At 40.8% G+C, this 121,896-nt stretch overlaps 5 protein-coding genes across 16 annotated transcripts in view; 2 read left to right on the top strand and 3 right to left on the bottom strand.

The window, feature by feature from the left end:
• Positions 1-4,019: 4,019 nt before the first annotated feature.
• LOC119490812 lies at positions 4,020-8,969 on the bottom strand. Of its 3 annotated transcripts, none has more exons than XM_037774305.1 (5): positions 8,726-8,969; positions 6,629-6,762; positions 6,313-6,399; positions 5,299-5,463; positions 4,020-4,428 (listed from the first exon to the last, which is right to left on the bottom strand). In XM_037774305.1, the coding sequence occupies exons 1-5, from the start codon at positions 8,736-8,738 to the stop codon at positions 4,243-4,245; spliced, it is 585 nt and encodes a 194-aa protein (XP_037630233.1). In that variant the 5' UTR covers positions 8,739-8,969; the 3' UTR covers positions 4,020-4,242. The 3 variants fall into 3 exon arrangements, with proteins under 3 accessions (XP_037630233.1, XP_037630234.1, XP_037630232.1); XM_037774306.1 differs by lacking the exon at positions 8,726-8,969 and adding an exon at positions 6,838-7,349; XM_037774304.1 differs by lacking the exon at positions 8,726-8,969 and having other exon boundaries at positions 6,629-6,831.
• A 3,475-nt stretch (positions 8,970-12,444) lies between these two features.
• LOC119490796 lies at positions 12,445-16,677 on the top strand. Of its 3 annotated transcripts, none has more exons than XM_037774286.1 (8): positions 12,445-12,804; positions 13,030-13,423; positions 14,070-14,124; positions 14,196-14,303; positions 14,475-14,723; positions 15,290-16,326; positions 16,574-16,575; positions 16,667-16,677. In XM_037774286.1, exons 2-6 carry the CDS (start codon positions 13,178-13,180, stop codon positions 15,829-15,831), a joined length of 1,200 nt encoding a protein of 399 aa, XP_037630214.1. In that variant the 5' UTR covers positions 12,445-12,804; positions 13,030-13,177; the 3' UTR covers positions 15,832-16,326; positions 16,574-16,575; positions 16,667-16,677. The 3 variants fall into 3 exon arrangements, with proteins under 3 accessions (XP_037630214.1, XP_037630213.1, XP_037630211.1); XM_037774285.1 differs by having other exon boundaries at positions 13,005-13,423; positions 14,226-14,303; XM_037774283.1 differs by having other exon boundaries at positions 13,005-13,423.
• Positions 16,678-23,642: 6,965 nt separating this feature from the next.
• Positions 23,643-63,335, top strand: LOC119490781 (tyrosine-protein kinase receptor UFO). Its single transcript, XM_037774250.1, has 20 exons — positions 23,643-23,811; positions 29,724-29,934; positions 31,867-31,967; positions 32,092-32,274; positions 38,176-38,256; positions 38,373-38,488; positions 40,738-40,933; positions 48,851-48,990; positions 49,520-49,664; positions 49,959-49,976; positions 51,445-51,574; positions 51,846-51,937; positions 55,791-55,886; positions 56,661-56,738; positions 57,211-57,303; positions 58,941-59,062; positions 59,632-59,741; positions 60,163-60,322; positions 61,149-61,285; positions 61,915-63,335. The coding sequence occupies exons 1-20, from the start codon at positions 23,643-23,645 to the stop codon at positions 62,360-62,362; spliced, it is 2,826 nt and encodes a 941-aa protein (XP_037630178.1). The 3' UTR covers positions 62,363-63,335.
• A 3,044-nt stretch (positions 63,336-66,379) lies between these two features.
• LOC119490799 (galectin-4-like) lies at positions 66,380-73,493 on the bottom strand. The gene is made up of 11 exons (XM_037774289.1): positions 73,350-73,493; positions 72,455-72,543; positions 71,836-72,040; positions 70,447-70,560; positions 69,169-69,243; positions 69,059-69,085; positions 68,292-68,318; positions 68,177-68,206; positions 67,412-67,500; positions 66,835-67,000; positions 66,380-66,743 (listed from the first exon to the last, which is right to left on the bottom strand). The coding sequence occupies exons 1-11, from the start codon at positions 73,392-73,394 to the stop codon at positions 66,597-66,599; spliced, it is 1,014 nt and encodes a 337-aa protein (XP_037630217.1). The 5' UTR covers positions 73,395-73,493; the 3' UTR covers positions 66,380-66,596.
• A 2,466-nt stretch (positions 73,494-75,959) lies between these two features.
• Positions 75,960-121,896, bottom strand: part of ryr1b (ryanodine receptor 1b (skeletal)) — a 109,575-nt gene continuing 63,638 nt past the window's right edge. For 2 of the 8 annotated variants that reach the window (XM_037774231.1, XM_037774229.1), the window contains 50 exons: positions 121,763-121,838; positions 121,536-121,659; positions 120,480-120,595; positions 120,298-120,365; positions 119,132-119,253; positions 118,800-118,849; positions 117,251-117,311; positions 116,997-117,123; positions 116,802-116,910; positions 116,625-116,706; positions 115,152-115,282; positions 114,689-115,009; positions 114,260-114,500; positions 113,942-114,029; positions 113,748-113,840; positions 113,330-113,344; positions 111,560-111,730; positions 111,275-111,334; positions 110,564-110,698; positions 110,319-110,431; positions 110,109-110,205; positions 109,891-109,997; positions 109,748-109,799; positions 108,437-108,517; positions 104,860-104,959; positions 103,116-103,195; positions 101,993-102,069; positions 101,768-101,841; positions 101,274-101,291; positions 97,268-97,348; positions 95,836-95,924; positions 95,316-95,444; positions 93,585-93,689; positions 89,378-89,459; positions 87,462-88,780; positions 87,286-87,377; positions 86,241-86,436; positions 85,727-85,813; positions 84,591-84,845; positions 84,361-84,491; positions 82,889-82,931; positions 82,664-82,797; positions 82,517-82,577; positions 82,283-82,429; positions 80,836-80,970; positions 80,569-80,725; positions 79,029-79,093; positions 78,814-78,914; positions 77,897-77,948; positions 75,960-77,741 (listed from right to left, as the gene is read on the bottom strand). In XM_037774231.1, coding sequence (XP_037630159.1) covers positions 77,646-77,741; positions 77,897-77,948; positions 78,814-78,914; positions 79,029-79,093; positions 80,569-80,725; positions 80,836-80,970; positions 82,283-82,429; positions 82,517-82,577; positions 82,664-82,797; positions 82,889-82,931; positions 84,361-84,491; positions 84,591-84,845; positions 85,727-85,813; positions 86,241-86,436; positions 87,286-87,377; positions 87,462-88,780; positions 89,378-89,459; positions 93,585-93,689; positions 95,316-95,444; positions 95,836-95,924; positions 97,268-97,348; positions 101,274-101,291; positions 101,768-101,841; positions 101,993-102,069; positions 103,116-103,195; positions 104,860-104,959; positions 108,437-108,517; positions 109,748-109,799; positions 109,891-109,997; positions 110,109-110,205; positions 110,319-110,431; positions 110,564-110,698; positions 111,275-111,334; positions 111,560-111,730; positions 113,330-113,344; positions 113,748-113,840; positions 113,942-114,029; positions 114,260-114,500; positions 114,689-115,009; positions 115,152-115,282; positions 116,625-116,706; positions 116,802-116,910; positions 116,997-117,123; positions 117,251-117,311; positions 118,800-118,849; positions 119,132-119,253; positions 120,298-120,365; positions 120,480-120,595; positions 121,536-121,659; positions 121,763-121,838 — 6,546 coding nt within the window. In that variant the 3' untranslated portion in view covers positions 75,960-77,645. The remainder of the gene's footprint in view (positions 77,742-77,896; positions 77,949-78,813; positions 78,915-79,028; positions 79,094-80,568; positions 80,726-80,835; positions 80,971-82,282; positions 82,430-82,516; positions 82,578-82,663; positions 82,798-82,888; positions 82,932-84,360; positions 84,492-84,590; positions 84,846-85,726; positions 85,814-86,240; positions 86,437-87,285; positions 87,378-87,461; positions 88,781-89,377; positions 89,460-93,584; positions 93,690-95,315; positions 95,445-95,835; positions 95,925-97,267; positions 97,349-101,273; positions 101,292-101,767; positions 101,842-101,992; positions 102,070-103,115; positions 103,196-104,859; positions 104,960-108,436; positions 108,518-109,747; positions 109,800-109,890; positions 109,998-110,108; positions 110,206-110,318; positions 110,432-110,563; positions 110,699-111,274; positions 111,335-111,559; positions 111,731-113,329; positions 113,345-113,747; positions 113,841-113,941; positions 114,030-114,259; positions 114,501-114,688; positions 115,010-115,151; positions 115,283-116,624; positions 116,707-116,801; positions 116,911-116,996; positions 117,124-117,250; positions 117,312-118,799; positions 118,850-119,131; positions 119,254-120,297; positions 120,366-120,479; positions 120,596-121,535; positions 121,660-121,762; positions 121,839-121,896) is intronic. The other 6 variants (XM_037774234.1, XM_037774233.1, XM_037774236.1 and 3 more) reach the window with 6 other exon arrangements.

Below are 121,896 nucleotides of genomic sequence, written 5' to 3'. Positions count from 1 at the left end.
AAACAACCAATCAGAGCCGAGCTGGAGCCTTGCCGTCTCTGAGCAGCTGTCAATCGCTCGCAAACTCCGATCAAACGGTCAAACTAGGCAGCGCTGATCAAATATGAATCAATATTCTGTTACTGTAATGCCTATTTCTCCCATAAAATGTTTTCAGAAACATCTTGTAGTGTACTGTTTAGCTATAAAATGAGAACGTTTGTGACCAAGCCGCCATGTTGAGATCAGTTGAGGAAAAACCAAGCACCGCCCACCAGCCGGAGCAAACTTTCTAATTTTACAGCTAAACAGTACACTACAAGATGACTCTGAAAACAACATTTTATGCGAGAAATGGGCATTCGAGTAACAGAATATTGACTATTTGGTCAGCGCTGCGTAGTTTGACCGTTTCATGAGAGTTCGCAAGTGATTGACAGCTGTCTCCATTGAATGAACAGCCAATAGGAACGCTCTCTCTCTGAAATTACCTGTGATTGGCCAAAGTCTCCCGTCACAGGCTAGATTTTCTAAAGCCTGAAAACAAAGCCTTGAGGAGGTGCAGATGTCACACTTGAATTACAATATGCTGAAAGCTTATTATGAAATTTTTGCCCCATGATGCCAAAAACATTCTGCCAACTGCCATTTTAATTATTATCCATACATGCATTATATTTGTTTAATGAAAAAAAAAGTGTAAAAAAAGTCTGTATTTTTTTCCTTTTTGGCAACAATGGCATAGTGCATGGATCACTGTGGCTGTGAAAATACAGTGTACTGTGAAAAAAATATCACAGCAAAACAAACATTTTCCTCATCTTCTTTCACCTCTGTATTCTCAGAGAATGATGCAATTGCTTTTAGTGCTTTCATTTTGAAAGTTTTGACTGGTTTAACATTAATGATAAAAGTGTTGCAAATACTACAGAATAGTGCAATGCTGTAATGGCCCCCCCAAAACAATTTAAAGTCCTCTCCAGTAAATAAATAATATATTAACACTAATAACACAGTCTGACTAGCAGAGTCTGAACATCTTCCTTAGACACTACAGTGATTTAGCAAGAATGACACATTATTGAAAAAATACTGCAGCTTTATTACATATTATACATATTGATACATATACGTAAAAAAAAGTTAATGCATACATATTTACAAAATCTATAAAAAAAATAATGCAGACAAATTAACAAATATCAGACATATATACATAGACTATATACATTATAACATCATTGGATTTTCAACACTGATATTTCCTCAAAGATCTCAAATAAAACATGATAAACGTAAATATGCACTCAGTGATTTTGTTATAGCACACAATCGGATCCCTGTTTTGAAAATCTAAATACTTCACACGGTTGACTTTCACATCATCAACAGTGAACTGGGAGGACATTTTGCCATTTGGGGCACTGTAACAAAATATTTAACAGCATCTTTAACTGTATCAGTTTCATGTTTGAAGATCTTATTTGCACACAAATGTTGTTATCCTTCTTTTCTTCATCTTTTCAAAAATGAGCTATTAAAATCATCATCAAATGCTTTAAAGAGGGGAAGAAAATAGAAGCCCATTTTCCTCCTGCAGAACTCGACATAGAGCACCTCTCATCCAGCACCCACAGAGGGCGCTACAGTTACACACTGCAAGCATAACCAACAAAGTGCACTGCCACACTAAACACTGGTACAGGCAGTGTGGTTTACAAAGCGATGTTCATCATAATATTAGACAGACTGCATTCCAGTCGGATTCGTTTCACTTGAAAGACAAACTCAGATTTATGAAATGTTCTGGCACTCAATCCAACATGAGAGGACGAAGAAGTAGGGCCTGAGGGCCTGTCAATCACGTTGAAGGTACAGCCCCTGGTTAGTGACACAGTAAATGGCTGAAGCTCTTGGCAAACAACCTTTATCACCATCCCAACCACCCGCTGCGGGCAAGACACGATGTTCGGCGGTAAAGAAAAGAAGTGAAACATTGGCGTGGCTTTCCACCGCTGGACACAGCTTTGGCGAGTAAAGAGATGAGGTTTGATGCTGAACTCGCAATGTTTCTTTGAGATTAGTAGAGTAAGTAACATCTAACGTTGGCTATTTAGCAAAACATATCTTTAGTGCAACTAATGACAAGACCAACCGTGCTGACAAGCAAATGGCGTCGATATACAGGTTTGATGTAGCTGTTTTCTTGCTAGTAAGCTTTTTTTTTTACTAGGGCTGTCAATCGTTTCAAATATTTAATCGTGTTTAATCGCATGATCATCCATAGTTATTCACGCTTAATCGCAAATTAATAGCATATTTTTTGTCTTTTCAAAATGTACTTTAAAGGGAGATTTGTCAAGTATTTAATACTCTTATCAACATGGGAATGAACATACCGTATATGCTTGCTTTATGCAAATGTTTATTATTTGAAATCAGTTAACAACACAAAACAATGACAAATATTGTCCAGAAACCCTCACAGGTATACTGCATTTAGCATAAAAAGATATGCTCAAATCATAACATGGCAATATAAAAAAAAATGAATGTTTTCCTATTAACTATTAAGCTGCTGATTTACCATCGCCGTCAATACCTTTTAAACTATCTAAGCCAGGATTTAAATATCTAGGCATCGCTATCACTAGATCTATCCGCTCGCTACAGGAACTTAACCTCACAGCACTCACGGCGACAGTCAAATCTGATTTACAGAGGTGCAGCCGTCTACCGCTCTCTTTAGCTGGAAGGGTACAGACTATCAAAATGAACATCTTACCTAGGTACTTCCTATCTGTCTACCCAGATCGTTTTTTAACTCTGTTGACAGTCTTATATCTTCATTCATCTGGGCCAGTAGGCACGTGAGAATTGGTAGAGCACTGCTACAGAGGAACAGGTCGCTGGGCGGGCTCGGTTTACCTAACCTCTTTGGTTACTACCGGGCCACCAACGCGCACAAGATCATGCTTTGGTTCACTCTATCTCGTGGTAGTTGGTATCAGATTGAGGCCGACACTTCCTCCTCACTTCAAGCCATGGCTTGCAGCATCCTGCCCCTCTCCCCTTCGCAATACATGTCTAAACCCATCGTCATCGGCACTCTAAAAATTTGGGAATAGATTAGGCGGTGCTTTAGATGGCTTACTCTTCCTCAGGCGACCCCTATTTGCAATAATCATCTGTTCCTACCAGCTGCAATTGATCCTAGATTTACCTCGCTGGAGAGGAAAGGCATCCACTGCCTGGAAAACTTGTATACAGACAACCTGTTTACCAGCTTCGATCAATTACGCGTTGCTTTCAGTTTAGGTAGCTCCGACTTTTTTAGATACTTTCAGCTACGTAATTTTGCTAGAACTCACTCCCCCCAGTTTCCCCAGATCCCACCCCCCACAGGCATAGACTTGAGGGGTGGGGGGGACATAGTGCTTAAAGCCAGAACCTTACCCGAGGGCCAAATCTCCTACTTTTATGACCTCTTATCACCAGCAGATGAGTCTATCATCAACAGGATCAGAACCGACTGGGAGAAGGAACTGCAAATGACCTTTTCGGAAAATTTCTAGGAAAAAGCCCTCAGAGCTGTCAACTCATCCTCCAGCTGTGCCAGGCTCAGCTTTATACAGTTTAAGGTGACACACAGACTCCATTATAGTAAGGCTAAACTCTCCAAGTTTTACCCAGACAGATTAGATGATAGATGTGATAGGTGCTCACAAGCCCCCTGTGATCTGATACATATGTTCTGGTCATGCCCCAAATAAGCTCAATTCAGGCAGTCGAAAACGATAACGTTTCTCGCTGCGCAGCCCCGTCACTTCACAAGACACAGAAAACCTCTGTTGGTCTGGAGGAGCTGCAGCAGTTATTTCTGCACAAACGTCCACTCTACATTCACTAGATATTCTCAGAGCTAAACTAACTCTTCTGCAGTGTGTAGTGAGCGCGCATGAACGTGAGGTGGAGCGAGAACGCGCGCGTTGTGTGAGTGAAGACAAACAGGCAGAGGAGCAGTCTGAACAGCGTTTGGCCTTCAAAACAACTCCCTGGTTGATGCCCGTATCCATCCTTGTTTCCAGTGTAAATGGCAAAACCACAGATCATTTCCACCACCGTACTGTTCTATCCACCAGTCCAATCCCAGTTCTTTCTTCTTGGGACCCTCTCAGTCCACAACGTGCTGGTCCTCTCCTGATATCCAGTGTGAGGTTGCACAGCTCAGCGGCACAAATAAGCTACTCTCCAGCCGTTAAATCAGCTGCAAGGTCCTTTAGTATTGGTTGTCCTGTGTTCCACTTTGCAGATACCATCTTGGAGGTCAATAGCAAGGCGTTCTAGTTTTCCCTTGAGTAGGTTTCTGTACTGTTTTAGCACTTCACTAGTACTGTTCCGTCTGGAACAGTTCTGAACTGCAAAATGAGGTGGTGTCACTGTGCCATTCTGTAAGGGCCCAAAAGTAAAAATTAATTTAATATACACGAGACAAACATGTGCGTTTCAGAACCAATACAGACATTAGTGAATTAAGGCTGCTGATAGCATGTCTATGTTGTTAGATTAAGTTTCGTTTATACTCCCAAACGGATAAGCACACAGACAGCTGCAGACACCACGGACGCGTAGTAGTTCCGTTTATACTGTCTGCTTTAAGGACGCGTTCCACACCACAACAAATGGTGGTATGCTGACGTCCGCACAGAGCCTATGCATACACCCTTTGACGATGAAATTTAAGTTGCAAAAAGTACAAAGCGTGATTTATGCTTGCCGCATCCACGTACATGTCCTTTGGAAATGTACTATACCACTTGTAGCGTAGTGGCCACACGGACAAGTCCGGAAAGTTCTGGACAGGTCTGCGCGGTCACAACAAATTGGTGGTACATCCACACAGAGCCTAAGCACACACCCTCTGATGACGAAATTTACGTCACGCGGACCCTAGCGGACCCTCACAGACCCTCACATACTTGCGTGTGCAGAAAGTATAACTTTCGCCAATTGTGTTGGAGACTCAGAGAAGTCTCATTATCAGGTCTAATAAGAACAATTGTAGTAAAAATAGTGAGTTAATATTATGTGAAACAAATGCTGAATTGTCATTGATCTATAATTATTGAATGTATTTACATGAATATGTTAATTAGTGTTAAGTAAAATGTCATATTGTTTATTTGTTTATCCAAACTCTTTGTATTCATTCTCTAATTATCGCTTTTTATTTCTCTCTTTTATCATATGGATAAATATAGTTTTAGTTTTTTAGTAGATCTTTTTGTGTTTTGAGGTATTCACGTTCATATGTATTACCTGTATCTGAAGTCTGTTGACGATAGCCAGATAATTTGCGATGTGATGCCCCAGTTTCTCCAACAATGAGGTCTGACAGTCCAATGTGGTCTGATTCCTCGCACCCTGTACTCCATCTCGAAACACCTGGAGCGCCCCAACCACCTCTGCACGCTTCTGATGGAGCTGGACAAGCACACACAGTCACAATGTTTCTGTGAAATGAAATTGACTGATTTACTAGGTGCGACAAAGTATTTTAGTACTACAAATGATTAGTATTTCATGGGGCAGTTCAAGTCCATGGTCAGTTACTTCATTAACAAGACTCTACAGCCATGCTAGTGTCTCTGTGAGGCTGAACTTGAGCTAAATGCTAACATCAGCATACTAACATGCTCACAGTACCTGCTATTATGAGTACCCTATGTTAGTTGGCAAGCAAATAAGGCAGCTATTGTGCATGCATATATATATATATATATATATATATACATACAGGGCTTTAATCCAGGGGACCGCAGTTGTTTCATTTTCACTTTACAAACATAGTCATTTTAAGCCCAACCATAATTTTTTTCCCCTAAACCTGACTAAGTAGTTTTATTGCCTAAACCTTAGCAGTGTTTTTGTTTAAATATGCAACGTTAAGCATGTGTTTACTGTGACAGTAAAGTGAAGTCAAAGGGTCTGAGAAAGCCTCAGTATGTGACTAGTTGGGATGAGAACATGTTGACCAGTTACAAAGTAGCTTTTTAACAGAAAACAAGATGTGATATGTTTTGCTTCTCAAACCACTTTTTTTATATGTAAAATGCCAACCAAGTATTACACTGGAAAATAAGTTATTGAAAAAGCCCACCCGTTCATTGCACAGTTTTCTGTATTAATTGATAAGTAGTGAACCAGGAAAGAAGAGGAAAGGGGGAAAAAATTATACATGCCATCTGTTTTTGCAACTGACGGCCGAATTCATAAATGACAGACAAACGGAAGGTGTGCATACGTGCTTCAGTGGATGTCAGTAGTACTTACAGTTTTATTTGCCCATTCTGCGATGTGTACAGAAACACATGGCAGCTGCACAGGAGAGGGCAGCGTGTCTGCGCCCACACAGCCAGCCTGAGTACATCAACAAAGTTATGTCACGCGCACAGGAAGTTACACATAAATCAACAAGTTCAAGCCCAATTACTAGAAATTCAACTACTCTTTTTTTATTTTTTTTATTTACTTTTGCTTAACAAAAGTAAAGATTTATAAGGAAATCCCATGTGATATGATACTAAATGTTTTTATTTGGTTATTTGTTAATTCTTTCTTAAATCAATATGAATGCATAATTCCTTACCATGTCGGTCTTCAGCCTCTCAATCCTTTCCTCCATATTTTTCCTGGCTTGACGGTTGCACCAAAAGTCAGTGGGCTTGGCCTGGACTTCAGGTAGATGGGAGGAAATCACTCCAATCAGCAGCAGGAGGAGTCCTACGGGAGCACACAGCGGAGATGACTTACCAGCTGCCATCTAGCTTTTGTTTGTGGCAGCAGACAGACTTTTACCTGTATTTGTCTGGGTTGTTTTATGTCTGCCTCCTCCTTTTATTGGCCTCGATCCAACTCCTGCTCAGTGGAGTCAACTGTATGTTCTGTATTTCACCTCTTTGCTGCTCCACTCTTATCTTGCCAAAATTCCCACCCACGTTTTGCCCTGACAAGTATCTCTTAATCATTTCATATTCACATAATCAACACAGATGTTTTTAAAGTGTGAAAATTGGAACTTAATGAATGAAAAGTGTTGCAGGGAAAGGTTAACTGTCCTCTTTTTTTTTTAATTGAAAAAAATATTGTTACAGGGAAATAAGGGTATTAATTTAAAGAAATAAATAGAATAGGGCTGTCAATTGATTAAAATAGTTAATTGCAAATTAATCTCACATCTTTTATCTGTTTGAAATGTACTTTTAAGGGATAATTGTCAAGTATTTACTCTTTACTCTTATCAGCATGGGAGTGGGTAAATATGCTTGCTTTATGCAAAATGTATGTATATATTTATTATTGGAAATCAGTTAACAACACAAAACAATGACAAATATTGTCCAGACACCCTAAAAAATATGCTCAAATCATAACATGACAAACTGCAGCCCAACAGGCAACAACAGCTGTCAGTGTGTCAGTGTGCTGACTTGACTATGACTTGCCCCAAACTGCATGTGATTATCATAAAGTGGGCATGTCTGTAAAGGGGAGGCTCGTGGCCATGCCAGTTTTTCCTCGCCAAAATTTGGTGTAAATTTGGAGCGTTATTTAACCTCCTTCACGATAATCTAGTATGACATGGTTGGTACCAGTGGATCCCTTAGAGTTTGTAGTTGAATATGATGCCAATATCTTAATTTTTCTAGTTTTACAACTGAGCCCGCCACAGATTTTGAAGGGGTCAATTAATAATTGCAAGTTGCGTTCATGCATTAAAGAAATTAGTGCCATTAAAACAAATTTGCGTCAAGGCGTTATTATCACTTTAACTTTGACAGTCCTAAAATAGAAATAAAAGGTTAGCTGTCCTTGATTAGCCTTTACTGGAGAATATGACGTCATATAAGAGTCACTCTGTGCTCTTAATAGAGTGTGGAATATCCTAATAGTTTGAGGCATTATATCACAGCCATAGTCCTAATATTAACATGTTCTTTAGAGTGTGTAACATCCTATTTGACATCTAAGCGACACATTTACACTACTGTATTGTAGTGATTCTTAAAAGTGGGGGCCGGGGACCGCAAATAATTTGCTATAAATTATAAAATTGTGCTGTATCATTATGAAGTGCATATCTACAGATGGGGATCATTTGCGCCAATAAAACCAGCACATTGTGTCCATTACTCCCACCCACGTTAGCTTTGGGCCAACTGAAACTCTTGATATGATTGTGACACGCAGCAATAAGTTCATTATTTTCAAGTTGAAGCACTTACTGAAAGTCAGATTTAGACTGGTAAATGTAAACGTCAGGATTTATTAGGACAACGTCTTGCTACTGTTCATTTTCTGAAATCTTTAAAGATCAATTACTTGAAATTAGGCTATACACAAAATACACCACAGTCGCATGAGCGCGAGTATACACAACGAGGCTGTAAAGGCGGACGAGTCGGCGTGATGACGTTTACAGTAGTAGTCTCATTTAGCCACTTGTTAGCAACCACTTTTTTTAAGACACATAAAGGCTTCAAAATTCACAAGTGGGGTATTTACTGAAATATTTTATATCGTAGAACAAAATGTTAGAATCTCTTAAGCTTGTGTTAACCACAGACCTTATTTCAGGCATCTAAAAAGACTGAGAACCCCTGGTATAAAACCACAGTGACACCATCTCCCCGTTTGTAAATAAGAGTCGTAATACAGGGAATGCAAATCCAAGCAGTCAACTTACTGCTATAAGCCATAACCCGTTCCTGGGTGCATGGTGTCCCTCAGCTGTGGTCTGGCAACCTGCATCCTTCTTCACAAAAATAAGCTCAGAACACTCAAAAATCATTCTGTATCCATTTCCGTGCACAAAGCTCAAGCAAAGTCCTGAATCACAGGTCCCAGGTCTGGTGAGAACGCCACTCAGCTGCTTTCTCTTTGAATGGTTTGTCAATATAATAAACCGGTGTGTCACTGAGTGACGTGTGGTCACACACAAAACCGTGACATGCAGTGCGAGCTTTGGAGCAAGCAAGGCTTTATATTTGATTTAGCTCAAAGTTAATGTTTGACTGGATCCTCAACGCAAATAAGACAAGAGAGGCACCACATAGACCCAGACAGTACTAACCCAGATTTAACATGATGATGCAGACATGTAGTACTCACTGTCATAATGCTTTTGATAAGTTAGTGTAGTTTATATCTGTTGGTTCATCTGTCACATATCTGTATTTGTTGGTCCATATCATGCTAGACTAAAGATAGGCTGTGTAATAACAACATCAATATGACATATGATGCATAAAGAAGAGGGGTTTCTCTATATTTCAGCACTTGGTGGTGCATTTTTTAATGAGCTGGTCAACTGAGAAAGTTATTTTTAAGTCATGGTAATTTCAATTATACAGCCCAAAATATCACATTTGTCTCAGACGTCTGTACAGCCTGCAACACCTTCTAGATCCATGATTTGGATGCAGAAAAACAAAACCACAAAAAAAACATTACAATACATTACAATGTTACAATATATCTCTTTTCCAATATTGTCTCTTTTAGCTCTGTTTTGGTCTCTACCAACTCTTGATGGAAATATCTGGCTCTTTAGCTACTTAATGCTAGGTTTCTGAAGAGCAAAATTAAGTGAGCAGCTCCCACCGACTCCGGCTGTCGCTATCTTGGCAGTGACGTCTCGAGCTAATCCAAAGTGGGCAAAAAGGTGGAGCACGGATGGAGCTGAGGTGAAAGTCCAACTTAAGCTTGTGTTGAGGCCAACACACCGGCAATGGTCACCGCCAACAAAAGCCCACGGACTTTGCTGGGTATGTTCTGAGCGATTAGCAGGGAACCTCCGTGTGCTGCGGCATGGAAGAAGACCGGGTGCTGTAACTGTTGGTCCCGGTTGCCGGTTGGTACCAGTGCTAACATAAAACAATACTAATGTTAGAATTTCACTCTCCAAATAAAAACTGGAGCACAGACTTCTTCAAATCAATCAACCAATGTAGCTTTACTTGTCACATGAAATCGTACAAGGTAACGTTACAACTCAAGCGAAATGCAATCCCGTCAGCTCTCAGGCAGCCCTGACAGAAACCTATGCCAGGTCACGTGGGGAAAGGTTTTTAGAAGGGCTTGGGAAAATAACAATTTGATGCTAAAACATACATATTTCTGGCAAAATTTAAATGTTCGGATTGGAATACATAAGGGACACCACTGGTAAGCTATTGAATGATGTAAAAACCTAAAAAACAAAAATTAAATAATGGACCTGGCATTTAAAATCAAGGGGGAAAACAGTTCAGAGATGACAGGCCATGCCAAACTTGCACAATGCTGTGACATTATATGTGTTGTTCTCATGAATTCCTATGACGAGGAAGAAGGCTCATGTGTCAGAAGGAGTCTATGCATGCCCTATTACGCACAACGTGACAGTTTGAATTGTTATGCCCTGAGGACGTATTAAGGGTTTTGAATCAAACTGAACTGAATACTGTTTCATAATAGGCAGTTTCTTTCCAGGTGCTAACAACATGATTGGTTTCCACCTGTGAGTCCGGCCATGCCGCTTATCGGTTCCCTCAGGCTTCAAGCTGCCCTATCCGCACGTGCTCCTGTCAGTAACAGGAGCACGTCTTAAGAGTTCGTGCTCTGGGCAAGAACTCTGATTTAGGAATTGAGGACCCGAGTCAAAGAAGATGGCGGAGATGGTGTCAAAGCAGGACACAGAGAGCAAAATTGAAAACGAGGACACGAGAGGACCTGAAAATAAAAGAAAGAGGAGTAGTAATTCAAGTGATTACAGTCAGTCAATGAGGAAAGAGGAGACATATATTGTTGGAATGATGGCTTTTACAAAAAGAGATGGGATTTTCAGGGATCCACTTGTGGCTGGAAAGTTTGTCTCTGTATTTGAAGACTATAACTGTGTGACTTGCTTCCCTCTCAGATCTGAAGTAAGGGAGAAGGAAGTGAGTCTTTTCGGGATATTGCAGGTGTGTCTGAGGCACAAAGACTGACGTGATTCCAACAAGGGGAGAAGGAGGAAGGAGGACAGTGTTTGACATTTGAAGGTGAATTCCCAGTAAAGGGTGTCCATTAAGATCCAAGCAGGTGAGGGCTTGTCATATCCTGAAGCTGCTTAGAGAAAGGAGAGAAATGACGAAATGGTGGCAGTACATGGAACTGATCAGATTATCTGCATGGACATGAAAAGATTTTTTGGATTTATTGACATAGTTCTGAATTGTGCTGTTAAAATATAGGGGAAGTCAGAAAGTATTAAGATGGTGCTGGGCGCTGCCAGGAGATTCTTGAACGTTGTGGACATCTCTGGAGAAGATCTAGATTGGGACTGAGGGAGGGATTTGTATAAACTCAGGCAATTGGGTCTGATTGGGACCAATTAGAGAGCAGTTTCTTTGCACACCAAAATTTTGGTCCGCTTGTAAATGCTGCCGTGTGAACACAAAGCAAACTCGAGGCAATATGCAACATTGTAACAATTTGTTCCCTGATTCGGACCAAAGCAAACGAACTACAGGTTTGAAAACGCCTGTACGACAATATTAAATGTCTACCTTAGTTTCGGCAGATAAGTAAATCAGGTCTTGCACCCAATTCGACTGTTATGAGGCCATTAAATAGATGTTATCAGTCATTATAAGCACCGTAGATGTGGGTCATTAGGGGCCTACTACGCCTACTAGGTTGTAAAAGTGAAACAAGTGAGAAACACGTTCTGACATGTAAAACTGAATGAAACGTTACATTTTCAACACAAACAAAAAGGTTTCTTTAGGTTTAAGCAACAAAACTACAACTTATGTCGGTTTAGACAATAAAACTACAACTTCTTTAAGTCTAGGCAAAAAAAAACACTTAGTTAGGTTTAGGGAAAAACATAGTTTGTTTTTTACCTAATGCCAAAATGTCATCCAAAGTCACAATTATCTATTTTTTTCTCACATGATCCACCCAGGAAGTGCTCACCCTTTTACCATCCACAGTATTTGAAAGCCCTCCCAACACTGACCTCAGATCTGCCCCCTACATTGTAGTCAAGGCGAGGTAACAATGAGCCGTCTCCTTCTCACCAGTAGTGAATTACAAAGATCTGTGTCAAATATATCTTTCACATTCACATCATGTAATCCTGAGGGTGGACCATCATTGATAATCCCCTGTAAGCATCTGAACAGGAGAGCAGAGCATCCAGACCAGGAGGAGATAATGTGTGTGTGTGTGTTATTTGTCTATACACCGGTGTCCCAGAGGTTTTGTCTAAGTGGCGTGGCTCGTGCTCATGGCAGTAATGAGCTCTTTGTTAACATTCAGATGTGTGTGTGCACACAAGGGTTCAATGCAGCACATTATCTTGCAGTTGTGCGTCTCTATGGGAAGAGCCATTACCATGGCAACACCAAGCAATGAGTACCTTTTAAAAGGCTGGGCTCCTCTCTCTCTCTCTCTCTGTTCTCTCTACAACCCTCTCTGTCTTTTATCTGCTCTCAGGCCATTCTATCTATTTCACCAACAACAGTTAGCTGGGAGACAGAGAGGATGGAACAACAGGAGGATTTCTTAATATCTGTTCAACAGCGTTCTGCAGTCTGCCGACGTCTGTTAGAGAAGAGTGAACTTTTTTCGCCACAGTGGGATATCTCTACTCGCAGGAAGTGTGTGATTTTCTAACAAAAGGATATCTTGATAATAAGATGTCTCTCTTTTTCTGGAAGAATGGATTGTTGATGCTGCTTCTATACTAACTGAGGCCTTGCTTACTGAAGATGATAGCTGGATATACACAGTCAGGTATTGCTTCCATATTGGGAATAAACAGAAATGTGGATTGTTTTGTTCATGTTGTTGGGCCTTTATCTTAATTGTGAAGCAAAACTGGATGACCAAAGGAAACGCGGACAAAGAGATGTACTTTGCTGACTTTTTTCACAAGACAGGATATGAGAAAGTCGAAGAAGCAATGGTATTTAAAGAATGTATTTAATTGTCAGTAATGTCAGTGTATCCCCGAAGAAGACACAGGGAGCAGAAGCTTCTGGACGTGGAGGCAGTAAAGTCTAACAGGGAGGAAGATGAGGAAAAAGATTGTTTGCAGCAGCTCTCCCTCTGTCCTGCTTGCGACCAGAGCTATGACATCGTCCTGTTCCTGCCGTGCTCTCACACCATGTGTGGTCACTGCATAGCAGCCGGAGAGGGAATAAGATCAGGTCAGTCTCCTCACCGTGGCGTCGGCCTGCCGGTCTGCTCTGTGCTGTGCCCACGCTGTCGACATCCTGTGGAGCTGCCATGCTGGACCTGGTCATCTGCCACTTCCTGTCTCCCAGAACATCCCACCCTGAGTCCCGCATGTGTCAGTAGGGAGACCGGCACCAAGGAGGGAGCTTCTGTAGATCACCTTCAATATGTGCAGGTAAAGAGATCCAAACTAAGGAGAGAGACCCTCTAAAGATAATTATGAATATATGTAGTATAAGTATTAAAATGCTAAACTTTATACTGGTCCATGTGTAGGTGGGCTGTGCAATTTCTCAGTATATGAAAATTAGGGCTGTCAATCAATTCAATTATTTAATTGCAATTATTCACATGATTGTCCATAGTTCATCACGATTAACTGCAAATTAATCACAAATGTTTTTATTTGTTCAAAATGTACCTTAAAGGGAGATTTGTCAAGTATTTAATACTCTTATCAACATGAGAGTGGACAAATATGCTGCTTTATGCAAATGTATGTATATATTTATTACTGGAAATCAATTAACAACACAAAACAATGACATAAACTCTCACAGTTACTGCATTTAGCATAAAAATATGCTGAAATCATAACATGGCAAACTGCAGCCCAACAGTCAACAACAGCTGTCAGTGTGTCAGTGTGCTGACTTGACTATGACTAATATGTCATAGTCATGTAATATTCATAAAGTGGGCATGTATTTGTTTAGTTTCATGAAATAGATTTTAATTCTAGGCAACATGTGTCCCTGGTATGGATTCACAACTTATGTCTTCTATATTTAATTCCATCCCATACCGTCTACTATATTTAGGGGGACACATACTGCTGGGATGCAGGTGACATGACAGCAAAGAGCTGTTTACATGGTGAGTATAGTGATGTATTAATAGTTTCTAACCAGTTTTTTAAGAATAAACCTTTATCTACGTTCCTACAGAATTGTGTACACTCTCCCTATTTGACCCAGGCTCCAATGCTGCCAGTTCCTCAGTAGCACCAGTGGATGTAGACCTACGAGAGGAGGAGATGGAGCGGTCTGTCTTCGGTCAGGAATCACGCACGATGCTTTTAATGCCCTAACTAAATACATTTAATATAAATAGGTTAAGGTGTATGGCAGATGAGCAACATTTTTGATTGCATGGATTACTATTATAAAAAGCTAAATTATATTATCTCCTTGCATCTGTTCACCTCTCCTCTGGTCGATTTTTAGGACTATGTTTTGCTCTGGACCGTTCAACTGTCCCTCCATCGCTCCATCTTTCCGACTCCTCCCTCACCGTCACCTACCGAGAAGAGGGCCCTCCTCCTGGTCCACCTCCGGACAGCAAGGTCAGGAGATCAGCGACCTCTGACCCCGAAGTTACACTGGCCCTCCCCCAGGTCTGCGCTGATGTTGTCATTGCACGAGGACAGTATTACTGGGAGGTGGATGTCTGTAACAGCTCCGTCTACAGGATCGGTAAGGGTTTGTTTTGGTTGGCTCAACGCCAGTGTGCGTATTGTTTCCAGACTCACTGTTAGTCAGCAAGACTGTGCTTGTTTAAACCCATGCTCATATGTATACACACATGTGCACTGTCATCAGACACAACTTCATAGTTCATAGTGCCACCAAGTGGTTAGACCATTGACCATTCTTCCCTCTTTTTTTTACCAAATTTTATAGAACAGTTACCGGGAAATTTCACTAAAAACTAAAAATGTCCGAGAAGCAATATCAAAGATCACTTGAGTCTGTAGGATTTGTCCTCTGAGGATTGTGAATGTCTGCACAAAATTTCATGTCACTCCATCCAATAGTTGCTGACATATTTCTATGTAGACCAAAGCAGTCAACCAACCAACAAACCTACATTGCCATCAGCTACTAGCATGTCAAAAACCAATGATTTTCAACTTGTTGGCTTGATAGAATATAGTGAAAGAAACAGGCAGGATGTATGGTTAATCTTAGCCTTTTGTAAAGGCTGCTAATCCGTAAAATGTGCACAGTGAATATGAAACTTCCCTTTTCCTGTCTCTCAGGTGTGAGATCACCGGATGGTTCTGGCGGCTGGTGGCTTGAAAGGCAGGGCTTGTGTTTTTGTGCAGTGTATGATGGGAGCCGGGAACGTCTCTGCACTGTCCCGCCTCAGATCAAAACCCTCGGAGTCTTCCTTAACATTGGAGGGGGCACGCTGAGCTTCCACAACCCTCTGACCCGGGAGCACCTAGCTACGCTGCCTACGCGCTTCAACCCTGCTGGAGTTGTCCCGGCTCTGGGCCTGGGCCAGGGTCGACTGAGGCTGCGCTGCGGCCTCCCTCCTCCCCCTCATGTGTTCCTCAGCAAGGACTCGGCCTACAGGGGGCCTTGTGGGGCTGGCGGTGGCCGGTGGCGCAGGGAGATTCCCTTCCAGTCGGTGAGGAAAGTGATCCAGAAGTTTGAGGAGCTGACTGTGTCGGACTCAGACTCTGGCCTGGTGTCCAGTTTTGGATCGTCCTGCTCCACCTTGGCTTCCCTTCCAGATCTGGGGATTCCTGGGATGTTTCCCTCTGGGCAAGCAGGACAGGAGACTTTGGCTGAATAAAAAACCCTTCAATGGCAGCATCAGAAACACACCCACTGCTCCCCGGAGTGTGTGATCTTTGGCTGTCATTTGAAAGGCTAATTTTGCATCTTGAAGGACTCTTGGCTGCCTCTTTCAACGCTTTGCATGACCTCTGCAATTGACTCTCTCCCCAGGATGCAGCCCTCAACCAAACAACCCCCACTGGTTTGGGATCGGGCCAGAGAGTCCTCTGTAATGTAACATGTGAAGAATAGGTGGCAGAGGGACTCCTTGTTTTGTCTCTGGCCCTGTTCAGACCTGGCATTGACTTGCGTCCTGGGTGACAGCTCTAAGTACAGGTATGAACGCATTCAAGACGCTTTGAGGACACATTGAGATCCGATCGCTCAGACCACATTCAGAGGTGGTCTGGGCAACATATGTCCACATTCTTTCAGCAGTGTATACGCAGACAGACGCAAGCGCTTGTCTGCCTCTCAGCATGGAACCGGCTTCTGTGCTCTACTCTATTCTGTCGGATTTACAGACTATCAGACTATAGGCGCGGGTTAATGAAATGTACGGATTATACTTTAGTACCCTGACCGATATTACTACTGACATTCCTGTAATATTACGTTGCAGCATCTGCTGTATTAGCCATGTGTTTACTACGTTTATTTGCATATAGAGCAGGGAAGTGAGATCAGATCACAAGTGGTCACTGAAAGCGCATGTAGGGACGCATTCTAATGCCAGGTATGAACAGACGTACTTGGAGCTGTCCACTTGAGATCGGATCACTCAGGACGCATGTTAATGCCAGGTCTGAACAGTAGATTATCCCTTACATAATGATTGCCAATATAATAAGATACAGCTGTAATAAGAAGAAATATATCCTCATAGGATAAGTTATAATTGTTGAGAAATTCTGTATATTAATAAACATTTCAAAATGTCCTTGTATTGGTTTAGAACTATATTATAGTATGTTGTAAAAAATTGTTGTTTTTTTACATATGGACTTAATTATTTGGACTTTTTCATATTCAATTCATTGACTTTTGTGATGAGAAATACTAAAACTTTAATTTGTTTATTTCTTTTCATAGGCTATTTACTTTTTTGACCTAAAAACAGTTCAATTTAAATGTACTGAGTCTAGTCTGGAAATGGTTGGAAAAACAAGTTTTTACCGTAAATCAATAGTTCAACATTTTGGGAAAAAATGCTTAGTTGCTTTCCTGAGAGTTTCACGAGAATATTGATACAGTTCCACTCATATATCTAATAAATGTAAAGCTATGGCCGGCAGCTGGTTAGCTTATAGCTTATCTTAGTATTGCATAAAGACTGGACTTATCTTGATATAATGTGTTAATTGATTAGCTTTAGAGGTGCTGGTAGGTGGATTAGTTACCTTTGGACAGAGCCAAGCTCTGTTTCCAGTCTTTGTGCTAAGCTAAGCTATGAGAGTGGCAAACTATTCCTTTAAGCCCAAGGATCATCACCACTATTGGGAACAAAAATAAATTATCGTGGGATAAAACCTTTCCTTATGAAAAGAAAAATCCATATATTTTTCATGTATTTGATATAACTGATAGCCAAGACTGTAAGCAAGTGTTATTGTGCAAATAAAAATACATTTATTTTTATATTCAATTCAATTCAATTCAATTCAAATCACTTTATTTGTCTCCAAGGGGCAATTGTAGAGGCTCGTAGAGTAGTACAATTAACAACACAATACAGGAAATTTTGAAACATCTTGAAAGTTAAAAATAAAGATACTAATATAGTACTAATACTAGTAAAATACTTAAAATAGTGCAAAATAGTGCAGTATACACAGTAAACGGATAGAGGGACAGGGATGGTTGGGAGTTGAGGAGCAGGACAGCCTTGGGGACAAAGGTTGCCCTTCTCCTCTGTGTCCTGCAGCCTGGGCATCAAAGCCGGTGTCCTGAGGGGAGCCACTCAAATGCAGGGAACAGGACGTGTGAGGGGTCCTGTAAGATCCTGCCGGCTGACCTTAACATCTGCTGCTTGCATAGGGTGGAGAGAGCTCTAACAGCAAGTCCAATAATTTTGGAGCAGACTTTGACTGTGCTCAGCAGGCGGTTTCTGTTCTGAAGGCTATCACAAAATACATTTTCCCTGGTTTGGATTCATCATTTATTTCTACTATTTTTAATTCCCACTACTGTCACTATATTTAGGGGGACACTGTGGAAGAAAACCTTTTAGAACTTATAGAAATATGTTATTGATCACAAATGTATAAAATCATTGCTTTTTGCAACTCACTTGAACATCTCCAGAGAGCTATTTGAGTATCCTGTGTTGACTTTTTGACCACTTGAACATTGATTTTTTAAGAAACTTGATCAAGGTTTTTATACATCATTTGGCCTAAGGTCTGAAATATTTTGCCACGACATTAAAAACGTCCTCCGTTTGGGACTGTAAAGTCCCACATAAATCAACCTGTGTAAATATAAGCATGTAACATCATACATCAGTCGTTTTAAGGGCACAACTGAGGTCACTTAGCACCTTGCCGAGGTTTATGTGGTTTCCATGATTTGAAGTAAGCTAGCACATGAGTAAATTATATATGAGTAAATTATCTCTAAAAACAACAGAAGAATCACACATGATTATGTTCAGGATTACATGATTAAATATTGGATTAGACAGAAACACAATCCAACCCGAGCCTGAGCCGGCAAAGCAGACTATAAAAGGTTCAGCAAACACAGTCTTATATATGATTTTGGGGAACCTTGAAAGTCAGGCTCCTCCTTTTGTTATAGTGGTGTTATTTTTATTGGTATCAGGTCTCAGCTGGGTTTTAGTGAGAGAGGGTGTGTGTGTGTGTGTGTGTGTGTGCGTCTTATCAACTTGTGAGGTGGCCAGGCAGATGGATACAGTCTTATTAGCCATGCAGATGGGCAGGGTGAGGTCAAGTCGGGGACACACACACAGATGGTGGACAATATTGTAGGCTGGGGATTATAACATAACTTTTAGCAATGATTTTATACATTTGTGATCAATAGTATATTTCTATAAATTCTAAAAGTTTTACTTCCACAACACATTGGGTGACATGACAGCACAGAGTGTTTACATGGTGAGTAGAGTGATGTATTCATAGGCCCTACTAGTTCCTAAGGATAAACCTTTATCGAGTGTATATGATCTGTAAACATGGAAACCTACAGAATTGTGTACATTCTCCCTATTTGAGCCAGGCTTCAATGCTGCCAGTTCCTTGGTAGCACCAGTGGATGGCGCTGTAGACCTACGAGAGGAGGAGATGGAGTCTGTCTATGGTCAGCTCAGCATAGCAAATAAACGCCACAGGTCATTTGAATTAGAATTTTAATAATGTTGTTTGATTATGTTTGTTAATATTGAATTTCAATTTTATAAATGATACTGAGATTTGGTAATGGTTTATTTGAACCAATATGATGACTAGATTATTATTACTCGTGCATTAAAGCTGCAGTCGGTAAAAATGGAGCAAATATGATTAAAAAAAGTTATTTTTATAAAACAGTCACCATATCCTAACAGAAGTGCATGAGACAGGTAATCTGAAAAAAAAATAATGTTCCTCTGTGTGCTCTTGTGCTCCTAATGACATTTGCAAAAGACCGGAGGAAAACAACCAATCACAGCTGATCTGGAGTCTGCCGTCCAGCTGCCGTCTATGAGAGCCACGAGTCAGTCACTCGTAAACGCCGATCAAACGGTCAAACTAGGCAGCGATAATCGAATATGAATCAATATTCTGTTACTGTAATGCCTATTTCTTGCCTCATAGGTTTTCAGAAACATCTTGTAGTGTGCTGTAAAATGAGAAAGTTTGTGACCAAGCAGCCGTGTTGAGATCAGTTAAAGAAATACCAAGCACCGCCCACCAGCCAGAGCACAGCCAATAGGAACACTCTCTCTCTGAAATGACCTGTGATTGGTCAAAGTCTCCCGTCACGGGCTAGATACTCTAAAGCCTGAAAACAGAGCCATGAGGAGGTGCAGAAGTCTAGTTTTCTCTCAAAACACTTGAATTACAATATGCTGAAAGGTTATTATGGCATTTTTGCCCAATGATGCCAAAAATATACTGCCTACTGCAGCTTTCATGTAAAAGCAGTATTTTACTCTTGTAGTTGAGTTGGAATGGATGCATTTTCTAGAACTTAGTACACAAGTTAAGATTTGAATGTAACATAACAATGTATTTACTGTATGTCTGTGAGTTCCTGTCATTTCTTTCAAGGAGTGTCAGTCTCATGTGAGTCTGAGGGTTTATCACCAGCAGGGAGCAGAAGAGCACCTGTAAACTTTAGGCAGTCACGTGTCATTATATTGTCCTTGTGATGTATCAACAGGTTGGGGGGCAGCAGTTTATCTGGCTGCAGTACGAAGAAGATGAAGAAGAAGCAGAAAAAGATGATGATGATGAAGAAGAAGTTAGCTCATTGTTAGCGTGTAGCTGGGAGAGCAGGAGGAAGGTGTTTCCCATGTCTCGCAGCCAAGAGGGACTCTCCTTCCAAACTAACAGGTTTTTTTTGTTAAGCAGGCAGTGGAGACTAACAGGGATACTGCCACTGCAGTCTGCCTTTGTGTGAGAACATAATAATAGGTGTCCATATGACTTGTTTTGTCGTTTTTTATAACTGAAAGCATGTGCTTTCAACTCTGTTAATCCACTTTAGCTTCATCTAAGTCTTTAAGTCTCGCCGTTCGGTGAATCAGGTTTGCTGGATTTCGGCGTGGCCAAAACCTAAACACTGACTGAGTCCTGCGAAGCTGATGCCCATCCCCCTCAAAACCCAAACATTCACTCCTTCCAGGCCCATCCAGCCCCAAAAACTTTGTGTTTTGGAGTAGAACACCCCTCTTTCTTGTACAGGACCCCCTCGGTGACCCTCCTCCCTCCCTCCCTGCCTCTCTCTCTGTGCTTCTATCTGGGAGCAGCGAGAGCACCATTGCTCAAGCTCCTATTGAAAAGAGAGCATATACAATGGGGTCTTTCTCAGTCCCTCTCTGTCTCCATTAAAGACCCTGGGAACACAACACTGTCCACAGAGCCACTCTTAAAGGGCCAGTGGGACCCAGGTCTTCTCAACCTGAGTCCCAGCACCTCCCATCATTTTCATGGGAAAAGAAAAGAGAAAAAAAAAAAACAGCAGCAAATCAATTATTCATGAATGGTATGTGAACTCTGCAGGGCCTTCTCCCAGGCAGCGAGCGCCAGCACCACCTCTGTCCAAATACACACAATAATCACCTCAGACAGTCACAGTCTACAACAACACAACAGGCCCCCTTTCCTTCGTCTGATGGGTATCAGGGACAGCAGCATTTATTTAGACTACAGCTGATGATGCTTCAGTCTGTTTGGGCTGAAACGGTGGGTTCAAACAAATCTCCAGACATTCTGATGACATAATCGTGCTTATGTGGAGTAGCAAATACAAACAGAGCAGTCTGAATAATAACTTTACTCTTATACATTTTTAGTCTCTTCACTTTTTCCCAGCCTCTTAATAAATAAGACATCTGTTTAAATAAAGGTTGAAACATGTTAAACATTTTTAAAGTGACTTGACATATTTATTTTATAGGCCAATGGGTGAAATTCACAGGAAGGCTTTTTGGTTATTAACCAAGTTATTAAACCACACCTTTCAAGAAGTCGAAGAGATATTTGATTTGACTCATTCAAAGGTGCAGTGTTTAAGATTTCAGGGGATATATTAGCAGAAATGGAAAAATAATATCATAACTATGTTTTCATTAGTGTATAATCACTTGAAACTAAGAATCGTGTTTTTGTTAGCGGTAAACTGCGCTAACGTGAGCCTTATGGTACATGTCCACAGCCTATGTCCTGTCCACGCTTCCCATTAATTGTCTATGCAAGCAGCCGTGCAATGCATTCTGGTAGCGTGGCAGCGCGAATCAAGAGACGGGCGTCACCTTGGCCACTCCTCATTTGCATTCATTTGAGGTCTAGGCTACTTTATGCAAATCAGGGGCGTCTGGCGCGACTTGCCGCTTCTGGAAACTCCTTAGAAACTTTGAAAACTAACCGTTGTCAATCTAGACAGATTCAGCTTATTTCATAAAATGTTTTCAGAAACATTTCGGTGAACACTTTTCATGATATAAGAGAAGAAAGTTTCCAAACGAGCCGCCATGTTGGTTCCCGTTTGAAAGCTGGGAGCAGCAGCCCACGACGGACAGTGTTTGTCCAATCAGGTGCCGAGTGTCTAGTGACAGCCCATCAAGCGTCCAATGCTCGGCGGCTCACATTACCACAGTGTTTGAAAGGGAGGGGTGAGCGGAGGGGTATTCAGTTGGCTGCAATCTGCAACCACACCGCTACATGCCGCCAAATCCTACACACTGTCCCTTTAATCTTTTGTTTTTACATTAACAAAACAAATGAATCAAATGTTTTGACCGTAAACATAATAAGAAAAAAAACAACAATGCAAAAACAGAAGAAAATCATACATTTATTAAGACAAGACACCATGAAACAATATCAACTATAAACAGCTTACAGTTTACAACATGCAGGTAAACAGGGCCGGCTTATAGGCGTTATAGGCGGTTGCCTAGGGCGACACCTTCTGGGGGGTGCTGGACGCCCTCTAAAAAAACAAACCTCTATCTTACACCAACAAAATCAGGGACCAATTGTTGATTTATAATATAATATATACACATACTTAAAATCATTGTGATGTCTGTTGAGGTTTTACCGGGCTAGGGTTAGGGTTCTGGAGGGTTTAACCCTAACCCCAACCCTAGAGGAGCTGCCTGCAAGGGGGGGCTCCAAATCCGAATTTTGCCTAGGGCAAAAAGGTCAAATTAAACCAGGGCACAATTGATAGATATCCACAAATAAAAAGAGAAACAGAAAATATTAACATGAATGTATCTAATGTGAGAATGAATTGATTATAGGCTAAACAAGTGATACAGGTAAAGCAAAGTGAGTTACTGCCCTTTAATAAGTTTTCACTCACTGTGTCACTTTCATTCACAAGTAAACAAACTAATTTATAACCTCTCTGTGGCTGTTGTACTGAATGTTATCTATTGATCCATTCAAGCATGTTGCAGTGCGCAGGTCAGTCTGACACATCTAGACTTAGTTTCTGGAGGGAAACGTCTGATTTACTGGTCTATTTACAACTCCTGGGGATCCGTGTGTAATTAAAAAGCGAATGGGGGATTGTGTGGAGACAATCAGCATGCCGCAGGGTTTCTCACATCCCAGGAGAAAAGGAGGGAGACTCAGAAGGAGGAGGAGGAGGAGGAGGAGGAGGAGGAAGAGGAGGAGGAGGAGGGTGGAAAGAACTTGAGTTGAGGAATTTGAATGGTGTTTCTCAGGGGGAGAGGGAAAAGAGAGAGGCAGAGAGGGGAATGTGTGAGTGAGTCTGAGGGAACCGGTGGGGACGGCAGACTGCAGGAAACACTGGTTTAAAAATACTCCTTCAGGTTTCTACTAATAGACTTCTTGGACAAGATAATCAGGGAAAGTTTGGAGCGCGTTTTGCTGTGCGCTCTTTTGGGTGGTGGACACTATCGGGATCAACCAAAACAACAGCGACTTTTACGCAGCGCGGAGGATTTGTCTTCTTTTTTTTTTTTTTTTACACTGTGTTTCCTTAAAAAAAGGAAGTGAAACGACGGGATCAGCTTTACTTTGGTTTCATCTTTGGATAAATCACACTTTTGCGCTTCAAAAGAAGAAAACTTTTCCACACACAGCACAACTTTCTGGATCGTTGAGCTGCTGAGATGATGAGGTGATGGAGTCCGCTGATGTTCCCAAGATGACTGCTCTTCTTCTCATCAAGCACATTTTCACACGCGATCTAAAGTCAAGAACAACCATGAGCTGGTCTAATAGATGCTGGTTCTCGATCCTCATCGTGCTTTTCTCTGCTTGGAGGCCAGTTAGTGGCGGATCACTGACAGGTAAGCTTTCACTGGCACCGAGCAGCAGACTGTTTTTAATCCAATCTGACTAACAAACTGTTATTTGTTACACATTTCACAGTGTGAGGAACAACATGGTAATGAGCAATTAGCCCAGTCAGCCTTCTGCTCACTAACTCATTAAATGCATTTGCTTTGGGGTGGTGAGTGAGACCACAGCTGCAAAGTGAGCTCAACATCTGGCCAGCGTGAAGGAATTCATTACACTCGTAAAGCCTTTTAGAACAAGGTGATCAAAGAAAAACAAGTAGAAGATTAGTTTTATTGGCTCAATCGGGCTTGTACTCAAAAGTGACTGGAAGCTGCTGATTCTGCAGGTTTAAAAAGAAGTGATGGAGGATGGTGGTTTGTTTTCCTTGGAGTGCAGAGATCATGTTTTTGAGATCAGGTGCAGCATGAATGAAATCTCTGCATACACTACTGCAGCTGGGAACAAACCAGGTAGACCATGCATGCAGGATTCCCACCAGTTGTGGCATTTCCGGAATGCTGTGGAATTTTGGGAGATGTATTCCAGGCAGGGAAAGAGCAAGGGCTTAAAATAAACTCCTGCTGGGAATCACAACACTAAGAAACTCACAAGCAGAAACCTGCTGTTTTGTTCTGTAGAAAAACAGATTGTTTGACTCATGCTGTCTACATGCCAGCTCATTTTACACCAGTGTCTGTCAATCATCATTCAGAAGACCTTATCTGTTCCAACAATCAACTTTGCTGTAGGGATGCACTGATACCTGGGCTTTGGGTATCAGCTGATACCGAGTATACTGATCTGATACCAGTGTTTAAATAAGCTGTATGCCTCACTGTGTGGAAGTGACTGGGATCAACATCAGCCTTGACTTAAACATTACTTTCCTAACTTTGCAAAACAAATTGTAACAAATAAATACAAATATACTGAATTGTATTAAAATTGAGCACCACCAGCAACTTGGTAAAAAAAATCTTCAAAATGAACAGGAACTTCAATTCAAGTGTAAACCTTTTTAATGCAGCAACAAATTGGTCAAAACTAAACAAGAATTAAGATTCCAGTTCAATTCTATGTTTGTATAAAAATCTAATTGAATTGAATAGATCGGCCCTATTGTACCCGATATCCGATCCAGCTGTTTGAGTCAGTATCGGCCCTATCCGGTCTGATCCGGTATTGGTATCGGTGCATCGCTACTAACAAGTGACAAAAAAATGCGTGCAGTAACCGGTAAATGTCAGTTGGGTGTTGTGAAAGATGAACGGTTGACAGTTTATTATCAGATCAACACTGTTTCAAATAAATTGTATATCAAGTTAATCAAACAAATTGACAATTTATCATTCTATTTTTCAATCCACATACATTTTCATCACTTCCCTTTTCTTCAGTTATTTTTTTGTTACTTCCACCCGGGAGGCCACTTTCTTTATATGATAAATGGCCATTTTGTGTTTTGAATGATGAATGTAAGATCCCTACATGGGCCTCCACCTGTCAGCTCATGTGTTTCATGTGCTCATGTGTTTTCACCATTATGGTAAATGGTAAATGGACTTGCATTTATGTAGCGCCTTTCTAGTCTTCCGACCACTCAGATTGCTTTACATACATGTCAACATTCACCCATTCACACACACACATTCATACACTGATGGCAAAGGCTGCCATGCAAGGTGCCAACCTGCAGGATCTAATCTAAATACTCATTCACACACCAATGGCCCAGCCTTTGGGAGCAATTTGGGGTTCAGTATCTCGCCCAAGGACACTTTGACATGTGGACTGGAGGAACCGGGGATTGAACTACCGACCTACCGATTGGTTGACGACCCGCTCTACCTCTGAGCCACAGCCACTGAATCCTGCTGTCTACATGCCAGGTCATTTTACATCAGTGGTGGTCTGTCAACCATCATTCAGAAGTCCTTATCTGCTAACATTTAGGAATCCATCAGCTACTACAACCAGTGGGTGAAAACACGAGGTCCCTACGGGGGCCTCCACCTGTCAGCTCATGTGTTTTCAACATTATGGCCACGCTGTCTCTTGTGGGAGGTGAGCACTCTGCCCTCAGCAGATGTGTGACCGGGAGGGACAGACAGTACTAGACACCGATATGATTTATAAGCTCGGGCTGATGCTTTCAAAGAGAATCCTTCCTGATGTCTCAGTTCCTATTTGGATGTAGGGATGGCTGTGGCCCAGGAGTGAGAGGGGATGAGGAGGGGTTCAGAGAGGGAGGGTGGGGGGGAATGCTTTGGTTCGTGAGTCAGAGCCGGTCTGACTCATGATGGATGGGGTAAGGGGGCAAGAGTGAGGGGGGGAGAGTTGGGAGGGGAGGTGGCAAAATGTGTAGCGATGAATCGGAAGAATGGCATGAAAAGGAGGCTAAATAGGAAAAGGGCAAAGGCTTGGCGGCAGTGAATGGAGGGGCTGAGCGCTAAAAAGCCAGGAAGATAAAGGGGGGAGTGAGGGGAGGATAAATGCTCGGACTGTGTCGGGCATTTTTGGTATGTGCACGTCCACTGACATTTAACATTTTCTACTAGAGAGAGAGAGTAGGAGTAGAGACGGGGTGGAAAGAGGGAGATCATGAAAAAAAAAGTGTGGGACCTCGAGGGAATTCAGGGTACAAAAGGGAGGAGATGGAGTAGTTAAGCTCAAATGAATCACTGGAGACAGGCCACACACACACACAAACACACACACACGCACTTTGCTCTCTCCGTATACCTCTGCATTCTCATAAAAGGTTTACAAGCGTATTATTACATGAATGCAGAGACAGAGAAAGAAAGTAGGGCTGTTTTTGTTCAATATGGACACTGAAAAAAAACAAAGTCAGGGCCGCGCAGATTCATGAAAGAGCTCAGCCAAGCTTAAAAATAAAGGGAGGAATGACTTTTAACGCCAAGAAGCACACAGAGACGGAGAGGCGGTGAGGCAGAGACTCAGCGGGCCCCTTCATTTAGTGCACACTCCCAGAACAAGCTCTCTGAATGCTGCAAGTGTGTGGATTACATGCACTCTTACAAAATTAAGGGCCTGTTCTATTTATGAAAATGCCAAAGTGTGCTATTTACATTACTGTTTTCAGCAGCTGAATTATGTGTGTTTATGTGTGTGGAGTCACAGTGAAGGGGGGGGTCAGAGGTTAAAGGTTGGCCATGAAACAGACTGGGAGGGCGGGTTGACAAGCTTGAGAAAATCTTCACAGGCATCGCCGCTGAAGTGAAACAGGAGTGATTTATTCTCTTCCTGAAATTCAAGAACACTTGCAGGTCAAGTTTACACATTCTCATTTTATTTTATCAAGGCGAGGAGGAGTTAAGGAGAGCCTTGGCGTGCTCTTTGGATGCTTCGCATTTTTATTTGATGCTGCAGGAGAGATCTACGCCCATTGTGTGTGTGTGTGTGTGTGTGTCCTTGCCAAATTTGTGTTTTAAAGCTGCAGTGGGTAGAATTGGAGCAAATATAATAAAAAAAAAAGTTATTTTTATAAAATATCACTATATCCTGACAGTAGTGCATGACAGGTAATCTGAAAAAAATCACGTGCCTACGGTGTCCTTCGGTGCTCCTAAAGGCATCTGCAAGATTTCACAGACCGGAGGAAAACAACCAATCAGAGCCGAGCTGGAGCCTTGCCGTCCCTGAGCAGCTGTCAATCACTCACACACTCTGTAATGCCTATTTCTCGCATCAAATGTTTTCAGAAACATCTTGTAGCGTACTGTTAAGCTGTAAAATGACAAAGTTTGTGACTCGGCAGCCATGCCGAGATCATTTGAGGAAATACCAAGCACCGCCCACCAGCCGGACCACAGCCAATAGGAACGCTCTCTCTGAAATGACATTATGGCATTTTTGCCCAATGATGCCAAAAACATTCTGCCTACTGCCGCATTAAGATCAAGATCAAGGCTGTTTTATCTTTGACACGGCATGCACGCCTCGCCCTCAGTGTTATCAGGAATACCTCTCATATCTGTTGAATGTCTTGAAAGTAAGACAAAGTAGAAGCAGATTGTGCTCATCATATTTATGATGATCCTCTTATGATGAGTCATTTTTAGGATGCTGAACAGATTCACAGACACAGCGTCAGACGACATGCAGGCCCGTCTTTGCTGTTTGAGAGAAATCTGTGCAGTGTTTGCGTTGAGCTCTCTGGGCTCCGACACTGTCAGAGCAGCAGACAAGGAGCCTTTTGTCCCAGTATCAGCTCTGTCCCTCTCGGGTCAGCCCCCTCTTAGTGACACGAGATAACTGGACTCGGTGTGGTGGTGATAAACTCACCTGTTGTTATCACATCTCTAACCTGTCCAGCAAGTTAACAATCATCAGAACGAGCATATACAGCCAAATGAAGTTTTTAGTGGTCGAAGAGATCAGTTGATAAAGTCAACAACAATTTTTGGTAACCAATTAAAAGGGACTATGTAAGAATCACAAATAGCTTGTTAACAGTGACACCTGTGGCCGCTAAGTCAACGACAGTCAGCGTCCCATTGCTCGCGCTTGTGCTCGCACTGTAGACGCGAGCAAGCATCGGTCAAAACAGTGAGGCGACACACACGAGACTGAACGTGATTGACAGGCATCATGTTGATTAACGTTAGCAACATTAGCAGCTAAAACCACAATATCACTCTATATTTCACATGCTTGGCAGTAACGTTACCAAACGAAGGTCCCTCCATGAATGGAAGGCCCGGCCGGCGTTGATCCTAGTGTTAACTTTTCCTGCTTCAGCCTCCCGACCGTGGTCAGAAGGACCAGGGGAGACACCGTAGATTTGGTCTCAATAACGGAGTCGATAACTTGCTCCGGAGTTAACCCCGTCACTCACTTAGCGGCAAGGAAACAAGACACATTTCTGCACAAACTGCAACTTCCACTGAACATTCACTGATATTCTCAGAGCTAAACTAACTCTCTTCTGCTCTGTTGCTCGCTCGTTTTCTCACACACTTGTTGCCGCTCTCTCTCTCTCTCTCTTGCTTCACCACTCACTTCCCACGTACACACACTCCCACAACACTAGTTTTCACATTCCTGTTTCGCAAGACGGGCTTCACTAAATATAACTTTGTTTTTTTTGTGCTTCCGTGAAGTTTGTGTTGGAGTCTGAGTTGCCGTGGCAGCTGGTTGTTTGTTGACATTAGCGGACTCCATTTCTAACCAAACATTATTATTATTATTGCACACTGTTAGCCCTGTAGCAGAGCTGAAAATAAAGGCACTCACGAGCACGCATGATGTCACATCCGTTAGATTTTCCCAGAAAAAGCAGTCTACAGGCTGATAGAGGAAACCCAGAAAGTCACGTAAGGTCTCACTTTTTAGGTTAGGTTACAACCATACAGTCCCTTTAAGAAATTAATTTAACAAAAACAATGTGCCCGTTCACGCTTCTCAAATGTCAGGATTCACTGCTTTCCTGTGTTTTGTGTCACTATAAATTCAACATCTTTGGACAAAAAAATCATACTGAAGGTGTAATCGAGTGGGGTCATGTTGACCATGTTCCCAAGACTTCTTATGAATAACCCAATGTTTTAAAAAAGAATCAAAAGTCTTTTCTTTTTTTCAATTATGGAAAAAACACAAAACCATTCATCATTTTTTAAAGGGAATAATCAGGGCATCATGTTTGTTTGAGGGGCTTAAACCACTTAAATGCAAAAGATATTGCATACTTGCTTCCTTATGTCAAATTCAAATGTCATTTTCTATATGATAGCAGCATAGCTTCTTTAGAAAGGATAACAGGAGGAAAGCTTGCTGTTGTTACCTAGTTGTAAATGCGTGCTGTGCGTTAAACGACTGACAGAAAAACAAGTTTCAGGTCTTTGTTTGTCATTTGAATTAACCTCTAATCCTGCTTCCTGTCTCTTCTTAATCACAGATTTGGAGTTTGAACGGAGTCCCAACACTGTCATCTCTTCTCTGGGTAAACCTGTCAAAATGCACTGCACCCTGAAGGGTACGGGGGACGAGGAGGAGGACCCCCCCGATGTGCTCTGGCTGAGAGACGGTGTGCCGCTGCAGTACGCAGACACCAACCAGTTCCAAGTCCACACCGGCAGCAACAGTTGGACCATCATGAGCACGCTCAGGTAGGCGGCAATTTTTCTCTGTTACAACCGTTTGTCATGCTGCTGAACGAGATGTAGAGATAAAAAGAGATCATCTGTTGTGAGGCAGCCACACCTGGCCTAAAAATGTCAGTCATGCATGTGCAGTGATTGTATTTATTTCCTGTTCCTCTACCTTATTATCCTGTCACCTAGTTGAACCAGTACTGTTGCTGGATTACGTCACCGTGTTGCTACTATGCGTGAAAGAAATGATAAGCAAAACACACCATGTGCCTCTGTGGCTTAAGGGGAAAACTGTTTTTTCATGCACCGGTCAATTTTGAGATTTTCAGCTATTTTGCTTCCATAACATGTTCTCTGTCAGACTAGTGGAAAGAAAACATTTTTTTGACTACACTTTGTCTATTTGCGTCTGTAGATTTCTCCTAAATTCACCAAAAGTTAGCATTAGATAATGCCTAATTTGCATATTTAAACATAACATTTCAGAAAACTTGTAATACAAAAAAAAAAGATTGTCTTAATGTGAGTAATCAACTGGGGAAGTTTCATTGGTAACACTTTATAATAACCATAAATGGTAAATTGATAGTTTATAAAAATGAGTTAATAGTTATTTTACTGTTAACAAACAATTAAACATAGATAGATATTAGTAACACTTTGTTAATGGTTAATAATTGGTTTATAAACATCTATAAACATTATTTGGATGACTATTATAAAGTTGCAACTGATGATTTTAACCTTGTTAAATGGTTTAGAAATACTTTGTAAAGCATCTATAAACATTAATTAAATAGATAGTTAACACTTTGTCAATGGTTAATAATTGGTTTCTGGTGCATCTATCTATGTAATGTTTATACATGTTATAATGTGTACAACAATAAACTGTTAATAAATACTTTACTAATGTAATCAAAATGTAATTGCTATCGTCTCTTATCAGCTATGATGCAATATAGAATTTATAAACGAATTATTTCATATTACACAAACTAATGATAAAATAACAAAAAATGTATAATGACAAATTATATATTATAATTATATAACAAAATTAAATTGTAGCATTAATTAGTAATAATTAGAAAGCATTATTAATTATCATTTAATTGTTTGTTAACAGTAAAATAACTATTAACTAAGCTTAATTTACTATCAATTTACCATTTATAAATGATGGTTATTATAGAGTGTTACCATTTCATGGTGATCTACTGTATGCTAGTTAAAGATCTTTACTCCATTCACCCATAGTGTCTTTAAAACGTCTGGAATTTTACACAACATATCTAAGTTCATTTTCTCAAAATGAGTTTTCTCTCAGACTCTGAGCCAGAAATCTCCACTTCAGTAGCACTTACATTCACCAAACTTCCCAGTTTCATTCCTATCTATATACTGAAGGTTTCTACAGAGGGGTTTGTTCATATATCATTCATAGCCTGATATATACAGCATTTTATTCCTAAATAAAAAATGGTAAAAATATTTTTTGACAGTATTTTCTGATTCATGGAGTGATAAAAAGAGATATCCAAAATTCCGTCAATGAAAACCTTTGACTCTAATATGTCAACAAAATGAAACAATAATTTTGAACCTGGCTTTATCAAATTTCTGTTCTGGAAATGTATGCAAATTAGCACATATTTGATACGATAATGCATCATTTGCATATTGAGATATAACATTTCAGAAAACTTGTAATACAAAACAATTATGTAAATAATCAACTGGGAAGTTTCATGGTGGTATCTATTAGTTAATTATGTTTTACCCTATTCACCTGTAGTGTCTCCCCGTAATGGATTTAATCCAGGTAGGATTAGATGGAAAGTATTCAGGGTGTGTGCATCTTTCTGCCTCCATCACCAAGTTGTTTTTTATCAATTTGGTTTGTCATTGTTTGATCTTTGTGAAACCCTTTTATACACACAACAGCATTGAGAAGGTGCAGCTTCCCGACATGGGCGCCTATCGATGTGCAGTTCTATCACAAAGCCACCAGACGATGTCTGAGGAGGGGAACATTCAGCTGGAGGGTGAGTTCACCTTCAGCTCTCTCATGTACACAAAGACGGCTACAAAGATAAGCTCTCTTCCTGCTATGGTATTATTTGGATTGTTAAAAGAGCCGAGATCCTGATTCAGCTGATTCTTTCCCAGGCCTTCCTCATTTCTCTGTGGAGCCGCAGCACATGTCTCTAGTAGCCAATGTGTCCCTGAGCCTGAGCTGCGTGGCCCATGGACCTCCGGAGCCGGTCAGACTCATCTGGCTGCAGGACGGAGCTCCTCTCAACTCGCTGTCAGACGCGGTGGCTCTGTCACCCTCCACACTCAACCTCACAGGTATCATCTTTCACTCTCTGTTATCTCAGCATGCACACAGCTTAGTCAGGCCCATTAAAGCATGCAGCCTCGATCAACTCATCACTTTGCGCCATGTTGTGGTCAAGACCACCTAAACTGAGACCAAGTCATGACCAAGACCAGAGAGTATCAAGACCGAGACTAGACCAAGACTTTGAGGGGTTGTGACAGTGCGAGTCCCACACTGCACGACACAAACCATAGGGACTCCTCGCATTGATCTTAAAGATCCACGTTGCCATAAAAACAACCACAGAAAACAAATGAAGATTCCTTCACCTCTTTTATTGCCATATATGAAACTAGGAAACCTAAGGAATCCATTGGTACCAACCATGTCATACTAGCTTGTCGCGAAGGAGCTAAATAACACTCCAAACTTTTGTCAAAGAAAAAACTGGCATGGCCATTTTCAAAGGGGTCCCTTGACCTCTGACCTCAAGATATGTGAATGAAAATGGGCTCTATGGGTATCCACAATTCAACCCCTTTACAGACATGCCCACTTTATGATAATCACATGCAGTTTGGGGCAAGTCGTAGTCAAGTCAGCACACTGACACACTGACAGCTGTTGTTGCCTGTTGGGCTGCAGTTTGACATGTTATGATTTGAGCATATTAATTTATGCTAAATGCAGTACCTGTGAGGGTTTCTGGACAATATTTGTCATTGTTTTGTGTTGTTAATTGATTTCCAGTAATAAATATATACATACATGTGCATAATGCAGCATATTTGCCCACTCCCATGTTGATAAGAGTATTAATTACCTGACAAATCTCCCTTTAAGGTACATTTTGAACAGATTAAATGTGTGATTAATTTGTGATTAATTGTGATGAACTGTGGACAATCATGCAATTAATCCTGAATAAATATTTGAATCAATTGACAGCCCTAATATATATATATATACACACACACAACAATACAATTAGTGACATCCTTGCATTTGTAGTCTTGACTGGACTTGAAATAAAGAATCCTGAGTTCTCTTTGTCTGAGACCGAGACAAGGCCGAGTAAAGATCTGGTTGATTCCGAGACGAGAGCGAGAACTTCAAAAAATTGGTCTTGAGACCAGTCTCGAGTATGACAACACTGCCTTACACTGATACAGCCCAACGTCCAGCCACCAGTAACACAGTCTGGGACTGTATTTGTTAATTGTTTAGTCTATAAAATGTGAAATCAAATACAAAAAAAATGCCCAAAACATTTTTGCAAGGTGAAGGAAAATTGTTTTTTCAGTCCAAAACAAAAAATGTACAATTAGATAAAATACAAAAATATACATTTTTAAAGCTGGAACCAGAACATTTTTGGTATTTTTGCATGATAACCGAGCTCATCGGTTATCAAAATGATTGATAATTTCCGCCAAATAGATTAATTGGCTGCTCAATTCAGCACTGCATTAGTCGAGTAAGAAGTCGCTGTCAGCAGCTCGTGGCCATAAGTAGCAAAGTTTTAGAATTACTAGAAACAAGACAATCTCAAAATCATTGGTTTTAATTTAATCTACTTAGACTGATTATAACGTATGGCTTCAAAAGCTACACTGCAACTATCTTCTCTAGTTTCAAAGGCTTTCAACCCCTCTCCTCCGGGGCTTACAACAAAACCACCAAATAAGCCCTCCCCTCCCCAGAGAGAGAGAGAGCGGGCTGGCTGGCATCGGGCCAGCGGATCCATTGAGGACGTGCCTTGTGGTTGTGCGGTTGATGAGCGAAGGCAGAGTGGCAGGCACAAGAGGGCCTATGGGGGGGGGGGGGGGGGGGAATAGATGGGCAGAGGACGTCGGGAGATAAAAGAAAGAAGGAGAGAAAGGAAGAGGCTTCTGTTGCTGCTTGAATGCGAACCACAGCTGCCTGCCAGATAGTGTTTAGTCCAGTAGTAGGAGGACAGGAAGAGCAGGCTGAGTCAGACGGAGGGATGGAGGGAGGGAGGAGCAGTCGGTGGAAGGATCTGGTTTGACTCATCGGAGCCGGCTGGCTGGTGCTGACCGGGGCCCGTTTGACGGTAACTTACACTCACATCTCTGGAATGGAGAGCTGCTGGCAGACCACAGGTCCAAACATAAATAATCTTACTGTTCTGTAGGCCCATAAAGAGAAATGGCACGAAGTGTATTCCAACCATTAAGAAATCAAGGGTGACACATCTCCCAGTAACTTCCAGTCTGAGGTAGTTTCCATCCATATCTGATGGACAGTGTAGGAACCAAAGCTCTTTGTACGCCTGGTCCACCAGTTTTAGGGCAGAAAGCACTTAAACAACTTAAATTAAGTCTTATTATAGTGTATGATATTTGGTTTCAAGTCCTTTATGAGGTCGATAACCAACAGACATCAGCAGGGACTTGGTATCATCCTGGTGATGCTCTTAGAGAATTGAAGCTCATTTACAGAAGGTCAGGTGACTGACTTGGACCAGTCAAGTATATTCAGTTGTTTGGCTCTATGTGTAGGATCACTGCAGATTGTTAAGGTTAGGCATTGATCTTGAATAGTTAAAGTTGGGATAGGTCGTTGGGCAGCGAGTCTCGTGTGAGTTTTTGCAAGTTTTGGCAAATCTCAGATCAGATTTCACGGTTTGTGGGCTCCCTTCTAGACACAATCAGCCGGCGACTCGTACCTAATGGTGCTAACAGCGAACAGTGAAAACAGCAGCAACAGCACTTAACACATAGCTAACAGTGTTAACCTGGGATGTGTCCTCAGCTGTAACCACCGTATGACAGCAGTGCAGAGCGGCAGCCGTGAGCTAGCCAGTGGGGCACGCTCACATGCACTAACATGCACTAAAAGCACACGCGGCTACATGCCCAGCTATGTCAACAAGCTCTGATTACAACACATTCAGAGGGAGAGCGACTTCATTCTCTGCTCAGGTAGACGTTACTCCTCAATATCTTTACATAGCAAATTGTTGTTCGGTGCTATATTAATGCTCTGGATATTATATAGAGAACCTTTAAACTTGTTGTCATTGTTTCAAGTCCAATAAGTGCTAAAATGTTCAAGTCATTCATCCATCAAAATTCCTAATAAATAACAAATTTAATTGTTGATGGGCAGACAAAACTAGCAATTTGAAGACATCACCTCATGGAATGTGGGTATTTTTCACTACTTTGTAACATTTTACAGTCTTGAAAATTATTAATCAAGAATGGAAATAATATTAGCTGCCGCCTCAAATCCAATATGTTGGAGTTAGGGCTGTCAATCGAATAAAATATTTTTTCGCGATTAATCGCAAATGAATCACACATTATATAATCTGTTCAAAATGTACCTTAAAGAGAGATTTGTCAAGTATGTAATGCTCTTATCAACATTGGGAGTGGGCAAATATGCTTGCTTTATGCAAATGTACGTATATATTTATTATTTGAAATCAATTAACAACACAAAACAATGACAAATATTGTCCAGAAACCCGCACAGGTACTGCATTTAGCATAAAAACATATTCTCAAATCATAATTCATGGCAAACACGTGATTATCATAAAGTGGGCATGTCTGTAAAGGGGAGACTCGTGGGCACCGATAGAACCCATTTTCATTCACATATCTTGAGGTCACAGGTCAATGGCCATGCCAGTTTTACCTCGCCAAAATTTAGCGTAACTTTGGAGCGTTATTTGGCCTCCTTCGCTACAAGCTAGTATGACATGGTTGGTACCAGTGGATTCCGTAGGTTTTTTGTAGTTTAATATGGTGCCAGCTTTAAAACTGAGCCCGCTACAACCTAATAATCGCAGGTTGCGTTAATGTGTTAAAGAATTTAGTGGCGTATTTTGCGTAATAACGCGTTATTATCGCACTAACTTTGACATCCCGTGCTGGAGTGCATATACAAAACAATGAAAAGCACAGTGAGTCACAGTCCTAATAATTCCTGACCAAGATAAAGGAAGCAGCAGGACTATCCTCTGTCATTCCCAGACGACATTAACACTGTCGGTCAATACCGAGATGCTCAGGAGTTCTACCTAGTGACCGATTATGACACTTTCAGCTGATCAGAGGATGTTGTGTTGCGGTTTGCTGAATGGGGAAGGAAGGATACAGAAAAGGGCGAGTGGCGCAATTTGGAGATGGCCTGATGAGCAGTTCATTCCCCCACAGCCAGTGGTCATCCCTTACCCCATCCCTCCCTCCCCTTTCCTCTCTCACAAACCCCCGCTTCACCCAGCGAGGATCGCACCCCCTGTTCTTTTTCCGGCCGCAACACAATGGAGGCATGGTGCCGTCAGCGCAGAGCGACACACAGCCGCGGTTCTGTGCGAGTCTCAGTATTGTGGCTGATTGACAATGTGACGGGGTGTTAGATAACCAGTGGTAAAACTCAAATGTCACATGTTTCAGTATGTGTGTGTGTGTGTAGGCCCGTGTTGTGTTGTGGTATGACTCGAGTGTGTTGTGAGCACGCCGCTGTGAGTCACTTTGTGAGAGGAGTCATTCTCTGTTGGATGTGTGTCACAGTGTTTTGCCCCCTTCACTTCAGAGGAGCCCCAGCCTCTTGAAGGCAGCAGCAGCAGCTCAGCCTTTTACACCTGGACCTCAACACCACCGCTCTCTTTGTTCTCAAAACTACACTGCAAAAAAAATGTCACGCTGCAGGCATGAAGAGCCACAATCACGCCGTCTTCAGGCAAAAATTCCATTCTAGTTAAGACTTTGGTCCCAACTACAACAGCTAGGCCCAAATATGGTTGAAGGATTTGTAGATGCCAGATTACAAATAATGTTTCAACCGTATTTAACGGTAAGAAATAATTGAAATTCTGTTGAAGTAACAGTTATAAACATTAAACAGTTGTAACTCATATGCCTTCAAACCCTTTTCAACAAAATGCGACACAGTTTTAACCTTTTGACTTGCAAATCACCAAATCGGTGCTCGCTGTGCATATATGAATTGATTATTTTCAATAAGTTTTATAACATAGCTAGATTTTAAGTATAAGTTTTGAAACATGTGCGGCTCAAGGACTTGCATCAAAGGGGCAGCGTGTGGGATTTGGCAGCATCTAGTGGTGAAGTTGCAGATTGCAACCAACTGAAACTTCTCCAAGCGTGTAGGAGAACTACAGTGCTTCTGCTAATGAATCCCCTTAAATGTTTTGCACATCACACAAGCTGCTAGCTTGACAGCTGTGAGTACTTACAATAGCCATGTTCATTGTTTATGTTCATTATGATAATCTTTGGGGAGTGGCTTTGGAGGCCTCAAGGGATGGACTGTCAGTGTTGCCGACTTGGTGACTTTCTCTCTAGATTTAGGGACGTTTGGAGCTAGTGCTGCTACTTTCATTGGAAAAGAGTTGGCAACACTGGGCTGGGTTATTCAGTTGGATAATTAAAAGTAAATCTAGTGTACTCTTGCGAGTTTCTCAGCATTACCAACCCTAGCTTTAAGCTGACACGGGCGCTGTATTCAAAAGTGAAAGGTTTAAAATTGAGCGTGATTAGTCGAACACATGAGAAGGTGTCAGATGGAGGGGTTCCAGAAACTTTACCGGACAAACTTTTTAACCTTTAAAACACCACAACTAGTCTGATTTAGATGAAATGCCAGAATTATTATGTTCAATGTGCAGGGCCAATCTCTCAGAAATGTACTTTGACATCAACAAACACGTACTAGCCCTGAAACTAATCACAATACTGTTGACAGAGAGATCCCGTTACCTTATGGAAACTATTACCCTCACATTATTATTCTCACTTCAGTTTGAACTCTCACACCGTTTTCTCACATCAACATTAAGTGCAACTCAGCATGCTGAGCAAGGAGTCTTGGTTTTAAAAGCCCCTGAATGTTCCCGCTTCACAAGCACATGTTGTTTCGTTTTTCCCGTCCAGGTTTGAACAGGACCAGCACTTTTTCTTGTGAGGCGCATAACCGCAAAGGTGTGGCCACCTCTGGATCCGGTACCATCACTGGTAGGTGTTGCACTGTGGACAAGCACAAGCATTTCTGACCCTTAAAACTGATAATTGCATAATTCCTTGTGGCTATATCTTTATTTTGTATATGTCTTTTTTGTGCCTCTCTTTAGTTCTCCCATCCCAGCCTCACAACCTGAGAGCTGTGGAGATCACTCCGACCAGCGTCCGTTTATCGTGGCAGCCTGGTTTTGGAGGCGACTACCCAATAATCCGTTGCTCTGTTCAGGTGAGACAACATGAGATACCACAACTAGCTGAGAAAACTAGTCACTGCTGACTGTGTGACCTGCGTGTTAAACAAATACATCACTCTCCCTCTATTATGTGTGGGATTCTGCAGACCAGAGCCGTACCTCTTGCAGGCCTGATTTTAAAGAAAAGAGAACTTGCTTTTCTTTTCTTCTCTTAACTCATCCTCTACCCCTCCCTGCTTTATTCGTGTACCCATGGATCAGGTTTCACTCTGGGAAAGTGGCCTCCTGGACTAATCTTGTGTAGCACCACTCCCTCTTTCTCTGTGTCTCTCTGCCACTATCCTGCTCTGTGGCCATTCCAGCTCGTAGCTGAGAGGAGGAACATTTTCTCCTGGAGAAGGGAGCAGCGCAGCACCACCCCTAAACGTCTGGTTCTAATAAAGCTGCCCCTCATACCTCTCGCTGTTCTTTCCCCCCCCTCCCTTCCCCCCATCAGCCCTCCCTCACCCCCACGGGGGAACAAGGCGAGGGGCCGGCTTCGGCAGAATGGGGCAAAAATCTGAATTTAACGGTCCATTGTTTGGCGAAGAGAAACGTGGAAAAAAAAAGCTGCAGAGTAGAGAGCAGAAAGATGTTACTGTTCTCCACAAAGGAAGTCAGACAGACAGAAAGAAACAAAGGAAGACAAAAAGAAGGAAAGAAAGAAAGTCAGTTAAAGCAAACAGGAAAAGACAGTGACAGCAGGTATCGTGGGTCTGAGCCATACAAGGGGAATGCGGGCTGACTCAGAGCTGAGCTGTACAATTAGATTAAACACTTGTTTACAGGCTGGACGGTGATTCATCGAGTCACGAATGACTCGCTCTCTCTCACACACATTCATACAGTCGCCATTCATACCACTTAATATGCCTTGGAATCACACCACCTAACTCACGTCACGTCATAAAGAAAAAAAAAACCTCCCACCCAGCTAGTTACAGTATATGACCTCTCACTGTCAAAGCAGAGCACCTGTTGTACACACTGTGTTTGTGTGTGTCTGCTCATTTAGTCTATCATTTCTCGGTTTTACTGTAAAGCCTGCCCTGTGAAGTGCAGCCAGCAGCCTGCAAGAGCCGCCTGATAATGAACAACGCACCAGAATAATGGTGGTCCAGACTGGCAGCTTTAATGTGGTTTCTCAGATTGCTGCAATGAAGCATTTTTTTCCTGCCTTGTGTTCCTCTTTAAACGTGTTTACCACAGAGAGTTCGCAGAGTCAGCAGCTTTCTGCCTGGGATTTTTGAGTCGATGGGTTCTGCTTTCGGTGCACCTCACTGAGCCGGGGTCACGTTCAAAACAGCAGTGAAGCAGATTTTACACCATGTTTGGTGATTAAACGCTTAATGACCATCCCCCACCACCGTTATGCACGTACTCCAACCTCCCATCTTTTTCTTCCACAGTACCTCATACCAGTTACTGTGCACATAGAGGAAATTATAACAGAAAAACTACTTCAACATATTTTTGATAACAGAAACAGGAATTCTAAGATTCTCTATACTGTAAACTTAAATAACTTTTAGTCATTTAAAGGGGACATATCATGAAAAACTCACTCATGTTTGTTTTCATCCATTTGGGTATCTGGAGTGCCTACCAACCCACAAACTGTGAAATAAGACAACCCAGTCAGTTTTTTGTGGGCTAATATATCAATATTATAGGTATATCGTGATATGAGACTAGATATCGTCTTAGATTTTGGATATCGTAATATGGCAAAAGTGTTGTCTTTTCTTGGTTTTAAATGCTGCATTACAGTGAAGTGATGTAATTTTCTGAACTTTTACACCTTATATCCTTTTATTATATCCATATTACTGATAATTATTTATCAAAAATCTCATTTTGTAGATATTTTGTTGAAGCACCAGTAGTAAACCCTACAATATTGTCTTAATATCGATAGAGGTATTTGGTCAAAAATGTCGTTGCTCTACACTTTTTTTTGGCTTTACTTAAAATTCCAAATATGTTGGAAGTGATTTCTCCACCAATTCTTCAGTTCTTCTACTACTCTATATGCTTAAAAAAAACAAAAAACAAAAAAACAGCGTCCTCTTCCTGTTTGTGCCATAAAGCAATAAAACAGATTGCCCTCATGATCTGGCCACACAGTCTAAAATCCAGTGTAAAGGCAGGTAGAAGTTGTCAATCTCCTTAGCAGAATATATTTTTTATTCTAATGTGTCAAAGCGGTAAATAAAAATAGTGTGTTTTCTGAATGTTCCAGGCCAAACACTCAGGAAAGCCCTTTGCAGCGGGCCCAGATAAGATGATCCACAACCAGAATGTGAACATCCCACCGGCCACACACCTCATCGGGGACCTGGAGCCCCACAGCCTCTACGCCGTCAGGGTGGCCTGTCACAGCAGCCAGGGCCCGTCCGACTGGTCGCCCTGGGTGGAGCTACGCACCAAAGAAGGAGGTGAGGCCTCCGAGTGAGGAGATGTTTGTTTTCACCCTGAATGTGTGCATCAGGTCACCTCCTCTGAAGGGAGTCAAGGTCGAAGCTGTGTTATCTGGCTACTGATGGAGTCCAAGTCTCCTCCCTCTGCTGCTGTGTACTGTAACCAGAGCAGGGCAGATGATACGCTGCTGCTAGCAGGCACAGCTGAGCCGCTTTTAAGGGTGTTTTGGTCCGTACCAAGGATCATTCTATTGAACTATGAAGTATAATGTTGTCTAATGGACGTACTATTAGAATTAAACTATTTATTTTTTTAATGCTAAAAATAGCAGGTCTTACAAAGTGGGAAGACTCAGTCAAGTCTTTAGTGTTCAGAGGCAAGTTGCAACTCTTTTAGCTGCAGTTATAATGATGCAGCATTTGAACATGTCAAAGCTGTGTTAGTGTTTTACAAACCAAAGACAAGTAATTTAATGCATAGGCCAAAAAAATTAGATATGAAAGATGACTGTTACTTTCTTATTGATTTTTTATTGTTTTCAGATTATACTACAAAGTTGTGACTGAAGTCTAACTTAAAGGAGAACTTTGGTATTTTTTTAACCTGCAAAATGTTCCCATGTTTTTTGTCTAACTAACTAATGGGGACAATAATTTCTGAAATTTATCAAGTATTGAGGGAGAACGCTGCAGCTGCCAGCCACTAAACAGGCTGCAATGTAATCCTTTGGGGCAACTTCTCACCGTCAGTTTACGTTCACTAAAACTACTTGTTTTGGACACTGACAGGCTCAGATTGTTATAAGAAGTGTCTGTCAACTTTATGGAAAGGACCCTACAGAGAAATTTAAATTGTTTTTGTTGTGTTTTTTTTTGTGTTATCGCGTGTCTCGCTCAAGGAGGAGTCTCGTTGTGAAATCTCGCTGCCTCGTCCACATTGTCGGAATCATCTGAATATTCAGCCGTGACATTGAAAATCTTTTAGATAACACTAAAATACGCTTTCTGTACTCCAACACAACAAACTCTGACCCTGGTGTCCCGTGGCACTCCTCTCTTCAACTTTCACTCACATTTCCACCATTGTATTCCAGCAACAAGTCACATAACACAATAACAAACAGGAAGCGAAAGGTAACAAAAAACATTTCATTTCTCTTTAGGGTCCTTTGCATAATGTTGTCAGACAATTGTAATAACAATCTGAGCCTGTCAGTGGCTAAAACAAGCACTTTTAGTGGACGTAAACTGACGGTGCCAGCTTGCCCCAAGCAATTACATAACAGCTCATTGGCTTGGCTGCCGGCTGCACTTTTATTCCTCAATACTGGACCAATTTCAGAAATTGTTGTGCCTATTAGTCACTTAGACACAAAAACATCAAAATAAGGTCCAGGTTGAAAAATACCAAAGTTACCCTTTAAGTCTAAGATCTACAGATTTGACATTAACTCTTTTATTTTTTTGGCTCAGGCAGTGCTGTGAGTGTCTTGGACTGCAGCTGTGTTCTGATGATCTCTTATGTTTGAAGTTTTCTATCTTGCCTCAAATTCAAGCTGCCATTGGCTCCAAAAAAGCCATCTGCAGTGGCCTCTGGGCTGCAATAGTCACATTCATGAGTGTTTGACAGCTTAGTGAAAGATAGTGAAATGCCTAAAGGGATACTCTTAAAGGAACAGTGTGTAGCATTTAGGTGGATCTATTGGCAGAAATGGAATATAATATTAAGAGGTATGTTTTCTTTAGTGTATAATCACCTGATAATAAGAATCGTTGTGTTTTCGTTACCTTAGAATGAGCCGTTTATCTAGGGAGGGGGTCCATGTTGCACTGCCATGTTTTTACAGTAGCCCAGAATGGAAAAACCAAACTAACTTTATTAGCTTTTCCTCGATAAGGTTACTTGCCCCCATCTCACTCTCTTGCTTCACCACTCACTTCCCACGTACGTTCTCTACGCAATGGCTCTGCTCCAGATAGCTCTAAGATAGGGCCATTCGTGTTTTCACGTCGGCCACCGTAGCTCTCCAACATGATTGACACACAGAAGAGGCTTCAGTTGATCTCACCTCACCGCCAGATCCTACAAACTGGACCTTTAATTATCATGGACACAATATTGGTTATTTAAAAGATATTTTTCACCTAATGGACACATTTTTTTCTGCTGTCTACTGCTTTTCGGCATGATTCTGTACAATAACAAGGAGTCAGAGAATCGAGTTACAGTGCACTGTTAGTCATAATATTCCTTCCTGTGCCCCCGTCTGTGTTTATGAAGAACACCAGACACGAGTCACTGTACCTCTACAAGCTTTCAAATGTAAACTCTTGAGGTAGAAGGCTGACTGGTATTGAAGGGACAGAGTCGATGGAGAGAGAGGGAGTGAGGGAGGGAGGGAGAGAGGGAGGACGTCAGATTCTCCTGAAAGGCTTCAGTTAGGTCGCAGTGCTCTGTCCAAACTGCAACGCTGGGCTGCTGCGTGTTTGACTTTAAACCGAGGTGGGATTTTCCATGCCAGCTCATGCTGCCTCTATCCCTGGATGAACGGGAATGGAAACAGCGTAGTGTACACTAAGAGGAGAGATATGCCACAGGAGGGATGGTGGGGGCTTTCCATAATGGAAGATGCTCATAATCTTCAACATTTCTCATAAACAGGAAAATGGAGAAGTAGTGAAATGTTACTGTAAAGGAGAAGGACAAAAAGTGGTTTTGAGAGGCTATGGCTACAGTCAGGATTTTCAAGTTTCACTTCTTTATTCAACAGAGTTATTAGTTATGTTTCCGTGGAAAAAATCCTCCGTTTTGCCAATTTATGTAGTTTCTCTTTGGCCAATATTGTTTCATCTCCATCAGCTCTCTCTCTCTGCACTTGTCCTAATGAGTCATAAGATAAGATTCAGCTAGTGGTCAGAGATGGCTCCAGAGCGCTGGAGGTCAAAGGGAGTGAGAGAATAAAGGGGAGAGGTAGACTGCTCACAGCTTAGCCATATTTTCCACATCTCTTTCGCTCTCTCTCTCTTTGGTTTCAGTGCTGTAGGCTGGGACAAAACTCCCATAATGCTCTGCTGAGTCTTTCTTTCTTGCGTTTCTTTCTGCTCCATTTGTTTCTCATTAAGAAATTGCGCAGTGTGCTTCACTATCTCTTTACATGTGTCATCCTGGCACAGACAGCCCCTTTTCTGTCTCCTCCTTAATTCTCAAGTTTTTCACTTCATTACCGACTCTTCTCCTGCCAGCTCTTTTTTCTTCTTCTCATATCCATCCTTCGTTTCCCTCGAGCAGACGGGGCTCTCATTTTGTCGCAATAGTCTTTTCCGACCTCAAATCCTACAAACAGCACAGAGGAATTTGTTTCCTGCATCAAACAAGCAAACAACACGTTTTTGTTTTTTTTCTGAATCTTTCAACTTCTCTCCTTCATGTCTCATTTCCCCCCCAGTTTTTTGACCTCAGATGACCTGTGATTTCCCCCTCTGGAGCACACAGCTAGGCACTGTGGGAAAAAAACAAAAAGAGGGGTTGATGGTGGGAGAAGGCAGGGAATGGATAGACGAGCAGGGGAACGAGGGAAGGGGGCGCTTTGAGAAAACACTCATTTAGCTATTTTCCCAAAGCCCACTATTTTCCCCGGAGGATGAGAGAGAGGCGGGATGGGGTGGGGGTCTGATTGGTGGGAGAGGAAGTGAGACGACCCATGTCACCCCATAATCCTAAAGCTGCAATATGATTATGTTTTACATATGTTTTCCTTTCACGTCCTAAAATATCTCCAGAAATGCAACTTTCCAAAAAGCAAACAAAAAATGGTCTAAAAGCGGGTGTGGCAACACATACCAGCTTTTATTGTGTACTTTCCACATAGTTTGTTACACTGAGAAGGCAACAAAGGGCCCCCTGATTTCCTCTACATATCTGTCTATACATCTAAAGTGAGCAAAAGTAATCCAGAGTTACTGGAAACCCAAACTCACTGTCCTGATGGAAGTGAGTCATGACGATGTGGCACAGCACATACACGTGTCACATTTAATCCTGTTTAAAGAGGACATATGAAAAACTCACTGTTTTAATTCTTGTGCACATACATCTGGGTATCTGGAGTGCCTACCAACCCACAAACTATGAAATAAGACTTTTTGGGGGCTGTCTAGATCAGAAAACATGTGATTCAACAAGCCAATCAGATGTGGCTCCCCTTCGTATGTCAATTTTTTCCCCAATGATGCCAAAAATATACTGCCGACTGCCGCTTTAAAGCATGTAAACATGTTCTAGTAGAAACCCAAAATACAAGCATGAACCTTAAAATGAGCATGATGTGTCCCTTTTAATACTGCTGCCAGCAAAAATGCAAAGGACTCTACTTGCTAAAGACAGACAACAGTCTGTTCCGTCATAAAAGTTTAAACGACGTGGATGTGACATTTCTGATGACACTAACATTCGTGCTCTGACTGATCTGGGAAACATGTTTCCTGTGAAGTGCTGAGCTTGTTTTCATTTATGGAGGAACAGACTGCCGATCCCAGGGTTAGGAGTCAGTTTTTTGGCTTAAGGATGACCCTTTTCCATCCACGCATTGACCCACGCAGAGACTGAGATGAGGCGTACAGAGAGAGAGAAACAGCCTCCGAACCGTGTTTAACCAAGCATGGTGATCCGACGCTGCCTCTTCCATAGCAGCATGAAACAGGATGTGAAACAGTAGTCTGCCATGGATGCAGATGTGAACCTCTTCTGCTGTGAACTAATTGTGGCTCGCAAATGTTTGTTTCTCGGTCTCTTGCCAAGCCCGGACTGCTTTCATGTGGAAGACAAAGGAACAACACAAGACTTTTTCTCTCTCTCTGTAGTTTCTGCATTTCAGAAAATGGCACTAGCACACATCTAGTTTTTTTGGTTTTCTTTTTGAAAACTCCCCAAATTTCTCAACTAGAGCATTTTTTTTTTCCTCCTCCTCCATAAAGTTTTACGTCAACATCTCATGAACTCATAGGCATTACCACAGAGGGGGGCAGCGAGGGAGAAGAAAACTTGGAAAGAAGGAGATGGAATCATGTTGGATGGAAGACGGGGAGAGAGTAAGAGATGAAGGAGAAAGGGAGAGGCAGCAAAGAGGTGGAGAAGAGCGACAGATGACGGATCATAGGTGGAGACGAACTGCTGGAACCAGCTTGACTCAGAGGTTGTTTTTGTTGCCGCTGGCAGGCAGAACGGGGACCGCATGTGGAAACAATCATCCGCCAAACGCTTCCTGATAACATCATCCATATAGGCTGGGCCATGTTTCCCAAACTCACACTGACTTGGTGTATGTGTGGGTGTGTGTGGGTGTGTGTGTGCAGTTAGTTTGTGTGACTTTGTAAGCCTGCAGAGAGAGTGAGAAGCAAAGACAAAGAGAGCCTTAACTCAAACGGCAACAAAGGAAATAAGCACTGTCGCCTCCTCGCGAAAATGTTCTTGAGTTTCTGCTGTACAGAGCATCAATCTCTCACTCTAACATACGTGCACAAACACACATACATACACAAATTCCTCATACTATTTATAGCCTTTAGGTTTTTCTCTCCACTGGGTCTTTCTGCTGCCAGCAGCCTTTTTTGTCTGGGCCGCAGAGGGCCAGCCCTACAAACGTAAAAGTCCGTCACTGACTGACTGATTGATGAAGTTACACGATTGGTTGGCCGAGTGTTGGAGTTTCCTCATTGGCTTTTTAGCTCTTTCAAAATGAAAAGGCGGGAACAGTCCTTTATGCAAATGAGCCCGTCCAGCACGACGCGTCCGGCTCACGAAACTTGGACCAAGCTGTGAAACTAGGCGATCTAGTTTCTAAAATTAAACGAGATTCAGCAGTTGCATAGACTATTTCTCTCTTAAAATGTTCTCAGAAGTAGATTCTGGTCGATTGTTTAGACGGAATAATAGAATGTTTACGAGCAGGCCGCCATGTTGTTTCCTGTTTGAAACAGAGAGCAGCAAGAGAAACTGTCGGACTATTCAGATTCAGCATCAGATTCAGATTCAAAATCTGGTTCCAGTTCCTTTTCTACGTCTATCCAGGAGCGTTTCTTGGCACTGGGGAAGTCTTTTCCTAAAGCTCCTCGGGTTAAAGGCTGAGATGTGTTGGCTGGGCTTTTTAAACTGCGGGAAAGTCTGACGGGGCGCATCAGGTACATTCAACGATCGGGTACGTAAACGCTTGAACGGCCAGTTGAGTCGAGCAGCGCATCCCCTATAGTGTCCTCACCGGACCTGGTGGACATGTACCGCTGGATTTAACATTATAGACATGACCGCTGACTGTCTGTGTAACAACTTAGCCACAAATTCACAGACTGACCGTACACGGTCCAGACATATACTCGGTATATGGACCGAGTCTTGTTTGCTCCAGAGAGCCAGAAGATAAAAGGGCAGGCGAGATAATGAAGCAGAAAAAGGGATAGACAGAATGAAGCACAAGCCTCAGCATGTGTCTATCTGAGGTCGTCCAACCGTGGCTTCTGAACTCCGCTAATCACCTCTGTCTGTGGAGCCCTCAGCTAGCCTTTTCTCTCCTAATAAAGCTGAATTCTCCACATTCTCTGACATCTTCTCCTTCCAGCTGCTGTAGTTCTCCACACCCTAGAGGCTTCAGGCTGTCAAAACAACACACGCCTGGCTGACCTCCAGCCCGCCGGCCTCGGGCCCACAGTCACAGCGCTGCCCACTCCTCATTCATACCCAAAACAAGCCGACACGTACAGCGCCACACCCTCAGCTACACTTACTACAACTCTACAAGTAAAAATACATGTAACTGTGTGCGAAGTAGCAGCAAACAACTATTTGTAAAGATTTCAGTCAGGAACATCTTGTCATGGATTAAACCATTTACTGCATGAATGGACATACAGTTATGCTTGGCGTTGATGGCTCCACTCTCAAGATGCTCCCTGGATTAGCCCAGCAGCATGCTAAGCCAAGACAGGGAACGCAATGCAGAAACCCCCCTACCAAGTATACAAGAGTGGGCCCTAAGCAAGATATTGAATACCATTTTAACCTTTGAGTCATGTATGTTAGGACTCTGAACTAGAAGGTGGAGGCTGAGGTGGTGGGGGCAAAGCTTTGCCAGCAGCAGCGGTGTGTAGCAGCATTGGTGTGGCAGGGATCAGTGGGAGCCATATTTAAATGGACCGCCTTGTCGTGAGAATGGGCTGTGATTGGTCTACGATAAGAAACAATGATTCAATCGGCTGGCTGTCAGCTGATTACAGCTGGGCCGTATGATAACGAGGCTTCATATAGTTGAGTAATGTCTACCTGAGCAGAGAATGAAGTCACTCTCCCTCTGTGTGTCCGAGCTTCTCCTCACTTTGTTGACATAGCCGGTCCCGCAACACATTCTTTTAGTGCATGTTCTTGCATGTGAGCGTGCACCACCATCTAGCTTATGCACACTGCTGTGCACTGCTCTCTGATGGCGGTTACAGCTGATATCGCCGTCCCGACCGACGGCACGGGCGTGGGAGCATAGCACCCACCTTCCTGTTCCCCCTCAGGTTAACACTGTGGGCTCCGTCAGCACTGTTGCCGTTGTTTTCAATGTTAGCGCCGATAGCACCGTTAGCTACGAGCTGTCGGATCAGCTGTCGCCATGTTGAGAGCCATGCAGAGGCAATAGAAATGCTCCCAATGTCGTATTTAGCATCTTTGAGTGAAGTTGTGTTGTGTTTTCCATCCAGTATCTATTTCTTTGCACTATTTTATTGTTTACAACTGCTGAACACTTGACTTGTATATAGACATTTGATTTTTATTAGATTTTTTTATTGTATTCTTTATTCTGTTATTTCTATTCTGTGTAGAGCTGCATAAAAACCATATTCCTTGTATGTACTGTATATACTTGGCGAAATAAACCTGATTCTGATTTTGTGTTTCAGTGCCAGACAACCCGCCTGTGAACGTGAGCGCGGCGCTGAACGGTACGGAGGTGCTGGTGGCGTGGGAGGGGCCTCCAGGGAAGCTGAATGGAGAACTGCAGGGCTACATGGTGGAGTACAGCACGCCGGACACACAGCAGGTCAGTCTTGCAACAAAACACAAACTTAGGATGATGTCTGACGTTGTTCGGGTCAGCCCTCAGCCCTCGATAAAATTTTGAAATTGTGTGAAATTATCAAAATAAAAAAATACGTAAAATCTGACATATTTTTTTCATAAAATGTTGCTAAATAAACACACAAAACTTATTGTTCCAAAATATTTCTAAATGTAGAAACATGAACAAAATATTTCTAAACACTCCATAACTTATTTGAACGATGCTCATTTTTTAGTTTTTGAGATAAGCTAATTTTTATAATCGGCTGCAAAGGTGTTTCGATAGTTTCGTTACATTCCGCACATAATATAACGTAATGACACAAAAGACAGAAGTCTTAGCATTCTGCTAAAAAAAGGAAATAATGTTCTATAGCTATTATGTTTGTTTGTTTTATTATTATTTTGGATCGATTTAAACAGGATCATGCATTTAACAATCAAAGTCAGTTTTTAAAGGGTTAAATCTGCCTGTTTCTGACCGTCTGCTTCTTTTCTTTTGTTGACAGTTGGTGGTGGACACTGGATTGGACTCTGAGTTGTCAATCAATCTGTCTGTCCCCCTGTCCAATGTGTCTTTTCGAGTGTGTGCCTATACAGGAGCGGGTCAAGGACCCTGGACCCCCACACAGACCGTGACCCTTATTACTCCAGGTGAGTGACAATAAGCATCAAAACTACTGATGAAAATATGCAAAACAGCAATACTGCATCCACTTTGAAATATTTAATTTTATTTATTTATTTATTTTTATGCATCATTTTGTAAGCAGCAGTCTTATTTTAGCTTCATTAGCATTATATTATAATGACCGTAATCAGGTTTTACTACGAGGTGTCAGATGTTGTTTCATATAAATTCTGCACAGATAAACATGTTATTTGGGTTTTTTTTCCCCCGACAGTCAAAATATTGACATGAGCTCTGTTTTTTCTTTTCTCCCACAGAATTGGAGGAATTAAGAGGTGAGTAATAACCGGCTTTGCACATGCAAAACTACAAAACTCGCTCTGCTGTGACCTCTCGGAGTGACACGTAATGACACAGTGACAGTGGAAGTGAGCTCATGGTGTTTTTTATCGACCACAGGACTTCTCTTTCTTATTCTCTGTCACTGGGTTCCTCCATGAGCCCGAAAGTTCCTTCCTGTGTATCTCAGATAAAAACAAGGAAGGAAGAGAAAAAAGAGAAGAGAGAGACGGGAAAGGGGAAGAGGGGTGGTGGTGGGGTGAATGGGGAGACGCATCATAAATATTTATAACAGACAGGAACAGTGTTGCATCTCTGTTTGCTTAGTCTAATAGAGCCGGACAGACAATTCAAACAACGGGAATGGCAGATAAAAGAGGAGGCAGGAAAAGTTGGGGGCGGGGGCGAGGGGGAGTTAGAGGACAAGTTAAGTTGGGTGGAGGTTGTGAAAGAATAGCAGTGGTTTGGGAGGGAACACATTCAATGTGAGAGAAGGGACAACAAAACAGTAGATGTTTTGAGAATGACGGGAAAAAAGAGCATATTTTTAGTAAGTAGAAATGTTTAGATTTAGCTCAACAAATATAGAGGGCAGGACTGAGGTCACTTAGTCAAGTTGAAACATGTTTTTCCTCAAAATAATGCTGCATATGAATGTATGTAATAAGAACTAAGGCTGTCAATCGATTCAAATTATTTAATCATGATTAATTGCAAATTAATCACACATTTTTTATCTGTTCAAAATGTTCCTTAAAGGGAAATTTGTCAAGTATTTAATACTCTGGTAGTAAATACTAGTGGCATGCCACTTTTGCATAGGCATGTAATTAAATTAGGGCTGTCAATCGATTAACATATTTAATCGCGAGTAATAGCATGTTTAATTAATTGCACATTTTTTATCTGTTCAAAATGTACCTTAAAGGGAGATTTCTCAAGTATTTAATACTCTTATCAACATGGGAGTGGTCAAATATGCTGCTTTATGCAAATGTATGTATATATTTATTATTGGAAATCAATTAACAACACAAAACATTGACACATTTTGTCCAGAAACCCTCACAGGTACTGCATTTAGCATAAAAAATATGCTCAAATCATAACACGGCAAACTGCAGCCCAACAGACAACAACAGCTGTCAGTGTGTCAGTGTGCTGACTTGACTATGACTTGCCCCAAACTGCATGTGATTATCATAAAGTGGGCATGTTTGTAAAAGGCAGATACATGCCAAGCGTTTAAGCTTGTACGCTGGCACCCCATAAAGTAGTGATAGGCTTTCTAATGAACCAAATTCATCAATAAATCCATTTTTTTTCTTTGCCTTCAGTTGATAAAATAGATCAAAACATAGTCCCCTGTTTTTGTCTCTTTGGTTGCTCCATAATCCTTAAAAGACACTCATGACTGAACCCTCTTCTGTGTCCGTCCACACCCCTTCCCTTCCCTTCCCTCAGGTCCGTCATCGCCCCCGGCCTTTTCCTGGCACTGGTGGTATGTGGTGATGGCCATCGCCGGCGCCGTGGCCATAGCTGTGCTCATGGCTGTTTACGTGGCCAAGCTGCGGCACAAGGAGACGCGATTTGGGTGCGTAGGCTTGTTGCCGCTCTGCGTGGGTTGAAGGGAGGGACCCGATAGCTGTTGCCAAACCAAAAAAAAAATCTTCAGTGTTTTTCAGCTTCTTGACCCAGTTGCCTCACAATTCTGAAGCATTTGGATGCAGTAGAAAAACATCTGTTTTGAAAAACCAATGAATTCTGGAGCAATGCCATGCTTTCAGCTGTGTTTACACATCTGCTTGGAGAGACCTCTCATTGTGTGTTTGGCCCTGATTTATATGATGTGTTTCCGTTCACAGAGAGGCGTTTGAGCCCATGATGGAGAGCGGAGAGCTGGTGGTCAGGTACCGCGCCCGCCGCACCTACAGCCGCAGGACGACAGAAGCAACACGTGAGTTCCCCTCTCTGCACCGACATGTTACCCAGGAAGATGACACTTTATATTTCCTCCTGACTGTCCCTACAGCAGTATCTCTCAGCGTGCCCAAACATGCCCCATGTCCCCGGGATAGATAGCAATACTAAACAGGTAGCATCTTCTCTCACGCCCTGGGCTTGGTTCCATGGAAGGATCTCTGTGGGATATACAATGACACATCTATTCCCCGCATTTCAAGATAGGAATCACGTCCGCGGTTTGACTTCGGTTGATCAAAGGCAAGAACACGACCAAGCAAGAGTAAATTCATTCACCACAGCTGTGAAAGCAGCCCTGGAGTGTTCAGTCAGCTGACATACTCCACAACAACACTGTGCCCCTTGTGCTTGTACTATGTGTTTTATCTTTTTACTATCATATCAATTAGATGTGCTGTGAATCCATTCGTGAAGTTGTGCCCTGTATAATCAGGCCTGAACAGCAGGTGACTGGACTACATTTTACAGGGTTTCCCGTGTTACGACCAGTGAGGTTTGGACCCAAATGCAGACACATACAACAGCGTGGAAGTAGAACAAAGGCTTTATTGCCAAAAGCATGAATGGGGAATGGAAGGAGGGAAAGTCAAGGCTGTAAATGAGCAGGGCAGACAGACAGGTGGTGCTCCTAGGCACAGGAGAACAAACATTAGGGAACAAAAACAAGATCAAAAACTAGGAACAAAAAACTCTGTATATAATAATGCTGAGCAGCCGAGGCAAAAATACCACTTGTGTTGAGTCAACGATCTGGCGACGAGTGACTGGAGAACCAGGGTATTTATACTGTGGTTGATGATTAGATGAGAGGCAGGTTGAGCAGGTGAGTTGATTGCATTTGAAAAAGAGAGAGAGTCTGCAGAGGAAAAGAGCCTCACACACACACACACACACACACAAACAGCCAGGCACGCCCACACGAGACAGACAGGGAACTGGACACAGGGAAAAAGGAAAAAGACACACTAGGAAGGCTGATGGCACGGATGGAACCGTCACATCCTAGGCAGTATGGAAAAGTATGGAATTTCATTTTTGTAATTTCCAGGTCTGGATGAGTATGGAAAAACATTTCCAGACTATTGCCCCTATTCTGTTTGCTAAAATATCAAATTCAGAATTTCTAAAAATAAACTGATCATACAAGCAGAGTGTTTTTCACAGCGTTTGGAGCAGCCAGTGCAGCCAAAGTCAAGCCAAGTCTTGTTTTGATTCAGCGCAGTGGCGACATGCTCATACAAACTAAAGAGGTGCCATCCACTATGAAGAGTCTTGAAGCTCTTCAGCACCATCAGATTCTCGTTATACCATAAAAACTGTATTAGTGTTAAAATTACTGCCCAAAATGTTCCGCTCGCGCCTCATTGGTGCTCGCATAAAAGGCCTCACCTCCTCAAAGTCCCAGGATGGATTTCTGTTCCAGTATGTCCCTGTTGCCCATAGAGGGGTGGCGCTTTGAGTGGTCGGAAGACTACAAAAGCGCTATATAAATGCAAGTCCATTTACTATAATTGTTTTTCACTTAGAGCAGCTTTGCCCCGAGTACAAAATCTTTGACAGTGGAACGTCGTCCAACTTTCTGCGTAGGGCTGTGGGCTGAACGGCCACAATGGGTAAAGGGCTGGCTTTACAATCCCAAATACAAAGCCTGGTTGGTTAAATAATTCCAAATGGGAAAAGAAAGCTGGATGCAAACTTTGCGTTATATCATTTGATATCTCAACCATGGGGGAGGCGCCGAAGCACTGTAGTCTTGTCACAGCATCCTCTGCACCCCGAGTCACAAAGTCACAAAGTCAAATATGGTCTGAAAAATCTACCAAGAAGTCTGGAAAACTATGGAATTTTGAAAGGGAAATTTTGATTTTAGGCTTTTTACAGTCAGAGCAGAGCAGAGGAAGGAGGGACGGGGGAAGGTGAAATCAAGATAACAGCAGATTGTGCTAAAGGGGATCCTGTTCCATCAGGAAGTGAGTGACTTGACATACCCCGCATGTGAATTAGATTTCAAACTGAAGCATCCTGAAACAACAGACGAGGAGTTACGTGACTTCTCTGACTGGAGCTCATCGGGGAATAAAGAGGGAGTTTCAAGTCTTGTCCAGGTGGAGCTACGATCTCGTACTGGTTGAAGATGCAGCAGTGGTTTGAAGTGTGTTTTGTGTGCTATCACCAGCCAGCCAGCAGTCCCTGTGAGTCCTCGTGATGACAGACAGAGATACGTACCTGTAAACACAGCACCCTGACTCTAATTTCACACAGCTGGGTCACATTGTCCCAGGTGTACGCGCAATATTAGCGTAGACCTCTCATACGCAAGTCTCAGCTTGCTGCAGCCACAAAGAGGCCAGGGGAAAACTGGAGAGGAAAACAAAACAAAAACGTATTCAGTGAGTAAAATGAGACCAGCCCAAAAAAAAAAAAGATGTGGAGATAATTTGTACTCTGAGTGAATGGGAGGAAAGCTCTCTGGGAATAAAGGAAGGGGTCAGACTGGAGGGATCTGGGCGGGATTTACGCTGCTGACCAGTAATTTTGGCAAATTCTCAGGACAGAGTTGAAACCCCGGGGCTCCGGTTATTGCATGCATTGGCTAATAGTTGGTCACGCCAGCATGTGTTGGAACATGCCTGAGGACTGAGCACATTGTTGTTGGACGCGTGGCAGATTGATAGTGTAGCAGCAGCTGGACAAGGGTCTCTGATGCATGTCGTTGCCTTGTCATATCCTGGCCCAGATGTGAAAACAGAGCTGACGTCTGCTCGCCACCACACAGCTGGATGACACCCAGCTGGTTGAAGGGATTCAAGGATATTTAAACTCCCCAACCGGGTCCATGTCAGGATCACATGGTCACATGATGTCCCACACCTGAAAAATGGTGTGAGAGAACAGTGGACACATTGACACGATTTTGAATTAGTTTTTATATTTGTATAGTTTTTTACTCCTTTTTCAGCAGCTTGAGTTTTTGTTTTCTAGTTCAGGTTTAATTAGTTTTTTGTTTTAGTTTTACTAAAATTGTGTTTGCAATGTAGTCTCAAATAGTAATACTTTTGAAAGTAAGACTTTTCGTAAGATATAATAATTGACATTTAGAGTGTTTGTAGGGGTGTAAGAAAATATTGAATATCGCAATATTATGTTTTGTGATACTGTGTCGATTCTCAAAAATGTCATTTCATTTACAAAGAGGTGTGCCCCCTCAAAGTACTGCTGTTATATTGGATGTTACAGGGACTGTGATGAATGCAAATGCAGATCCCACTGTTCTGGTTGCATAAAAAAGTTAACTTTTTTTTACTCAGATTTTATGCATATGGTGGTGTTGATAGTTTTCCTAAAATTAGATTTAAAAAAAAAAGAAGAAAATCACAATATATCGCAATATATTGAATCTTAACCCCTGTATCATGATACGTATCATATCGCCAGATCCTAGCCAATACACAGCCCCATGGGTTTATAGCATTTTTTGAACAGGACTTTTTGCATTAAAAACAATAGATAATTAACTTTTTAATGCATTAATGCAAATTAAAATAACATAACGTAAGGCCCACTTTAAAATGCATTCTTTTGCAATAAAAAGATGAAAACGAAAAAGATTTTTTTTTCTGGTGAGTTTTACAAGTAAACAGGGTGGTTTTAGTTCAGTTATAGTCTTATTTGCATTTTTATTCAAGCTGGTAGTGTTTATTCACACTTTGTTTTTGGCTTAGCGTCGTGCATTGTGGTTTTACAATCTGGCTGTTTTTCTCTCTTTTCTGTGTTCCTCGTTAAATTGCTTCACGGCCCATTAAAACGCCTTATTTTCTCCTCCTCAGTGAACAGCCTGGGCATCAGCGACGAGCTGAAGCAGAAGCTCCAAGACGTGATGGTGGACAGACATAAACTAACCCTGGGAAAGACCTTGGGAGAAGGTACTGCTTTGTTTTAGCTTGTTTTGTAACCTGTGTGTCAGTCTCATTTCTAGGACAGCTGGGAGTTAATATGTAGTTTAAGTAGAGGGACTGCCTGACAAACAGCAAGGTGGAAAAGGCATTTATAAACGCCTTTGTTTCAGGGTTGGTAAATAGTACATAGTCAGGTCTTATCTGACACTTATCTCCAGTCATTTCCATCTGACACCAATGTGGTTTGACCCCAGGTGTAGTGTAACAGTTTACAATGTGATAACCTGATAGCTCTGTAATTTGTACCACTCTTTATAGAGGACGGAACCTGCCAAAATCAAAATAAATTAATAAATAAATAACTCATTAAATAAATATGTCATATGCATAAATACATGAATAAATAAAAACTAACATTTTAAATAAATAAAAAATAAATAACAAAGAACTGCAGAAATAAATTAAAAAATGAATGAAAATAAAAACAGAAATAAATAAAAGGGAAAATGAAACAGAGTAAATAAATAATGGATTTAGTACAAAGATAAATAAGTAAAGAATCAAATTGAAACAGAAATATCAATTTATGTCACATTTTATCAATTAATTAATGGCTACGTTTATTTTTAAAGACTATATAATGACTATATATTTATTTATTTATCAATTAATTTATTCATTTAATCATTTATTTTTTATTTCGGCAGGTTCCGTCCTCCATTACTCTTCAGTGTTTGATCAGACATCTAATGTTGTTGCATCTAAACTGGGAGTTAGATTGTGTTTAATTTCTTTCGACAGGGGAGTTTGGCTCCGTGATGGAAGGACTGCTGACTCAGGAGGAGTCTTTCCTCAAAGTTGCTGTGAAGACTATGAAGAGTGAGTAGACAGTCAAAGTACTCAGCAATCCCCACAATGACTCCCTTCATCTTGGGAACACAGGCCATATTGATGGACAGCCCCTCGGGTCAAATGCTGGAGGGCAAAAATGTCAGTTTTCGATCAGAAAACAGACGACGACGCAGCTCGTAAAAGATATTGGCAGAAGAAAGAGTTGACCCCTTATTGACCGTGGTGCCAAAGCAAAGACAACTGTATAAAAAGTTGAGGGGAAAAGATGAATTTTTTAAACAGCGCCACCCTCTTATGGGAGATTTCTGCCAGTTTCAAGCTGTGGTGACTAAGTTAAAACAAACTCAGTGGTAAAAACTGCTAATATGTATTAAATGATAGTTTAATAAATTCAGGAGCCAAAAACCTCTGAAATAAAAGTCTGTTTCTCACCTTGGCAGTGTGTGCCGTGAGCTAGACATAACCACACGGTCTCACCTCTGTCTCGTCTCCTCCACAGTTGCCATCTGTACCCGCTCAGAGATGGAAGATTTCCTCCGTGAAGCTGCCTGCATGAAAGAGTTTGACCATGCCAACGTCATGAGGCTTCTAGGTGAGTCTGGATCCATGCTGCCCGGCACGTCATGGGTCTGCTCATTCACATTACTAGATAGAGACAGTGGAGGGGGATACATTAAGATTAAAAATAACATTTAAAAACTTAAACATCAATAGGTCTGCTGTTTAGAAACACTGTCCAAATTATCAGGATTCCTCAGGTTCCCCACAAACCACACTATGAACAGTTTTTAAAAAGGAGCTTATTTTGTGCTTATTTTCAGGTGCATACTTGTATTTTGGGTTTCTACTAGAACATATTTACATGCTTTAATGTTCAAAAAACGCTTTACTTTTCTCATACCGGCTTTGTTTGACGGTGTTCCAAACTAACCGCTAGGCAGGTATTATGCAAATGTGGTACTTGGTGACATCCAGTGTTTACACTAGACTTTTATTTTTATGGCCAATATGGCCGTTAATATTCCAGAATTCCGTCAATATAGAACAACTACCAGAAATACTGTATGTCTTAAATAGCCATATAATACATTTGCCATAAATTGAAAATAATTTACATGAAGAAGCGGTCTAAAAAATAAAATAATAGGCTGTTTGGTCCGATTTCCGCGTTTGTCAAATTCTGAATAGTGTTGTGTGGCTCATAGGGCTGCAGCCTACCGAATAGTTTTTATGCTTCATTCATAACGTTGACATTCAAATTATTATTAATACCTTACCGAAACATTGCGTGCAGTTCACCTTCTCTTCCCCTCTACGCGTGCGGCGCTGCGCTCCTCGTCTCTGTGTTTGTCTCGGTCGGAAAATGTCTAAATATATTGAAGAAACACTGATGTAATCATTATTTATATCATCGTTGTAGCGGCTTGGTCAGAGCCCTTTGTTTGTTCCGCATTTACACAGTCAGCTGGCTGGCTATATGAACGTATTAAACTTTTGTATAATATTTGTTTTTATTTAAGTTGTCTTGGCAACATATCTTACAATATTAGTCTATTTAAAATGCTATTAATTAATTAATTAATTTATTTGATATATTTCCCAAAGGACATTTTTAGCCCTTGATCATTTAATCTGCCGGACAACTACATGTGATACCGGCTAAAAGCCGGCATATGCCGGTTACCATAAACCCTGGTGACATCACCATGTTACGGAAGAAAAGGTGGGACTTGAAGCCAGGCATTTCAGGCAGTTCAGGAGCGGCGTTTCTATGGGGGGAGAGTAACTCCCTTCTTTCTGGACTTTGTAATTTTGCAGACCTTTTTACATGCACAAAAAAACTATAAAACACACTAAAAGAAAGGGAAAAAGCCAAATAAGTCATCTTTAATGGAAATACTTTCTACCAAAGAAATAGTTCAGATTCACTGCATTTTCTGTAGATTATCAAGAGTAACAGTGACACTGTCTCTGGAAAGACTAAATGCTTGAGACGAATATCTCAAAACCTGGGCTAATGAAACCGTAATTATTTACATGACTAAATACCACTGAAGGTGAGCGAGAACATTTTTTGTTTGTTTTTTGTAATTTGGGTGAACTGACCCTTTAAATACTGCCTTCATAATTAGTGAATTCAAGACTGAGCTGTTTTGAGATATTGACTGAAAGTTATATACGTACAGAACATGTCTCTGTGTTTAACACTAAGCTGATGTGTTTTTACAGGTGTGTGTCTGCAGACTGTGGAGAGTGAAGGTTACCCCTCCCCTGTGGTCATCCTGCCCTATATGAAACACGGAGACCTGCACAGCTATCTGCTGTACTCCAGGCTGGGAGACTGTCCTGTGGTTAGTCTGATTTCACACAATAAAATCACAGAGTCAGCATCACACGTGCAAACGCAGTCAGTCGCACGCACACAGTTTAACAACTTAATGGGTTTGGGGGTTTAGAAGTTCACATGAATGTCTGTCAGCAAAATGAGATCCAAAGGTCAACATAGACGTAAAGTATTTGTTACAGAAAGGCCTCATCTACTCCTCTTTGGCAGTGCGTACGTTCTGAGATCATGCAAACAAGAGACGTGTCTGTCGTTGCTATCTGCAGTTTTATTTATTAATGGATGAGATGTTTTCTTGGAATCGACAACTGCTACACGCAGTAAGTCCCAGAAGAGGCGGGTTGAGAAACAAAAGCCTAATCAAAACAAGATCCTTACAGAATGTTGAAACATCTATGAGTTCGGCAAACATTCAAAAACACAGAGATGTTGAACCCTGTTCTTCCCACAGGAGGAGGCTGTTAGTATCTGGAGCAGGCTGATCACAGAGCTGGACTCTAGTGCCCTCTACTGTGCAGAAAAAGAAATGTCAGCTGTGTGTGACTAAAAGCTTTTTCTCTCTGTGCTGTCCTGCAGTACCTCCCGTCTCAAATGCTGGTAAAGTTTATGGCCGATATTGCCCGAGGGATGGAGTACCTCAGCGAGAAGAGCTTCATCCACAGAGACCTCGCCGCTCGCAACTGCATGTAAGCACAATCTCTGCTTCCACTTTTACTCTCTCGGTTCCTGTATGTGTTATCACTTTGCTCTTAAACAGAACTAAAAGTAGACCAAGAGACTGTCAAAGCAACATTTGGGAGAGGGAAAGCCCAAAAAAGGCATGACACTTTTGCATGGGCATGTAATTTAAATTAGCCCGCTACAACCTAAAATGCAAATTGTGTTAATTCACTAAAGAAATTAGTGGCGTTGAAACAAATTTGTGTAAACGGGTTATTATCACGTTGACTTTAACTGCAGCTTTCAAGTAAAACTAGTGGAATAACAGTAAATTTACCTCTGAAATATAGTGTAGACTATAAGTATAAAGTATCAACAGTAAACTTGTGCAGCACTTTGATTAATGTACTTTTGCAGTGCTGTAACACTCTGGTTTTTGTGCCTCAGGCTGAATGAGAACATGAATGTGTGTGTGGCCGACTTTGGCCTCTCCAAGAAGATCTACAATGGAGACTACTACAGGCAGGGGCGGATCTCAAAGATGCCCGTCAAATGGATCGCTATCGAAAGCTTGGCGGATCGCGTCTACACCACCAAGAGCGACGTGGTAAGTTCACCTACTGTGTGTTTGTGTGTGTGTGTAAACATAATGGGGACTCACCTCCCATCTGGGGACCGGTCCCCACAAGGTTAACAATTTATTTTAGAGTTATTATTTACTTTAACTTATGGTTAGAATAGAGATTAAAGTCATACTTCTAAAATCTGTCCTTTGAGATTCAAAAAGACCTGAAATTGATTCTAAAAGTTACAGTGGATTGTTTTAGTGGCAATAAATTTCACCGCAGAAACAAGTATCAAGACCTTTATAGAAACATCTTGCAGCATAATGCATTACTCTACGGGTCATCCGCACACTTAGCGTTTTCTAATCAATTAATCACTAATTACATTACTTTGGAGGTACATTGTGTTGGATTTGGTGGCATCTAGTGGTGTGGTTGCAGATTGTCAAAGAAGAAAGTACTGTGCAAACCTTTTACAGCCAGCGTGTCGCAAAAAGTTGATTTTGGATGACTATTGCTTTAAGTTTATCGTATTGTTAAAGGTCTAGTCCAGAATTAGATGAACAGCAACAGCTGATATTATGACTGTATGTTTGCCTGATGGGCCCTGGTTTTCATGCACATGTGAAAGTGGTCATGCAGTGTAAGTGTTAAAAAGGATGTGCATTCTTTAGTAAGTTGTACGTAAAAGTAGGATGTCCGGAAAGCCCAGTCAAACATGTGTGTGTTATTTCCATAGCCAGTGTTTGACCAGTGCAGATTCATGTTTGAGAAGTGTGTGGCAAGGTGTGTAAAAGCTAAAGGAATTCAAAACTCATAACCTTTTCCCTCCCTCTCTCTCTCTTTCTATCCCTCCGTCCCTCTCAGTGGTCGTTTGGAGTCACCATGTGGGAGATCGCGACGCGGGGCCAGACTCCCTACCCCGGCGTGGAAAACAGCGAGATTTATGATTACTTGAGACAGGGAAACCGTCTCAAACAGCCACCAGACTGTCTGGACAGCATGTGAGTTTTGACTCCTTCCCTTTCACATTCCTCACAAAACACACTCAGCTGATGATGAAGGAAAGGAAATCTTTTGCTTCCTGGTTAGAAGTACATTTTCACCAGAAAACAATCAAGGCTGGAGGCTAAAAATAGTTCCAGTCTATCTGATTTTCAAGAAGCTCAGATGATAATTTGACTTTTTTTCCATGTTTCTTCAAGCTTAAGACAGTTTTCTATGATTTTCTTTATTACATTGTGAAATTAGTTTCACCCTAAATTGTTTAACAGCACTTTGAAAAGCAGCCTTTTGCTTGAATTTCAGGTGACACGTTACTTTATAAGTTTCAGAAGGGAATGTATAATTTGGCAAAGATAAAATTCAGATAATTTTCTGAGACAATACACTTGCCAAGAGATAGAATTGGTAGGAGGAATTTCATAGAAAAGTCCAGTTATAATTAATAACGTAATAATGAGTATTCATTTATTATCTGGAAAAAAATACTTCCTAGGCTAATCTAGAAAAGAATTACATTTAACTCACTATAACTAGTGAAATTATTATGCAACTATTGGACCTGCACAATGAAGTGTTTAACAATGTGCTTACATTAAGTATTAAATGAGCATTTGTTCATCCGGTCCAGCTACTCCATGATGTTCTCCTGCTGGCTGCTGAGCCCCAAGGACCGCCCGTCATTTGAGGCCCTGCGCTGCGAGCTGGAGAAGGCCCTCGATGATCTACCGGACACCCAGGACCCAGACGAGATCTTGTATGTCAACATGGACGAGTCTTCCATGGAGCTAGGGGCCGTCGGCGGCCGTGACCCCATCGGGTTGCCGTCCCCTCTCTGCCTGAAGGGCCTGGACTCTGTGACCACAGTGGAGGTCCACCACCCCAACCGCTACGTCCTCTGTCCCCAACACGAGACCAACCGAGCCCTCTCCGACTCCCTGGAGAGCCTGGACATGCCGGTGTCGTCCTCCGCGGCCACGCTGCCTCTACAACCGTCCTGCCGCTCCACTCCCAATCCCACCCCGACCGTCGAGCTGCTGGAGGACAGGGAGGGGTCCAGGAAAATGCCCTGGCAGTGATGGCTTCACTCTTACAAAAATGACTCATCACTGCCAAAGTGTGCCATCCTTTAACCCCCAGTCCAAGATCGAGATCCAGCTTCTTACTGTAAGAAACCCAATGTGCCCCTACATACAGATTTTGCACAAATACACTCACACACACACACACACGGCCGAACGCATTCCAAGGAAGTGAAGGATTGTGGATTGTTTCCTTTGTCAACCCTCTCTCTTTCTGAAAAGAGCACATTTTCAAGTGAGTGTAAAAGTGACTGTGTGATTAGTGTAGCCGGAGGAACACTGTTACCAACGACAGACGGTGGGTGGACAAGTTTAGAGCACACGTTGTTGCCCACGAACACTGCAGCACAATCAGAGAAAAGAATTCCCAGTGGCTATAGCAATAAATAATATACCACATCTGCACAACTACCTGTGTACAGCGGATCGATCTCCTTCACGGGATTAAGCTAAAAAAAAGAAATCTTTGTGAAACCAGCTCAGACACTGCCAGGCTGAATCTACAACCAAACAAACTCAGAGGCTTGAACTTGTGAGTTAAGTGCTAACGTGGAGGACTCACACCAGCTGAGAAAAGTCTTCCTCTCATCCATCTGAATCCCTGCTTCTGTGTAACTCACAGCAAAAATAACTTGGTAGGAAAGAAAGGAAGCAGTGAAGGTATCATCTGATGAAGACGACTGGCTGCTTTAAGGTTATATTGATAGTTTATGAAGGACAATAAGAGGAGTTTATGGCTCATTTATCCACTTTGAGCTGTGGTTTCTGTGTCTTCACTTTAAGGATGCTACACAGAAATCCTGAAGTTCACTTTACCTGAAGTTAGGACACTTTTACCCTAAAGACTGCTCCAGGGATGACGTATTTTTGTAGGCCAACCAGGAAGTTAGCATGACCCTGGGTTCCCTCAACAAAAAGCCAATGGGATTTTTCCATTTTGGATTATTGCAGAAAATAAGCTCTGTGGCAAACACACGTTTATGATACTTACACGTTTTGTTCAGCAAGATAATCTCCACAAATGAACACCACTTTTAATGAAATACACCACGGTCGCATGAGAACGAGTTGTATACACAACGAGGCTGTAAAGGCGGACGAGTCGGCGTGATGACGTTTAGTAGTCTCATTTAGCCACTTGTTGCAACCGCCTTTTTAAAGACACATAATGGCTTCAAAATTCACAAGTGGGATATTTATTGACGTTTTATATCGTAGAACAAAATGTTAAAATATCTTAAACTTGTGTTAACCACAGATCTTATTTCAGGCATCTGTCTAGTCTTCCAGATGAGGGAACCGGAAGTGCTAAAAGGCAAACTCATTTCCAGGTTTTAGGACTCATTCCAGTAGCACGCTATAGCCGCAACAGGATATGAATGAAATATGATTTTTTTTAAAATAAGTAATAACGGCTAAGTAATTAAGAGACCAAAATTAGCAAATGAAATTCCACTGCAGGCTTTAGAGACTTTCATGTGAAGCTGTTCTGAATGAGGAACCTACCATCTTATTACAGTAGTGTGTATGATAGCCTAATGTAGCGCTCTAACAACCGTCGTACTGCTAGTTGTGCATGAAGCACCATGAGCCAGTTACAGTTCACACAAGGCAACTCTTTCCTCGCTAAACACCTGTGAAAGTCCTGATTCAACTAGTCGATACATCTTTGTCATAACTCAGGAGACTTTGCTCAGCAGGTACTGGTCAAATAAAGAGGGTACAGATAAGCAGAGGCAGGTGGATGGACTGAGAGTAGGTACGGACATGGTGGAGTTACCCAGGGCAATTGGCAGGATAAGCTCCTCACCTTTGCTTTTGGCTCAAGCACAGTGTTATTACACATTTTGTAATTTTTTTTTTTTATGCTGAATTTTTTGTATTTCTACAATTTTGCACTAATATTTTTATATCATTGTATGTTTGTTTATAATTTGTATATCTTTTACTCTTTTTCATTTTGTGTTTTGATTTTCTTTCTGGACATTCTCAGTCGTCCTGCAGACGCCTCTCATGAAATCAGTTGCAACGCAGTTTCATAGCAATTCATGAAATAGTTACGAAATTTCATCTATTCTATTCATGTACATAGACACAAATTTCACTTTTTTTTTCGTGACGCTCAGCACAACTTTCAACGACGTATTTTTTGTGCTTTTTCCTAGGAATGTCCAACAAGACATGACGCATGTGTGAATTTCCTCTCAAGTCTTTTCAAATCAAAACTACTTAGTTTGGTTTAGGAAAAGATCGACTTGGTTAGGCTTAGGCAACAAACTACTTAGTTAGGTTTAGGAATAGATCGACTAGGTTAGATTTAGCAATAGATCGACTAGGTTAGGTTTAGGAAAAGATTGTGGTTTGGGTTAAAAATAACTCTGGAAGTGGCGTAACTTAAGTACAAAAGTTACATGACAAATAAGTCAACGTTGACATGTAGTTTCACACGGGACATGAACACCAGCCTCCTGGGTGAAAGTCCTGTGTTTTTTCCACCCCGACCTCCTCCCTACGGAAGTTTTCTTTATACTTCCCGGTTCACAATTACGTGGCTTATATACAAATTGATTTTGTGCTGACCATCACGAAAAAATTTTTAAAATTCGTGTCTATGTACATGAATCAATACATTGAATTTGAACTGAAAGTGCTGTGCAACTGGGCTGTCAGTCACACATCGTAGGGCGTCCATTTTCCATAAATGAACAAAAGACTGGGAAACATGACTAACCTCGTCATCTGACATCATCCTGCCACTCTCTTCTTCTGGGATATTTTTGTTTCTCGAGGTTTAGCACTGTAAATAAAAGTCTGGCACCAACAGAGTCGAGGAGACAGAAAGCAGCAGCGAGTGTGTTCATCCAGACCTCTGCTGTGAGGTTCACTAGCTGCAACTTTGCATCATGCATGCACTTATTTTCATATATATATATATTTGCTTTAGTTCATTATTTTGTCATTGAAATGGACCATATTCCAACACACATTTTGGGAGAACAATTGTTTAAAATGAGGCGCTGTGTTTCTCAGATGTATACATCAAAAGGTACTTATATATGAAACAGTTTACAGTGATATTTTATACCTGTAGCATTACTGAAATTCCTCGTTAAGATGTCTATTCATTGCTATACATTTGGTACTGTATACTCATTGAGTAATAGTCCTACATTGTTTGCTGAGACTGAGGCACTACTCTAATTTGGTCTGCACAAATATTTGAATATATATCCAATTTCAACTAGGGATGCACTGATACCGGATCAGATATCGGGCCGATACTGACTCAAATAGCCACTCAATTCATTTCTATGTTTATATACCATATACATTTATATACTGGCATTTTAATTCCTGTTTCAGTTTTGAGCAATTTGTTGCTGAAGATACTTTGCCAAGTTGCTAATGTACGATTTATTATTTTAATAAGAAATATCAATTCAGTAAATTTATATCTGTGTATTTATTTGTTACATTTCATTTTACAAAGTTAGGAAAGTTATGTTTAAGATGTTGCCTTACACATAAAAGAATAATCCCAGTCACTTAATTAAACACTGGTATCGGATCTGTACTCGGTATCGGCCGATACCCAAAGCCCAGGTATCGCTAACGATGTCGGGACGGAAAAAGTCAGATCGGTGCATCCCTAATTTCAATACAGAGACACCTACTGTGTTGAACCAACCCGTGTGTTTGAAAAGAAAAACTGATCCTCCACGCGGATCCCAGCAAAAACTGAATGATTCCAGTCGGTTCAGCCTTAATTCTCTACCTTCAGTGCCTTCAGAGAGCCAGTATTGTGCATTACAGTAAATGTGTGTGTGGATTGTGATTCTCCTGGTGTGTTGAATTGGGAGACTGAACTATAATTGCCTTTATATTGTTACTGTCATGATTTGTAAACAAAGTTTTATACAGTACCTACAGTATTTTGTATAAGAAATAAAAGTGTTCATCATGAATGAGCTCTCTTTCTCAGCTTTGTTGTAGTCAGTATCAATGTCATCCATATGTGTTTCTGACATGTTTATTAACTCAATACGGCCGATGATGATGTAACGTTTTGTCTAATTAGGATTTATGATCACACAGCACAGGAAGATGAAGAACCTGAGATAACACAGTGGCTGACATATCTCTCTGAAAGATCATCCAACAGCTGAAAAACTCATGGAATAGTTGAATAATGTACACAATGAATAGTTATATAGTAAGTGTATGTGTGGTCTCAGAAGTGGATGTAGGAGATCTGCACGTCGCCATCTATCTCCAGCATGTCGATCTCGTTGAAGGACTGCATGCGGTGGAAGAAGTCGAACAAGTGCTGCCCGTTCACAAACACCTTGAACCTCTGGTTCCCACAGCGAATCGACATCTGAGAAACAAAGACGTAAAAGTCAAGACATGGCTGACCCACGAAATAATGTCGAACACCTTGAAGGACTAAAATATAAAGACTATATTACATCAAAGTACTGTCCCTCCATGAAGGGGTTCATGCTGGCCTCTGTGTCCTCCTGGCCCCAGTCGCCTCCGATCATGCTGTTCCTCACCACCATCCCCTCCCTCACCCTGGGGTTCATGTGGAAGGCGATGTCCCGAGATCTGCTCACCATGAAGTTGATGCTCAATCTGCATCACACACACACACACACACACACCAAGGAGTGTAATACATATCTGTTAGCACTCACACTATAGTGATGTTTGTGTATGTACACTCACAAACACACACAGCTGTGTACTTCTATCTTTGTGTGGACACTCAATGACATAATGCATTCCCTAGCCCCTTACCCTAACCTTAACCATCACAACTAAATGCTTGGCCCCAACCCTTGTCCTAACCCTAACCTAAACCTAATTCTAGCATGGACCTTAAAACCAAGTTTGAACCCTCAAACAGGCCTCTGAAGGTCTGTCCGAAGGTGAGGATCGGCCAAAATGTCCTCACTTTCCAAAAATGTCCTCACTCTGAAGGTCTAAAACTCAAATTGGTCCTCACAAAGATAGCTGTACAAAAACACACACACACACACACACCTGTCTGCTCCATAGGGCACCATGCCTCTGATGATGATGGTCCTCTTAGGGTACATCCCTCCTGGGATCATGTTGGAGTAGGGCACAGGCTTAAAACAGCAAAAAAACAACAAACAAAAACATAAGACAGGTGGCATAATAATAAAACTAAAACTAAAACTAAAACAAAGTAATGCCAGAGAAACGGGTACGTTGTTACCTAAATCTGCAGCCTACAGTGATCACACTCAGCCTGTCAGGCTCAGTTCTACAACGTTAGACTCAGCTCAGCTTTCAACAGTCTTTAAACTGCAGCTGAGCTTTTAGCTGAATGACAGTTAGGACTGTCACAATATCAGATTTTCCCCACACGATTATCGTGGCCAAAAGAATTCACGATATTATCGCAATATCTACAGAAAATTTGAAAAATAATAATAATAATTGAAACAGTCAAATGTATCTTTAACTTTGTTTATTGTGCATCTCTTTTTTGGCAAATGAATTACACTCAAATACCAGTGTAGAGACTGTAACCGTTAAACCGAGGTAATAACGACGTTCAAAATAAAATAGAAGTGGACTACGGGAATAGTGATGTTACGCTCAAAGTGTCACGACTAGATGTATAACTGCCTCACATCAAAAAGCCGAAAAACAAGTGACCAATCAACAAGGCCTCGCTGTGTCACCCAGACTTTGCCCTGTGGTGTTGAGTACAGGGGGTGCTTTTGTCAATCTGACACTGACTGTGCTGCAAATGAGTGAGGAACAAATTTTACTTACAGGGTTGTAGACTGGCTGCCCGCCCATTCCCTATAATCAGATTAATAGATATCAGATTTAAACTGGATTACCAGAATAATATCATACACAGAGGGCTCTATGAATGTGTTCTCACCGGTAGGTTTGATCCTGGGAATCCTCCCTAACACAAGAAAAAAATTAAGTAATTTGTACAAATTTGTAAAAAACTGTACACATGACAAATGAGTTTGGCTTGGTTTAGGATACACAGTGTAAAAAATACAAAAGAACGATAAAGTTTCTTATTATATCATTGTTTCTTACCCCCATACCACCTCCCATGCCTCCCCCCATGCCTCCTCCCATGCCTCCTCCCATGCCTCCTCCCATACCACCTCCCATGCCTCCTGGATATCCACCCTGTGAAGAAGCACATTTTTTAAACCAAAGATTTAATATGATTTATTTCTGTGATTTATTGTGAATTAGCTTGACTTAGGCTGGCATTTTAAATGTATTTTTGACAGGGATGTAATAGACACAATATTATTAATTAATGAATTTAAATTTGAGCAATGATGAAAAGCAGAAAAAGAAGTATGTATTCACCCCCATGCCTCCTCCTGGATATCCTCCCTGCTGAAAAGTGGTGAACATGTTAAATACTGTTTAATTATTTATTTCATTTATTTTTGACACTTAAAAAAATTCTCATCCTAAGTATACTTACTCCCATTCCTCCTCCCATGCCTCCTCCCATGCCTCCTCCCATCCCTCCTCCCATTCCTCCTCCCATGCCTCCATCTCCCTGGATATCAGTTAGAAGGAGCAGGGGGTTAATGGAAAGATGTTCACTGTATTTCACTATATTTCCAGTAATATTTAAAGGAAACTGCATTCAAAAAGACAAAAATAACATACCCCCATGCCACCTCCTGGATATCCACCCTGTTGAACAGTGGTGAACATGTTAAATCCTGTACAATGCTGTGTTAAATTTGAATTTTTACGCTTAAACTAAGCATACTCACTCCCATTCCTCCTCCCATTCCGCCTCCCATTCCTCCTCCCATTCCTCCTCCCATTCCTCCTCCCATTCCTCCGCCCTAAAAAGACCAAACAGAAGTGTAAAACTAAACAGACAACAAATCTCATTAAAGCTGCAGTCGGTAACGTTGAGCAAATATGAGAAGGTTTGTGACCATGGTTGTATAAAGAGAACCGGATACAGCGTTGGAGGCGAGCTCCCGTTCATTCCTATGAGAGCTGCTCAGTGGCGCATGAAGAAAAAATGGCTCGACTGCCGAGTGATGAAATACTCGGATCTTCCGGCGATCTTTCGCATCCATTGCCCTTTCCTTTAACCCCGCCTCCCAGTCCTCGTTCCAGCCTCGGTCTGGGTCTCATTCACATGAACGGAGGAAAGGAAATAACTCTGGATTTGGCTATTAGTGCATTTTACAACTTTTAGGACCTAATGATTTAAATAAGGGCTATTAGAGTGTTCGTAATGGGAAGTTGATTTACCTCCAAAAAAATTATCATCTGAGTTACAAACATATATTTTCCAATGTAAGTCTATGGGAAAAAGTATTTTTGGGCCCAATGGCATCACATGACAGTGACGCAACAACTACTACTAACATCGCAACTACTACTATAATATATGTAAGGGATAATGTAGAGCTACATCGCCCTGTCGGGGTTTATTTCAAAACAATGACCCGCTAGCTGTACATTATCTCGCTTATTACACGGCTACTTACTTAAGAAATCGATAATTTGAACGGCCAGAGCCCGACATCAGAACGGTCTATAGCAACGGTCAGTTTTACATATTAACAGTCTACTATACAGAAATAACAGACCGTAGAATGCCTTGATTGACCAATCAGAATCGAATATTCAAGCCGTGTAATAATTACCTATGGTAACCTCTTAACCATTTGTCTTACCACCACATACTAACTTCCTAGCAAACATTAACAACACCCTAGCAACCAGTGGTAGCCCTAAGAAATGTTTTTCTCATTGCACATTGAGGTTTCATCTTTGCTAATGATAAACATTTTTGAAACCATTTGAACCCAGCAAAACGAAGCAAATGCAAACATTTTCAAAACACATCAGTACTGTTTAACTCACTCCCATTCCGCCAGGATACCTATTCATGCCACCTCGAGCACCCTGGAGCAGAAGCAGAAAGCGTTTAGAAATCAGTCATTCATGATTTATTATACTGCTGAAGTTATTTGCCCCAGCAAAGCCCAAAGCATCCAGCTGAAAACTCCAGGGACGGGGAGTCTCACCCCGATGACGTTAATCGTCTGGATGGAGACGTCTCCTGCGATCTGCATTGCTCGAACTCTCTCCACAGGGAGGCGGTGTTCGAAGGTGTAGAAGTCATTCCCATTGACTTTGAACTGTAATAGGATCATATCACATGTTAAACAAAGTGTGCCATGACATATTCTGTATATGGTCCAACCTGTTTAAGAGGTATTCACACAATGAGATACCGAACACATTACTGTGTTTGTAACACACTATGATGTAGTTGTTATTTGTCAACAACTATAACTCCTCCTGTGGGCACCAATAAGTGGATGCTGGTGTATAAACAGATAAATGATAATATAGTAAAACACAGTTGAAATAATATAAAAGATGTATAGGAGAAGCATCCCGTGACGTAGTTACGAAATATCGCTAATTCATAATCGTCTATTTATAGAAGATATGAATGTTTTGAAAACCTGAGGTCTTCAGCTTTCAGAATAGACCAACTGTGTGTTGTCCAAACTATGTATTATTATGAAGTATTTTAACAATAAAGTCATACAGAAATAAACTTTGTAAATACAAGAACAAGTTGTGATCAAAAGATCTGCGATAATTTTCGTCTACTATATATCTTTTCATTGCCATTCTGTTGCTAGGGCAACAACTTGACACCATAAACAATGTTTATTTTGACAAATCTTGGGATATCTCACAGCCCTGTGGGCCCTTCCATTCTGCATGTATCTGCCTGTATAGCATAAAGCGCTTCGGTCATATATGAATATTGATCAATATTCATTGTGTTTATTACTATTTCAATGTTTTATTTGTAACATGGTTATATGGAAATAAATAGTTTTTAAGTAAACAGTCAATATGTAAACAATAAACATGCACAGAACATTGAGCCCACCTGAGTATATCTTTATAAATTGTATCTTAAATGTTGTATTTTGGTGTATTTTCATGAAATTAATAGATACAGTTGTAATCAAAGAGTGGGAGAAGACATTCAGTTGCATCATTATCCATGGGATCTTTGTTATAAAGGTGATATTGCCTTTGACATTTAAATTTAATACTAGGCAAGGATGAAAATCATATTTTGTCCTTTATTTCATCTTGAGTGTAATCTCCAGTGTAATATAGTTTAGTTTACCTACAATGGATTCATATTACTTAGCTTCTTACCTTTCAAAAGAGACCAGATATATGCATATAAGCTTTAAGGTTGATGAGCTACTCCTGATTCATTTTGGGGATTTTATTTTAGGTGTTTTTTCCGAGGGCGAGGGCTCAACGGGGCTTAACAAAATGCCCTTATATCTGCTAACAACTACATTATAGTGTGTTATAAACCATGTGTTATTTAGAAAATAGTTTGCAAGTAAGTGTGAACTTGTGGTTGGTCTGACCTGGTAGCCCTGTGAAGTGGCGATGATGACCATTTCAAAGGCCTGGCCTTTACTGAAGGGCATATCACGAATCTTGTCCTCAGACCCCCAGGATCCCTCCTGACAGCTGTTGAAGACCACCTTGTCCCAGCCGTCAAAACGAGGGTTGAAGTGGAGGGCGATGTCGCTAGACTCAGACTCTCCACAGAGCAGGTTGATATAGAACCTGCCACGAGGAACAGCAGGTGAACCACAGACATTATGTCACTGAGCCCTGAAGAAACTGATAAGTTAGTTTAGTGTTGGAAAACAGAGGAAATGCAAACAGTGCAGGTGGGGCTAAAAAGTGAGGATCTTGTAAAAAAAAAAAAATCTCCCAACAAAAGATGTAACGATACAGTCAGGTATGTGTAATGTTTACTCTGTCTGTTAATGGGCTGTAAAAGTACCTCAGATATTACTGTTTTGAAAAGGGCAGGGTTAGGTGATAAAAGTGGAGCTGTGTGTTACAAATGTGCTTTGATATCCAACAATGCAAAGAAACCAGCTCCACCCAGCCTGAGATTACACAAGGTGTTCCCCCACTTCTCAAATGGTGACAAAAGGGTTTGTCAAACTACTACTCTATCTATGTACTCACCTGGTAATGTCCTCAGGAATGGATCCCTGGATGTAGATGGACACTCCTTCCCTCAGGCCTCCATAAATAGGCCCCAGATAGGGAATTCTCTGTACAATGAACAATACATATTCATTCACACTGCTGCACAATGCTCGCAGGTATGCAAGACACACCGCCAAATAACTAATCAGTGATTCACAAAGTCCGGTTCTGAAGGATATTATTTAGAGTCTCCATAAAAATGAGTGTAGCAATAGTTTGATTTCACTCTTTGCTATCCTTGGATGCAGTGGTGGTTCAATTCAATTTATTTTTATCAAATCATAACAGAAGTTATCTCAAGACGCTTTTCATATAGAGCAGGTGTAGACTGTACTCTACCATTTAGAGACCCAACAAGAGATCCCCATGAGATCCCTGTACTAGGGCTGGACTAAATGTATTGATGTCATACTGAAACTCTTGCCATGATATTTTTTACTCTTGTTGCAATTTTCAACAAATAAATTCATGGAATCCCATAATGGTAATTAAACTATGAATATCTACAGCAACCAATAATTATTATAATTCAGTAAATAACCAATAAACCCACATAATCTTTAAATGTTAATACTGCCATTAATGCGGAAAAACGTATCAGAAATGAGGCAGCCCGACACATCTAGTTATTTTTAACTGATATCAATTTTAGGTCATATTGTTGTCCAGATTGCAACATAACTCTGTACCAAGTCCTCTGAAGAACAAAATGTAGGTTGGAAATCCCAGACACAAGCCTAAACTAGACTCTGAACTATCACACCAACAGATTTTTTTTCAGCCTGGCCAACCCCATTAGTGATTTAAGTCATAATCCCTTTGCATTAGTGCAATGCATTACTCAGTGGCAGCAGTCAGTGCAGATACTTACAGGGCCGTAGATTGGCTGATAGCCAGGAGGAGCAACAAACGACATGGCAGCAGTCGGCGAGACGGACGGGCAGACAGAATCAGGAGGGTTTTGTCAGGAACTGATCTCTGCTGGAGGCCTCGTTTTATACAAATGATGAGGGAGGGGCAGAGCCGGGTACCAAACCCAGGTCTGCATCACCATGTTTACTCAGGAGGCACGAGATGCAAATTAACCCTTGACCCAGCAGAGGAGTGGCACGGTACAACAAAAGACAGAATGTGTGTGTGTGTGTGTGTGTGTGTGTGTGTGTGTGTGTGCGTGTGAGAGTGTGTGCGTGCGGCAAGAAAAACCAACATGGTTGTAAAGTGCAGCAGCTATTGAAGCAACGAGTATATCCCTTCTACACAGTGATAGAAGTACTCAGATGTTTTACTTAAGTAAAAGTAATAATACTGCAATATAAAAATACTCCATTACAAGTAAAAGTCAAAAATTACACTTAAAAGTAAAAGTACATATGTATTATCAGAAGACAAACGCACTAATAGTGCTAAGAGTGTCCAACTATTATATATTATTGGATTTGTATTACTGAACTAAACATTTCACTGTTGTAACTGGTCGAAACGGAGCTGATTTGAACTATTTAAACTAGTTTAATATTTAACAGCTCATATTTTATAAGCTCATCATATTTTTGTTTGCAAAATCTCAGTCTGTATAATAACAAGAACCTAAAGCTGTCAAAGAAGTGTCATAAAAAGTATCCCTCTGTCTATTAGTGGAGTAGAAGTAAAGTACAAGTACCTCAACTTTAGAACGCTGCCTAAATCTAACACAGTGAACAAAACTGGCATTATACAATCTGAATCATAATATTTCTCTTTGGTGCTGGAAAAGACAACAAACTTTGAATTTCTCGAAGTGGAGGTCTATGTAGAAGACATAATCTCAGCAAACCAGAAACCAGATATCATTTTTTGAAGAATTGTAGTAGGGTCTATACATGATTCATAAAATATCCACCCACCTGTCTACCTACCTAAGGCAAATAGAAACAACCCTTATCTTTCCCTTAACTTTATATACATACTTCATGGAGGCAGTATAGGTTATTCCAACAAATGCTTCACAAAGTAAACATACAAGCGGTTCACATGCACGCACAGACACATAATCTGTCAGGGAACAAAGGCTGTTTTAGTGATACATGGGTGTTTCCTGACATGTTTAATGTGTAACAATCCACTTTTGATATTTGATTAAGATAAAGTTTTGCCAAAGCCGCCATGAAACTGCAACGCAGACGCCTGAGAGGGAACATTTGATTCAATAAACTATAAAGTAAAACAAAGCGTCTTCATGTCAACGAGTGTCAGAGTTGTACCCCTTGCAAAGAATTAAGGCTGTAAAGGTCCAATAATCAGCTAAAGATATCAGAATATCAGTTTTATTAGTGGGATTATATCTCGAAAGAAAAATTACCGCACTTTCTATGACGCCCATGTCTACAATGCATTATAAACACCTATAATGCATTATAATCTGCTTATAGCACTGTATAATTATAGTTATAAGCACTCATGATGCTTTTAACAATGGTCATAACACATTATAAAGTGTTTTATAATGACTTAAGGTCAGGTATCATACTTCATAGTGGTTACTCACTGACATTTCTTGCAAGGATCATAGTGATTATAATCTTTTTATATTATAAAAATGTATAATCACTGTTATAATACATTATGATGTGATTATAAGTTACTCTAAGTGGTCGTTGTTTGCTTTAAGTAAAGTACAAATTCATTTTACAATGTTTTGTGTGTTGTTCTTGCGGACCCCACCCGTTTACCATTTAGGGAATGCACCTTCCCGTTTCAGAGCAGAGAATACTGCTTATTTTTCCATGATTTTGAAAGCTAATTTTATATACTTTTTTTGAAAATTTTGTAATCATTCAAATTTGGCTGGGTGGTTAGTAACACATTTTTCTGTAGTGTGACAAACTCAGAATGCGTATTTATTGTTGCTTTACAAGGCCTTTAAATGACCACTTACAGTGACTTATAATCACATTATGTATTGCAACTTATAAACTTATAATACACGCATAAAAAGTGTAGGTAAGTGAGCAGCAATTATAAAGTATTATGATACTTGACCTTATAAGTCATTACAAAATGCGTTATGTGTTATGATTGTTATAAAGCATTGTGAATATTTATGAGTGCTTATAACTATAATTATACAGTGCTATAAGCAGATTATAATGCATTATAAGTTTGTTTATAATGCAATATAGACATGGGCGTTATAGTAAGTGTTACCTAATTTTCTCCTCATTTAAAGAGGGTATTATGTGGAGTTAAATTCTAATGTAAAGCATTAAATTTGACTTAAAACCATTTTTTCACGATATTTGCATTGTACATTATTGGTTAAATATTAACGCATATAAGAGACTCATTTATATTAATGCACTTGTGGAGATATTGAGGGACAGGTCAGAAAAAGCCACAACGGAACAAATAATAAAGATTGAACTTTTTCCGAGGCTCACACACAAACACACACACACACACATACATACAGAAGCGTACATGTAAATGAGGACACATGTCCCAGTTGTCCTTAAAATAATCTGTTTATTCTGTATTGAAACACAGGGTTCAGTCAGAAGACACTCAGTCAGGTGGACAGTAGTGATCTCCATTCAGCTTCCGTACTGTCAGCCGCCTCTGTGTGGACCACAGCGGCGAGAACACACTTCAGAGTGGTCGGAAAACAAAATACTGCTCTGCCTCTCGGTCAGGACATTAAATGAGAGATGGAGAGTGTGTATGTGATCTGTAAGAGGCACAGTGAGACAGAGGTGTCTGGGATCAACGCATCACACGTGACTTTGATTGAGAAAAATAAGTGATATGCTGGATTCCTAAAAATATCTATAATAAAAACCTAACTAGCAAAAAACAAAAGCTAATGTGCTCTTCTGACTGCAAACTGGGCATTTACTTCAGTGTGAGACCAAGTCTCCTCACCACTGTGGATTTTTTACGAACAGGGACACATGACGTGATCAAGTCCGACGAAGAAGCATGATCGTTCAAATTCTTCACAGCCCTAAAGAAAAATAAATATATGTATCTATGATTTATGTAAAATACGTCTTTTCATCAAAAGGCCTCTAAGCAGCCTCGACAATACTCAGTTATACACATGACACTTTGGTCAAAATGTATACATTAAATACATTCATTAGTTATTATTTTAATGCACTGACAAAAACTTGTTTGTGCATAAAGTGTCATAAAACAGACTGTTGGCCAGAAATACAGACGGGCTAAAACGGTCGTCTTCAGAAGATTTGATCTGCATATAAACAATAAATAAATAACCTTGGCATCCTCCTATACTGTATGTGTGTACATCATCACTATCTTACATGGCACAGAGACACCAGTGGAGATAGGGGACCACATACATCCAGGGACGCATTGTAAGACTTCAGAGTGCAAACTGGATTTGTCTATACAGCTGATTCACACCGGTGTATGTCGCGTACGCAGATGATACTCCCGTTTATTATCTTGGCAAGTCAGTCCGACAAGAGTTTCCATTCACGATCGCTTATTTGAAGACGAGTTTCTAACTCTCTCTTGAGAGAGGAAGACAAAGAAGCGAGAGGGGGCCACTGCTCCCTCGAGGATGTCGGAGATAGAACTGTGAGCTGCTGAATCATTTTCCTTCAAAACGCTTTCTCTCACTGAAACACCAGAAATCAGAAATGAAATATCAAATGGCAGCAGCCACATTCAAAAAAAAAAAAAATCCCATCCTTACAAACAATATAAACATATCCACTCTAATCTCAAATAAAAGTGTTAAAGCTAAAAACTATCTGATCGCTAAAGCAGTGACATTGCTATAGGCACTAAAACGTTTACAGCAGTAGCGACTGAAAGAGCCCGTTTTGTATAAATGCATTGATAGGCAAGGCAGTCTATGTATATTTTACACCAAAAAGGCCATGTAGTGTATTCGTAACGGAATAAAAAGGCCCCTGGCTTCTTGTGTCTTTTTATGCCTCTCTGATATTATTCTTCCTCTCAACTCTACCTCATCGACATTCTGCTGCAGGTGGTACAACAGTGCAGTCAAAGTGTGCATAGCTTCAACGGAGGAGAGAGATGTGCAGACAAAGGACAAAACTAAGAAAATAGATGTGTTCAATCTCTAAATGTCTAATCTTTCCTCTCTCTGTATTTCCCTCCTCTCGTCTCTCCGTCAGACGTTAAACGATGCAGGACGTTATTGGAGCTGATCCTCATACTGCTTCCGGAAGCAGTCACCAGCAGGGAAGAAGTCCCAGCATCGCTCCTGGTACAGCTTCCACACGTATGATTCCTGAAACAATTAAATTAATTTAAATGATTGATTGATGATGATTGATTTAAAAAAAAAAATTATTTTATAAAGACAAAAACAACCAATGAGGGCTGCACCTTTATTTTATGTACCTTCTTCATATATATATCTTAAATATACGTATGTTTACTGACCTGTCCTGTGTGTTCTGTTTCATCTTTATTAATGAGATACATCAGGAAGAACCTGAAAGAGAAAAAGGGAAACAGAGAAAAGTAAGGCAACATAACAGGGTTGTTGGTTATTTGGGGGGTAAGAAAAGACATTCACAACTATATATCCTTTTTCCCACCAAAATTAGCACGTTTATGCAGGTTTTTTAAACATGGGAAAACCCTCTAAAATAGTCGATAGACTCAGTAGTAGACCATTGCAGAAGATGAGTATCCCTTCCCTTTTTTTTTTTTTTTCTGGTGTGTCACGTTCAACGTCACGGAACGTGCCAGAAAACAGGGTTAATAACCATTGAAAATGTTACGGTGGATACTTCTTTTTTATATCTGCTACTTATTCAGTCTCTCAAACCAGAGTTGATTGGTGACAAAGACGGCTTTGATTTGTTATTTCGTTTCTCTTGAGTTTGAATGAACTGTGTTTTACAATGATCAGCAAGGTAAAATTAATGTTTCCATCAATGGAGTCTGGTGGCTTTGAGGAACGCAGGAGTCTGTTTCTTTTCACATCTAACTCTGTGAATTAACGGTTTATTTCGACCAAACCAGAGCTGGTGATTGTTGGAACAGTGGAAAGACTAACAAAGACGGTTTTGATAAGTTTTATTTTGATACTGTTTCGATGATCAGCAAGGTAAAATTACTGTTGTCTGACTGCAGTCTGTTGGCTTTGAGGAGAGCATATTAATTGTATGATTTGTACAGTAATAAATTAATAAAGAATAATTGTCCAAATCCCTGTTGATTTTATATGTCATATATTCACATCGCACCCGACTTATAAGTAAAGTAAAGGTAATTAGTCGCAACATAAAAAAATGAATACATACTGTATTTAAAAGTGCGTCTGCACATCTACGCTCTGAAAGGTAACTCACATGTAGTTGGCTAAGTTATGCTCTTCTAAGGTGTGGGTCTCAAAGCCATGTGGCGTCGTGTCAAAGTAGTCGCTTCCGATTCCACAGATGAAACACTTTGTCTAGAGGGAGAAGGGACAGTTCAGATTAAACACGTTCTTCTTGTAACTGAAGGAGAATTGAAGGTGGATTCAGTAAAGTGAGCGGTTAAATCCCTCTGAAACTCATTAACTTACCTCCATGTCCTCTCTGACCTGCTCCTGCTGGTCTCTCAGCTCTCCAAAGGCATCAATGATCAAACCTGACAGACAGACAGACAGACAGCATTTCTTACTAGTGCAGAAAATTTCAAACTTCTAGTCACAAATTATATTTTCTGACCTCTAAAACACCTTTTCTTATTCTCTAGATTTTTACTCAAAGTTTATGTCCTGTTCACTCAGTCAGGAGGAGGCTCCTAGCTTCACATCACATCAGAAAACACATGTTCCTTTGGTGGTCCTGGACAACATCTTATCTCTACGAACAGTGTTCAACTCACCCACATCCAAAACCATTTTTATGAGTGAATTTTAAATCAGTGCATACAGTGGGGGTTTTAGAGGTATTCCGCTGAAAATAGCTGCTTGTAGAAACCATTGACTGGCTGAAAGATGCCATAAAGCTCTGTGGAGCTGAGGGGAACTGTAGAATGATCACTCCTATTAACCTATTTCACATTACACAATCGTTTTAACCCATTGTTATTAGAAACATGTTATCATTATATGCCCCTTTAAAGCCACTATGTGTCAAATTCTGGCACAAGTTTTGGTTTGAGACAATCCTGGTGAACATTGATGCAATCTTCAATTATTTCATCCTGTGCATTGCTCTCTACCTCAGTGTCTTTTTTGATACAACCACAAGAAGGCGCCACTCTCACCAATGTCACTAACTCTTTGCATAGTGACTTTCAGTTAAGTGTTACTTATTGCAGAATTAAATTGTAGAATTTAAATTTAATTATTTATTTAATTATATTTTATTTGCATTTCTTGCAACATATATTAACACAGAAGTACACCTAGAAGAGCCTGCAGAACCCACCCTACTTTAAAGTGGAAACCGCTTTTAGTGATCACATCTGTCTGGGTCAAATTGATTCACACACCCCTATACAGACAGAGCAAACACAGGACAGCACTCTCACTACCTCTGACAAAGAGACAATGAGTCAGCACCTGAGCACTGAAACCAGGGGTAGATATAGGCTTCAACCACCTGATCCTCATCCTCAGGGACAATTAGGCTCCACAGCTGCCTCTCCTCAGAGATATTTCATTTCGCTATTTACTGGCTCACTTCTTCTGCCTTTTCTCTCACCACGGGTGAGGCATTGCCATTTTTTGGCCGGCTCTGCAGCGCGAGCACGCATGCAAATGTGTGGTGCCCCTTTGCCGGTGTTGTGCCAAAAAGTGAGGCAAAAAGTATCAAGGGAGTAAAAAATAAATCAAAAATTCAACTAACATTAGTCTAACATAGTTTTATAATGTTTTTCCATATGTTGTCATGGATGAAAAGACCCAAAATAAACAATGTTAGCGGACTAATTGATTATTATAAGCAAATTACTTAAACAGCGTTTGTATAGGTTTCCACTGTATAGGCATTTTTCTCAGTTTAGACTTGTATTACAGTAAAGTTGACATGATGTGTGAGTGCAGCTTAACAGTTGGATGCAGGGGAGCATCTAATTACCTTTTGATTAAAGAAATAACTATTTAAAAACCATACCCTGGATGATAGCCAGCAAGATGACAATGACAAAGAAGAAGAAGGTGATGTCAAAGACCACTCGGTAGAGCTCATATTCATCCCCGGCTGGGTCCTCAATTTCATCTCCTATGCCACCGCCAGCACGCACGCCAACATACATGTGGAACAGGTAACACTGCAGGAGGGAGGGAAAGGAAATTATGTTTTATAAACACAAAACCAACCTAAAGTAAGGTTGACCTCTGATATTATTGTCCTAAAAGCATATCTTTGCCCTCCACTCACAGTCATCATGTCATCGCACTTCATGTCCGGTTCATCCTCATCCTCGCTCATGTTGTAGAATTTGCGGAAGAAGTTGAAGGCCACCACGGTGTACAGGTACACCACCACAGCCAGCAAACCCACTGTCATCATCAGCTAGGAGGAACAGGTGGATGTGACATTAGTACAAGGTCAATGTGCAGAAAGCCTCATGATTATAGCCGCATCATTATAGTGGAAGTAAGGATGTCAACCGATACTTTGATATAAGTTGAAGGCCAAAATTCTGAAAACATGACATACGCGAGTACCGCAAGTACCAACACAGTCTCATGGCAGTCCGTGAAGTAGTCACAAAATGTAATCTATTTGATTCGTGTACATAGACACGAATTTCCCTTTTTTTCGTGACACTCAGCACGACTTTCAACAACAAATTTTTTGTGTGTTTTGCTACAAATGTCCAGTAACAAGTGATGTACGTGTGAATTTTCGCTCCAGTCTTTTCAAAACAGAACAACTTAGTTAGGTTTGGGAATAGATCGACTTGGTTAGGATTAGGCAACAAACTACTTAGTTAGGTTTAGAAAAAGGTTTGGGTTTGGGTTTAAAGAACACAAGGAGTGCCGTAACGTAGGTACGGAAGTTAAGTGACAAAAACGACTTACTTAGCTTTAGGAAAAGATCGTGGTTTGGGTTAAAATAACTCCGGAAGTGCTGTGACTTACGTAAGTACAGACATTACATGACAAATAAATCAACTTTGACTTGTTGTTTCACACGGTACACAAACACGGTCTCCTCCCTACGCGGCGTTCGCCACCCTCTATACTTCCCGGTCGCAATTACGTGAATACGAATTGATTTTGTGCTGACCATCACAAAAAAAATTTACTCTATGTACACAAATCAATATCTTAAATTTCATGACTATTTCACGAATTGCTGTGCAACTGGGCCACAGGTACAGTGGGTACTGTCAGGGCTCGAGACTAACGGGGTCCCAGGGACGATAGAACATTTTTCTGGTAATGCTGTGAACAACAAATCCATGTTGAAATCAGCAGGAGGAGAGCTATTTAACGTTAGCTGCTAGCAGCCGGTGGGCAGCACAGTCCTGCTTAGCTAAATAACGGAGCTAACAGCTAACATACGGAGGTTGCATTGATACTGGGCGAAAGTAAATCAGAACGTTATCATGATGTGTTCAAATGTAATCTTGTAAAATTGAATTTTTGGCAAGAAACTTGAGGCGGATCATCAGGGATTAATAACAAATTTGCAAAAAAAAAACAGTATGCAAACGGTAATAAAGTTGTGTATGTTGAAGTAAATGGGATATATTGTTTTGTTTTTGTTTTCTACGGTCAGTTCGAATTGGGTATCAAGAATCGTGGAATTTCACTGGTATTGGTATCGACTACTAGATTCCTGGTATCGTGACATCCCTAAGTGGAGGTGTGCAGACCTGTTTGCCGTTGTGAGTAACGGAGGACAGAATGGTGCGCAGGGTTTTGACACCCATGGCGATGTCCAGAAGATGACAGGCATAGAAGAAGTTGTTGTAGTGTCCGAGCAGAGACATGAGCATGTACCAACACAGGTAGAGGAAGGTCTAGAAAATGAAAGAGGGCTGTCAGTCACACTCTAAACTGATTCACTCATTGTCCAAATCATACCATGAACTGTTTCCTTAACTCACATTGTCAGTGAAAATAACACCAAACTTCCAGATCTGGTACTTGAGGTCAATAGCTGTTACCCTACAGAGAGAGATGGACAAGTTTGTTCTGTGATATTATGCAGTAGAAAACCTGAATGGTTTATGTTAAGAGTGTACAGTACTTACCAGCTCAACATTGAGGTGTCTGGTTCGTGCTTCTTTTCATGCGTCATGGCACTGACGTCCAGAGAAGCCAAGTCCATTCCGAGCAACTCTGCGATCCTCTCTCTGCCGTAGATGTCACCATATTTATCCAGCACCTGGATATCACACACAAATTCCACTCCACTGTAGGAAATATCCCTGATTTTCTGCTGATATTTTGAATCAAAGCGGTCTGGAAAAACTCACCTTTCTTTTCACAAACTTGTCCCAGTAATTGTTCGGGAAAGATCTGCATTGACAGAGAGCCATCGTAAACATTTCATTGAAAGTAATCTCAATTTGTAATGCAATATATTAGAGGTCTGAAACCTGACCCGAGTATGACATGCAACATGAACACTCCAGGCTCAGACTCCATAAAACATATATTACAATTATTAAACATTAAAGGTACAGTTGGTACTGTTCTTCAAATCATTTTTTCTTATTGAAATTCTCATTACACCCCGACAGCAATCAATAAATCATATCATCTAACAAAAGAAAGAATAAAATCTGGTATCTATGGCTGTCACAAGACTGTAATCAACCCGTCAAATCATTTCATTCAGTCCGAATGAAATGATGAGACGGCCTACCTGCCTTCCTGACTGACTGACTGACTGACTGCTTATACTCACTGCGAGTCTTCCATAAGCTGTTAGCTTGACAGCTGTGGGTTATAACAATAGCCATGTTCGTTGTTTATGTTCATAAAGAAATGTGGCTACCACACAACCGGCACAGCATATTATGTTTTGTTAGCTAGCTAGTTAGATAGTACAATAACATTAGCTAAAGCTAATTCCATAAACCCGGTACAGTAGTAGACCTTTTTGACTAAGTAAACGCGGATGGGAATAGTTCAAGATGCCTTGCTCTCTGTGCTGTTCCTCACTGTGGAAACTACGAGCTAGCTGCTGCCCAAATCCTGTCATGGATTTCTTGCATAAACTCTAACTACTGGAAGAAGGTATGACCCAGTTTCCCTTTCTTTAAAGTGTTTATTGTTAACATAAAATAGGTTCAGAAAGTGACAGTATGTTTATTTATATTGCAAAAGTTGAAATACTACACTCCCTTCATATTGCCACTGACAGGCAGTCACTGTTTACTGGGATGACGCTGCCACCTCGTGGTTTCTCGGCGCGCCCTTGCAATATGCGCGTACGTGAGCAAGTTGCTGTATTTTTTCCATCATGTTATGTAGCAATATATTTAAAAAAAAAGATAAAACGATAAAACCTAATATAATGAATACCAATCTTGTCCTTGAGACAGTCCATCACGTACACCACTCTGACACACATGCAACAGAACTGACGCCAAGAGGTTGTGACTTGCCAGCTAGCATTAGTTCATTTTAGCTGATTACTATACGAGGACGATAATAAGAGTTGAATGTGTAACGAAGTACTTTCAACAATCGCCAGTTTTTCAGGTTCTGGAGGGTGTTTTTGTTTATTAAGCAGGTTTGTGATAAACCTTTGTTGAATTGCTTTCTATCCTGTTTTCACAAGGAAAAGTGGTGAGTCAGACTGCGTAATCATTCTCAGTGTCTTAGGAGAGAGTTTGATGCTAAAACATTGGCTTTGGGCTGAAATTGACAGGCCTGTTCAGTACTCTACTGTATATCCATCCATCCATCCATCTCTCTAATAATGTAACAGGGCTCTTACGGAGTGTTGAGCACCAGTCTGTCCCACTGGCCCTTGATGTCATCGTCCTCAGGCTGCTCAGTGACATAGACGCCATCAAACTCCAGCTTTCTGGCCAGCTCCTTCTCTCTCTTGAAGATGACCAGAGGGACCTGAAGGGTATAGAGGGAAACCAAGACAAAGCTGCTTGAAACCTACAAGCATGCACAAAAAGAAATGTGGATATTTTCCTGCGGAGCAACACCGCGTACCTTGAGGCAGTTGTAGCCGATGATGCAGAGGACGGAGATGACGGTGTGGATGATAGCAAAGAAGGACATGGCTGGCTCCATGTAGCCTGTGCTCTCTTCCAAGAAGTAGTACATGGGACCTTCTTCTTCATCGTCTTCTCCTCCGTCATCTAATCCGGAGCCATCCTCCTCAGCGCCGGAGCCTTCAAATAGGCCAGAGCCCTCAAACAGAGCAGAACCCTCATACTCCTCCTCACCTGGAGGACTGTCAGACACCTGGAAGGTCAAACACAAAATTAGTCTTTTGAGATGATTTTCATTGGTAATGAAGAAGCTTTTAACTAACTGTTGCAAATACAGATTGACATTGGAATACTACCTGCTGATGGCAGCTATGATTTTTGGAGCAAACCTTAATCCCGTCCAGGAATGTTAGTGCTTTGTAGTTGGGCAAGTTGTGTTTTTGATCAAATTTTTTGGCGATTAGGACATGCATTGGAAATGACAAAAACAATTAAATAAATAATAAACAAAACATTAATAATAAAAATAGTAACAATAAAAAATAATACAACTAAATAAAAATATATAATAAATATATTATAAATAAATAATTTATTTACCCAATCATTAGAATATTCACCTCCCAAGAAAAGTTTCTTAATGGAACTTACTCCGTCAACAATATGCACCCTTTGTATGGATGGACTTGTCGACTCTTTTATGCACATTTTGGTTTTGTAAGGATGTCTTGAATGAAGATCTTGAATTATGTAGTTCCATGCTCCCCTGCTGTTTTGCTCCTGAATGACCTGACCTTGTTAAATTTATCACAACAACGTATGTTACGAGCCGGCCTAACGGCCGCAAAAAAAAATGCTGGCATTGTGCTGGAGTCCTCCACATACTCTCACAAAATCTCAGTGGTTATCTGTTTATCTCCATGTTGTTAGTATGGAACCTTCAATAGCTATATGATGCTAAAGAAAAAACTCTTATGTTTTTACGATTCAGACTCTTGAACGCTGATTTATTGTCAGTGAAATGTATCATGATGCAGTGGCACATCCTACAGGTGGAAATGTCATCGTATTTTGCAGGATCGCTCAGAGTTGATACCGTATGTGTCGTCTAAAGTTAGTTAGAAATGCACAGACCTTGTAGAAGAGCAGGATGAAATTGAGAGCGAAGGAGATGAACAGGGCCAAGAACCGAAGGTTGTAGAAGTTGCGAGAGAGGTAGTTCTGCGTGGGCGCAAAGCACAAAAGCAACATTTCACTGGTTAATTCCACTGCATTAACATTTGGTCCAGCTAACAAATAATACTGTGTTAGGAGTCATCGTGTTGTTACACTACTGCTTGAACGTACTGAATAGGTGCTAAACTTCTTCTATTATGTAGTTGCCAAACATTTTCCGTTGGTAAATACACAGGCAAGTATATACAGGGATAAGGCCAAATAGTGTTCCAAGAAAACAATAGGACAGCCTTCTGAGTCACAAAAAACAAAAAACAGTCCAAATCAAATAAAATGAACACATCAGGCTCCATTTCCAGCAATCTTTACTAGTTAAAATACCAGTATGTTACAGCACATGTCAGACTGTGGCACCATGTTGTGGCTTACAATATAAATGAAAAACTATGTACTGTAATAGAGAGCTGCTCACCATGAATTTAACCCTCTGGACCTCCAGCTCATTCCACAGCTCAAAGCCCTCCTCGACAGCTTTCTTCTCCTTCTTCGCCTTGGCCGCCTTCACAGTCTTCTCCTCTTTCTCCTCAGGCTCTTCCACCTTTACCTCAGGTTCAGGCTCTGGCTTCTCTTCCTTCTCTGCCTTCTCTTCCTTCTCTTCCTTCTCAATGCTGGAAAAAACACATGGCGAGAGAAACTTTCTTTTTAAACAGAAAAAATGACCTCTCTTGACTCTGATAATAAACTATCTTGATAACTACACAGATGTGTGATAGTTAATAATGTACACTGAAATGTCTGGACACATTTCTGTACAAAAAGTGTGTTTTACATTCGATAGAGTCAAACTATGATTCATAATTACTTAACTTAATTACTAATTTGCTTTAAAAACATTACATATATTGAGAGATACGTTACATTGCATGCAATAGTTCACCTTCTGTCTCTCACACAAACACACATCGAGTGCCGTGGCACTCACTTGTCTCTGTAATTATCTCAGTCAAAAAGTCAAAAAGTCAAAATTTATTGAAAAAAGATTGGTGTGATTATTTAAAAAATTCACAACATGATTTCATCCAACGAGATATTCTGCTTCAATCCATATTTTTGTCATTTGACCTTTCAAAAACATTTTGTTTCGTATGCTACGGTACTTTTGCTTTGCCATGGACTATTACTGCATCGGGCGGCAGCATTGAAATATTTTTTCTAAAAATAGATATCGCATGAAAATAGCACATTTTACACTTCTAAGAGTTTTATGTTTGTTCTAACTGTTAGCGAAGCTATCTGGCTGTTTATGGTTTGTGGGGGCTGCGTATCGACTGATGTCATTGCTGCACTAAAGAGATGGAAACATTGGCACATCCTGAGTTGTCATAGTGCACTAAATAGATGGAGACTGATGAGGTGTTGATGACCCATCAGCGGGATATAAGAAAATAGTACCCCCTAACCCCCTTCATTTCCTTCCGTCTTCCCTTACATGGGTGTAACACAGGCAGACGACTTACTCTGCTTTCTCAGTCTCCGGAGGAGCCTCTTCTTCAGGTTGAACAGGTTGAACAGGTTGTTCTTCCTCTCCTGGTCCTCCTGCGGCTTCCAACTGTTTCAGTAATTGTTTGCAGTTAATTCACTGATTAATGGAGAGTGTACACATTAAACAACAGTAACAGACGGAACACCTCACCAGTTTTCTCTTCAGCAGCGGCGTGCCCTCTGGAGTCGGAGGCTCCTCGGCTGTTGTCTCACCAAAGTCTCCAAGTCCCCCGGGAGCGTTGAAACCAGGCAGGCGTCCACCTTCCCTCTCCTCGCTGTCCTCCTCTTCCTCCTCTCCTCCCATACCATCTAAGAGGTCTTCACCTCCGTCTGAGTCTTGGACCTCTCGAGCCCCTGGTTCAGGTGGCAGGTCCCCGTGAACTTCGTCCTGTGTGGGATCTGGCATACTGGCGAGGATCTCTGTCACTGTTATCTTCTTAGCGCCCTCCACTAAGCCTCCGCCGAACAGCACCTTCCATGTGAGTGTGAAGAAGCCCTTACATATACTATACACAAACATCAGGATGCCCATCACAACAGTGTAGATAAACGTAACAAGGGCGATCACCATCTCCTTCACCGTCATTTTTCTTAGTTTGCGGTAGCGACGCCGCAGGTTACGGAAGGTGAACATGTTGAAGAAGTCGACGACGCTCTTCAGGAAATCCGCAAAGGCTGAGGCGGCCTCTGGAGGTGCTTCTTCTTCTTCTCCATTGCCTTCTTCTCCTTCTCCAGACTCTACTTGCTCTGCCCCCCCGCCCTCCTCTCCTTCCTCATCATCTTCTTCTTCTGCACCTTCTCCATCGGGCTCAGAGATGGATGCGGCAATGTTCATCTCAAAGATTGTGTCCTCGCAGAAGTTCACAAACATCTCCATTTTCTCACTCTCGCAGCCCTCGTTGACCACATCAAAGATGAACTGCCGTTTGGACTCTCGGACTTGTGGCATCTCCCACTGGTTGCGGTTTGCCTCGCTGATTTCAAAATAAATGCGCTCGATCTTCCTGCTGGCTCCCATGATCTCAATCCGACCTAGGAAAGGGCGGAAGTAGTTGATCACGCTCTCGGCCTGCTCCAGGAAGTTCTGAAGGCGGGTGTCGTGGGGTACGTGCTCTGACAGGTTTGTGAGCAGAACGGCGATATTGAAACCGATGTCTTTGGCCGGCTCTTGGAAACGATCGGCATATTCCTCAAAGTTGATCATCTCATTCTCGTCGGCTTCTGAGCAAGAGAGGAGGAACTGGATTTCTGAGGGAGAGTATTGCTTCTGGCTGTCCATGGCCTTGGAGAAGTCCTTCTTTGAGATCAGCCCACGGGGGTCAGTCACATAGTCTCGGAAGGCGTCGGACGCCACGATGTCCTTGAGCTTGAGGAACATGTCGAAGAACTTCAGGATCATCTCCACGTTGCTGGAGGACTCCACCAGCATGTCAACCATCTGCCGCGCGATGGTGCCGTTCACCACGTTGCCTAAGAGCAGTACGAGGTGAGAGGAGATGAGAAATATAACGAAAGTATGTGACAGAATCATCGACTGTAATTAAAGATGGACGACATGACAGCTCCCCAAAAGTGAAGTCAAAACATCTGGATCGCCCCCTGTTGGCTGGCTGCAGTATAGGTTCTAAAGTCCGCCTCCTCCATGTTAGCGGATGGGACATGGGCCAAACCAAAAAGTCAAACTACACATCAAATACATTTTTCCCAAATGTAGTGTCTGATCAAGTGTTCATTTTTGCAATAAGATATTAATTAGTTATATACAGCTATTGTGGTGCTAACGTAGCAGCTAGATGGCTCATGCTAACAAGCTGCGGCCGGGCTCGGCTCATGATTGGTTTGGGCGGGTGTGTGACCTCAATAACACAGCTCCAGCCCCCCCGATCACGACCGCGCAGACTCTGGCTCCAAATGGCGTAAAAATCTCAAGGTGGCAGCTTCCGTATCTGGGATATGTTGGCTTCACTTTTGTATAGTGGGAGGAAGGTGGAGACAAGTTGTCCATCTTTGTATACAGTCTATGGACAGAAAGGAGAGGACATCACTAGACTGGGACGGACATCATACCTTCAAGCAGGGACAGAAGCATCACCACCATGTCCTTCTGAAGATCCAACAGCTCCTTCAACAGTCCAATTTGACTGGAGTCCTGCAACAAAGCCAAAACACAAAGAAAAAACACAAACAGTAGAGACATGATATTGTTAACATGTGCACCGACTGATGATATATATCACAGTTTAATTTGAGAGGCTATGTGCTTCTTTCTGAGACGTAAAACGGTGAGAGACGCTACCTCAGAGTGTGCTCTACTCCAAAAATGATCCTGGGTTTGCATTTTTAAATAAAGAATATGCATTTTTAGCATCATAATTAGTACACTGGATGCGATGGACAGCAAGACAGACATTGGAAACACAGGCAGGTATGAGAGGAGGGAAGAAAATGCTTCTGCTAGACAGCACCGCCTTTGCCCTTTATCTGAAAAAGTGGCTGCAGCATGGGAGCAAGGAAGACATAAACATATTTGCAGATGCTGATCTGAGCACTCCTGAAGACCTGCACCAGCAGATAACAAAAATAAAAGCCACAAATTTTAGACAGTCTAGAGTGGTTGTCAGGCTGGTGGAGATCTAGAGGATAAGGGTATCAGGTTGTGCAAGCATCAGCCACCTGTGAAATCACAGTGGCACCTTTTAATACCTCTACAACACAAAATATACAAAACATCCAAAATACAGCCTAATGAAAAGAAGCAAAGCAAGACATTTAGATTCTTTAGGCAACAACGTGAAACAATATCTCATGAATTAGGAAGGAATAGTCAATCAATAATCTTTTGCATGAAGCAATAAAGTTTCCATTTGTTGTAAACCACCTTTAACAATGGAGTAACATCTTTCAGGATGCGGCTGAACGGTCACAAGTGATTAAACTTGTTGAATCTTTTCCTATAGTCACCGTTTATTCAAACTGTCTCTGAATGGACAGTCAGTGTCTGTCCCTGTTACACATTTTCCCTGTATTCAGGGACAATGTCTAACTGACTCGATGGCTTGTTAGAAAAAATTCTATAAACACTAATATTGGTAAACGCAAAGGAAATATATGAATTACTGCGGAGGGAATACACAAAGAGGGAAATGTCAATGATTTGGGTATTAAAGGAATACTTCACCCACAAAATGGCCTTTTTCTCGTGTGCCTCCACAGCGAACGGAGAATCAAAAAATGGAGAAAAGTCTTACTTAATTGAAGTAAATGGGGGCTGCATTCAACAAAAGCAAAACTATATCAAAACATCCCTTTACAGACTCGTGCAGTATAATCCAACTCTAATTTATCCAGTCGTACGCTCACTACTTCCCAAACATATGCATCTTCACTAAAACCTTACTATTTAAAACAATTTGGACTCGACTGGATAAATGAAATTGGGATTATACTGCACGAGTTGTGTGAGAGTTTGTAAATGGATGTTTTGATATAGTTTTGCTGTTGTTAAACGCGGGCCCACAATTAACTTTGTTTTTTTAGGGCTGGCAATCGATTAAAATATTCAATCCTGATTAATCGCATGATTAATCTCAAATTAATCACACAATTTTTTATCTGTTCAAAATGGACCTAATACTCTTATCAACATGGGAGTGGACAAATATTCTTGCTTTATGCAAATGTATGTATATATTTATTATTGGAAATCAATTAACAACACAAAACAATGACAAATATTGTCCAGAAACCCTCAGAGGTACTGCATTTAGCATAACAAATATGCTCAAATCATAACATGGCAAACTGCAGCCCAACAGGCAACAACAGCTGTCAGTGTGCTGACTTGACTATGACTTGCCCCAAACTGCATGTGATTATCATAAAGTGGGCATGTCTGTAGAGGGGAGACTCGTGGGTACCCATAGAACCCATTTTCATTCACATATCTGGAGGTCAGAGGTCAAGGTACCCCTTTGAAAATGGCCATGAAAGTTTTGACTCGCCAAAATTAGCCTAAATTTTGGAGGGGTTACTTAGCCTTTTTTGCAAAAAAGCTAGCTACAACCTAAAAATCGCAAATTGCATCAATGCGTTAAAGACATTAGTGGCATTAAAATGAGTTTGCGTTAACGCGTTATTATCGCGTTAACTCTGACAGCCCTAGCCCTTTGATTCGTTCGCTGTGGAAGCATGCGAGAAAAACAAAATTGTCTTCAAGGCAATACAGGGTGAATAATTGATATACAAACGGTCATTTTGTGGGTGAAGTATCCCTTTAAGCTGCTAATAAATAATGTGATGAAGCATGAGATCTTTAAAAGAAAGCATGAAGGGCCTCTAAATGAGAGATACAGATTCTTACGCCATTTCGTTGTCCAGGATCGGGGAGCATCTAACAGGGTTACACATGGAAATAAAAATGTTATCCATCAACATTTTTACTTCATTTTTGTATTTGTATTAACCTGGAATTTTATATTTTAAATACATATATTTATCTATTTTTAAACCCTTTGAAGCTTATTAAATTTGAGTGTTAGTAAATCAGCGCAGATCCGCTCTCTTATCCAATACAAAAACATGAGATATGACACATTTTCAGAACACATGTAAAAGTAAATTTCAACACAGGGTTTCTGAAAATGTATATATGACCACAACTCATCTGTAAGTGCTGATGCAAAAGTTATTCTATCTTACCTTTTTTAAACAAAGCCTAATAACCTAACATTTGAAAGATATCAAAGATATAAAAATACAAAAATGCATTTTAAACAGCAGCATGAGTAGCAATCAACAATGTCAAAGTTAGACGGAGTAAGAAACACTGCAGCTCCTTGTTAGATCAAACCAGTTACAGATTATTCAAAGCAAACACACGTTTGTCCAAAGCACGATCAAACCCTAATCACTGGTCAGTACTATGGAATGAATAATCAGGTGAGGTGGATTAACTGTATTATACAGGATCAGAAAGAAAATGAAAGAGAAAAGAAAGAGTAATTGTTTTTCCTCAAATTGTTTCTGCCATCTAAACTTGAATTCATGTTGATCACGTGAATCTGGGGAACTGATCTGTGAAAGTGTGCGAAGGAGGAGCCACAACATATTTCAGCAGTATAATGATAAAGAGATATTATGTAGTAAAATAAAAAGTCAAAACAGATTATTTCAAATCAATTAGCTTGGCTAATAAATGTAGAAGCAACATCGCTAGCTGGAAATTAAATTAAGTCTTAATTAAATTAAATTAAATCTATATTAAAGATAGGGTCGACGATGTTGGAAAGCCAGCATAATTTGAATGTAGCATTGCCTCAGGAGCTCCGTCTAAACACACCCCCTACCCTCGGGGCTCCTTCCAATGCAACGACTAAGACGCCAGGAGAGGAAGTGAGGAAAGGAATCGAGGGTGTACAAACTGGGAAATGGTAAAGGCCCAATGTGTTTGTGACTGTGCTTGACACTGACCACTATTGTTCATCAAAAATGCGTCTACTAAACAAGACAACGGTCATTTTCTGCATTTTTTGACAGCGGATCAGTTTGAAATATCGCAGGGAGTAATGAGGCACTCGGGAGCAGCCACAGGGAGCTGTTAGACGAACGGCTGCAGGCGACAGGTCGCAGAGCGAGGTACTTTCACTCTCGCTGTTGGCAGACTCATGTCGTGTGCAGCATAAAATCAGATCACGGTTGCTCACAGAATGATGGAAAAAGGCCAATTATTGCCTGACTTCTTTATTAAAACGACAATAGTTTGTTTTGCTGCCCCCAGTATTCTGGGACCTGTAGTATTAAAGCACTTTTGCTTCTACACCAGTAAACAGCCAAATCAACCAGGACTGAATTCTTACGGATTGCCACTTACAACATAAAACGGCTCAGTAAAGAGGCAGAAACAATCCGACAAAGAAAAGAGGGGGAAGGCTAGTTCAGATTTAAAAAGCAATTCATTAAACAAAAGAATAATCAAATAAATACATACTTTACGCTGCAGGAACCATGAGAGAGACAGTTCATAAAATTAGTATACCCAAAGTGGACTAATGAATTAAAATATACCATTATGGAAATTCATACATTTCTATTTGAAAATTGCTTTGACTCATCTTTTGGTCAACTGTAATACAACAAACACATTATTAAGGTCATTCAAAATGCAGAACTTTCTGGATTCTCTACAGACACTACCCATGAATTACACAATGAAATAAACAGGGTAATAAATAATATGCCTAGAAAATGGTTAAGGATGAATTGGGATGTTTCTTACCTGAGCAAGTTTCATCATCATATGAGCAAAGACGTGCAGGAAGCCCACAACAGCATCCCACAACCTGCTGTGAGCCAGAGACTGCTGGTTCCCAGTACAGGGACCCTGACAGACACAGAAACACAATATGGAAAATGATGTCAATATATTTAATAGGAGGTTATTTTCAGTGTGGACAGAAGATTCAAATCTAGCTTTATTGTTTCCTTTCATATACCATAGTGTAGTTTTGGTTTGTTAGCTTGTCTGGGTTATGATCTCTTGGACACATATCCTAACATTAAAATGTATTGAGGAGAAAGTAGGTTTCAGTTTTTGGAACAAATAACTTCCGGTAACACTTCATAATAACCATCATTTATATATGGTAAATTGATAGTTAATAAAAACAATGAATTGATAATTAATTATGTTTATTAATTATTAGTAATGCTATTATTTCTGTAATTTTATCATTAATGTTTGTGTAATATTAAATAATTTGTTTACAAATTATACATTGTATCATAGCTGATAAGAGACAATAATTACATTCTGATTACATTAGTAAAGTATTTATTATCAGTTTATTGTTGCACACATTATAACATTTTATATACTATATTACGTATTTGTTAATGATTATCAAATTATTTGTAAACCTTTAAGAAATTGTTTGTATAACATCTATAAACATTACATAGATATATGGACCAGAAATCAATTAATAACCATTGACAACATATTAACTATTGATCTAATTAATGTTTATAGATGCTTAACAATGTATTTATTAACCATTTAACAAGGTATTATAATCATCAGTTGCAACTTTACTTTTGCACTTTTGTTTATAGATGGTTTACAAATCAATTATTAACCATTAACAAACTGTTACAAATATCTGTCTATGTAATGTTTATATATGTTTTACAAACAGTTTCTTTAAGGTTTACAAATACTATCTTAATCATTAACAGATCAAATATATAGTATATAAAATGTTATGTGTGCAGTAATAAACTGTTAAAATAACAAATAATAGCATTACCAATATTTAGTAAACATTATTAGTTATCATATTTGTTGTTTGTTAACAGTAAAATATCTGTTACCGTAGTTAAATTAAAGAACGGGTCGATGATGTTGGAAAGCTAGCATAATTAACCACCGCATCGTAACTACTTCACAGACACAGAGCGGAGAGAGGACCTCAACTCAACAACGCTACTTCATGACAAGTAGCCGCGGCAGTGCTACTGCAGGGCTGAGTTTTCTCTTCCATTCTCCAGTAAACGTGCGGCGGCAACGTGCTTTGAGTTCAGGCTGGTGCACGCCAAGGGTAGAGTACGAGCAGGGAGGCAGGGAGGCATCTGATTGGTTCTTTCCAAGCGGTCCGCGAGGCAGTGATTGGTAGACGTTTTTTACCGGATTACAGCAGCTACAGATGACGGCTCTTTTCCGGTCCTTTATTTCAGAGCTCATAAGTAATGGATCGCTGTCGGGTTGTAAAGACCATTTCAACCAATATAACAAATAGTGTATACTGGAGAACATCGTCAACCCTGCCTTTAACTATCAATTTACCATTTATAAATGTGACCAGTGGCCAGCACATGAGCCCTCACTGGCTTCCATTAAACTGCATTGTACCGCTAACGAGAATTTTACCCCTGGAGTCCCCTTAAAATCAGGTTTTGAATTGTGATTCAACATTTAAATCATCCATCATTCATTCAGGAACTTTCTTACCTGGATGTACTCAGTCAAGCTGTTGAAGACCTGCTTGGCCACAGTCATTGCTTTGGAGAAATTCCTCTTACCAGGCTGGTCAATAATGTCTTTTCCTGAGTAGTACCAGTAAAAGTCACTGATCGACTCCTGTATACAGGACGGAGGAGGAAGAAAACAACATGTTGAATTCTATCTTACTATCGAATTGGCCCATATGAAATTATACTATAAGGGTTTTTTTAGTGTATGAAATTAAGGTATATTTATACTGATATCACAGAAAAATGTAGTCTGAGTACATTTATACAACTCAATTTATGTTAACCTGAAGTCACTCTTTGGTATAATAAACAAAAAGACTATATTTTCTGAAATAAACGTAATACGTGTACGCTGGTTGACTAAATTTGAATGAACAACAATCCAAAAATCTTTCAACAACAATCAACTAAACAAAGTGGGTTTTCACAAAAGGAGTCCACAGTGTGGAGTTAATGGGACCAAGATCAGAGAACCACTATCAGTCTATGAGATTGACCTGTAGTCGCAGCAGGTAGTCCACAGTGCAGATGATGATATTGATGGTAGTCGTGCTGCCTGTCTGAGTTCTCAAGTAGTTCTGAAAATCTGAAAATGGAAACAAGATGCACTTTAAATGGAGTTTGTAACAACTGAAATACCATCATTCACAGTACTGATTAAATCAATCTCAAATGAAAAACATAATAACGATAGCTTTCATTCTTTTTGCAGCATAAAGCTAATGCTTTGTCCACACTGGGAACATCAGGAGCGCGTGGTGGCTGCGTCGCGTAGTGGCTGCGTCGCGTGGCGGTTGCGTCGCGTGGCGGCTGCGTCGCGTGGCGGCTGCGTCGCGTGGCGGCTGCGTGCGTGATTCGCGCGTCGGGTGTTCACACCAGATACGTTTCTGCTGCTCAACAGCTGCTGTCAGCCCTTTCTTTCTACATAAAGTTTGCCTTTCATAATGGCCATTTCATTTAATTATAAATGTAATTTATATTTATTTTAGACAGAGAAAGGTTAAGAAACGTGTGGTAATTTGTAAATAATAGTAATAATCCACAATTAAAGCCCATACTATATTCATTCATAGAGCTCTCCAAGTCACTGCATGTTCTACAACACTCTCCTGCACATATTTCAGAATAAAAGCCTCGTGTTAACAAATGAAGGAATTCTGTCCACAGAAAAAACACTTGAGGGCTTTTATTTTGAAATGAAAGCAGGAAGTGTTGATTTAAGTCTTTACTTTTTTTCATCTCAGTAACATTTTCTACAGAAAGAGACATTGAAACTGTAGTAATCTTGCTGGTATGATGTCAATATACAGTCAAAAGATCCCCTTCACAGTCTATTGCTGCTGTGAAGCACACGCGGCTCGCGTCATAAATAGGCGAGACCTCGAATCTCTAGAAGAGACGGAGCTGACACGCAGCCGAGACGCTCCCAGTGTGGATGACGCTTAAGGCATCAGTCTTTTGCGTCTTTGCGTACGCGTCACGTGCGCCTTTGGTGAAGTCATTAGGTTACGTGCGGAACACAACTTAATGAAACTATCAATGCCTCACTCATAAAAATGAGCATTTGTCAAAAACAAAGTAATGTACATAGCTCAAATAATGTTAGTTGTGTTGAGAACTTATTCATGTTTCTACATTCAAAATTGTTTAGGAAAAATATGTCTTTTTGTGTTTAATTATTCATATTTGACAAAAACATTTTTTTTTATTTATGACACAATTTCAATACTTTTTATAAATCATTATGGTTTATTGACATACATAACCTTTTAGCATAGGTTGTACAGATTTTAGGGATATGAAGCATTTGAAGATACTCCAAGAAATGACATCATAATAAGCAAAAATACCAATGTAGGCACAGGCGGACCATTTCTATTGCAGAGTTCGAAGGGTTAAAACAGGCCGGAGTTCGGTAAAGAGACTCACCGTTATTGTGGCCCTCACAAAGAAGCTGCAGGAAGCGGAAGATGTCACACGTAAATTCATCGTCCGACATCACTTTCTCATCTGGGAAGAGGAACACAGGAAATGCAGGTTAATCTTGTTGGAAAAGAAAGTTTCAACAGCCCAAGTACCGAGTACATGTGGACTCTATTTTGTTAGAATACGCAGCAGTAAACACAAAAATAAGCACAAGGTATTAGGTGTAAATACCAGTGTATTTTACCTTTTTTTAACTCAACACATTAACCCACTATTCAACATTTGAATTTGCCCTTGCATCACTACGTGTACATACATTACATATGGGCACAGTGCTTTGACAAATAAAACAATAAAACAATACACTGGTGTAAGTGTCTCCATCTTAACAATTCATTGTTATCTATTGTTGAGTCAAAATACTAAATAATTCTGCCTCCCAGGCAAAATTATCTCACCAGTTCCAAAGACAAATCAACTTTTTACAGAATAATCGTTTTATTGAAATTAGTGCAGTGATTTGTCCCATTTCTAAATATAAAAAAATATTTAAAAAAATATTTTAATAAAGAAAAGTGCACTGAGAATTAGAGATTAATTAGAGTCTTTTCTAGTATTAATTAAAATCAGGCTAAATCTGAAACCACAGGACTTGTTAAAGCAGAATAAACAGTTTTCAGATTAGATTAAGCATCAATTGTGTTAATCAAAAATCTGGTGAAATGGTGATTATGGTAATCCAACTTAATATTACACATTCACTGATACATACACTGATACATACACACTGCATAATGCTACAGTGCAGTGCCAGATTCAGTAGTGAAATACTATTGATAAGCAAAAATCTTATGTACAACAGTAGATCAAACTGAAGCACAGAGTGTGTGTGTGTTAGTGTGTGTGAGATGACATATATTAGTGTACTTGTATTGTATGTATGCACGTTTGTATAAAAGTGTCTGTGACTGTACAAACATGTGCACTGCAAAGCCTGTAAAATTGTAAGTACCATCACTTCACCACCACTTAGAATATGTTAGTATAGGCTTCCAACTGCTCCCTCCCCCCAGACGTTACCTCTGTCTAGCACTCCAGATACTTTTTGTACAGAAAACATCTATTCAACAAAACTCAAATGGACAGCAGGTCAAACACTGGTCACATCACATTGAAAAGGACATGGAGTACACAGATAAATGAAGACAGGAACCCAACGAATAACACATATATATATACACAACGGAGGAAACACTCACAAATGTTGACAGTGAACACAGGAATACACAGATAACTTCAAGGCACTCCGTCATGCAGGACAGATCTACTGAACTCTGCAAATTGCAGTAAGCTTTGTAAGAGGATGGATGTTGGGGGAAAAAACACTTAATACACACCAATCCATAAATCAAATGTTGGAAAATGCAAGAGTTAATTCCTGTTAGTTGGAAGTAAATTATTACAACTAATCTTCTTACAGGACGTGAGTAGTTTTTTTATGTGGGTGCGGTTCACTTGAGTATCTTTTGACTTATTTAAATCCCATCCATTACAAAATACTAATTGTACAGCTCTCTGTTAGCATGCCATCACAAACTGGCTGCTTGAAAAACTACCTTTGTTAAAAATGCACAACAGTATTTCACCTCTATACTGGGTCAATATAATTTAAATTTACAGTCGGTAAGGTGGTTCTAATAATACTATTAATAAATAAGCCAAACATTAACTAACAGCAGGGCAAGAATACGCAAAATTTGACTGCTGAAACTCAGAGCTGGTCAATATAAAGGCCCCGACACACCAAGCCGACGGTCGGTGGTCAGACAGTTTGGGGCCGTCGGTGAGCGCCTGTCGGCCTAGTTGTTGCGCTGTGTCAGCTCTAGTCTGCCCGTGTCAGAATCGGTGCCTAGAGCCCGTCGGTGAGAGAAATCACTCTGATCGGCGGTTCAGCTTTAAACGAATCAGTGCACAAAAAGAGAAACGGAAGTGAGTAAAGCGAGCCAACGAGTAAAGTCAAGAGGACACACACAGCAGGCTCTTCTCATTTATCATCTTCATCTCATCTGATCATTCCAATACACGGATATTTTCACAACGACATGACCGTCTGGAATGAAGCTAAGTGGTGAGTGAGAGTGGTGTGAAAACGGTCGGCAAACGCTGCTTCGTTTCATGTACGTATCATAACGACGGCTTGTATATCCGCAGTCTTCGGTCTTCTCGTTTCCCTTTTTTACCGCTGCCTGCTGATGTGGAGAATTATTTCCTCTCATGCAGGCGCAGAACGTACGTGGTAACTGGCTGTCGGCTGTAGTCTTTGCGGTTAGTTCGAGTGCAACTTGTCACTTAAGACAAAGACGAAGCGAGGCCACGCAACAGTCGGCCTTCAACGCTGCTAATTCTTTGATGTCGAGTTGGTGTGTCTGGGCCTTAACATTGCTATCTTTTAATCTTCAAGTGTGGCGGCGGCGGTGGCCTATATTTTACGTTAGCCATCATTGTGTTTACTGTGGCACTAACCAGGGGCTGTACGCTCCGTGTATGTTTTCATACGTTTGTAAATTGGATTAAATCCAAAGTGGCAGAAACGAGAAAAAAACCTTGTATTGTACTTCGCCGTAAGGAGAGGGGGGGGGGCAGCTCCGGGAGACGGATCTTCATTTAGCAGAGCTGTAGTAACACAAATTCAGCCAGCGCTAACCCCAGAGACTCCTGGCGCTCGTGTTTGCACTGGCTGAAAGCTAGTGGCTACTGCTAACCGCTAAACTAAAGCCCCGTGTCCCTGAGCTGTCGCCCGCCCTCCTCCTAGCGAAGTAGTTTCCTGGTGTCGGGGAGGACGAAACGAAAATACGAGTCTTTTTCTCATTTCTGCCTATAAAACGTACACGGACCCGGAACCTGCAATGTGATTGAAAAGCCTTGGACTGAGGGCAGACTCACTATCACCTCTCGAAGTACAAGTGGTATTACAAGACAGGACGGGATGGGGCTAGCTGGTTAGCATGCTCATTTCAGTAGATATCTCTGCAACACAACACATAAGACATCTTTGACATAACGTCAACACTGTATCCTCTTCAGTCTGTTGATAATGTTTGAATGTTTTAAACTAAAATTCTGGACAGATCTTACATATTGCACCTTTAAGCATTAGGCAGAGAATATTGTGTACAAACAAGTTATTCAAATTGACTGGAATACACTATGTGGAAGTTACTAGAAAGCTCTGTTCTGTGTAGCATTTCAGCTTTTCAGCAAGTTTTTCTCTCTTATATTGACTATTCAGTTATTTTTTCCTTTATGATCCACTCTTTGTGACACATGAAGCTATGTAGGTGTTGCACTTTTTACTTCAATGTACCCTGGAAGACTGTCTTGTTGAGTTTTTCCAACAACAAGGCCACAATTAAATGGCGCTGTTGCGGTAAAGCAGGATTCAACGGAAACATTTTCGGAAAAGTGAGGATTTATATGCAGTGGCTTGACACAGATGGTCTCGCTGCGGGGGTTAGTTCTGGGCGAACCAACTACATCTGAATGATGTGAATAAGAGAGAGATACAGGGCTTAGAGAGTACCTACTGCTGCGGCAATTCATTTCAGAGTTTCTAGGACACAGGGTCAGTGGAGCTCTCTATGGTCTACTTGAGAGAACTGAGTGGGAGAGGAAGAATGAGGTTACTGCCTTTCCTTCCCCATGATCAGTCACAAGACAGCGTGTCAGAGTTACAGTAGATCTGTGATAAAAACACTCAAGGTTGAAAATCAAACCTTACATCACTTCAAGAGGAAAACGGAAGAGACACAAGTACAGCAACAGCAGCAAGTGTGTCATTGCGACAAGTGACTGTAAAGTTTGATTTCATTGGGTCCTTGAGTGTGAAATGAAATGCATATTAAGGTCACTGCAAGGAAAAGACTAGTTGGGTGAATAAGAGCTAAAAAGGGACAGAGAGGAGAGGACAGAAAAGGAGGGAAAGAAAGAAAGTAAATATGAGATCATTTACCGCGTTCTAGCTTCTTATCTGAGAACCGTGAGAGCAGCAAAATGACGTGTGGGAAACACATGAGCATGAGGGGTAAAAGGTTGAACCGGGCAAAGTGAACAGGATGTGGGGGAGAGAGAGACACAAAGAGACGCAGTGAGTCCAGAGATCTCATGGCTGACAGTTTCATACAGTCAAGATGCTGGGACTAAAACACAGAGTGTCGTGGCTGTAACACTCGAAACACACTTACACAAAAACATACCTGCAACCAGGGTCCACAAACAGACACACTCAGACACACATAGATGCACACAGGAATAGACTACACACTGGAACCAGAAACATGTCAGAATATAACAATACAACAATACAACAATACAACAGGGATGGGGCAGTGTGTGTGTGTGTGTGTGTGTGTGTGTGTGTGTGTGTGTGTGTGTGTAAATGTAGCAGTCAGTATAACAGCGTGTTCAGATGGTGTGTGACGGTAAGAAGCTGTAGTCAATACTCACTTGTGCCTTCCTCTGAAACCATCCCAAGTCCCTCAGCCTTGTTTTGTCTCTCAAAAGCATTCAAGTCCAAAACGCTGTTAACACAAATTATTCAGTCAGTTTAACAATATGCAGCCCTACTGTTCAAACTTAGCCCTTCTCAAAGCAACGTTTAGAGTAGAACCGTCTTCCAAACCTCAACAATCAAAAACAAGACAGGTTAACAAAGGAAAATTCATTACAGACCTGCAGGTCTGCATCAGAGCCTGACAGCTAAGGAAGAATCCCACATCCTTTTTATCCTTCAGATACTCCAGCATTTTCTGCACACAGACAGGAAGGCAGAAAACAAAGGTTTAAGATGTTGAGTAGTATTGTCGTTACACTGAAAAATAGAACATTTAGTTGAGCACTTTATGCCTCACCTGACACACCAGATGGTTTGCTTACACAGAACCATCTGAGAAGCTGTCATCAGAAAAAGGCACTTTGAAAAAATACTTGGCAGGTGATTGGATGAACCATCTGTCAATCAAACTCTTGCCGAAGATATAATTGTCTAAAACGTATGTAAAACTCGTACGCACTAGGCAGCCCTGGAATTTCATCATTTTAGGGGCAAGGCCACTTGGCATTTGGTGTAAATTTTTTGAGGCCACAAAAGGCCAAATACCAGTGCAGCAAGGCCATCAAATAAAACAAAGTTAAGTCCGCAGAAAGAATGAATTTAACTTAAGGATGATTTTATTTTAAATACATGGTATAACTAGCAGTGAAATAAATAAATAAAACAGCTGTTTATTTCACAAAATAATGTATTGGTATTTAAAAATGACCCGTTTTTGTAAGTTGTTTATTGTTATTTCCTACTTTGTTATGCTGTAGCCTACAGACAAAGTAAATACCATTGAAAGTCCAGTTATGAACAACATGGATCAAAGATTCGTGGCTGTTTTAGTTCTTAATAATACATTCATCCTCATAATTATTTTTATATCTAATATTTCACACACAGTTCCAGTTAGCAGGAGTAGAACGCTCGCAGGGAAGGAGAAGGAGACAGTTTTTGGTGCATCCCCAGTTTTCCAGTGGTTCATACCAGGCTCAAAATCGAACCCACTACCGGTTATGTGCGCGGCGTTTCACTTGATGTTGCCCAATAATAATTCAGAATCTCTACAAAAGACACTGATGTCTAAAAACCGTATTGACAGGACAGTGGCAGTGGAGAAATGGTGAAATCAGCTAGTGGCAGTACGGGCAGGGCATCAAGGCCACTGTGGCCTTGATGGGCATATGGGTTTTTCAGAAGGGCATGGAGCCAGATAGAGCCGGTGAAATTCCTGCCCTGCTCATAGGGTTTATTTACCTGCTGTACTTCACAGTTGCCTCCATTGAGGATGGAGATTCCCAGTTTGAGAGTGGAAGAAACCATGACTCCAGGTTCACCTGAAATAAGACGATACATCAGTGGTGTGCAGAGGTGGAAAGAGTACTCAGATCATTTACTAAAGTAAAAAGTACCAACACAACCGTCTACAAATGCTCTGTTACAAGTAATGTTCTGCATTCAAAAAATTACTTCAGTAGAAGTACAAAAGTATTAACATCAAAATACCAAAAGTAAAAGTGCTCATTATGCAGAATGGCCCATTTCAGAGTGATGTATATGATTTGATTATTGACGCGTTAATGTCACTTTACTGATGAAACTGGTAAAGGTGGAGCTAATTTGAACTACTTTACTGTATATCAGAATCTATTTGTTGATTATATTTTGTATTAAAAATGTGAATCTGAAAGTAACTAAAGCTTTCACATAAATGTGGTGCAGTAAAAACTACAATATTTCCCTCTGAGATATAGTGGAGTAGAAGTATAAAGTGCATAAAATGTAAATAGTCAAGTAAAGTACAAATATCTCAAAATTGTATTTAAGTTCAGTACTTCAGTAAATGTACTTAGTTACATTCCACCACTGGTGGTGTGTGAGACAATGTGTTTTGTTGATTAGTTTCTCAAATAGCACTTATCTGATTTGGACTAAATGTAGGAAAGCAATGTACTGTATATCACATCTCTGTCCTAGCATTCAATTGACTGGGCTGAGAGGAACTGAAGAGCTACACAGCAAAAAAATGACCTATTTGTTACAGATCACCTCAGATGGGTAATTTATCATTCATGCGGCTAAGATACACTTTATAAAAAACAGCATTTATAAATGGCGAATTGGTAGTTTATTAAACTTAGTTAATAGTAATTGTACTGTTAACAAACAATTAAATGATAATTAATATTGTTAACTAATTATTAGTGATGCTAGAATTTACGTTATTTTATCATTAGTTTGTGTAATATGAAAGAATTAGTTTGTAAATTCTATATTGTATCACAGCTGACATGTGACGATAACAATTATATTCTGATTACATTAGTAAACTATTAACAGTTTTTTGTTGCACACATTATAAAATTGTATATACTATATTAAGTATTTCTTAATAATGACCAAATGATTTGTAAATCTTCAAGAAATTGTTTGTCAAACATCTATAAACATTACGTAGATAGACGAACCAGACACCAATTATTAACCGTTGACAAAGTATTAGCTATCTATCTAAATAATGTTTAAAAACTATTTATTAACCATTTAACAAGGTATTATAATCATCAGTTGCAACTATATAATAGCCATCCAAACAATGTTTATTGACCTTTTAAAAAAACAATTATTAACTATTAACGAAGTGTTACAAATATCTATCTATATAATGTTTATAGATCTTTTACAAACAGTTTCTTTAAGGTTCACAATAATATCTTAATCATTAACACATACTTATTTATATAGTATATCAAATGTTATAATGTGTGCAAGAAAAACTGTTAAAATAACAAATTATAGCATTACTAATAATTAGTAAACATTACTAATCATCATTGTGTTGTTTGTCAACTATTATCTAAGATTAATTAACTACCATTTATAAGTAATAGTTATTATAAAGTGTTACCGGATAGCCTACAGAAAAAATATTTAATACAATGTCCACACAAGTGACGACCATGTGTGTGTGTGAGAGTGTGTGAGTGAGTACAGCAGCTACCTTTACAGGCGCTGATCATCTGCAGCACCATCTCTGCAGCCCCACGGTTGTGTAGACGGGACTGCTGGTACAGAAGCCTCTGTTTCTCCATCTCCTTGTCCTGTGAAGCAGAGAAGAGGGGACACAGCTGTAACCCTGCCAACCGGGACTGCACTGCCCCCCGCACTCACTCACTCACTCGCACACAAACACACACACATCCTCCTAATTCTGTCCTAATTATGACCATCCACTGACTGCGCACAAAGACGTTTTCTAAAGACATAGGAGACATACAAGATTTAAACTACCCAGTTTTAATTATTAAAACAATGTTAATCTAATTTATGTTCATTACAAACTAGAAACAATAACAAGCAGCTCTGCAGCAGTAGTAGTCAAATATGTGAAGTTATTTTTGTCAAAAATAACTACTGTATCTCATCAGGCCTGTCCTCGTAGTGAGGTCGCCAGAATTAATGGTACCTCCACTGTCTTGGTGATGGAAACATTTTGGCTCAGGAGCTGGCTGCAGCACTGGCCCTTTATTCATAGAAAAGCTAAATCTAAAATACTAAAATCACATTAATTCTCACAGAGATAGAGATACACACACACACACACTCTTCCAATGGAACACAATGTGTGTTAGTGATGGAGACAGTTATTCCAGCTTTTGACATCTTCCAGAGGAAGCAAACGTTCGATGGCAGCAAACATTTTCTTCCCAAGGCATACCACACATTTCACACAGTCGTACGAGGAAGCAACAGCAGTCGTCTGAGTAACACAGCATGCATATCCTGCAATCCATAAGTCCAACTCCCTGTTGTTCTATCTCAGAGCCCTACGGTTATGCTACCTGCAGCAGCATCATGTGTCTAGGACACTACCTGCAAGTCTGTAAACCTGAGCTGAAATTAAGGCAAAGGCATTAACTTAAATTGACTATCAAAAAGTGTCTAGTTTAAACCTAGTTTAAAATAATGCAAAATAACAAGTTTTGGATATTGATAGTTAATGTCCTAAATTTGCACTTGCAGGGCTGGCCAATTTTTCAATATTTTTCAATTTAATGAATCAAAGAATTTGATTTGATATCTACGACGGCGTATTAGGGCCATTGAAGGTTAAAAAAAAAAAACAATCACGGAGCCGGGGGAGGGGGTTGTATTCCGAGAAAAATACTCAAATTTATGAGAAAGAAACTCGGAAAAATAGTGTTGTTCTTCCCTTTGCAAGGTTAGATCAACCTCATCACATAGCCACCGTTAAATGTGAGCCGCCGAGTGTGAAAATATATTATATTGATATATATTTATGTTCATAAAATAATACAGAAAGAACATGAAAGAAAACACTTACATGTATCTTTCAAGGCTTTCACCTCACTCAGAGGCCATCCTTACCATAACAACACTACTTCAGGCACAACGAAAAATTCAGACACCGGCTAAATTTGTGACTTTAATCTCAGGGAATATCTCAATTTCTGCGAGTACAGTCTGAGAGTAAAGTCGTAAATGTCACTCCTCTTTTCCTACAATGGCCCTAATACGCTGTCATAGATATCTAATTGCAAGAAAAGAATGAATGTTTTTGGAAAAACAACTATTTGAACTAAATAAAATCATATTATTTAATGTGTTTACATATATTGTTTACTGTTTGTTAATATAATGTACATCTTATGGAGGCCTGGTTGAAAATTGAAAACTGTACAATATTACACTGTTCAGTGTCATACTATATTACACTTCTTTGCTGCCACATAATACAGCACTCTACTTCACTGCTATGCTCACTGTACTGTCCTTCACTGTCCTTTTATAATACATTACTCACTTTGTTACAAACGATACAGTATGGCTGCTATGAACAACCATCCTCTTGATAAAAGAGGTTAGTTTTCACCCACCCCACTGCACACCATGCATAAAACCCCACCCAAGGCACCCAGAACTGAAGCTACCCCTCGCTCCGCCCTCCGCCCCCCCTCCCTCGTAAGCCTGACTGTGTTTTTAAAAAAAAGTGTGGAGCAACTTTTCTGTACTTACAGAGCTTCTGCTCATCTTTCAAGCAAATTACGTGTCTGGGTGATGAGTGAAAAGAGAGCGTATGTGTAATGGGTGTGTGTAAGGAGAAATTGACTCTGGATGTGTGTCAGTATGTGATTGTATGAGTGTGTGTGCTTGGGTTTGGGACAGTGTATGTACGGCTGACTGTGCAGGCTTATGCTGTAGTCCTTGGTGAGCAAAGAGAGGGAGACTTGTTAACGTTGTCCGATTCAAAGTAAAGACAAACAAAATCAGATACTTGTCAGTTGTTAGATTTCGAGTTATCGGGCGATTCCACGTAGTTGAACACAGGCCAATTAGCAGGTGAGTACAGGAGGGTGTGAGTCGGGAAAGGGTGGTGCAAGCCTGGGAGAGACTGACCACAGACACACAAAATCAGCACAAGAGAGCTGGTTCTATCGTTAAGAAACCTGCTGCATGGCTTGACTTAATTTAACTTTTATCATAGTTTCTAAAAAATAGCTGCTTGTCTTGGATGACAACATCACATTTCTGAGCACAAATTACCCCGAATGAGGATCAACAATGAAGGGGTTCTTAAAGTACATTAAGGAATTTGCTGTGCAATGGGTGTAATGCTGCCCTCCAGGAAAAGCAATAGATCTCTATACCTACAACATTACAGTGTCCAACCCTGGATTTTGAGGCCAAACAAATCATTGAGATACTGATTCAAATTATCAGTCAGAGTAAGGGGGTTGATTTACTAAAGATTTGTTTTTTTAGGTGCTGCTGAGCACATTTGTCCGTATTAAATGTGCAGTTGCACAAAGGTTTTGTGCAGGCAAATTGATAGCTGCTAAAAAAAAATGCCTGTTTGAATCGTAGTAGATCTGTTTACAACAGAAATGAGGGTGTCTTATATTTTGGAAAACTTCTACCCCAAAAAAAACCCAACAAAATTCAAGTTAGATTTTTCAGATTTCCAGGAGGCCTTCTAAATTCCAACATTTTTGGATTATTAATGTAATAATACTGTACGTCTGTAATCTTTGTATTACTTATAGGTTTTAAGCTCAGTATTGCACTCTCTTTTGCACAAGCATGTGGCATGAAAATTCATTTAACTGCTGCTGAATGTATTTAGATAAGTAGATATGCTAAACCATCCTGGGATGCGGTAATTTGCAGTAGACTAACTCAATCAACCCCCTAAAAATCCAGAAGCATTTTAAACACCTAGCAAAGACTCAGTGGTTTGTTTTGACCTGGGTTTCATTTTGTTGTCTTTAGCTGCACCGTCTCTCTGCACTCAAGTCATGCAATTTAGAAAAAATAAAACAAATTGAGTCCGCAACATTGATCCGACTGATGGGCATGAGTCCAGCAAAGGCATGCACAGGTCAGTCCACCATAGCAGGAAATCGACAAGTGGTGTGAGTGAACAAGAGAAAAAGACAGGAAGAGAAAAAAAAGAGTTGTGGTGGGGGGCTGTGCCGAGTGTGATGTCTTGGTGTCACTGCCTGGGGAGTTGCTTCTCCGCTGACTCCCCTGTCTCCCCTCCCTTGGTCCCCCCATACCATCTCTGTCTGTCGCACCTCAAAGGATGGCTCCTCCCCCTCCTGATCTCCCCCTTCGTCGTCCTCACCAATGTGACAGCTCTGGAGGGAGATAACAGCAGGTCAGATCACATCAGATTTAGTAATATTACTCCAGATAACGTTTTGTGAAATCACAAATTCACAATTGTTTACCAGATTTTTCTGGTGGATGTAACAACAACTCGATTTGCAATTGCTATTTTCATGTTTCATTGTTATATGTCTCATGCAAGGTTAAATATTTATGTGACTTGAAGGTTAAAGGGAGATTTCGGATGTCTTGGTTGCATGAGGTCCATAGTCCGTGTATTACCTATAGTACAGTAGATGACTGTCGACACATCCCTAGCTTGGAGAAAGACAGTTGGTTACAGCACAGGAGCCATGCAATGTACTTCTGTGGAGGGGGGGCAGCAGCAAAACGTTTTTAGCCACCTAAAAGAAAGGCCCACCTAAAACAATCACTATCAGTTTAAGTGTACGCTATATATAGAATATTTTCATTTTGAGACAGTCTGTTTCTAACATGTGAACTGAAGCCATTATGGCTCTCGCCAAAGCTACCAGACTCCATTAAAGTAACTGTAATTTGACCTTGCAGAACACGGGAGACTACCGCTGCCTCAATCGGTTAGATCGTGTTATTGTGTGACTTCGGTTAGTTTGGATTCACCAAAGTCAGACAATAACAAACAAACTAACCAATCGAGGCGGTGGTAGACCAGCAACCCTTCTGTTCTGCGAGGTAAAAATACAGTTTTTTTCCAATGGAGTCTGGTGGCTTTGCTGAGAGCTTAAATGGATACAGCAGCTTCAGTTCCCTGTCGGAAAATTTCTGTCTCACAGCAAGGTAAACCGTCGAAAATATTCTAAATATAGCGTACACTTAAACTGATATTAACTGATAGTAACTCCTGTCTGCTGGTCCAAACTGGGGGCGTGCCGACTGTCATCTACTGGAGGTAATACACTGACTATGGATAAGTGCCTCATACAAACCTACTTCAAAACACCCAAACTATCCCTTTAAGGCAAGTAAATCAATATCAGGTATGTTCAGGGTTAATGTTTGTTATATTAAACAAGTTTTGAAAGTTTTGGGCAAAGTTTTGTTCAATCAACCCAAATAGTTTTAACATCATACTTTCTGCTGTGCAATTTCAATGTCTATTTCCAGTCATGTGTAATTCAGTATTTCTATCATTTATTGTGCGTAAAGCACACAATTTACATCTCAAGACATTGTGCTCGTAGCCCAAAGTTTAAGATCCTGCTCACTGACTGTCTTACCTTTGCCATAATATCAGCATAAGACATATAGAGATGGTCAACGTCGAGTTTACTGTAATGAGAAAACACATGACGGGAATCAACAAGCCTCACTGAGGAACAGGTCACAGAGGTGAGTCACAGAAGAAGCGAGATGCTCTTACGTCTTTTCTGTGAGAGCTGTGCGGCTGAAATGAAGAATCAGCTGATGAAGGGGGTCAGGCTTCGTCTCGGTCTCCTCCTCCTCTTCCTCCACTTCCTCCAGGGCTTTCTAATTATTGGAGATAACATGAATCATAAGAAAAAAATCTTAGTATACACTACGGACAATATGCCATTAATGACAATTGTATGTCTCAGAATTAAATGGAGGATGACTTACTGATAAGTCGTCAATCATATTGTCTTCAAATGAGTAACCCTCAGTCTCTAACCAGTTGCGTTTGTAGGCGTCCAAGAACATGTTGGTTGCCCTGTGCCTGTGAGAGGAGAGGTCATTGAGACTTAATTCAGGAGGGTTTTAATGACTCAGGTAAAGCCTTCAGATAGTTTTATGGTTCATGTTTTTATTGAGTATGAAGGGAATCATTACGCGGGGACGTTGTACAGGGGCGTCATCCTGAAACAGGCCACCACAGCCCTGCGACGCTGTTTGGACAGCAGCTTGTGCCACACCATTTTCTTTGACTTGAAGGGATGCTCTGTCTATAACAAGAAAAAAAAATGTCTACTGAACAAATCCTTCCTGTGTGTCCTCATTTTTTTTTTGCACAACCTATACCTTGTATACAGTCATGTGTTTGCTTGCAGAGCACTTGAGCTTGTGTCTTTACTCACCACCTCAATGTGGTAAAGGACAGCAGACACCTCTTGTACCCTTTTTACCACCTTCTCAGGGTCCTCGGCATCTTCAGCCTTTCCGGCCATTTCCTTATAAAGAGACATCTGCCAGCGCATAGCTGGGTCCTCCACCTGAAACCAAAGGTCAAATATGAATATGTATTTACAAAGGAATTTCCATCCGTCCATTTTCTATCACTTATCCGGGGCCAGGTCGTGGGGGCAGCAGGCTTAGCAGGGAATTCCAGACATCTCTCTCCCCAGCAACGTTTTCCAGCTCTTCTTGGGAGACCCCTCTAAAGGGAGGCGTCCTGGAGGCATCCCGATCAGATGCCCGAACCACCTCAGCTGGCGCCTTTCGACACGAAAGAGCAGTGTCTCTTCTCCAAGCTCCTTCTGGATGTCTGAGCTCCTCACCCTATCTCTAAAGCTGAGCCCAGCCACCCTACGAAGGAAGCTCATTTCGGCTGCTTGTATCCGCGATTTCATTCTTTCAGTCCCACATCCGGGTTTAATATAAACAGTGGCGAGACTGTACAAGAACAGCTACTAGTCACCAGCTAATTGATCTGATTCATTGATCTCAGCAAGTCCTTGTGTGAAATAGCGCTAACATAATAGTCTATACATTGTGGCCACTTATGTATTGCAATGTATGCGTCTCCAGTCCATAGATAATAATGTAAAACAATTAAAAGGTTTACTCACCTTGCCTTGCAGATGCAGATTGTTGTTCAAGAACTCCCTCACTTCTTCATCCGTGTCTCTCTGGAAGGGAAGAGACCAAGATTCAGATGACATTCATAATTATTTGTTCACTCAAGACAATCATAATATACATATATATATATATATATATGAAAGTATAAAGTCACACACTTTAAATCTAACGCACTTGATTTAGAAATCAATCTATAAATGGAAAAGTGTGCCGGTTTTTCCACATTGGAACAAAATACAGTCAGCGAGTTGGCTTCAAACACATCAAAGTACCAGTGAGTATCTGATCTTGGCAAGATTGATGAGCTCCTGGTCAGCAGGAGAGCACATATTGAGGCCGATAGGAAGCATCTTCTTCAACGCTGCTACGATAAGAGAGGTCTGCACAGAGTAGCGATCCCCTCGACGCTTCTTCTTCGTACGCTCCTGCTCTGAGCCTCCAGACTAAAGAAAGAAAGAAAGGTTCAGACCGATCCATCACTGTTTGATTCACAAGCCCCTGCGCCTCACACGTCAAACATTTCCTTTTCAGAAAATATTTTTGGGACATCAGAGGCAAATGCAATGAAGTAAGACTACATTTAAACATAAAATATAACAGGAAATCGATACAATGAGATAGCAACGACCCACTGCAGAGTAACATTTTACGCAATATCACAACATGCTGATAAAGTGAATCATCAACTAAGTGAAAATAATTATTCATCAGCTGAAATCAGACAGATTAACAACTACATTTTCTTGTAAACACCCAACTTCTCGTGGGATTTAAGGTGCTTTGCTGCTGCTTCAGTTAAGGTCGTTACACACAGTAAAGCCTCACTGTTAGTAGTGCAATGGCCAGACAGGGCACATCCTGTCCACTGGACAGCACACAGAGCAGCACAACTCTATGGGGTCAGCTCCATCGCCCTGGAGCTCTTCTCACACGCTCCTGTCCTGAGGCTGCCAATGCTCATTACTGACTGTTGTCTGGCCTCACAGCAACATCTCTGCCCTCAGCGCAGTGTGTGTGTGTGTGTGTGTGTGTGTGGGGGTAAAAACTGCTTTTTGGGCAGAGAGAGCCGTTGTGATGATCAGCCAACAGAAGCTTACCACAGTAATGCCCACCTGATAGCTAAGGAGAGGAGGTTTTCGTATTTATCTTATAGAAACCACGAAAAAAAGCATCAAACAGTGATTAGCTATTCAATGATTTAACAATTATATGGTGTCAATGAATTAGACATGGAGTCCAGTTAGTAAAATAAGATGACTGGTGATGTCGAGCTAGCTTCAGTTTTCCCCGGCATGTGCTGCTGATGGACCAAGCAAATCTAATGGTGACACGTGGGATGTTTTTTTTTTGGTATGAACAGGAAGTGAAGAGAAAGCCGATGATAATATTTGAAAGAGAAGAGTCCCAACAGCGCAGGAATCTTTACCACAAAAGCTGAAAGAAATCCAAGCGTCAATAACAACATCTGGACATCACAGATGGCACAGTAGCATGGGCTCCCACAACTGTATCCAACAGGGACGATCTAAAGTCAAACTGTTGGATTAATTAATCAAAGAAAAATAGAGGCGATGGTGCTCGGCTGCAGGAGTGCACAATCCAAATTACATACACAACTGCTCAACCGAGCGCCATGAAACCTCTCAGGCTACTACGATCTACAGCAAAGAGCTTTCATCAAGCCGCTCCAGACCCCCTCCTCACACATATACACAAACATAGACGCAGTTCGCTTACACACACTCACACATTCACACTCAATATTACTTTAATACAATAACAAATATGTCCCACTCACAGAAAACATTCATAATATAGGCAGTTTCAACTATATTTACATCATACAGTATCATATCACCCATAGATATTGCATTATTGTAACATTGCTATTACTAAATATTGCAGCGAGTTCTTTCCTGATAGTAACTGTGTTTTTAAAACCCTGTTTGTGTGTATGTATGTGTGAGAGCTTGATGAAATGCCTCCCAAAACTCAGGGTGCCATGCGATCAGCACAGCGCTCGTGCACAAACACAGTCTAACCTCTCCATCTCCGGCCTAGTGGCCCAGCGTCCAACCCCGACACAGGATATAAGGAGAAAACACAGTTAGCGACACTCCTACTACGGCCTAAACACCATGTACCGCCACTTACATTGTCCTGGCAATGGATGGTATTAGTTCTGTAATAGTCTATTGCTCAAACATTTCTAGAAAATGATTATTATTTACCTGATGTTTCTTTCCATATCAACTTAAATGAAAGAAAGGAAGTAACAGCTGAGAATAGATCAAGAGGGGTTTCATTTGAAATCTTGCCCGCTTGGAATGGGTGGCATTAGTGAAATATGAATTATTAGAGTTTAGTTTCGTAATGTGTTACAGCTCAGGAGTAAGTGAATAAAATATCCAATTAGGTCAAATGTTTTTCTTGGCCATTTGTCTGCTTGTCCACTCTCACCTTGCTCATCTTGCTCTTACTGTCAGCGGTCAGGAAGGACATGTTGTTGATCTCATTCATCACCACAAAGTTCTGCTCCTCCCTCTTAAAGTTCTGCAATGAATAACACAAATAGGAGTTAGATGGTAGATGGCAAAGGAACAACACAAACATCAAAATAGGAATATTCTAATAAAAAAAAAAAAAAGACTGACGTGGGATTTGGACCAGAAAATGAAGACCTCTCCCACCATCCTGAAGAGTTCTTCTGCATCTGGGTCTGGACAGGTCAACCACCTTGCCCTACAGAGAAAGACAGCAATGGATTAACTCAGGCACTTGAATCAAAGTCTGTAAATCCTAGCAAAGAGTTGGGAAAGGGTCATACCTTATTTTATTAGAACTGATCCATCTCGGTTTATTTTGCTGACAATATTTTACTTTCTTTTGTCAGAAATAATCTGATCACATTCATGGTTTTTGTAAATATACCCAAAAGCATTTAATAACATTGTATACGGATGACATTTTACCTGTTATTGTCCACGTAGCGGATGAGCAAGGGGTAGAGAGCATACAGGTCCCGACACAGCACAGCGAACTCATCTCGGATGGTCCCGTTTTCACTGTCCACCTCCATCTTGCCCTCCATGCGCAGCTGATCCTCCTCGGCCACCACCTTCCCTGAGCGCTTCTTCAGCTTTTCCATGGTGGGTATGAAGTGGGATTTAAGCATCTCTGGTTTAGCCCTGCTGACAATGGGCTGGGAGAACACTGGACAAGGGGTACATGGTAAGAGTAAACCAACATTGCAACATTTATGATTCACAAATCAACGCAATAAAGGATTTGAAGTTGCCTGAAAAGCAACAACCATGGGTGGTACTATCAGAGAGGTCCAGTATGGAGTCTCACATGACCTGAAAGCCTTCTGGCTTACTGTGAAACTTCTGCTGACTGACCTGCCAATCTCTTCATCCAGGAGGCCTCGTCTATACCCAGGTTGTTAACCACAATCTTCATGATGCTACCCAGCAGCTGGTTGAGCTGCTCGGAGGTGATAGAGGTGCAGAGCTGGTCCTCCATCTCGGGGAAATTCTCTGGGCCCCTCTCCCACCAGCGTGGGAGGTAGTTACACAACATGGGTAGAGTGATCTCAATCACATGGGGCATTTCTGTGTAGCGAGCCCCAGACTCAGCCAGGTCATGAATCTCCTTCATCAGGATCTCCAGCTCTGGGATGTCAGGGCACAGCTCCTCCACTTGGCTGGGAAGACCCAGAACTGAAGAGCGAGAGAGTAGACAGATGAAACAAAAAGGTAAGCAACCAAGTGATTATTATTAACTAATTCTAATAATTTGATTTAAATATAATGTGAGGGTAATGTGCTAGGGAGGAAAACAAGGCAAAATGCTAAAACTCACTGGTTCTCTCTCTGGGGGTCTTGGTGGTGTAAACAGAAAACATGTTGAACTCATTCAGCGATGGCTCAAGGAAGGCCACGGGCATAGCTGCTGCTAGGTGGGCCAAACACTCGCCAAGAGCTGGTCGCTGTCTGCACACAAGAAAAATACCACTAAATCTTCATCTTTGAAAGCATTACATAAAACATGATTTTCCTATGAAAGGCTCTTTATGCAGTTTTTGCTGTGATTCAAGGGTCTAAGAATAGAGAATGTTGTATGTTGTACAAACTTCTGATTTGGGGCTATTTAAGGGGAGACACTACAGGTGAGTAGGGTAAAAAAAAATGAACTAATAGATACCATCATGAAACTTCCCCAGTTGATTACTTACATTAAGGCAATTATTTTTTCTGTATTACAATTTTGAAATGTTATGTTTAAATATGCAAATGAGGCATTATCTTATTAAACATGTGCTAATTTGCATATATTTCCAGAACAGAAAAGTGAACATTGGATAAAGCCAGGTTCAAAAGTCTTGTTTCATTTTGTTGATATATTAAGAGTCAAAGGTTTTTACAGAGGGAGTTTTGGATATCTCCAAAAACACTAAATCAGAAAAATACTGTCAACGGCCATAGAAAAATCTATTTTCTCCATGTTTTTTAGGAATAAAAGGATAATTTTCTTAACAGAGATGTTATTCTCTGTTTCCTGCCCATGGACTATGTCTGCAGGGGACAGGGACTACATGGATCTAAGCTTACAGATTAGTTCAAAGGTAACTCTGGTACAGCTAAGAAGCAGTGCACTGTCCCTGTCAAATACATAAATAAAATAAATATAAATCAGGTCGGGGCTGCGTGCTGTGTGGAGTTTACATCTCCCCGTGTTAGCGTGGGTTTTCTCCGGGTTCTCTGGTTCCCTCCCACAGTCTAAAGACATACAGGTTAATTGGTGACTCTAAATGTCCCATAGGTGTGAATGTGAGTGTCAATGGTTGTCTGTCTCTATGTGTCAGCCCTGTGATAGTCTGGCGACATGTCCAGGGTGTACCCCGCCTTCGCCCAATGTCAGCTGGGATCGGCTCCAGCAGCCCCGCGACCCCGGAGGGGATAAGCGGTTAGAGATAATGGATGGATAAATCAGATTATGAATGATATATGAACAAACCCTTCTGTATAAAACCTTCAGAATATAGATAGGAATGAAAATGGAAAGTTTGGTGCATGAACTTGCTACTCAAGTGGAGATTTATGAGAAAACGGCCTTAAAAGATATGTATTGTAAAAATTCCATACATTTTGTATGACACTACAAGTGAATAGGGTAAAGATTTTTAACTAATATAGATCGCCATGAAACTTCCCCAGTTGATTACTTACATCAAGACAATCTTTTTTTTGTATTAAAAGTTTTCTGAAATTAACTTGACAATCAAATCCCATATAAATGCAACTTTTTGAAATAGATCCTGAGGTCTGTACTCACTTTTCTACATGTGGAGTCTTCACTGTGCCCAGAGAGTAGATACTGCACATTAAACGATAGCAGGATATCTGCAAGTCGTCCACTGAGGGTGGAGAGAGGAGAGAGGCATTGGAATATTTTTGTGTCACTGAGTCAAGAGAACATGAAGGGCTCAACGGAGAGAAGCGCTTCACTCACACATGACGTCATCTCCGAACTGGAACTGGGCGATATGGTCGAACAGTGAGGTGAGGACTGGCAGCAGGGCGTTGGTGGTGTAGTTGATGTTCTGGGACACACCCTTAACCTACAGGAACACAGACACACATACAGATATCAGCTCACGAGGAAGGTTAACATGTAAAAACAACGCAGTATGGCAGCATCTCTGACCTGGTTTCGACTGGACACTTTGCCCAGTTTCAGATTCTCAACCATCTTCTCAATGTCATCTGCAGCACTCTCAAAGAACTGGCGCAGGACAGCCTTGACAATCTCAGGGCCGGATTTCATAACAGTCCTTTAAAAAGAAGGCCACGAAAGAAAAGTCAAAGAAGACATACATATACCATCGCAGATAGTTTGTTTCTACTTTATTTCTGCCTGGGATTTTGCTGGGGATGTGACATGAATATACTCTGAGTTACCTGGCATCCAGTGATCGTGACAGGATGTGCAGACAGTTTACCACTGCACCTGCATCCGTTCCTGAAAACAGCACAGCAAAGATGTGTTGTCAGAGCTGTCATACTATCGAATCCACTTTCTACAAGAGCTTGTTGTAAAGGACAGATTTATTCATAATAGACGAGTTAATCTTAAAAGCACTCCATTAAAAACAGAAAACAGGACATACAGTTACAGTAGAGAGTGTTAAAAAAAATCGACCAAACTGAAAATTTTAAAAACCATTCATTTTTACTCATCACAAATACTGTATGTTACATAACAGAGACATCTTCAACACACAATTATGGAACAGTTTAACCATATATTGCTATACTGTGCATATTCTGTTAAAAACTGCACTTGACTATGATGTACTTGCCAGTGTCTAGTGACCGCTGGTTACATAAAAGTGACCAACTATTAGAGACATATGGTGGTGAAGAAGGAGAATGAGGATAAAGCCAGGCTGAGAACACTTCAGAGCTGCAGTACGATGCCATCCTACTTTGACACCATGACAGACATTCATGCCCAAATCATTCTGTTATGAATGCCACTCTGAGTCTAGGCTTTAAAAGCAGAAACCACCAGTGTTGTAGTCAAGACCGCCTAAACCGAGACCAAGTCATGACTAAAAGACCAGAGTGTTTCAAGACTAAGACCAAGACTTTCAGGGGTTGAGATTGAGTCAAGATAAAGACCAGACCAGTGCGAGTCCCACACTGTATGACAAACCAGAGGCACTCCTCAAACTGATCTGAAAGGTCCACATTCCCATAAACATCCACAGCAAACAAATGAAGATTACTATTCATTCATCTCTTTTATTGCCATATATAATGTATGTGTGTACATGTGTACCATGATAAATGTATTTCAATATGAGCTCTGTAAATGAATCATTGATTATTTCTGAGATATCACCACGATGATGGTTTGAAGAGGCATGTGATAAATGAATGGTATTGGCGCTGTAAATAGACACAGCCATGTGTAACCACCACAGGTAATTGGAGAACCAATTGCACTTCTTTGCTGTTCTTCTCATTGACAGGTCTAATGAGTGGTGGAGCAGGCACAAATATCAATATGCAAACAGATTGATGGCTAACCGTGGGAGTGGAAATGAGGCTTGTGCACGTGCGTCCAGCTCCACAATGACTGAGATTTTTTAAAACAGAATCAGGCATATTTTTAGCTTCATAAATCTGATGAAAAGAGTGTGTATGCATATTTCTGTCTTTGTGCGCACTCAGGGTTTTAGTTGTTTTACAAATCTGGCCCCAGGTTACAGAAAAAAAGAAAGAAAACCAAGCAGAAGTTGAGCTTAAGACAGAGAAGCATTAGATGAGGAGATCCAGTAAGAAGAAAGCATGTGAGGAGAAACTAAAAGTGAATCTGTGACACAATGCTTGTTAGAATATAAATGGGAAGGAGGAAGGACGAGGAAGCAAACAAGATCTGGAGAAATCAAAAGCAAATTAGAGATGGTGACGGGGGCATAACGGCACCATGCAGATTCCTTACCAAAAAGAGATACTCTTTGCCTCACCAAAGCAGCCAATTTACAGAAGATACTGAGGTAGGAGGAGAAAAGAGAGAAGGGAGAGGGAGGGAGAACGGTAAGGGGAAACAGGGCAGGAAAGATGTTTGAAGTGACACAGAAAGCAAAAGGGAGGTCAAGGAAATTGGCTGGATATTGCACAACAGGAGAGAGATGGAGAGACACAGAAGAGGGAGAGGACCGACACAGTCACACAAGAGTACTGCACTAAAGGAAAGGTAGATGGTAAAGACTTCAAGTCACATAATTCAGAGCCAGTCTTTTGAATATCCGTTTGAACATTTACTGCACATACCTTGCAATCATCTCCTTCTCCTTGTTGGAGGAATGCCCGCCACTACCCAAGAGTTTAGCAGGTGTGGAGAGGAAGTAAAGGCAGTGGTTCTTGAAGTACTGATTTACCAGCGGCAAGAGGATCTATAAAAAACAACAAGAACAACTCGAAATGAAACACTAATGAATAGGGCTGTCATAGTTAAGGCAATAATAATGCGTTAACGCTTATTCAATTTAACAACACTAAATTCTTTGACACATTAACGCAACTTGTGATTTTTAGGTTGTAGCGGGCTCAGTTTTAAAGCTAGAGTGAAGATAGTGGCATCATATGAAACTAGAAAAACCTAAAGAATCCATTGGTACCAACCATGTCATACTAATACGTAACGCTACATAACGTTCCAGACTTACATTCAATTTTGGCGAGTCAAAACTGTCATGGCCATTTTCAAAGGGGTCCCTTGACCTCTGACCTCCAGATATGTGAATCAAAATGGGTTCTCTGGGTACCCACGAGTCTCCCCTTTACAGACATGCCCACTTTATGATAATCACATGCAGTTTGGGGCAAGTCATAGTCAAGTCAGCACACTGACAAACTGACAGCTGTTGTTGCCTGTTGGGCTGCAGTTTGCCATGTTATGATTTGAGCATATTGTTTTATGCTAAATGCAGTACCTTTGAGGGTTTCTGGACAATATTTGTCATTGTTTTGTGTTGTTAATTGATTTCCAATAATAAATATATACATACATTTGCATAAAGCAGCATATTTGCCCACTCCCATGTTGATAAGAGTATTAAATACTTGACATATCTCCCGTTAAGGTGAATTTTGAATAGATTCGTTTTCAATGAATTGCGATTAACTCTTGACAATCATGCGATTAATTGCGCTTAAATATTTTAAATGATTGACAGCCCTACTAGTTACAAAAAATAATAACTTCCTAAGAAATGCACCATGATGCCATTAAACAGGCTTCATGTCTCTGTGTTCATTAAGGGCAGCAGGATGGTGTCTCTAAATCACCGTTTTTGACAAGAATCTTCTATTTCAAGTGTATTTCACTAAGACTGAATCCCTACAAAGGTGAGGTTTTGTTACTTCTCATGACCTCTGACTTCCCTGTAGAGGCAGAGAAGCAAAAAGAGAACTATACACAGCATCAAACAGCTCACCTTGGCAAAGAATTTGATCTCTTGTTCATGTGGCGACTTCTCCACTCTACCACTGCTAACCACAGCCTCTGTTAAGAAAACAGAATTAAAAACAAAGTCAGCTCTCAGTCAACAGGTTCCTGTTGGAGTAAACGGAATAGAGAGCTGCCTGCGCCCCTGAGAAGTCAATCAAACCACAGTACCAAGATGAGCAATGAACTCTTGGGCGATGTCCATCCATTTAAGGAGCTTCTGGAGGAAGCCGTAGGCAAAACGTTTCTCAATGGAGGAAATGTCCTGCTCCATGTCCTTCAGGCCCCTGAGGATGGAGAGAAGAGGGAGTACAAATCAAATAAAGACGGATAGAGAAACACAGCTGGGTCGTTCCTGTTATGCAGCAACACTTCTGTCCCCATGAATTGTTTCCTCATATTTTCTTTAAAGTGTGTCAGATATTTATAACAAATGTCTTAAATCATAGATTAAGGTCTTCTTTATCACATGAATACAGAATAATGCACATTAAAATGTGCTCGATTTTACCATGTCCCCAATGCAAAGTAATCAACTTCTACAAGAAAGGCATACAATTATGAAATACTCAAAATATTTTTTATTTTATAGGCCATGATAATAATAATAATGTATTTAATTTATGTCTTTATTTATTAGGAAGAACTATAGGGTTGTTTTGTTTTACAACTTTCATCATTTACTGTGTGTCCCTGAAGTCATTTCACCCTGTTAGTTAGCACTTTCTCACCTTCCAAAAAAAAAAGAGACTACAATTCCACTGAGATCATTTTCAGGAAGTGAAGTTTTTTGGGAGGGAACTCAGTAGGGTGAGCATAACCTTTCACTCATGTCTTGTCTCCCATGTTTTAATGATGTTAATCTGTTTGTCACACTCTTAAAGTTCCAAAATGGAAACACATATTTGATATAGTTATTATAAAAGTTCTGTTTATGTGTAGAAGGTTAGCTAGCTAAATCTGGCTCACTCAAAATATTCCACCCATTAGTTCTATAAACCAATCCACCCATAAGGATTATTATTATTTGAGTGCCTGGGGTTGGCCAATATGTTTTCCTGACGGTTAGTCATGTCATTATTCTTATATAATGCAAAAAAACATTAAAACAAATCTCCATTTTCTCTCCAAAATTTAAGAGGCCAAAATGTTGCTGCATAACAGGAATGCCCCATCTATCGGAGGAAACACTAATCTTAAACTGAATGGTGACAACATCCTGCTTACCTGGTCACAGCATATCCATTGAGCTGGAGGAACTTGAGCAGGTCCTGGGCTTTCTCCCTGTCCCTGGCCTTCTCCTTGGCCGTCAGGGTGTCATAAGGCACAAGCAGAGGATGGGTGCCACCACCTAACAGAAGTCATTTTTGGACTCAGACTGCAAACTAGCAACCACCACTAAAAACAAACTTCTCAGCTGAGGATGTGTAATAAAAAAAAAAAAGTCTGCTTACCTTTGGCCATTAGCTCCAACTTCTTCTTCCTGCCCCAGGTGTTGTGATAGTTCTCAGCCAGCTGCTCGGCCATAGACTGCACGGTGAGGGTAAGAACATTTTAATCATCAGGCTCCTGAAGGATTGTCTAACTA

The sequence above is a fragment of the Sebastes umbrosus genome, chromosome 7, assembly GCF_015220745.1.
Source record: "Sebastes umbrosus isolate fSebUmb1 chromosome 7, fSebUmb1.pri, whole genome shotgun sequence".
In the NCBI taxonomy this organism is placed as follows: Eukaryota; Metazoa; Chordata; class Actinopteri; order Perciformes; family Sebastidae; genus Sebastes; species Sebastes umbrosus.
Note: the sequence above shows the minus strand (reverse complement) of the source record. Positions and strands in the feature narration are given on the sequence as shown.

What these genes read in the sequence shown, in the direction of transcription:
- LOC119490781 (XM_037774250.1), top strand. Translation starts at nt 23,643, where the DNA reads ATGGAGTCCGCTGATGTTCCCAAGATGACTGCTCTTCTTCTCATCAAG. An exon ending in TGCTGTGAAGACTATGAAGA is followed by an intron (nt 56,739 to 57,210) that starts GTGAGTAGACAG and finishes TCTCCTCCACAG; the next exon opens with TTGCCATCTGTACCCGCTCA. An exon ending in CCAGACTGTCTGGACAGCAT is followed by an intron (nt 61,286 to 61,914) that starts GTGAGTTTTGAC and finishes CATCCGGTCCAG; the next exon opens with CTACTCCATGATGTTCTCCT.
- LOC119490812 (XM_037774304.1), bottom strand. Translation starts at nt 6,802, where the DNA reads ATGGCAGCTGGTAAGTCATCTCCGCTGTGTGCTCCCGTAGGACTCCTC. An exon ending in AGAGGCTGAAGACCGACATG is followed by an intron (nt 6,400 to 6,628) that starts GTAAGGAATTAT and finishes TGATGTACTCAG; the next exon opens with GCTGGCTGTGTGGGCGCAGA. An exon ending in TCAACAGACTTCAGATACAG is followed by an intron (nt 4,429 to 5,298) that starts GTAATACATATG and finishes GGGCCCTTACAG; the next exon opens with AATGGCACAGTGACACCACC.
- LOC119490799 (XM_037774289.1), bottom strand. Translation starts at nt 73,394, where the DNA reads ATGTCGTTTGTTGCTCCTCCTGGCTATCAGCCAATCTACGGCCCT. An exon ending in CCACTTCACAGGGCTACCAG is followed by an intron (nt 70,561 to 71,835) that starts GTCAGACCAACC and finishes ATCCTATTACAG; the next exon opens with TTCAAAGTCAATGGGAATGA. An exon ending in ATCCAGGAGGTGGCATGGGG is followed by an intron (nt 68,319 to 69,058) that starts GTATGTTATTTT and finishes TTCTTGTGTTAG; the next exon opens with GGAGGATTCCCAGGATCAAA.
- LOC119490796 (XM_037774283.1), top strand. Translation starts at nt 12,780, where the DNA reads ATGATAGCTGGATATACACAGTCAG. An exon ending in AGCTGGATATACACAGTCAG is followed by an intron (nt 12,805 to 13,004) that starts GTATTGCTTCCA and finishes TTTAATTGTCAG; the next exon opens with TAATGTCAGTGTATCCCCGA. An exon ending in GATGGAGCGGTCTGTCTTCG is followed by an intron (nt 14,304 to 14,474) that starts GTCAGGAATCAC and finishes GTCGATTTTTAG; the next exon opens with GACTATGTTTTGCTCTGGAC.